The following is a 144,179-nucleotide window of genomic DNA, read 5'->3' on the forward strand; positions in this document are numbered from 1 at the left end:
TCGTCTGTTGAGGGCCAGCAGCCAGCAAAGCAAGAGTCTCGCTATGGATGCAGACTGGACGCAGCAGGCAAGGTCCTTGCCTTCTCAGCGCTTATATTCGAGTGGGTTAAATTGCTAATGTAGGTGTGACCAAAAAGAGTGACAGAGCCATTTCAGCTAGTGATAAGTGCCATGAAAGAAATAAAATAGGGTGGGGTAGAGAGACACTGATAGAGCTTGATGGTGAGGATTTCTTTGGGGTGAACTCAATTCACCAAAATGTTAAATGTAAAAGTGTGTGAAGATAAGGCCCTTTGGCAAGGGCTTGGCACTCTGGAGAGGCTTTTCTTTTCCCTGTCCTATTAGATGCTTTCCTTGATTCTAAGACTGAAATGCTACCATCAGCAGCAGTTGACGTCCATGGTGTGGCCAAGGAAGATGCTGAGGGGAGCTGGGAGAACAGGGACCGGGCCCAGGAAAAGCAGGGGAAGGGGATTCTAGTGGGAGGGGAACCCGAGCTCACAGGTTGTGCTGGCTACCAGGAGACCAACATTGGGACATCAGCTGCTTTCAACCCAGGGCAGCTTTTAGAAACACTGGCAGAGGATTGTAAAAATCTGGATCTCTGGGTCCCACCTCCATCCTGTTTCATCAGAATCTGCAGGGTGGGGTATGAACGTCTGCATGTAGATATTAAAAGCAACTGGGATGACTCTGATGAGAAGCCCCAATCTAGACTTCGAAGAGCACTGACATTAGCCAAAAATAGAAGGTATGTTGTCAAGCCTTCTCACGGCTAAACAAATAGCTCACATATCTTCTTTAAAGTACAGGCACAGTCCTCAAAGCAGCCTGCAGAATTCCCAGATCACTCCCTTTCTTTTCCTTTTGAATAAACAGCTGGCGAATATGACATCAATTTAACTGTAATGACTGCTTTTAATTTTCATTTTAAATCTATACCATGACTATATATTGGGATCCTGGCTGTGCGAACTGCTCCGGCCACACGTCTGGTTTTCATTTAGTCTCTGAGTTCCTTTTGGGTAGTCGTGTTCAGAGGCCTGGTTTAATGCATAACCCTAATTGCAACGTGGAATTAAGTTGGTGCTGACTGTAGCATTTTTAATCTTAGAATCAAGGAAAGTATCTAATAGGAGGGGGAAAGAAAAGCCTCTCCAGAGTTCCACCCCTTACCAGGGGCTTATCTTTATAAATTTTTTTACATTCAACTTTTTTTTTTAATCGAGTACATAATATGGCTATAAAACAGCAGTTTAGATAATGTGGTCAGCCTACTGGTTTATATATGTCTCTTCTCAGTTTCAGAACGTCCCCTTCTCCTCTTCCTAGTTTGACACTGGCCTCATTTCTCATTGAAAATGCTGGCAACTTGGAAGTGAGGGTAAAAATGCAGGCTGAGTTCCTTCTTCCAAGTTCTGCTCGGCACTGAGTCCCTCCTGGAACCCTCAAAGCTTTTGAGGGAAGCTGCGTTGCCAGCTGATAGTTATTTCCAACAATTTTTGGCCAGAGATCTCCTACGTAAAGGATTAAATGTAATATTTTCACATCCAATGCATAAGAAAAAAAAATACTTTCTCTGTGATGGCAAGTACCTCTTGATAAACTAGGCTGGGGCCATGGTGGTGAAAATTTACCCACGTTTCTAGTTCATGGGAAAACATAGATAAAAGTAGAAGCTGAATGGAGTTTGAGCAGTGGATGGAAAAGAAGCTGAGCTGGTCGGGCTCTATTGGGGTGGGATGGGAGGGATAAATCCGAAGAAGTAACAGTGCCCAGACCTGTGCTTGACGCATAATCCTTCACTATACAAATGTTTGCTGAATGAAAGTTAGTCATTAACGAAGACAGGTTGATTCCCCTCCAAAATAGTTCCCTTGCATTGGTTTCTGTCTTCTGTTTGTTTCTTCGTGCACTCATTCAATATGCTAATTGTTGAGTAATTGCTGTAGTAGGTGTTGGGGAAACCCTGGAGATAGTGCATGAGCAAGAGGGCCATGTCTCCACCCTCCTGGACCTTCTAGTGTAGCCATAAATAGGGAAGAAAATGTGCAATGAGAAATGTCCTGGCATATATACACTACTATGTATAAAATAGATAACTAACGTGAACCTACTGTACAGCACAGGGAACTCTACTCAGTGGTCTGTGGTGACCTAAATGGGAAGGAAAGCTAAAAAAGAGGGGATATATGTATACGTGTGGCTGATTCACTTTGCTGTACAGCAGAAACTAACATTGTAAAATGACTGTACTCCAATAAAAATTAATTAGAAAAAAAAAGAAATAAGTGTTCCAGGTGGTTTTGTAGGGGGCAGGTAGCGATGCTCTTGAGCACCAGCAAGTGCCTGACCCAGGTTGAAGGGGCTCAGTCCTTACCCAAACCATCAGAAAGTGGCCTGTTCTTAGAGCATCATCCTGGGATCACACCCGAGGTCCAACTTGGAGGCTGATGTGAAATGATCACATGGGAAAATTTGTATTGACTGAAATGATACTGTTGAAGAAGATTTTGAGTCTATCATAGTTTCTTTTTGGTTAGACCCACAGCAGAGATGTCTCTCTGGTCTCCATACCAGGAAATGCTGTACTTTTCCTAGTTTGGTGTATCTTCGGAGCAGTGCAAACTTTGTCACTGAAGATATGGGTTTCCCTTGAGAGCTAGATAACTCTGGTCACACTTGCATCTCCCTTTTGGAAATCATACAGGATCATAGAGTGAACTGTTTAGAAGTTAATATCACCCCGATCTTACTATTCCTCTACCCTTATTTTCTCATTTTACCCTATTCCTTTATTTATTTTATTTTGTATTTTATCCATTTTTTAGAAACCGTCTCCTGTCCACCACGAAGAAAAACAAGGGAGGGAGGGTGGAAGTTTGGTTTCTGTTGAGAATAACTTCCAGGCTGGTCTAGGAACACATTTGGTGTCAGTGAAATCATTTGAGAAAATAAGCAACTTCCAATGGGACGATGTAATCAGAGTAGAGAGAAAGGAGAAATGGGGGGGTGGGGTGGAGCTTAAAAGTCAGGTTTGAACTGTAGCAGTGATTCAAAATAGTTAAGTTAAAAAACAAAAAGGGAAACAAGAGCAAATCCTTCCAGTTTCTTCAAATCCTGAACATCTGACACCCAGCCAATGTCATTATTAGCTAAAGAGGTTTGTCCCCTGTTCAGTCTGATCAAAAATAAATTAGGAGGATGCTTGTAAACAGGGCTGAGGGGAGGGACACACACACACACACACACACACACACACACACACACACAAACACACTCACACCCCACAAGTAAGGATAATAATTACAGGCTTTTAATAAATGCTAATTTAGTGATAACAACTTTACAGAGAGTTGTTTATGCCAAGGTCTGACATTAGCTGATTTGGGATTTTAGCCATTGACTTAGAAGCCAGCTGGTGCATTCACTCGATATCTCCTGCTTCTCCTCTCCACTGCTTCCTCCTCCCCCCATTTCTGACCTGCTGCTTGCCTGCTTCGCATTGGCTTGACCCAGGCATAGCTCAGGGTAATCCCCGTGGTGGGGCCTGACATACATCGCTGGGCCTTGATGCCCAATCTCTCTCACTATTCACCAACCGAGTTTCTTCACTTGTCTATGAAGGGAATGTTGAATACCTAGCATGGAAATTCTGGTTGTTAAGGTCCAGATTTTCCTTCCTCCTTTGCTTTCCCTCTGGTAGATCTTGGCTCCAGATTTTTCCAGATCACAAAAGAGAGAGAAAGGTTTTTTTCAACTCTGCAAAGGATGTGTTGGGATTAGTAGGGAAGAGAGAACTAAAATTCTAGCCAGTGATTCTAGCATAAGCTTGAGCATGTGGAGTAAAGCTGCATACTAGGTTGCACCTTGCTCCAGCTAAGCCAGAACGGTCCTTGTACAGCTGTGTAAACACAGCAACATATTATTGAAAGCATGGGTTTTAGTTCAGTGGCTCTGTGTCCGAACTTGGGTCCCCTATTTGCTAATTATGTGACTTGGAGCCCACTTCCACCTCCTGAGTTCAGTTTCCTCATTTGTAAAAGAGCAGGAATGTTAACTGCTTTATAATATTATTCTGAAGATCCAAAGTGATGGTGAATAGAATTCAAGTTCTATGTCAATACCTGCTATATGGTAGATCCCCAGTTAATCACAGCTAACATTTCTCTTGGATCATTATGTGCCAGGCACTGTGCTCAAGAATTCATGTGTAGTTTTTATTATTACTTTTATTATAATCTTCCCCTGAGCAAGCTCCAAGAGAACTATTCTGAGGCCACAGTAGATACTTAATAAATTCTTGTTAAAGAAGGGCCAGTTCCATTTAATCCTCTAAAGAACCTCAGTTAAGTTTGTACCATAAGTATCCCCCATTTGTCAGATGAGGAAACTAAGGCACAGCCAGATTAAATAGTTTGTGCAAGGCTGTGCTCGGCTAACAAACACCAGAGTAAGCATTTAAATGCAGGCACTCCTATTTGCAGCAACATGGATGGACCTAGAGATTATTGTATTAAGTCATTCAGACAGAGAAAGACAAATACCATATGATATCACTTATACGTGGAATCCAAAAAAATGAGACAAATGAACCTATGAACAAAACAGAAGTAGACTCACAGACATAGAAAATGAACTTACGGTTACTAAAGGGGAAAGGAGGAGAAGGATGAATTAGCAGTTTGGGATTAAAATATATGTATTGCTATATATAAAATCCACAGCAAGGTCCTACTGTAGAGCACAGGGAGCTATACTCAATATCCTGTAATAACCTATAATGGGAAACACTCTAAAAAAGAATATATATATGTATGTGTGTGTGTGTGTGTGTATATAACTGAATCATTGTACACCTGAAACTAACACAACACTGTAAATCAACTTAAGTCCACTAAAAATTAAAATAAACAAATGCAGGCACTCCTAGAGCCTCTCGCCTTGCCCACCGCACCCGACCAGCTCTGTAAATATTTTGAAGGTGGAGTAAGCAGCTCCCATGGCCTTCTCCAGTCCTCTTCCTGGCTGTGCCCAATGCTAGTGTACACACCAACCCTGGGGGATGTCCTGAGCGGGGCCTAGCTGGCAATAAGGCAGTGCCTGGATTTAGAGCCCATGGGTGTGTGCCGGGGACATAAAACAGCACATGCTACAGGAAGTCCCGGGAAGGACTCCTTTGACACCAAGGAAGCTGTGAGGCTCTTGGTGGGCCCCAGCTTGCCGCACGCAAGTCGTCTGCGAGCGGGTGATCTGGCCTGCACCCACAGCGTGTTCACGGAGGCTCCGTGCCAAGGCTCAAGAAGGAAGGGGAAGCTCTCCCTGAGACTGTGGTCTCTCAGCCTGAATGGCTGGGTGGGAGGACGGGCGAGGGACGCTGGCGGGAGGCAGCGGGCGAAGCAGAGGCAGGAAGAACTTAGAGCGGGCTGGGGTTTCTACTCCCCGCGCTGCCGTTCTCTCCTCACCCTCGAGTCCTCAGCAACCTGCTCCGTTTTCCCCCTTCTTCCTCTCTTTCTTCCCTTCTCTCTCCATCTTTACTTCTTCCTTTCTTGCTCGTTTCTTTGTAACTTTCTATCTCAATCTTTGTCTCTTTCTCATCTTCATTTTCTTTCTCTCTTTAAAAATGCTTTTCCTCTCTTTCTGTTTCTGCATCTCTCTTTCATTTCGTCTGCATCTCTCTCTGTCCAGGTCTCCTTCCCCTCCACCCCTCTGTCTCCTTTTGATGTCTCTCTTTCTCTCTCCATCTCTGTGTCTCAGCTCATGTCTCTCTGTGTGTCTCCTTCTCCCCACCCCTCCTTCCCTCTTTTTCCTTGAAAATTTGAGATCTTTTCTCAGAGCCCTTGCAGTCCAGGGGGAGAGTTAGAGAAATCAACATTTAACTGCTGGAGACTGAGACTCCCCCTACCCCCTGCTCCTGCCGTGACGGTACAGAGTCCAGAAAGAAGCAGCTATTTGGTGACCAGTCCTACGACTGATTTATACCAGGGGAGAAATACTCTAAGGTTTTGGTGATAGAGAGATATCTCTGGCAGCTTTGATGGATAGATTGAGTGGAAGTGAGACTGAAGGCTGGGAGAGGAGTGGATGGGAGCAAGCTGCGGACGTCTGGGGGGATCTTTTCTTGACTCAATGAAGCCAGTACTGGTATTTAAGGTCTAGGAAGGCATTGTTTGGATGTCACTCATGGAGAACTAAAAGCATTTAGGACAGTGGTGGTCCGCCTTAGGGTCTAGAGCCAAGTTATACCTCAATTTTTCCATCACTTGTTTGCTGAACGCAGGACACAATGACGAGCGTCACTGTAGTCACCTCCCTGGAGCTCACAGTCCGGTCTGGCGCACTGAGGGAATTTCTCCAGTGCAGGAGCCACAGGAACAAGTAACGCTCAGAGGCACAAGCTAACCACGAAGAAGCGCTGAATGACGGCTTGAATTTGGGCTGCAAAAAAGAGACTTTGGCTCAGCTCTGCATTATTCTACTGCTTGGGGTGAATGATGACCCTCCAAGGGTTAGAATAATGATAATAATAATAACCCCGTATCAGAGAGTCCCGTGCAGGTGAAGAGCCATCTTATACCTTTATATATTCCAGTCACATTAAATGTCCCTCACGAGGCAAAAAAGGGAAGTTACCATGGTTAAATTATGTCAAAATTATCTCCAAAAAAGGCAGGAAAAATAACTATTTCTCGTGGACCTGCTATGAGTCAAGTACCGAGCTAAGCACTTTATATTCAATATCTAATTTAACACTATGTAGCTGGCACTTGTACACCGCCTGTCACGCAGCAGACACTTATCCAATACTGTTAAGTAGCTACTGTTAGTTATTTTCCCCATTTTACAGATGAGGAACCTTAAGGTGTGTCATGAGAGAGGCATAAAAAGGAGTTGGGGACCTTTGGCGTGGGCTGTCTGTAGTGACTTCCACAGAGTTCCGTGTGGACAGAGGGGTAACAGAGAACCAGGTGACCGAGGGTGATATCAACAGTGATGTCATGTTGATAGCTTACACTTTTGATGTCACACGATGAAAATGGCACTTTTCCCTGTGGTCGTCTTCCCCCAAACCCATAATCCCAGTATAATCGTGAAAAAAAAAAAGTCAGAGGAATCACAACTGAGGGACGTTCTATAAAGCACCTGACCAGAAGTCCTCAAAACTGTCAAGGTCATTAAAAAAAGAAAAGTGTAAGAAACTGCCACAGTCAAGAGAAGCCTAAGGAGACATGATGATTAAATATAATGTGGTGTCCTGATAGGATCCTGGAACAGAAAAGGGACATTAGGTAAAAACTAAGGAAATCTGGGTAAAACATGTACCTTATTTAATAATAATCTGCCAGTGTTGGATTATTAATTCTAACAAATGCATATCTATAGTTTGTATCTATGTCTATTGCTGGTTTTCTTATTATTTTAAAGTTTACTATTTATCCTCTGTATTCACTTTTAATCTACATGTCAATGGGGGGAAGAAACTTTTATTCATCATGCTTCTAGCTACAACATTTAGTTTGGGCTACATAAAAAAATGTGTATTATTATTATTTCTTGGCCATTTAAAAATTCTTTCTTTCTTTCTTTCTTTCTTTCTTTCTTTCTTTCTTTCTTCCTTCCTTCCTTCCTTCCTTCCGGCCATGCCACGCAGCAAGCGGACACTTAGTTCCCCAACCAGGGATCAAACGGGTGCCCCCTGTAGTGGAAACGCAGAGTCCTAACCACTGGACTGCCAGGGAAGTCCCCCCAAAATGTGTATTATTTTGTTGAACTGAAGTGTTTGCTGAACAGAGACCTCTTGCCTCTGTAAAGTGCTACGTTGCCATAAAAAATAGTTTTATCTATTAAAATTCTGAACTTGCAAGAGAGTCTCATTTGCTAATGATAAAATAGTTCTCTTTACAGATGCCTAGTGATTCTTCTAGATTTGCCCAAACAGCTTATCAACTGTCTCCTGCTTCCTCTTATTTTCTCCGGGTTCAAGTGCATTGGGAGCCCAAATTTCTCACTCTGTTATTGCTGGCAAATGAAACATCTGGCCAAGGCTATTCCACAACCCACTGGGATTGACTGATTCGAAGAGGGTGAGAGATGAGGCCCTCCTGCCCTGATACAGATGTGACAAGAGTGATTCCTTGAGACTGAAGCCCTCAACTTAGTTTCCTGTTTATGGCACCACAGCCAAACTCTGTTGGCTGATACCAGGGTACTCTCCTAGCAATCAGACTGGATCAAGCTTTATGTTACTTAAGATGATGGTAGTAGACAGAGCTGAGGAGAGGATCAAGAGTTGGTACCAAAACAAATACCCATTGTCCATCCAGGGGGTCACCAAGAGGTGATGCAGGAAGTCAAGAGCTAAGGATTCCAGTAACAGGTCAGGAAATGGAGTACATGTTGATTCAAGACCAAGTCTACAAACAAAAAAAAATAATATTTTCCCTTAGGTTCTTATTAGTTGCTGAATCTTATTGTGAGAAAGTTCATAGAGGGAAAAGGGCAGAGGACTAGGGTGACGCCATCCCATGGAACAGGCGCCTCTTTTGCCTGGTGACATGGGAAGGGCCGCCTTTCCACCATTGTTCACCTTCCCCTCTCAGCTGCCTGGTAGTTTCTTTTCTTCGGTTCTTTCAGCACTAACCTGTCTGTTCCTTGAACACATTAGCCATCCTCAAAGGTTCTTTAGAAAGGGAATTAAATAGCATTTAGTACTTTGTCCATTACCCTGTTCTAATGAAATGTGTTCTTTGAAAGAATTATTTAAGTCTATGTAAATTGGTCAATGCGAGAAGATGTGGTGCTGGGGCCAGGGCCAGCAGAGTTGAGCTGGGTGATAAAAATAGAGTTTTCTCTCCCTTGGGACTGATTTTGAAAAGGTTTTTAACCATTGCAACTGAATCCTTTTCAGAACCCTCCTTTTTTTTTTTTTTTTTTTTTACCCGACTTACTATGAGACCATGAATCATCTCTTTAGCACAATGACAGCAAGTGTAGCATTTAGGAGCGGACCCTGATTTTTCACTGTTTGTTCTTTGCTCTCAACAAGATAAGCTGTTGTTATTTCTTTCTTCTTGAACAAGCACACCATGATTGCTGAAGTGGGAAGAATAATTGGACCAAATAGTCACGCGATTAATGCAAACAGAGAGAATTCATCTGTTTCGAGTATAGTAAATGCACTTCTGAAGATATGGAGAGCTTGCTTTCTCTGTTTATTCTTGGGCTGGGTAACAAATGTTGCTGAGTTCACTGCCACAGATTCCTGTGTTCCTCCCATGGGGCGGAGACCTTAAATGAACTGAGTTCAGGGAGAAAGCAGTCTTATCTGGGAAGTGGCTGGGCTTGGAGTTGGGGGCTGCGGGGCGAACAGGAAACGCAGAGAAGACTGCTGGACCCCAGCATGACACCCTCCTCCCCACCCACTTCGTGGGCGCAGGGGTTATGAGGTGAGCTCTGCTTTCTTAATGATACATTTAAATTACAAGATGATGTGACCAACTGAAACAGAAGGGCAATCAGCACTGATTAGAGCCTTCATAGAGCCCTAGCTCTGAGCTCAGCATTTCTGTTGCTTAGATGCCTCAGGCATGAGGTGGGTTCCATTATCCCCATTGGACAGATAAGGAGACTGAGATCCAAACTCACAGAAATGGTTTGATGAAGCTCTGGGGTTTGAATCCAGGTCTTCTGGCTAGTGCTGTGGTGAAGGCAAAAGGCCAGGCCGTCTGCTTTTGATTCTGCCACATAGTAACTGGGTGACCTTGAACAAGGGGCTTCACCACTCAGGACTTCAGTTTCCCCATCAGTAGAAAAACTGGGAATGATCATCGTACTTACAAGGTTGCTTCAGGGTTAAATGAGTTATTACATGAAAAAAGCATAGAATTGTGCCCGGCAGACGGAATGTCCCTAATTCACAGTAGCCACTGTGATGACTTAATGCCCAGGTGCTTCTACTATAGAGGGTGACTTTCACAGCATACCTGTGGTTCACTACAGTGGCACCTGAACTCATCTGTCTTCATGCAGTCACCCTGGCACAACCTAGCCAGGCGAATAGCCTAAAATCCCATTTTCCAGGTCACTTGATAACTTCGGCAGCTGCCCATTGCCTATAGGGACAAAGCTTGAATGTTCATCCGTTGACTGGCTGTGTCCCGTCTTCCCCATTAACTTCCCACTGCACCCCTCACCGCCTTTGGAGGTGCTCCCTGCACACATGTGTCAGCTCCCACCTCTGGCTCTCAGGTCACTCCCCCTTCTATCATCAGTCTGTCTACATCCTGGGCATCTCTCAAGTCCCCCACCCAATTCCATCTTCTTCCCGAAATGCCCCCTGCAACATGAACTCACAGAGATCTCAGCCCCCTCCCCAGCCCCCAGAGCCTATCCTATGGGTGGCCCTCAGTCAGTGCTTTTTATTCACTCACCAGTGCCACCCTGCAAATCCCTGTCTCTCTTAGCGGCAGATGTGAGGGAGGGGACCAAGGTTATCACACTGCACGGCCGTTGTCTGTTAACTTCTCTTTTCCGATGATACGCAGAGGGTACTGTGATTCTGGAAGCCTAGGAGACTTGGAAGGTTGCTGCAGGAAGAGAAGTCAGAGTCTTAAAGGATCAGGTGACGTTTGGCACCTAGGAAAGTAGACGAAGGAATCCTAGGCAGAGGGAATACTTGGGCAAAGTTAAGAAGGCAGGGAATCTATGCAGACGCAAAAGTCTGAGTTTCAACAGATGATGGAGAGGCTGCACCGTGAGGCTGAAAGTTCTCAGTGACCAGGGGCAGCAAACGTGATTCTCCTCCCTCGCTTCCTCCCTTTGCCCTTCACCTCTCCTCTAGAATCTGCTTCAGCTCTGAGGAGCTTGGTTCTTCTTTCAGTCTGATAGATGGTTCCACCCTTTTGCTTAATTGTTTCCTTCCAGTATTCACTAAACAGAATGAAGATTAAATCCAATTAAATAAATAAAGCACATTGCATCAGCTTTGGCCAGGAGCGCCTCATCCATTTCTGTTTGTTTGGAGTGAGGAAGTCACTGGATGCTAATTACTATAAATCGGTGCTCTGTCCTGGGTTGGAGAACGTGGGGGACATCTGTCCTCCTTCTGGGCCCTTTGTCTCGGTTAGAGCACCTCAGTGTCTCTCAGAGGATCTGACCTCTCCCCTGTCCTCAGCGCACATCTTTAGTTCCAGGAACGGCTCTGGCCTGTGGTTTTGGCCAATTAGCTCGTGACATTCTCCAGTCACTGTGGCTGGTTTGGTGATGAGGACAGGATCCACATTACACACAGACAGCGGGGCCGTTGCTGGGTCTCCCGGGAAAGAGATGTTAACCTGGAGAGGACCGAGCCTGGCCCTGCTGCCCCACCGTCCCCTCTGTGTGGCTGACACAAAGGAAGGAAAGGAAGGAAACGGATGCAGAAGTACCGAATCTGGGAGCCACCGTGTGGTCCCCTTGGTTATGCCAGGCCTGAAGCTAGACATATTCCAGGAATTTTCATTTCAATGAGCTCAAGTATTCCATTTTTGTTTAAACAAGTTTGGGTTGGGCTTTCTATCTTCTTGCAAACCAAAAATATCTCACTAATTTATGGATATAAGAATTTCACTGAAAGTGGCGACCATATTATACATACATTGAGCCTTATAATGCATTGAACTTCTCTTTGGCTCAGCAATTAGGAAAAATGGGCTTCCAAAATTAGTGGGTGGAGGTGGTAACTTTCTTAGCATCCTTTGCTTCACCCCACCCACAAGTCCTATCCATCCCTGCCTATAACTGGGCACCTTCCCTGACTGACTTGAGTCAGTGAGAGAACTGACTCAAAAGGCGTTTTATGTCTCAAGCAGCAGACATTTATTATGGGCATAAAATGATTTCCTGGAGACTCCAGCCAGGCATGAGGTCTTTGTGTTCTGAATTTACCAATCAGTGGCAATTTGCTAAAATAATCATCTTCACATTTGCTGTTAATAATCTTGCTTCAGGCTGTTACAACCAAATTGTTGGTCACTTCCAGTAATGGCCAATTTTTCAGGGATTATTGCTAAAATGATTAGGTGCATTGTGATTTCCCAGGGCACATGCTTTGGAGTTGAGCCATTAACAAATAAAAGGCTTCAGGGCTGATTTGGAAAGTGGGGAATGCTTATCTAAAAAGGTAAATAGATGTCATCATGTCTCTTTTTTTTCCTTAGCCAAGTCCTAGCTTTACTTTTTTTCCTGTCCGTTATTGGTTCATTATTTAGTCACTAGACAGTGTGCTTCTTTGCTTGCTCTAAGCCGTTCATTGGAGCTGATGGGCCTGGGAAACCTTTTACAGCAAACCAGATGAATCAATTAATCTCCTTTTAAGAAACATCCATTCTTGGATGAGCCAGGCAACAGCCTAGAAATATCTCATTGAATTTTCTCTGCAAAGTCCTGGTGCCCACTTTGCATATGAGGAGCTGAACCCGAGAGGTCATTCACCTGTTGCATGCCATACAGCTAGTAAACTCACGGCCTGCTTTTGAATCCAGTGTTCTTCCCACTGCACCAGGATGCCTGCCTTTCTCATTCAGCTCCACTTGCCCAGGTCCCCACTTGTGCCAGGGCCGAGCGTGGCACCTGAGAGCCCAGCCCCAAATGGAGGCAAGTTAGGACACCAGTAGGCGAGCACGGGAAACCACAGCAAGAGCAGGCCTGGTTTGTGTGTGGCTGCCTGGTTCACACCCAACACCAGCATGTCTGTTGCAAACCCTGGGCTTTCAGCCCCAGCTCCTGCAGCTGAAGACACAAGGTGAAAGAGGGGAGAAAGAAAAGAGACTTTAGGGAGGGCATTCTAGGCAGAACTTGACCTGAAAAGTACTCTTATCTTCCAAAACAGAGAGGAAAGTACCTTCTCATTGCAGTTGTAGTAGGCATTTTTTAGACACCATCCATAGACCCTCAACTGAGAGTACAAAGATGTCAGACCTTGATCCTTTCCTTTGGCATTGAATCAATGCATGTAGGAGTAAGTTGGGCCACAAATTCTAGAGAATTAGGAAAAAATGAACAAATTTAGAAACAGACATTGTCAGGTCTTTATAGAATAGACAGCATTTGGGGCAAAGCTGGCCATTCTCTGCAATTTGAATACTACCTATGACACCAGGAAATGGCTATTCTAAAATGGATCAATGTGAGCACTAGAAAGAGATCCTTACATGACACAGAAACTCAATATTGAAAGGGAAGAAGATCCCACCTGGATCAGAGCAGACATATCTCCAGACACACCTGGCAAGATGTTTCACCAACAAATTAATGAGAAGCCTTTGGTAACTAATAGAAGAGCTGCACTGTACTTTTCTGGGTATTGTATCCTTGAATGTTTTACTCTTAAAAGTAAGTTGTTTATTTTTTACAACAAAGCTACTACTAATTTGCCTCAAAATACAAGTGCAGGACACCCTTTCTTAACTTGATAGACATCATTCATCAAAAATCAACATCCAATGTTCACCTTAATTGTAAAGTGGTGAAGGCATTTCAGTTAAACCCTTCAGGGTATCCAAGCTGGACATATTAATACTTATGTTCAGTCTTAGTAAATTGTACACAGTTCATTCTGTGGGGTAGGCTAATTGATCAACGCTGGCTGCTTGGAGAGGTTACTATTGCTTTCAACTCATTGGTTGGAATAGGTCACATGATGCTGACTTAACTGCGAGGGGCTGAAAAGTAATCTTCAGTGCCTAGGAACAAGAGAACTGGATCAGGGTACGTTCAAAAGTATCACTTCCGGGACAAGGCAGGTGAAAACCCATGTACCTGTCCTTGCTCTCTTCCCCTGCTGAGATGACCTTGAAAGCCATGCACCTCAGATGGCTCAGCCACATGATGGTGGAGTTTCTGTTAACCTGGATCCCTGAGTGACACTGTGGAGCAGAGGTGCCCATTGACCCAAGCTGGGGATCTTCGTGAAGTTAAGTCACTGAAATCCCGGGGTTCATTTGTTTTCTGTAGTGCAACCTGACAAAAACAGATGAACTGAGAGACCCAAATTCAAAGAATCTCTGCAGGTCTTTCAAAGGACACATATCTGAAACAGATGAACTTCACTGGTGTAATCAGCCCCTGACTCAGTGGCCACATTTGACAGACCAAGACAGGGATCCTAGCAGAGATGATTCCTTTCTGAGGGAGTAGTTTTTTGTAACTGCAGTAGGATTTAGAGCACGAGAAGAAGAAGCGTGTGCCACAATATTTGCTTCTGCTCTTGGAGGATAAAGAAAATTGTTCATAAGAACAGAAGGAGAATGGCCTAAGAATTGAGGAAGCAGACATGGAGAAAAGGGAGTCAACCATGTCTGCACCTTGGTGCTGTGCTGGATGTTGAAGCTCTGGGTTATCCCCTTGTCTTTTGCTTTGAGTCCCTAAGTTAGAGTCTCTCGAAGGGGATTGACATGATGAATCATTCTTTCCCAAACCAGAAACAAACTTTGTAAGCAGGTGATGACTAGGGAATATTTTCAAGGAGGGTTTCTTCAAGTGGGATTTTGCAACTGCCTGATGTAGAATTATTTAGTGAATCAGAAACTCAAAGGCTGAGGCTGAGAGAGGTTCCTATGGACAAACTCTGCAGTAATACGCTATCCACTAATGTTTGCAAATAACTGGTCTAAATCCTCCCCTCTGGCTAATATGTCATGCTTTGACTAGTAGTCCTACCCTGAGTCTCTTGACTAGATTATTGGAAAGCACTTTCCTCCTCTCCTTTTCTCCTCAGCCATGATAACTATCAAGGGAAGCTAAGAAAAATGATGATCACCACGAGAAAAGATGTCATAGTGAACTGGTCACAAGCAAACGTGACCAGTCTCACAGGTGCCGGTTTGGGACAAACCTCTGCTTTCCCTGTTTATGCAGTCAGAGAAACCACATACCTTTCCTAAACAGGTGCTCCCAGAGGTCTGGGTGGCTGAGCACGGATGAGTCACTGACTGCAGGTGGCCAAGTGGCGTGGGGTTTACGTGCATTAGACCCCCTACCCCTTCCTCGTTGTGAACCTGCCTCCACGGCTCAGGCTGGAATTTGTCATGGGCTCCAACCACAGAGGAAAGCCCAGGTTTTGGCACCTCTTCCTCCTTTGTGGAAGGTCGTACTTTCAGTCATCACCTGAGGCGTGCCAGAGACTCCGAGACTTGGTCTGAATTGATGTCTGAGGCTGGGATTTGCACCTGAATTAGAACTACTCTGTACACCATAGAGCTTGCCAAGTGAATCACTACACATGGTGCCACAACAGACTTGCAAAAATTAAGTAAAAGTAGAGCTATTTCCCAGGAGATGGAAAACCTTTTCGAATTTTGTTCACCTCCTGGCACACCGAAAACTAAACTGACCTAAATGAGGTCACCACAAACTACAAAGCCCAAACAAATTTTAAGGGTTGCCATAAGTCAGGGAGCTTTTTCATGAGTTCTCCTATGTGTTCTGCAAGCGAATGCAATGGGATGGGCAGGGCAGGGATGATCCTGATTTTACACATGAGGAATCAGGTGTGAAGGGATCAAATCCCCTGCAGGGAGCGGCAGATTCCTCTGATCCTCTGATTCCAAGTGTATACAATCATTTTGCATGTGGAAAAACAGAGAGAATCATACTCAGAGCCTGCGTTTGAATCCTGGTACGTTTCCTTAACCTCAGCTTCTTCTCTTGTGTAATGACTATAATATCTTCCTCACAGTGTGATCGGGAGGTTAAATGAGATTACTTTCAGAAGTACGTAGTATAGCAGACCTTCATGGCGCTAGACATTCTACAAGGCACAGCTCAGCAACAAAGAATTTTCTGGAACCAGCGGTCAACAGTGCTGAGCTTGAGAACCCTTGCTACAAAGTAGTACCAACATCCTTCCCGACATTTTGGGGTCCCCCTAGAAATCCTACCGTAATCGGCACCCTCCTTAAGAACATCTACAAACCAAGTCCGTTTCTTTTTCAGTTTTATGACTCCTCTAGCAAAGAGGTAATCCCATGATGGGAATGAGTTCCTCACGCATGTGGTGACACTGCCCCAGAGGGGGTGGTGTGAGAATTGGGTAAAAAATTGCAGATCTTTAACTAGCAAGAGGCCTTCCCACAGTCAGGGCATAATGCATGGGGGCTCTTCTTGCTACATTGTTATTATCACCTATCTGGAGACGTCACTGTTACTCTCTCCCCACAATATCTGTCTCTGATCCGTTGTCTCCGTGCAAGGCTGTCTCTGCTTCCCTCTTCTTGTCTTTCTGGTCATTGCCTTGGGAACCTCTGTTACCCCTTTCGATGCGTTTCACCAACTCCAAACGTGCAGGGGGAAAAAAATGAATTTAATTTCCTGTAGCTATTTGTTTACCTTGTGAATATCTTTGGCCCAGACTCAAGCTTGCATCAGAGAGTTTCCGTTTCCAAACCATGAGTCACTTATCAAAGGAGCAGGCTAAGGGCGAGACACCCCAGGGCTCTTGACAGTGGTGGACCATGTCTAGGCTCAGGGACCCTGGATGTGCCACTGCTGACCTGCAGCAGAACTAACAGCTCCCAGCATGGGTACCCAGTTAGAACTAGAGAGATCGTGTTATCTCCTATCTGGGGGGTAGGGTGGTAAGCAAACTCTTATCTTAAGAGGATGCGTGAAAGCTCACCAGATACATGTTGTAGATACATCAGAGCCATCTTTGCAAGTTCACCAGACACACATCCCTCGCACCTCAGACCCATTAAAAAATGTCTCATTGGAGTATAGCATATATTCCGAAAAGTACACACATCCTAAGCGCAAAGCTTAAAGACTCAACCAAAAGAATATCACCATGTGACCCACAACCCAGGCCAGAAAACAGACAGCTATTAGCTCCCTGGAAGCTCCCTTGTGTTCCTGTCCAGTGACCACCACCCCTCTTCCCCAAAGTAGCCACACTGCTGATTTCTATCATCATAGATCAGCGTTCCCTGTTTTTGAAATGTACATAACTTATTATATGGAATGTGCTTTTTCCTATTTAGTTTTTTTCTCAATATCTGAAATTCAACCCCGCTGATATCTATAGCAATAATTAATTACTTTTCACTATTATATGTGGTACATTTTAAAGTATGTACCATAATGTATTTATCTTGTTCTATTTTTGATAGACATTTGGGTTCTTTTCCAGGTCTAACTATTATGTAATGATCTCATGGGCGCTTTCATCACTGTCTCTTGGTACACATACACTTCCTTGGATTTATACACAGGAGCAGCATAGCTCCACCACAGAGGTTTCTGGGGTTTGGCTTGAGGAGATACTGCCAGTTTTCCAAAGTTGTTGTACCATGTTACTCTCCCACAAAAAGTGCGGGGGATTTCTAGTTGTTTCACATCTTTGCAGACATTGGTGATATCCACTACTTTTTTTTTTTTTTTCATTTTAGCTATTCTGGTTGACATCTTCTCATGGTTTTAATTTGCATTTCTCTGATGACTAATGGAATTGAGCATATTTTCATATGCATATTATCAATATGGTTGTCCTCTTTTGTGAAATACTGTTCAAGTCTTTTGCCCACATTTTCATTAGATTGTCAGTTTTTTATTGATTCATAGAATTTCAGTTTATATTCTGGATAAGAGCTCTTTGATGAATAGCTATCTATCTCTCTATCTAGCTATCCATCCATCCATCCATCCATCCATCAATCTCTTGTTTCCTCTATATGCATCTATCTATCTATATACTATTATTCCATTATGTGTCTTATCCTTTCACTGAGTTATTGGTGTCTTTGGGTGAATATACATTCTTTATTTTAAAGAAATCCAATTTATCAATTATTTTCTTGAAGATTAATAATATTTGTTTCTGGTTTACTGTTTTCTTATCTTAAGGTCATGAATATATGCTTTTTTATATTCTAGAAATTTGACTGCTTTAATTTTCACCTTTAGGTTAACAATCCATCTGGAAATGATATTTCTGTACGGTGTGAAGTAGGAGTCAAAATTCAACTTTTTCAATTAATTGCTTCAGCACCATTTATTGAACAAACCATAATTTCCCCACTGCACTGTTGTTTATTTATTTAACATAATATTTATATACTAAATCAAGCAACCATATATATGTGGATATGTTTCTGGACTCTCTATTATGTGACACTGATTCATTTGTTTATCCTTGTATCAATAACTACACTTTTAATTATCATACATTTAGGATGTCTTGATATCTTGTAGAGTAAGTCCTTCAACGTTGTTCTTCTTCGGGATTGTTCTGGCTGTTTTTGGTCTTTTGCATTTCCATGTTAATTTTAGAGTCAGCTTGTCAATCTCAACAAACAACCTGTTGGGATTTTGATTGGGATTACATTGACTCTGTAAATCAGTTTGGGGAGAATTAATATCTTACCAATATCGTTTTCATCCATTTACTTTCAATATTTAATGATTCCTCGTACTGCAGTTACATCTCTTATAAGTAGCATAAAATATTTTTCAGGTTGACAATCTTCGTATTTTAATTTAGATGCTTGAAAATCTATCCACTCCATTTATATTTAATGTAATTACATTACATGTATATTTGAGTTTTAATCTGCCATTCTGCTCTTGGTTTTCTATTCTTCCTACTATTTATGCTCTTTCCCACCCCCACTTCTTCCCTTATTTTGGATTAATCAAGCATTTCTTATTTATCCATTCCCATAGTATTCTTAGGTATATATTACTCTTTTTTTTTTTTAACCTTACTGGCCACACAAAAGATTAAACCAAACATCACTGACTGATTAGAGTTTAACATGAATAAGTACCTTTACCAATTCTCACAGAACATGACAAATTTAGGGCACTTTAACTCCATTTATTCCCTGACATATGATGTATCATTTTTTTTCCATGTATGTTAATTGACAAATGACATTCTGTCATTTTATACAGTTAATATTATTTTAGAATTATCCATATACTTACCCTTTTCACTGTTTTTCATTCCTTCATGCATTTCTGATTTTACATCTAGGATCATATTTCTTCCACCTGAAGCACTCCTTATAGTGATTTCTTTAATGTGCTTCTATGAGGGGTGATTTTCTCAGTTTATGTTTTCTGGAAATGTCTATTTTTTTCCTTCATATTTTAAAAATATTCTTGCTTGGAATAGAATTCAAGTTTGGTTATTATTTTCTTGCTGTTTTTTAATGGTGTCATTACAGAATCTTTTGGATTCCATCTTTTCAGTGGAGAAGCCAGCCATCATACTTACTGTTGCTCTTTGAAGATAATGTGCCTTTTTTCTCTTCAGGCTTTTAAGATTTTCTCTTTATCTTTGGTGATGTTGTAAATGGAATTGTTTCCTTAATTTCATTTTCAGACTGTTCATCGGTAGTGTTTAAGAGTACAACTGCTTTTTTGTGTTATTTTTTATCCTGCAACTTTGCTGAATTTGTTTACTAGCTCTAATAGTTGTGTGTGTGTGTGTGTGTGTGTGTGTGTGTGTGTGTGTATTCTTTAGGATTTTCTATACATAAGATAATGTCATCTGCAAATAAAGATAGTTTTGCTTCTTTCTTTCCAATTGGGATGCCTTTTTTTTCTTGCCTATTTGCCCTAGTTAGAACTTCTACTCCAGTGCTAAACAGAAGTGGTGAGAGCAGACACCCTTGTCTTGTTTCTGATGTTAGGGGAAAAGCTTTCAGTCTTTTACCTTTAAGTATGATGTTAGCTGTGGGTTTGTCATAGATGCCCTTTATCAGGTTGAGGAAATTTACTTCTATTCTTAGTTTGTTGAGTGTCTTTATAATGAATGGGTTTTGGATTTTGTCATATGCTTTTCTTGTATCAACTGAGATGATCATGCATTTTTTTCTTCATTTTATTAATATAGTGTGTTACCTGGATTGATTTTCATTGCTGAACCACCCTTGCATTCTTGGGATAAATCCCACTTGGTCATAATATATAATCCTTTTAATATGCTGCTGGATTTAATTTGGTAGTATTTTATTGAGGTATCTTTATCTTTTTAGTAGTTTTTCTATGATATGCCTAATTGTGTTTTTCTTTGTACTTATCTTCCTTGGCATTTGTGATGTTTTTTATATTGTGGCTTGAAGTCTTTCATCATTTTTGGAAAATTCTTAGCTATTGTCTCTTCATATATTGCTTCTGCATCTTTTTCTCTTTCCCTTCCCTTTAGGTCTCAAATTACACATATAATAGACCTATTTCCCATTCCTCATAGGTCTCTTACACCCTTTTATGCATTTTTATCCTTTATTCTCTCCATACTTCAGTCTAGTTTCTGCTAACTTATAGTTTCTTCCAGTTATCCACTTCCTCTGGGTCTAAACTGCTGATAAACTCATCTACTGAGTTCTTAATTTCACCAATTGTCATTTCTAGAACTCTAGAATTTCCATTTTATTCTGTTTATAAATTTCTGTTCTTTTGTGACATTTTCTAACTTGTCATGATTATTTAAAAATCTGGGGACTTCCCTGGTGGTCCAGTGGTTAACACTCCACAGTCCCAGTGCAGGGGGCCCAGGTCTGATCCCTGGTCAGGTAACTAGATCCTGAATGCTGCAACTAAAAATTGCACATGCTGCAACTAAGACCCGGTGCAGCACCCCCACCAAAAAAAAATCTGTCTGACAGCTTCAGTATTTGCTTCATCTGTATTCTGTTCCTTTTGTTGGTCTTCTTTGTTCAGTGTTTAGTCCTGTCTTTTGTTAGCTCTGATAACTTTTTTATTGAGCACTGAACATAGACATTATATATAAAAAATTAGAGAAAGTCTAGATGAGCCTTCAGCTTCTGGTGGGCAGATAGAGTAGGATTGAGCTATTCCAAGCCTGGGAAAGATCTGGTCTATTTCTCTTTGCCTTATATAGAGGGTGTAGTTCTCTCAGAATCCCAATGGACAGCCTGGTGAGTTTACCTATGCTCAGCCTCTTTAATGGAAACTGCACTCCAAATTTTATCCCCCAGGACAGTGAGACACCTGAAATCTCTGTCTCTTCAGCCCACTGCCTGCTATTTCTTCCTGGACTTTCTTGGCCTGTAGAGCTCATGAATTGGCAAGTGCCTCCTTGGAATAAATCGTTCAGACCTTTACACTTTTTCCTCTCTGCTTCCCTTTACAAGATTTTGGTCCCTCAAGTCTTGGTTACCTCAGTAGCCTAAACTTCAAATTCTCCCTCCCTCACACCATAGGACTGTCAAAAATTCTGTTTAGCTTCTGTGCTTCATATAGTGTGTCACCACTTGGCTTCTTACTCTGTCTGCCCAGGATTCTTACAAATTGGTAAATGCCCCAAAGGAAAACACTGTATAGGGTGTTGTGCTAGCTTCACTGAGCTTTTCTTCTCTTCAGAGGTTGTCCCCTGTTGTTTTGGCTGCCTTGATAGCTCTTTAATGGTATTTAGGTTCTCTAGTCATTCTCGGTGAGAGGTTTGTTTACTACAGGTTAGTCTGCTATTACTGCAAGCAGAAGTTCCCCAGAGCGACTCTGGACTGTGTATCCATAAACGTGAGAGGACTAACAAGGGTGAAGTGAGTGATGCCTTCAACCACAGAGAGTGCTTAGGGAAGCTCCCTTCACTTCCACCTCTGAGGAGACCCATCCTCAGGTCCTTATCATATCTTACTCCCTGTCAGTCTCTCTGCCTGAAGTCTATTTTCCAAAAAAGACCCTCAACCTTTTGGACTAGAATGATCAGTGTTACACTGAAAGTATAAATTAATAGCATGTGGTTATGTTTAAAAATATATAATCCTTATCTATTAGAGATTTATTCTAAAACATTTAGAGATTAAATGATGAGTACCTAAAATTTCCTTTAAAATAATCCAGCAGGGGTTTCCAGTAGGGAGAGGAGAAAAGTTGCTGTATGTTGATATTTGTTAAAGCTGCAAGATGGGTACATGGTGGTCCAATATACTGTTGTATGTCAGGGTGTTTGGATATTTCCATAATAAGAAAATTAGGCATGTAAAGAGTGTCACAACCATGAAAAAAATATACCCACCCCCCATAGAATAAAAAGCAGAATTTCTAGGCTGTTGTACAAAGGTTCATATACCCTTTGCACCCCCTAGTTATGCTGTGTTCTCAGTCCCTTACAAATGCTGGTATATTTGCTTGTTATATTTCTTGCCTAATATTCTTTGAAAAAAATAATAAAAATAATTGTCTTTATTATTGTTAAGACAGTGAGTTTCAAAAGAGTTTGAAGGGGAATTTATAAGCTTTTGGAGGTACAACAGAACCCCCTGAGGAGTTTTCCACACTGTCACATTCCATAAAGGTACAAATAAGCATTCCCCTGCCCCCAAGCCTCTACCATATTATAAAACCACTGCCTTTGAAATCAGCATTAACCTTCACTGACTGTTCGATATGTGCAAAGCATTATGCTCAGAGCTTTACCTGGATTACTTCAGTTAATCCCCTAAGATTATTATTATGCATTATTCCCTTGCCAGGTGGGGAAACTGAGGTTTACAAAGTCTAAGTAGCTAGAAACAGGTAATAGCTACCAAGCGGCAGCCTCGAGCATACTTAATGAATAGAACAGTGGTCCTCAAACTTTGAGTGGAGGGTTTGTTAAAACACATATTACTGAGCTTGCTACCCCCCAAGTTTCTGATTTAGTAGGTCTGGGTGGGGCCCAAGAATTTGCATTTTGGTAAATTTCCAGGTAATGCTGATGCTGTGTGTTCAGAGACCAGACTTTGAGAAGTGTTGTACTAGAGTATATCATTTTAGGGAAGCAGTAATGTGATTTGTTCCCCTTAGGCATGCAAGAGAACCTTCGTGTTTCCTCTGGGTCCTGGGGAGACCGGGACTCTACTGAGGGCAGAACAGATGACCTGTGGTTTTGGGTTCTTTCACTAGTGGATTGGACCCCCTCTGGTAACTGCCATAGCCAGAAGGAGACTAGACTTGCCCCTTGGGCCTGAAACACATTCAGTCTTTCCTGTCGGCTGGTAAATGTGGCCATCTTCACCTTGCAGCAGCACATTAGATGGTCTCCGTTTATGAGCTGTTTTGATAAGTTCCTTAGCACCTCTCAAGGCCACGGTGTTGGCCCATTAGGTCCTTTCTTGGTGAGGCCTCGGGTGCACTCACAGTAACCGGTGAATCTTTCCTCCTCTCCTGGCCCCATCTGCCAGTCCAGCCTAGTCTTCCATTCTTATTTTTCAGCTCCCAAAGCTGCACATTCTCACTCTTTCTTCCCAGGGCATTTTCTGCAAGACTTACAATCTAGTAGGGGGATGCTTACATTCAACAGAGGTGTCTTATATTCAAAAGGGTGAATCAGGATAATGGCAATAGAGAGGTTTAGGGGCTCTGGGGCCCTACTGCCTAACAATGAAGGACCTGCCTGCCTTCTAATCCAGCTATTGTATTTTGGAGCTGGATGGTCTTATGGAAGTTACTTGGCTACTTGGTGTGTCAGTTTCCTCATTTACAAAATAAAATAACTATTATGTATGCCAGAGTTGTTTGGAATATTAAATCACTTACTGCATGCATCGGTCTTAACAAGTTGTCTGGCACAGCATAAGAGCTTCATAAGCTACCATGGAGAAGAGTTCCTTCTCATATACATAAAGGTCAACAAGAGCATGGAGGAATGACGTTTGGACTGGACTTGCAATGACCAGTTATTAGGATTTGGATGAGAACAGTCTTGGTGGAAGGGATGGGATAAACAAAGGCACAGAAGTGGGATGCAGGGATGGGTCTCTAGCAAAGATAAGATCCCTTGCCTGTTCTTGAGCCTCTTCTTCCTTTCTACCCACCACTCCTGCTGGGCTAGAAATTCAGAGAACGGTTCACCTTCGTTGGAATACTGGACCTCTACAACCCATGAAAACATCACAACTGGCTAGTCTTATCTGGGCTTCCTCACACCATGTTTTGGGGTGCTTGCCCTTACTCATGGCTGGAATCACCCCTGCTTTGTGCACCATGCTGCAGAATGAGTCCTTCTGTTTTAGATCTTGTCATGTTCTATTATAATCATGGTTGTGTGTGGTGGGGTTTTGTCTCCTTGTTGAACTGATTTTTCTCTCTGTTTGCCATGGAGATGTGCCCATCTTTATTTTCTCAGTGCTTGACTCATGGTGAGGGTTCAGTGGATGTTGGCTGGATGTGTAAATGGACAATGAATGGGTAAAAAAATGAAGGAATAAGTGAATAAAATATTTTCCAACTAAATAAAAGCCCAAGGCATAGTGGAAATACTATAACATAGAGCCTTTTACTCAAAATGTGGTCCAAGGACCAGTAGCATCTGCCTTTCTTGGATGCTTTTTAGAAATGCAGAGTCTTTGACCTGCCGCAAACCTGCTGAATCAGAATCTGCCTTTTAATAAGACTCCTGGGTGATTCATGTGCACCTGACACATTAAGATGACTGGTCTGGTGCTTAAGAGAGAAAGCTCTGGAGACTGGGTTCAAATTCTAGGTCTCCCTCTTACCCAGCTGTGTGGACTGGACTTGATCAAATCACTTACTCCCACTGGACCTTAGTTTCCACATCTGTCAAATGGGCATAATGGTATAGCCACTTCTCAGTCTTGCTGTGAGGATTCAATGTGTTAACAGATGTCAAGTGCCTTGGGTGACACCTGGCAGACTGTAAGGGCTCAAAAATATCAGTGATTATTTTTATTATTCATGTTCCTCTGACTGCCCATGAGGCAATGAGGGAAGGACTGAAACTCACTGAAGATCTAAACAGCCGCTGTGCCCTTGTGTTTCCTCTCCGCACCTGGGAGCTGGGTGGTGGAGGCCGCTGGCCTCAGGGCTGTCCCTTCCTGTGCGGGGCTCCTTCTGAGGGGCATTGCTGACGTGCGTGGCGTGGCGCTGAGAGGAAGGTCGCTGAGCTCCAAGCCTGGAGCTTCCTGGAGATGAGGACACCAGCCAGACAGAGAGAACCACCCTTCCCTGGCGCTGAGTCATGCTATCTCTGTTCAGACAGGGATCAAGGCAGGTGGGAAGCTCTAGGAGCCTGGCGGAGGTGCCCCAGGCACGGGATTGGGTGACGCATCCTGTAACATGACTCATCCGTATTACAAAAGGGCAGATCAAGAGCATTCAAATGCCACACAAGCCCAAATCTGTCCCCACAGACTGGGGAGGGAGGCGGGGTGTCAGGGGGAGATTTGCCCAGAGACACGTCTTGGAATCTTCAAAGCAATTTGGCTCCACTTGTCATAGATCTCTTGTCACATACGTGCCCAAGGACAATGTCATCATCACCGTCATCATCATTGATGTGGTTATAATTTGAAACAGACAGGAAAATTACCTCTCAGAATCAGAGAAAAGCTGTAGATAACTTACTTTAACTTAAAGAGATAGAGATTAGTTAGCACCCAAAGACTGGGGATATGGAACAGCATTAACTTTTTCTTAAAAGCTATGTACAGAAAAAAAAAGCAAAGTTAGAGTAAAAAGCAACTCAACAGAGGAAGTACATTTATTTAGCAAAGAGAGGAATAAGGATTTTATACCGATTAAGTGAACAAAGTTCTTCTCTTAACATATGAAACTTTAGGGATTGTGAAGGTAGGGAGGGATGAACACCCACTCTCCCACGTGGTGGCAAAAAATCAGTCGACGATTTCCGGTAGCAAATTGGCCTTAGAAAGACCTGTGACATTCAGCCTTCTAGGTTCATGCTAAAGACACAGTCTGAAATGAAAGATGTCTATATATAAAGAGAAAAATGTTTACTAAATTATTACTTATAATAAGGGCATGTTGAAGGCGTCTTTTTAGCCCAGCTTTACAGGTTGGTTGTATCTATAAATATTAAACCTACTGGCCATGCAGCTATCAAAAAGGCCTTTGAAAAGTCCTCCACACCATAGAATATGCTATCGCTCAAATACTAGGTAAAATAATAACGCAGAAAACAAGATTTTTTTTTAAGCTTGAGGATCAAAGTTGCATTAATAACAACAACAAAAGTTTGCCCTACTTTGAAAAAAAAATCAAAATGTGAAAGACTCAGATGAAACATTAAAAAGTGACTAGTTATTATCGGGATCCAGTAAACATTTTTTCTACCTTGGGTAAATTTTCAAAATTTTCTATAATTAACTTTATTTTTATACTATAAATAGGTGTATATATATATAAATTAATGAATATATGTTGGTATATAACACATATGAATATATATTATAAAAGCTGTATATAGCATCTATAACAAATATAATATGTAGTAAACTGTAAGATTAAACTTGAAAGAAAGGGTCTTTTTTTGGGGGGGGGTAGGAGTTTATTTATTTATTTATTTATTTATTTATTTATTTTTGCTGTGTTGGGTCTTCGTTTCTGTGCGAGGGCTTTCTCTAGTTGTGGCAAGTGGGGGCCACTCTTCATCGCAGTGCGCGGGCCTCTCACTATCGCGGCCTCTGTTGTTGTGGAGCATAGGCTCCAGACGCGTAGGCTCAGTAGTTGTGACTCACAGGCCTAGTTTTTCCGCGGTATGTGGGATCCTCCCAGCCCAGGGCTCGAACCCGTGTCCCCTGCATTAGCAGGCAGATTCTCAACCACTGCGCCACCAGGGAAACCCCAGAAAGGGTCTTTTTATCTAGTGCTTTATATTAATTCAAGTCTTGTTCTGTATCATATTCTCCTTTATATTTATTTGCAAATGCTGACCAAAGATTAGGTAATTTATAACTTGCGTCCAGAGGAAAACTATATAGGTGTGGATTATGCACTTTATTAATCTCTCTGGACTATCCATTTCTGCATAGAGAACTCTGGATTGGTTTCCCTGTTGCTGGCTAACCAGCTACCAGCTTTTACTTGTAGTAGTTACAGGTCTTGCAGCTTCACAGTAAGTAAATCAGGTGGCACCTGAGTGCGTTATCCACTCCTTCATCCTCTCCCTCACCCCTTCAATAAATGCTAATGAATTGGGTTTTCCTGGGCCATAGAATATCAATGTCATGGCCAAGTTCACTGGAATCCCCAATCCAAACACAGTTGTGGAAACTCCACATCCACCTGCATGGAATAGGGTTCTGGCCCTACACCCCAAAATGTAAAAGGGTCTCCCACCCCCTATGCAATCTCCAGAAATCCATTTTATGAAAAGAAGGACATTGGCTGAACCAGATACCTCTCTCCTGATACATCAATCTGGTTAATCCTCTCATTGGACTAGGCAGCAGGGACTTTGAAACACACTCACCACTAATTGTAAGGCATAAAGTTCTTTCCAAGCCCTGATCCACCCTGCAAACAGCTGCCATATCCACTTTACAAAGGCCGTCTCTTCTCCTGTTGTCCCCTAACCAGGGCTCGACACACTGCAGCCTGGGGTCCAAATACAGCCAGCTGCCTGGGTTTTGTTTTGTTTTGTTTTACAGCCCTTGAGCTAAGAGTGACTTTTCTTTCTTTCTTTTTAACACAATGGTTTTAAGTGCTTACATAAATAGGTACCTATTAGTCCTGAGTCTGCCTTTTGGCCTCAATTTTGCCTAAAATATTTACTCTCTGGGTCTTTAAGGAGGCATTTCCTGAAGGTTTTCGTTGTTACCACTCCAGCCCAAGCTATTACTTCCTGTTGGAGCTACTGCCACGATGCTTAGTGGTATCTCTGTCCCACTTGCCCACCGCCCCGCCCCCACCATTTCTTTCTGCACATAGCAGCCAGAATGCAAATCAGAGCACGGTTTTCCCTTGCTTAGGGCCTTCCAACAGCTTCTCGTTGCTCTTAAATAAAAGTCCAGACTCCCTACCCTGCTCCCCAAGCCTGGAGCCCCTGCCCACCTCCACTCTGGTCACCAGCCATCCCATTTCCTCACTGGGTTCCAGCCACCTAACCTTGTCGATCTTTCTCACGTAGAGCCTTTGAACACAGCCCCAGAATATAAGCCTCACGGAGGTATGGACCTGGTCTTGGTGACATCTTCCTCCCCAGGATGGTATCTGGCACATAATAAGTACTCAATAAATATTTATTGACTAAATACCTTAAATCTTTTTTTTTTTTTTTTTTTTTTTGCTGGTCTGAGAACCATCTTCTTCCAAAATACTGTAGAAATTGTGGACAATGTATTTTCACTCTCTAGACATGAGCAGAGATTTTAGAAACTAAATCTTGTTCTAAGCATCCACCTTGGAAAGACCTTAAATCTTCAAAGCACCCCTGTAAAGCAGGATTTTATTTTTTTAAATCACCATTTTTCAGATGAATAGAAAGAGATTCAGGAAGGAGGGAAAATCCAGTAAGTAGTAGAATTGGGATTAGGATTCAGGACTTTCTGACGTCCCCCCACTGCCCCACTACAATAGGTTCCCTTCATTCAAGCATTATGGCTGCCAAACTACATAGAACAAGTCACGGCACCTGGGAACACATGACCTTCTCCTAGAGGAAGTGTCTTCCTCCTTGGATCAGTTGTCTGTTCAACGTGCCCTGACCCTGGCTGTCTTGTGGTACTAAACAATTCAAATTGAAGTTTGCCTGTAATCCCCTAAAGCCAGTGTCTGGCTTTGGGCTGCAGAGCCTTGTTTTTATGCTGGAACATTCGCATGTAACTACTGCCTAGTAGAGGACTTAAAACACCGCCTGTCCATCTTCTCCCCTCCCAGCTAGGAAGCATGAGGCCAACCCTCTGATCAGAAGTCTGGGCTCCTGCTGCTTTTTGCTGATGCTCAGATGTCTCCCTATTTATGGTTAGAGTAGGGATTTGGGGGTGGGGATCTGAAACATCACTGCAGCCTTGCTGTCCATGTGGAACATGACCCTTTTACTGGATTTCCATCATCAGCCATAGTTTTTCCCAAACTTTAGTCATGCTGTTGCTACTCTCCTGACTTGTGCTATACTTACCCAATTAGCTCATTTAAAAATATATATATTTTGAAATAGTAACCAGAAAGTTGCAGGAGCTCTTACATACATTTCATGTAGATTCTCTGAATGATAACATTTTATTGCATTTGCTTTATTATTCTCTTTCATATATAAAGGAAAGAAAAAATTTATATATGTATAAATTTTCTGAATTTTTATACATATATGTCTACACATATATGTATAGATATAATTTAGGCATATGTATAATTTATACACATATATGTATAGATATAATTTCTGAACTGTAGGAGAATACGTTGTAGACATGAGTGTTTCTTAAAATGATGGACATTCTCACATAACCAGAATACAATTATCAAAGTTATGATGAACTGTTCCAGGCTCATATTAGACTTTCCCAGTCCCAGCTCTGGACTCAGCCATTTCTCCAAGGAGCCCCGGGTTCTTTTAGAGTATGATGACATTTGAAAACTAAGTAGCTCATTGTTATGGGGATGTCATTGCTTCTAGGCCCTTTCAGTGAGCAGAGCTACAAAATATATGTATGATACCTGGGTATATGTATAAGTCCATATGCACACCCATACACATCTATATCTTATAAATCATGAGTGCAAGCCAATACCTTGAATTCCAATCCAGAACACAGGGTTCATGCTGATCTGGCCCCTTTCCACATTTATTTCTTCCTTCTCTGACTATGAGAAACCACGATTCCATTATCCACAACATATTTACTTATTTCATCAACCCTAGAGTACACAGACAGTGGTTTCAGAATCACTAATCCATATTACTGTGAAGAACAAACCTACTAACTAGATTTCAATACTTACATAGTTATTTTTGTCTATATTGTGAGGGATATCATCCAAATACTGTGTTTAGGTTATTTGGGCTCATTTCTTATTCTCCTTTCATTATGGTCATCTGATTCACTTGAAATAGAGTTAGCTCATTTGTCACTGTTCATATTCCACTTTAGGGTTTTTCCCTCCTCCTTGATGATTTTTTTTTTTATGTGAAACATTAACATCCTTCCAAATGTCACTACTCTACAGAAAGAGATCCTCTGAGAAGTATCCCTCCCCCATCCCTGCACCCACCCCTCTAGTCTTTTCTGTCCTTTCTGATACTTTTCCGCCCAACCCTGGAGATAACCAAGCTCATTAGTTTCTGATTTATCCCTCCTGTATTTCTTTTTGCATAATTTAGGAGATGCAAGTACATCTTCTCATTTACCTTTCCTTCTTACACAAGAGGTAGCGTATTATGGATACTCTTTGTACTTGGATTTTTTTTCACTCGGCAATAATTCCTGGAAATCACTCCCTATCAGTTAGTAGAACCCATCCCCCTTATTTTTCACTGCGACATTGTTCTCTACTGTGTGTGGATGTCCCAGAGTTGATTCACCCGTCTTCTCTGTATGGGCATTTAAGTTGTTTCCAATGTTTGCAGTTGCAAACAGTGCTGAGATGAATAAACTTGTGCACATCTTATTGTTGGAGCTATATCTCCAGGGTAAATTCCTAGAAGTGAAACTGCTGGGTCAAAAACTAAAGGCATGCTATTTTGTTAAATACTATCAAATTCCCCTCCACAAGGGTTGTACCAACCCACATTCCCACGAGCAATGTATGAGAGCACCTCAGGCAGTTCACTTTTTCAAAACTTATGCAGACTTTGAAAATAAATATATGTTATCACTAACACGATTGAACTAAATCACTGTTCAGAAAAAGACGATGATCTGGGAAATAAATGCAGTGTCAACAACAGGTAAAATGTAGTATATTATAGCAGTGACAGTGGACTGACTGCCTAGGCTGCATGCCTGGGGCCCTGTAACTATGTTAAAAAGGGAAATCAGCAAATGCTCAAGCAGTGTTGATGATCAGCTAGTGTCAAGGTGAGACTTCTTAGTAACCTAAACAGAAGGTTTAAAGGGGGGATGAAAGAGCAGGAACACTGTCTCTGTGATCCAGGGTTGGTTAGTGCTTGGTCAAGGAACCTTGTAGAATCTGACACATTCTACTCACTTCACATTTGTGATATTCCAGCCTGTGGACACCAGACCACACTTTCAGAAGTCTCATCACTATCTGCCTGGCCTGTATCTTGGCCACCTCTCTGTCTGCTCCCCATACATCACTAGATTTTCATGTGACTGGAATCTCATCATAGCCGCTGACTGAAGGTTTGCCCAAGAGCTTACCTTGTCCTAGGCTCCTGTGCCTCATATTTAGTTAATCTTCCCGATAAGCCAACCATTTGCCAAGGTCTCACAAAGATGAAGCAAGGCAAAGCAGGGGTGGAAATCCTGGGGATGTTCCCATACTTATTTTTTTCCAGGTCCAAACCACCCCCCATTCCCCCAAAATGACTTTTCTCTCTCAGTCAGGATCCTTCAACTATAAGCCCAGAAACAAGCATGCATTTGACACTTTCGGTCTTTTTCTAAAACTGCCCAATGGCTGGTGACTGGAGGGGACCATTTCCAAGCTTGATACCTGTGCCATGGAGTCCAGGGTCTGAAGCTTTGTTGTATTGGCCAGAGGAGGGAAAAAAACATTTAAAAAGATGTTTTCATGAAGAGATGAAGAAGTAGGCATACACTGGTCTACTTCCAAATCGGCAACAAATAAAGGGTCTCGTTTATTTATTTTTTAACCGGTGCAAACTCTTATTTATCCAGAAAATGCATTTACTTTGCTTCTTTTATTTCCCCCTTGAGACGGGCTCCCAAGACCAGGGAATAAAAGGGGCCACAAGCCGTAAGCCATGGGTAAGCTGGCCTGCCATTCAGTATCTTTTCTTATACAACATTTATTTGTAAACTAATCAATAAACTTTTCTTATTTTGTGTGCTCCTTTGGAACTCTTAGCAGCTGCCTGCTGAACCATGAAGAAACTTAAAATAGCGATGATCTCCCTTCCACGCTGCCTCTTTCCCCCCATAGAACCCGCAAGCCAATCTGTGGTGTTTATACTCAAGGCCCCTATGAAGCTAATCTGTATGGAAATAACGGATAGAAATATTCAGATTGAGTTTTACTAAGTGAACCTGAGGTTTTTCTGTTCAGCAAAATCAGCCAGGTAAATGCGTTTCTGATACAGAATAAATCACTCGTATGAAGACCTGTATTTCCCTTTTGCCATTTTGCTTAGAAGTGAAGAATTCACAGCCTTCTGCATGGACTGTGGAAAGCCCAAGTCTCTCCCCCCAAGGCTGTTCCCTGAGCTGGACTCATTTTCCTCTTAGGGTCTGAGGGTCCTGCTCTCCCAGCCTGGGGCTCAAGCTGCCAGGGCTCTTCATAAATTGCCGAGGAAGAGAGAAGACAGGGCAAGGGTCAGGGATACACTGACAGAGCACTTTACAAGCCAGACCCCGGGTCCTCAGTCAGGGAATCTTGAACGTGAAAAGGATAGTCTCTGGCTTTAACTAACAGGATGTGGTCGCACAGGTATTGTTGTAAGTGTGCAGAGGTGCCGTAGGGGAACATAGGAGGGGATACCCATCAGCAAGGCCTGTGGCCAGGCCAACTTTTCTGAAGCACTTGATTCTAGACTAGGTCTTTTCATTCATTCATTTACTTAGTCATTAATTGAACTAATGCCTACTGCATGCAGGTAGCTTTTTAGGAAGTTAGCAATGGACAAGACAGACAAGGTCCTTTCTCTCAAGAAGCAGTAGTCTTAGTGTGTCGTAAAACAATACTCAAGATTTGGGAAAGAAGGGAGCGGAGAAGAAGAAAGGCAAAGGCATTTCGGGTAGAGCGAACAGCAGGCGCAAACACAGGGAGACAAGAAATAGCTCAGTGCTCTCTGCAACTGTACCACTGGGTTCGTTATTACTTCACTGGAACCTGAGGCTGGAAATGGGAAGAGATAATCATGGCAAAGGCCGTGTCACGAGTTTGTCTAGTAGGTAATAGAGAAAAATCAGAATCTCCTCTCTTTTATGACTCTCCCATGTGCTTCTTCAATGTCTCAGGTGGGGAGGAAAGTAAATCTTATTTTATTTTAGAACAAATTTTAGAGCCAATCTTTTGTAGACAGCTCTTTGGTTCTGTACGGCCAACATATATCAGTCTGTCTAGGGACATAATGCCACGTGGCAGAAGCAAGGGAAGCAAAGCCATGGACAGGTACTGACTTGGTCTTGAGAGAAGACCATTGGCCAAGGCCACCCACCTATGGCAAAGTGGTTACAAACTTGGTGACAGAGCTTGCATAGATGTGATTGAGTCCACTTAGTCCACTTAGAGAATCCAGTTGAAGGGGAAGCATCTGAATGTGCTCTGGTTTATGAATCCTGAGCCATGAATAGCCCTTCCTGAATTATGAGAATTCTGCCAGGAGTGAAATCAGCTCCTATTAACTGACATTTATAATTTAAACCATATGAAACTGTCAAAAGATCAAAAATGACAATTTCATATGGTTTAACTAGTATGTTGCACGGGCAGTATGGGGCTCTTGATATTTATCATCTCCCAAAATCTCACATCCCCTAGCTGAGGTATATACTATGATGATCCTCACTCCATAGCTGAAGAAATTTGCAGCTCAGAAAAGTGATGTGAATTTCCCAAAGCCACACAACCAGAGGAACCAGGACGCGGACTTAAGTCTGTTTGACGTCGAAGTCTGACTCTGTGATTGAGATACAGGAGATCTGTTCTCTCTTTATGGGAGCCTCTGGGGCCATGGCCTGACTGGGCCCAGCTGGACCTTTTCTACTCGGCAAATCAACCTCCATGCTCTGAAGCCAGCCTGACTGTGGGTGTGCCAGTCCCCTGCTTGGACAAGACACAGACGTCTACTGAAGACTTGGCTTCTGATGATGGGGAAAGGCCAGGCAGGATTCTGGAAGTGTTTCAGAGGTGACTCAGTCTCTACTGAGGTTTCTCTTAATGAGTGTCTCAGCACCTGTTTCCCCCACCTCACCGCAGACCCTGGTTTGTCAGAAAGTCTCCATGACTGAATTATTGATGTCAAATTTTGTAGAGCTGCCAGCCCTTCCCCAGACCCCTAGCCCACCGAGAGCAGTCAGGGTGGGCAAGGTCATGCTGGGGACACCAACATCTTGCAACTCTCAGAGCCTTAACATCATTTCTCCTTGGGTCTCTCTCTTTCCCTCTGTCTCTTTCATGCTACATCTTCAGCAAGGGTCTGCCGGGAGGCTCTACCCATCAGAGTCACACAAGGTCCCTGGCTGAAGGAGGCTTCGTAGCAGCATGTGCTGCTACAGTCCTCTTGGTGTAGGGAGGGGACACGTCCAGTTGTGCACTGGCTCTCACAGCTTCCACAAAGAAGTGACACACATCACCTATGCTCGCACTTCACTGGCCAAACCCAGTCACGTGGTCATAGCTATCCTAGAAGGGGGTGGGGAAATACAATCTTACCATGTGTCTGGGAGCCAGAGCACAAGAAATATTTGTTGAGAGCGTCAATGCCTTCTACAGCTGTTCAACGTAATGCAGAGGAATGGGGGCTCATCCCTCGGCCATTAAACACGTCTCTGCCAGACATGCAGGCTCATGAAGGCTGGTTCAATAGGACAAGATTCTGAACCACGCAAACTCTAACAAACACAAGAAATCATGATGGCACCTCTGAGTGCAATCCCATCACTGAGTGTGGCTATTGTGGTAAGAGGCTAGAATCCAGTGAGCAAGGAGAGTTTGCTTTCCAGCATGTCTCGTCTTGCTAAGGCTTCTCTTTTCCCTTGGTCTCCTACCTCAAGTATGCCTGGGCCCAGAAAGTAGCCTTACTTGAATAAGTGATAATAAAAGTTAGACATTACATCTAAATAATCCTCCTAGAGGAAAGTCAATGGTAATTTTATGGGAAAATATGCCAAAATACCATTCTAGGATCTCTCTCCGAGTTAGGCAAGACAAATAAACATTCTGAAAGCTTGCTTTGCACAGATGTCCGTCACTGGGCTGAGTTGCACACTCTAACTTGATGACATTTAATGTTCATACCAAATAAATTAAAACTGTTTTTACATAGTTTATGTCTTTATGTAATAGAATACATTGATGAGTTCTTACAAATTCTGACGTATCTGATGTGAGTGCAGAGAGCTTATAGGCAATACTAGGAGAAAAGTAAAAAAAAGAGAAAGCTACTGGTTTACTGTATATTGTGACATTACGTCACAATATACAGTAAACCATTTGCTTAAACTCCATCTAACTCTGGAGGAGATGGAGCTAGTAGGTAGAGATTTACATAAAGTTTTGATGCCAACACAAGCTGTCTTCTCTTGCTTCTTTTCTTATTTAAGCCAAATGATCATGCCTAATGTGAATACAAAGAAGTGAAAGTGCTGAGAGCATTTCACAATTATTATTATCTCTACCAATAGTATCAATAGTATCATCAAGAAGTGTTTTTTTAGTGTCTACAATGTGCTGTATATTGAACACTGGATGAGGTGGATGAGGTCCTTGATCTCATGGAAATTATATTCTAGTGGAGACATGGACAGTGAGTGAGGAAACAAATACTGGTATAATGGAATTTCAGGTAATAAGGCTCTTTTAAAGAAAAACAGTGCAAGGAATGAGGTTGATGAATGACATGCTGGCTTTAGGGTGGTAGTCAGAGATACTTCTCTGAAGAGGTAATATTTGGGCCAATAAATGAATGAAGTGAGTGAGTGAGTCCTTTAAAGGTTTGGAGGAAGAGTTGCAAGCAGGGGGAACCACAGATACAAGGGCTCCGACTTGGGAATGAATCTCGTGTGTCTATAAGCATTAAGGCCAATACAGTAGATCAGAGCTAGTGAGGCTAGAGTATGGGAGGTGAATCCAGAGAGGTAAGTGAAGGTAAGACCATGACAGCCAAGGTGAAGAGTCTGGATTGTATTCCATGCTTGTTACAGAATCACTGGAGTTTTATGAAAAAAGAAGTGACATGATCCAATTTACATGTATCTTGACCAAGCTCACTCTGGCTGCTGTGGGGAGAATCGACGGTAGGGACAAGACTGGAAGAAGGGAGACCTCTTAGGATATTTCGCGGGTCCAGCTTAGAAATCATGGTGGCCATACAGGTGCTCAGAAGAGGCAAATGTTGATATATCTTAAAGATAAAGCCAACAGGACTTGCTGATGGGTTGCATGTAAGGGTGATGGAAAGAAAGGAAGGCCAACCTCTTCGTTTTTTAATTGAGCAACTGAGTACAAGGCAGCACCGTTCACTGAAAGAGGAAGGAATGAGTTTGAGGAGGAAAATCATGAATTCTGTTTTGCATCTCTAATGTTTGAGATGCTTATTAGGCATCCAAGTGGAGATATCAACTATGCAGATGAATATATGAGTCTGGAGTTCCAGGGAGACATCAGAACTAGTTATAAACTTAGAAATCATCAGCAGAGAGTTGATATTTAAAGCCAAGAGGCCATATGAGGTCATCCTGAGAATGAGTTGTAGATACGGGAAAGAAGAGGACTAAGGTCAAAATCCTTGAATGAACCAATGTTAAAGATTGGGAAAAAAACAAAAGAATTGGATGGGCCAGTGGTGAGGGAGGAAAACTAGGGAAGTGTAGTGACTGAAAAGCTAAGATTAAAAACAGGCTTTGGGAGGGACTTCCCTGGTGGTCCAGTGGTAAAGAATCTGCCTTCCCATGCAGGGGACGCGGGTTCGATTCCTGGTTGGGGAACTAAGATCCCACGTGCCGTGGGGCAACTAAGCCCACGTGCCACAACTACTGAGCTCATGTGCCTCAACGAGAGAGCCCGCGTGCCACAAACTGCAGAGCCCATGCACCCTGGAGCCTGCGTTCTACAACTAGAGAGAGAAAACCTACACAACACAACTAGAGAGAAGCCTGTGCACCGCAACAAAGACCTGACACAGCCAAAGGAATAAATTAAATAAATAAATATTTTTTAAAAGGCTTTACAAAGGAATGTCTTGACCACGTGTACCAAATGACACCGAGAATTCAAAGACACTGCAGTCTAAGATATGGGAATTGAGTTGAAAGAGATGAAAACCTTAAGGGAGTTTCACAAGAGCTGTTTTCAGTGGAACAGTAGTGAGGAAAGTTTTGAAGTTTGCTGAAAGGGTGGCAAATAAATGGGTTGAGGTACTCTACAGAGTTGTGAGGTCAAGGGAAAGTTTCTTTATCTGTCAGGGGGAGATCTCTTGGCATGTTCAAATGCTGATGTGAATGATTCAGTGGATTGATGATGCAGGGGGTGGAGGAGTAACTTTAGGAACAAAGTTCTTGGATGGATGAGGGAGGGTGGGTTTAGAGAACAGTAAGGATGTTTGAGTCACCATGATAGCAGAGAAGAGGAGGCTGAGTCTACATGTAGAGATTCAGGTAGAAAAGAGAAAATGCTCTTCTGATTGCTTCTACTTTCTCAGTAAAATAAGAATCAAGGGGACTTCCCTGGTGGCGCAGTGGTTAAGAATCCACCCACCAATGCACAGGACACAGGTTCAAGCCCTGGTCCCGGAAGATTCCACATGCTGCGGAGCAACTAAGCCTGTGCACCACAACTACTGAGCCCGTGTGCCACAACTACTGAGCCCACACACCTAGAGCCCATGCTCCACAACAGAGAAGGCCCCGCAATGAGAAGCCTGTGCACCTCAACTACTGAGCCCGTGTGCCACAACTACTGAGCCTGCACACCTAGAGCCCATGCTCCACAACAGAGAAGGCCCCGCAATGAGAAGCCTGTGCACCGCAACAAAGAGTAGCCCCGGCTCGCGGCAACTAGAGGAAGCCCGCACACAGCAACAAATACCCCACGCAGCCAAAAATAAATTAATTAAATAAATTAAACAAAAAAAAAAAATCAAGGTCATCTATAGACAGTGAGTGTTGGCTGCCTTAGGGGTGAGAAGACGTGTCAATAGTCATCTGGATAAACGGAAGGAGGTTTTGACTGGGGAATTTTGTTTAACTTTTCAGATGGTGCTTAAGACCCACTTGTGGTATGTGGTCCTACATCTAAAGTGAGGCAAGTAAACATGGTTGTAAATTTTCCTCTAGCCACATTCTGCTTCTCAGGTCCAGGCAGAGAGCAAGAAGGGAGGTGAGTTTTAACAGGGATGAGGTTTACCATGGCAGCAACAGAAGGGGAGCAGGCCTGAGAGGGCACAGGGATTACTGTAGGGATGGACTGTGGAATCCACACTGGAGAAAGGTGGGTGATGGTGTGTGAAGCTAAGATTAGGGTCTCTGTGGTGTGTAAGCACTGTTTGCTGGAGAGTGTCGATTAGAAGAAGTCATGTTTGTGGCTACAATGGCTGATGGTTAAAACCTAGATACAGGAAATGCTGTGGCTGTTAACAATATACAGCTTTGAGGTGTATCTTTGGAAGAGGACGGCTGATGTGTGCCGGAGGAAAATCACTAGGAGGTCACTATCCAGGGGGAAGAAAATGTAGCAAGAAAATATTGACATGTTATTTTTAGACTGCAGCTACTGAAAAAAAAAAAAAAGGTGGGGAGGTGGGAATGAATTCCTAACTTGACTAAGTTATTTTGACTGGTGAATCCTACCCAAATGCACTGACTCTTAGCAGTTTTGAGGTCTATTCCCACAATTTGTTACTAATAACAAAGTGTTAACAGTGAGATAAATGACTTTTTTTAAAAGAAAACAAGACAAGGCTAATCTTGATAATAATCTGACAGCATATGACTCACGTTGGCCATTTTTTCTGAATGTGAGAGAAGAGATAGATTTAGAACAGGGTGGGAAATGCTATGGATTCCACAGCCTCTCTTGGCAATAATGCAAACCGCAGTGAGCAACCTTGAGCTGATGTGCCATTAATAGTTGCGGTGATTGTGCAGTTTTGTGGTATTGTGTAATTCCCATGTAATCTGTGGGGTTTCGTGAACATCTGGACACCACCACGGGTGCACGTTAGTCATGTGAACGACATCCAGTGCGCGAGTCTTTGTGGAGACATAAGGGAGGAGGGTGTTGTGGGCTAAGCTGTAGGCAGACAATGTGGTCGCTCGTAGAAATGGCCCCGGTGAATCACACTCCCTGTGCACACACTGCTTTGTGACGTGCCTTTGCTTCTTCTTCTACCTAGAAGTGGAGCTTATTTCCCCTTGCTTGATCTGAGCTGACCTTGTGGCTTGTTTTGACTAACAAAACGTGGTTGAAGCAACATGGCGTGACATCTCAGTCTAGGCTTCAAGATGCCTTGTGGTTCCTGCTCTTGTTTTACTGGAATAGGGCTGCCTCCACGTAAAGGTCCAGGCTGGCCTTTTGGAGGAAGAGCCATAGGCAGTGAGAGGCCCTGCAGACAGCCGGCACTAACAGCCAGACTTGTGAAGGAGGCCATCAACCAGCCACTATTAAGTGAACGGATCAACCAGCCTATTTAAGTCAATAGCTGACTGCTGCCATAGACAGGATCCAAATCAAGGCCAGTAGAAGAACCACTCTCCTGAGCTCAGCCCAAACTGGCAACCCCTGGAGTTGTGAGCTAAGGAGTGGCTGTTGTTTTATGCCACTAAGTTGTCGGATTGCTACACAACAATAGGCAGTTGATGCAACCCATACGAGTTACTAACAACAAAAACAAAGGGAAAGGGAGAAGTAGCATTTATTGAGTACCTATTTGGCATTGAGTAACTCCTGAGAACATTACCTTGGTTTTGCCTGACAACACCTCAGGGAGGAGGGATCATCTTCTCCCCAGGGAGAAAACTAGAGGTCTAAGAAACTTAGTAATTGGTCCAAAGTCACATATCTAATGAGTAATAGAGCTTAGATAAAACATGCCCAAATCCCACTCTTGAAATATATCAGTTTCACAACCTCAACTCATAAAACATCTTCATAAATTTTGGCATACCTTTACACTATCTAAACTATTATTTATTTAAGAATATATTTTTTAATTGGCTCACTTGAATAAGTTACTAAACAAATAAATATGTTCAAAGCAGAGCCACTTTGTTACCAGGACAAATGGCCATGGCTAATATTAATTGCATGCTTTCCTCCGGTGAACTCTGTCCTGATTGCTTTGCATGAATTAATGGATTTAATCCTCACAGCAACTCAGTGAGGTTGGAGCTACTGTCTTCATCATCCCCATTTTACAGATGAGGAAAAGGAGGCAGGGGAATAAAGAGTTGCTCAGTGTCACTAAAGAAGTGACATGGTTTGTGCTTCTGGCATCTAGTGGGTGGAGACCAGGGATGCTGCAAAATATCCAACAATGCACAGTACAGCCTTCCTACCCCCAACAAAAAATTATCCAGCCCAAATGTCAACAATGCCAAGGTTAACAAACCCTGTTTCTGCCTTTCTAAATGGTAAACAGAAACAAGTATCACTTGTAGTCAATAGAAACTCTGCAAAAACCAAACAAAGCTGAAGAATCTCTCTAGAAACTGTTGCTTGCCAAGGCTAAGAGCCTTGTGATCTCTCCTTTTGTTGAAAAAGCGATTAACAAAATGTTAGAGGTATGGTAAAGGCTAGCACCCTACAGAGACTTTCTCCTTGGTGTAATCAGAGGATTATAAGAGACTTAAATTGGAATGAAATCTCCTCATGTGATTCTAAGTTATTTACACCATGTCTGTGTACCTACCAAATCAGCCCACAATCCACTGGCGCGTAGCCCATCTTGGGAAATGTGATGCTATACCTGGGTGGGCAAGCTGTGCTCTAGCTCATCACCTGTTTTGTAAATAAAGTTTTATTGGAACATAGCCACACCTGTTCCTTTATGTATTATGTATGGCTGCTTTTGTGCTACAAACAAGAGTGGCTTAGTGGCCGTGGAGACCGTTTTGCCCTCAAAGCCTAAAATATCTACTCTGGGATGATTGACAGAAAAACTTTGCAGCCCTGCCTAGAACTATGCTTGGTCCATAGTAGGCACTCAGTAAATATTTGCTGAATGAGTCAAGCCCAGGCAGGCACCCCTTTGGACTAAAACCCTCTTTCTCCGTTTCTCTTTCCTCCCTTTCCAGTGGCATTCTTTTCCTGCTCCATCCCACTGGTCCCTACTTAATTCATTATTTGTTAGTTTGTTTATCTCTTTTGCATTTCCATTTCTCTCATCACAAAGCCATGGTTCCATTCTTAGAACAAACACTTGTCGGCTGTGTAGCTGGTCACTGAGAGCTGCTCCGTTGTAGGGCTCAGAGATATAAATGGATCTCTCTGTAAGGCGATGCTGATGGATCACCAGCATGTCAGGAGTTTGAGCTGTTCCCTTTCTCCTTGTAGCTGTTGGCATTCACCACACTCTCTCAGTTCCAGAGCTAAGGGATATATAATAGACGCGGGAAGACCTATAAAAGTAACATCTGAAACTGCCGCAGAGCAGAGTATTGATTTATTCATTACTATAAACTTTTTGTCATTACTGTGCAATTGCTCTATCTCAGGAAGAATTGATAGATGTGGTTGGAAGCTGCAACCCACTGTGCAAAACTTTTTCCCTCTTCTGTAATTCCCTGTAACTATTCTATAGAATCATTATTCCTTATTACATGGCTCTGGCATGCCACCTATTTAGATAAATGTGTGAACAAGTGTACAGTAAATATTCATAGTGGCCCATGTGTCAACGATGTATGTCACTAATTAGATAATTTAGTGGTTCAAATAAATAAATAAGAAAATAAAAGCATACCCAGGAAAATAGTGAAATAAAACACAGACTCCTTGTAGGACTCTAGGCAAAAAAGGACAGGTTTTTGGGCTGTAGTATCATGTTCTATGTTGGAGGCCAATCAAAAGGTCACAGGAGGGCTGCATGAGGCTGCTTACACATGGGAGAAAGCCAGACCCATGTGTGCATAACATCTAGTTGGGTCTTGTCAGCAAGCCACACGCTCGTTACCTAGGCAGGTCCATTCTGGAGTGTCTCGGGGGTTCAGTGGCCCTTTGTCTCTTCCATCCTCTTTGTTCTGTTGAGTCTGCTATTAATGATCCCATTAATACAAGGAGAACTGGGCTCAGAGTCTGAAGATGATGAGTTCAAGTGTGACTCTGACTCTGACCGGAAGTGGATAAGTTCCTTATTCAACTTGGGCCTCAGTGTTCTTATCTGTAGAATGGGAATCATTATAATTTTGATGATAATGACAATGATGGTGATGGTGATACACAAATGAGGTAATGGACATGAAGGCCCTTTGCAAAGTTCAGAGTTCCAAACAGACATCAAAACAGGTTTTTTTTTTTTTTTTTAATAAATGATCTCAAAGAAAATGAACTAGGCAGACAGAGCAACTATTCAGAGAATCAGGAAATGAGGATCTACTATTTATTGGGGGCCATCTTTGTATTATCAGGTGTTGAGCTAGACTCTCATGTAGGTTATCAATTGGAGTCCAACTGTGTAAAGTAAAGGATATTTTTCACATTTTCAAGATGGGGAAACTGAGGATGAGAGACATTCTGTGTACTTTGCCCAAGACCACAGATCTAGTAAGTGATGCGTGATGAGAATCTACATCTCTCTGGCTTTATCCCCATGTCCTCTATGCTACTAGTGACATGCTGTGTTGCCTCCAGATTTAAATTTAAAAGACTTACTTATTTTATTTTTTAGAAATCAAAGCCAAGACTTTATGTTCCCCAGATAGCTTGACTGTCTTGACCAAACTCAAAGAGTGATCTTCCTCAACTGAATAAATCAGAGTTCTGTTTATACAAATGTAGTTATCCCAAACAGTCAGTTTGATTAAGGGCTTCTGTGGAGGCCTCATGATGTGGTGTTAAACAAAAATAATTGGATCTACTGAGTTCTGCAGTCTGACTGGTTAGCCCCTAATACATGGATCTGGCTTCAGCCTTTTCCAGTGGTGTGTTAGAATCTGAGGGAGATGGATTCACTTTGTCAAACAGCTAAAGCCAAGTCTTGTAGACATGCCTAAACTAGTCATGGCCTCATCTGGGCATATTAACTGCTTAAGTGTAGTTAGGATGAATCCTTCACAGTACCATTAAGCAATCATATAAAAAGTAAATGTATGCATATCAGCCCTAGTGCCAGCCAGATTATCTGATCAAGGGGCCACCTTTCTGGTTGGGTTTATCTCATCATAACTGAGAGCCCTCATTCATTTATTTAGCAAATATTTAATTTGCACTTGCTGTGTGTCAGTAGCAATGGAAGAGACTGGGAATGCAAGGATGAATTAAACTTATGTGGTTGTACCTGTTCATGAAACCCTGGTTAAGACCCCCTGCTATAATTGTTGAACAGTAAAAATGTAGATGGATGGATGGGTGAATCCATGGATTTGTGAATAGGTGGATGGATGGATGGATGAATTGTTGGATGGGGAAATGGAAATGTCTTAAACATCTCGGCACTTTTATTTTTTTTTATTTTTTTTTATAACTTTATTTATTTTTGTCTGCGGTGGGTCTTTGTTGCTGCACGTGGGTGCAGGCTTCAGTAGTTGTGGCACACGGGCTTAGTTGCTCCATGGCATGTGGGATCTTCCTGGACCAGAGATCGAACCCGTGTCCCCTGCATTGGCAGGCGGATTCTTAACCACTGCGTCACCAGGGAAGCCCTCTAGGCATTTTTAAAGCTTCCTTCTGACCCACAGGAAGGCTCAGAACTATTTATTAATATCTCTGTGACTAACTTCAGTACCAGAAGGAATCTCCAGTCCCAGGCTCTTGTCTCTAGTCTAGTTTCTGTCTTGTAGCCAAGTCCTTTCCAACTGTCATTTTGGTTGCACTGTATGCATGGACTTGAACCAGCATTTGTCTCTACTTCTCTCTTTGAAACTCCCTGGGATCCACCCAGTAACCAACTCAGGGCCCACAGGGGTGGAATTCTACAGGTTGGTTAAATAAATAGATGCCAATCAATGGGAGATTGGTGGGTGGTTGGGGGAATGGGAACCATACTGTTCATCCTTGTTCTTCTAACATCAACAGCATTGCCTGACTCATAACAGGTGATTCTAGATTTAGTAAGAAGGTGATTAGGTGATTGAATAAGTAAGCAATTGAGAGACTGAGTGAAGAAATGGTGGGTACTGAGCAGGTGATGAATGGAGGCATGCACCTATGCATGAATAAATGGATACCTTCCTGGACTGGTTATTGGGTCAGTGGGTAGGTAAACAGAGGAATTGATAAGTAGATGAATGATTAAAAGGGCATTTATGGGTGGATGCCTGAATCAATAAATGAATGAGTGGATGAGGGATGAATAGATTAATGGATGGGGTGGCTGTATGGATGTACAGGTGCCGGGATACAACTTGGGAGGATCTAGGGGTAAGTGTGAATAAAAGAATGGACGGTGGGATGAATGTTTAGATTATAGCTTTAAAGCCCTGTTGGGCACTGAGAGAGGGCAGGCTGTTTCTTAAAATCTGCCCTGGTTATGGCCAAAGTAAACAGTTCTCTTGGTTTAGGGGAATGAGGCTGCTGGCTTAGGAAACATTAAGGGCATCACACATAAGGGCATGGAAAGTCTGACTGGCTGGCCAGAAGAGTGATAATGACTCGTGGTTTCCAAGCACTGTTTATAAAATAACCAAAGAGGCAATGAGTGTGTTTCTTGGGTTCCTTGAGGCCACGGTGAGGCGGGATGTAACCTCAGCAGGCATAGCCTCATGTGAAAAGCCAGCCAGCAAGCAGTGCATGGCTGCCTGGAGCTTAGAGCCCCACTGTTGGCTGGACAGCCTCCCTATTTTCTGCTTTCCTTTTTCCTTCTCTCTTCCTTTCTCTTTCTCCTTCCTCCCTCCTTCTTTCCTCCCTCCCGCCTTCCCTCCCTTCCTTCCTTGCTTTCTCACTGTCAGACAGGGATGACCCAAAGCCAGGAAGCAGAGCCTTCTGGAAACTGACCCATGCTTTGCCTTGCAATTTGGAACTTCACCTAGGAGGCCAGTCTAGGCTTCTAGTTGAGCTGGCTGGATGATTTACCTGCTCAGGATGATTTACCTCATTTGTGTTCAGATTAACGGAGGGGAGCTGTGCCATAGTGGATGGGCAGAGGGCTTGGAGCCAAACAGTTATTATTGGCTGGTGACCTTGGAGAGTTTCCTAAACTCTCCCGCTCTGCTTTTCCTACTAAAAATAATGGAGAAAGAGTACAAAATTAAAAACACTTGCTTCATATGGTTGTCGTAAGAATCAAAAGAGATAATGTGAAAAAGTCAGTACCTGATTGGCACATTCTAGATGTCTTATAAAAGTTATTAATTCTTTTTTGCTAATTAATTCTTAATTGCTAAATGTCTCTTCTATAGTTAGGGCACACCGGCCCATATGAGACCCGGGTATGGGTTAGGTATCAGGTGGACTCATTCATCTGGTCTGCTGAAGACTTGTGGAAAACAGTTTGGCAATTTCTCAAAAAGTTAAACATAGAATTACCATAAGATAGGGCAATGCCACAGATATTCAATTCTTTCTATATCCTCAAAATAATTGAAAGCCAGAACTCAAACAGGTGCTTTTACACCAGTGTTTTATAGCAGCATTATTCACACTAGAAAGAAAGTGGAAACAACACAAATGTTCATCAACAGATGAACGAATAAACAAAGTGTGTTTTTTTCCAAACAATGGAATATTGTTCAGCCTTAAAAAGTAATGAAATTCTGATACACACTACGACATAGATGAACCTTGAAAACAATATCCTAAATGAAATAAGCTAAAGGACCAAAGGATGATTATTGTCTGATGCAGTTATATGAGGTAAATTCATAGAGACAGAAAGTAGATTAGAGGTTACCAAGGGCTGGGGGCAGGGGGAATGGGGAGTTATCATTTCATGGGTACAGAACTTCTGTTTGGGATGATGAAAAGTTTTGGAAATGGACAGTGGTGTTGGTTGCACAACATTGTGAATGCACTATACGCCACTGAATTGTGTACTTAAAAATCATTAAAATGGCCAATTTTGTTGTGTATATTTTAATCTGATTAAAAATCGCCCCCAAAGAAACGTAAAAAAAATGAAACAACAACCATACTTGTGCCTCTGAGCTACAAGGGTGAAGACACTGTTGCATCCCCATTCTTGGGTCAGAGAGCCTGGCTAAGCTAGTTAATCTCAAAAATATATTGAAGTTGTTCTAGCACAGCTTGGCTTTCCAGGATGGGAGGCAGGGGCGATCAGCATTAGTGGTCCTTTTGCTCATATTCCTACAGGCATTGCTATCTTATCATTAATCTCACTGGTTTCAATGAGATGGCTATTTATTAACTGTCCTTCAGACCATCCAACCCCATAGAGGGCAGGATCCTTCCAGGTCCCAAGATGAGTTGCTGGTTCTTTAAATGTGTTCAAGTTACACTCTGAGCCTTTCCTCACATAGCACTTGCATGTTATATAGTAATTGCTTGTGCAATATCTTTCCTCCCCCTTAGACATTACGATCTGTAAGGAAAGAGGGTGTGTCGACTTGTTCACTGCTGGATGCCAGTAGCACACACATAGTAGGGACTCCAAATAAAATGTTAAAAAAAAAAAAAAGAATGCTCAACTTGGTCTTATTCAAAGAAATCCAAAGAGAGGTTTTGTTCACTATTGAATCCCCAGCTGCTAGCACAATGTCTGGAAGGAGAGGAGGAGGATTTAGTTGGGGCTCTTTGATTATAAGCGATAGAAGCCAACTCCAATGATTTTAAGCATAAAATATGAGATGTGTTGAAAGACACTGGATCGGTCACAGATTACAGGGAAGAGCTGGACCACCAAGACTTGGAAAGGACAGTGGCCGGGAATTCACAACCAGTCCCTTTAGCACAAAGACCCTGGAAATGATTTAGGTGCCATCGCCTTTTGACTGGATGATTGTACTCAAGGTTTAAATTTCTGAAAGTGGAAGAGTGACTGGCCTAAGGTCCTAGCAGAAGGACAGTGGACCCTGAACAGACAAGAACAACAGTGATGATGAAGGGGATGATGTTAAGACTATTCTCACTCCCCCCATCATCACCCAGAAGCCTTGAAGACCATCTTACCCCATCACCCTTCCTGTTCCCAGATACTTAGGAGCTTTGAAAAATTGCCTGCGTCAGACTGGGAAGGCCACAGAACGAAGCAAGACTTTTCTGGCCCAAACATAGAATGGCATACGTGGAAAACCCAAGCCCTGCTGGAGTCCTGTTACAATATGTGAAGAGCCAGAGCCTCAATTATGGGTACTCTGAGGGCAGAATTTCAGACTTTGCTCTGGCTTTTGTCAGCTTAAGACTCTTAAGGTAGTTTACACAGAGATTTGTATGTCTGAATTTTTCCCTGGCAGGTTCTCATTATAACCTAGATAACACAAACCCTAAATATTTGTGGTTGGCAACAATGAGGAATTTTCAAGTTGTCTGACATCTTCTAACTGTGCAGATCACCTCCCAGGATCAGCATTCGGCCCTGAGACAAAAGGAGACAGAAGGATGGTGGGAGATTTTTCCATGGTTTGTGCAATGTCTGAGTTTAAGCTCCTCTAACACCTTTGATCTCTCTCTCTCTCTCTTTCTCTCTCTCTTTTTCTTTCTCTCTCTCTCTCTCTCATACACACACACACCCTCCAAACCTTTTTGCCCTCCAAAGGGTTCTCTCAGAGCTAAGAAAAGAAAATGTTGATGTCAACCATTGGTTGGATGGTGTCACCTAACCTAGTGCCACCCTCAAACTAATGCCTTCCAACACTGCAGAAGAGGGGAGGGACACTTCTAAGTGAGGTTTTTGTGTTCTCTTTCCCTGGCAGTCTCCCGGCCATGGGTTATACCCTTTGCTTCCACGGCAAGCTGGTTTCATATCTTCCAGAGTTGAGCAGAACAACTGGACCACGTCGGTAAACAGAAGACTGTTTACATAAAAAATATAGATTTCCTTTAAGCACTTGGCTTAAGCCTTTAGTCAGTCATACTTACGTTATTATTGTTTATGTTCCCAGAAGTCAGCAGGAGGATGGCCTTGCTGCAGTTTATGTGGTTTCATGATTCATGCTCAATGAGGCAGCTATCGCATGGGGCGGGGATGAGGAGGGGGGCAGAGTCAGGGAAGCACAGAGAAGATTAGAACAAGCTCACTTGTGGGATCCACGGCCTTAACGTAATGGTCCATCCAAGGGCCTGGGAATTTCTGAGTCAGTCTTTCAAATTCCCAGACATGTTTATCAGTTTTGAGTTTCAAAACGGGCCCACCCAGAATAAAGCTCTGTTTGCACCTGATGTTTCATTTTGGCTGCATTTTGGGAGCTTCTTCTGAGCTCTGAGCTCCTTCCCCAGCTGTCAGCTTGACAATGTACTTGGCACTGTCCCTGGGTCCTGTGAGCACCATGCGGTGACCTGCTCTGCCAGCCTGCAAGCAGCTACTGGCTGAGCTCCTTCTCTGCACAAGAGCTGCCCATCCAGATGTGTTTCTGGACTTTGGTGGCGGTGGGTGTTGGAGAAGGGGCATCTGATTCCCGGGGCCAGAGGTTTTCCAGCATTAAAACTTGGTGGGTCACCACCGTGAGTTCTCACCTATGGGTGTGTCCCCTTAGGGCCACGCTAACGAGTTCAGAGCCAGATTTCCAAGACAGGATGAGGGAAAATAAGAAAGAGGACACACTCTCTTTTACGAGGCATTGAAACAGAACGGATAAGAACCTGTGTTTTGGAGACATTCAGATCTTTTTGTTTGCTTGATTCTTTGTTTTGTTTTTAAGACCTGGCTCTGCTTCTTGTTAGCCCCATGGCTTTGGGTAAATTCCTTAACCTCTTTGTGCCTTATTTTACTCGTCTGTAATTGAGAGATACTCTCTACCTCAGAGGCTTCTTCTTTTTTTTTTTTTTTTTTTGGCTGCATTGGGTCTTTGTTGCTTTGCACAGGCTTTTCTCTAGTTATGATGAGCAGGGGCTACTCTTCGTTGTGGTGAGCGGGCTTCTCATTCCAGTGGCTTCTCTTGTTGCAGAGCACGAGCTCTAAGTGCACAGGCTTCAGTAGTTGTGGCACACGGGCTCAGTTGTCGTGGCTCACGGGCTCTAGAGTGCAGGCTCAGTAGTTGTGGCTCACGGGCTTAGTTGCCCCACGGCATGTGGGATCTTCCTGGACCAGGGCTCGAACCCATGTCCCCTGCATTGGCAGGTGGATTCTTAACCACTGCGCCACCAGGGAAGTCCCATCAGAGGCTTCTGAGAGGATTAGATGAAATAATGAGTGGAAAGCACTGGGCATAGCAAGTGGTAAATAATAATCTCATAATACCTGGTAGCAGGACATAAAAAGTATTTTTATTATTAAAGGCAGCAAGCAGGGAAACAGAGAGGCTTCTGAACTGAGAGTAGAGTAAGCCAGGAGGAATTTCCTGGGCCATGTTTCCCGTGGAGGCATTTCTGTGTGTGTGCTGTTTATGGCTTTGCTGTGAGATACTGGAAATATTTCAAGGAGCCTCAAGTTGGCAACTCTCCTGGGAGTAGCTTGAGAACCAGAAGGATTAGGGTATATGTCCACTTGGGATGCCTCCTCCTCTGGGACATCACAGAACCATCGTTTAACCAATTTTCTGGGCCCCTCATGTCCTGGACCCTGGGTATTTTAACTTGTAAGCTTTCTTCGACTAAGGCTCTAGTCAGTTACGGCCACTAGATGTGACTTAATATTTGGGGACAATGTCTATTATCAAAGTTTGCTAACTTTGACCACCAGATCTCTACTCTGAAGCTAAACCATTCATCCCATTATTCCTTTATTACTTTATTCAACAAATGTTTATTGAGTACCTACTGTGTGCCAGGCTTTATACTTAGTGCTAAGGATATTATGGTGAGTAAAACACACAAAACATTACCATCATGAACATAGATCCTAGTGAGGGAGACAATTATAAATAATCATAAAAAGAAGTACAGATTATAGCTTATTATCAGTGTTATGAAGGAAAAGTATAAGTTGCTATGAGAACCTATGGGAGGGTGCCTGAGCATCTGGGGTGACAGAAATGTCCCTCTGTGGGACTGATGTTTGAGTTGAAAAATGAGAAGGAATTAACAAGTCTAAATGGGCTGGAGATAGACAGAGAAGTGTCCTAGGGTGTTGTGGTTATCTCCTGCTGTGTGACAAATCACCCCAGAACGGTAGTGGCTTTTCACAGCACTTTATGATTGCCTCTCCCAGTTCTGTGGTTGACTTGCTTGTAGTTGCAGCCAGTTGTTGACTGGGACTAGACTAGACTGGACTGGACATCCAAGATGGCCCCTCACATAAGTGGCAGTTGATTCTGGCTGTGGATTAGGAGCTCAGCTGGGCTTGTTCAGTAGAGCATCTACATGTGGCCTCTGGGCTTCTCACAGCATGGCACCTGGGATCCCTTGAGAGGGATCCAAGGGGTCCAGGAGAACCTGTATAACCTGGCCTCAGCAATTCCAGAATGTCACTTCTGTCCCATTCTAATAGTCAAGAGAATTGCCATCGCCAGCGCAAATTCAAGGACAAAGGAGAAACAGATTACACTTCTCGGTGGTGAGAAGGTATCAACAAACAAAGAGGCAAGAACTTGTTGGCAGCCGTCTTGGGAACAAGTTACCACATGTGGCTTTTGCTCTTGCTATTCGTTCTGTCTGAAATGATCCTCCCAAAATATTCACATGACCTGCACCATTTAGATCCCTGTTCAAAATAGCTCCTCCTCAAAATATCCTTCTCAAAGAGGGTTTCATTGACCTTTGTATCCAGTCACTTTCTCTACCACAACCCCGTTTAATTGTTTTCATAGTACGTATCATGGCAAAATTATCCTTTTGTTGGGTCATTTGCTTCAGTCTTCTCACAATGACCCTCATACACCCATAAGACATAAGCTCCATGAGGCCACATCTTGGCCACCAGCGTATCCCCTATGAAAGTGCCTGACACTTTTTTTTTTTTTTTTTGTGGTACGCAGGCCTCTCACTGTTGTGGCCTCTCCCGTTGCGGAGCACAGGCTCCGGACGTGCAGGCTCAGCGGCCATGGCTCACGGGCCCGGGCGCTCCGCGGCATGTGGGATCTTCCCGGACCGCGGCACGAACCCGCGTCCCCTGCATCGGCAGGCGGACTCTCAACCACTGTGCCACCAGGGAAGCCCAGTGCCTGACACTTTTGATTGACACTATTGAGTGAAGGAAAAGGACCCTAAGCAAAAAGAAGTGGCACGTGCAAAGATCCTGAGGCATGAAGCCAGCACAGTGATCTGAGGCAGCGGACAAAGCCACACGTGTTGGCTCATGGGAGTGCCAGGGGGCTCAGAGTAGCGTCTTGCTTGTCCACATCCAAACTGATTCAGCCCTGACCATGGCCACCATTTCTGAAATGCAAAAAGTGTACTTATTTTCTGGTATATAAACACTCCAGTTTGAACATGTCTGTGTGGCCAAAATTATTTATTCCAGGGATACATGGAGCCCACTGAATTTGGGCTATTTCCTACTCTTTCTAAAAATAACTGAAAGAACAACAGAAACCAAACAACTAAGCGATGGCCTGCTTATGTTCAGAGGAGAAGTTTTGCCCTTTTCCAGGTAGATACCAGGATATTGTTTCATTTATTTCTTACACTATCTCTATGAGATTGATGTTTTAAACCCCTCCATTTTAATGCAAATGATGACCCCAGAACGCAGGAAGGTTGCCCAAGTTTCTCCAGCCTGATACTGGTAGATGTTGGGTTCAAAGAGAGGTCTGCTTTACGTCAGAGCCCGGCAAGAGTTTTGGGTAATGGCTTAAGATGGAAGGAGAAAGAAATCAGGGGAGATGAATGTCTAAACCAAACCCCAGAATGATATATTTTCCCTGCGGCATTGAATCAACTTACTGAGCCCCATGATAAGTGGCCGGCTGTGATTATAAGGCAAGGATCTGATTCCTGCCTCAACTATGACTGAATAACCACAAGTTAGGAATCATGAAAAGACCCAAATGAAGGCAGTGGGGATGAGGAGAGGGCTGCTGGTTGCCAGAGATGGAGGCAAAGGCCGTCAGAGGTGAGGACACTTCAGTCGAGCCTAAACCAAAACCATTAGAACATCATGTTCGCGACCAGGACGAGGGGAGGGGGCTGTGCTTGTGAAGATTGTTGGCGCTCCGTCTGCCATTCCCCATCATTTCTAACCGGGGGTCACCCTTGGTGAATAGGAGCGTGTGTGTAAGTCACACACACAGGGGGGCGGGCTTCCAGCTGGCTGTCACTTACACTCTCCGGGCCCGGGGCTCTCCCCACTAAACCCATGTGAACCATGGTCATTTCAATATTTTTCTGTGCTTGAATAGCCTCTCACTTTAGATCTCAGTCTCCGTTTTGAACTATTTTCCTCTTTATTTTTGCTCCATATAGGGAAACCTTAAATACATTTTTTAAAAAGGAGACGGCTATAAAAACTTTCCTTAAGTCAGACCATCTGTGCTAGTGGAAACTTTAGCCTTTTGTCTGGGAAAGGAAATTTCTTTTTCTTGTTTTCTCCTGTTCTTTGGGAAATCCAGGGAATGAAAAAAAAAAAAAAAACCCAACCTACAAAGAAAAAAAGCTTTCAAAGGAGAGCTGGAAACAAGAAAAATTAAGATACCTAACAGATATTGTAGCCAAGTTTAAAGGGGGATAGATTGATGAATTTGTATTGGACTTGGAGAGCCAATGGTATGTGTTGCTTATTTCTTACCTAGATTGTGTGTGCTAAAGCCAAGATCGGCTTCGCAGAATAAATTCTAGGTAGGTTTGGAAGTTGAGGAGAAAAGTGGAGAAAAGTGGTGGAGGAAGGGGAGAATCGTTCAGCCAATGTTGCCCACCGTTCAGATTGGTGTTCCTGGCCTCCATCTCTTACCTGGATGCTCTTCATGGTAACTGTGACCTCGGCTGAACCCCTACCTGGCACATGATACCCAGAACCTTCAACTCCGGTTCTCGCCCACCCCAGATCCTTCTCTGGCTCATTACCATCGTTGGCACCAAGTCTGACTCTGTGAATGGTGAATGAATCCACTAAAAATGGACTGCCAAGGCAGTAAGAACCTCCCCACCCACGGGACCAGTGTGGCAACAGCTGATGACACTCCAGTGGCTGCCCTTAGTGGTGACACTATTGAACTCAGGCATGGATGGGAATTGAAGCATCTCATTGTCTATCATTTGTTTAAAGCCAACTATGGGCAAGGTGCGGTGATATTATGCCCGTTTTACAGGAGAGAAAATTGAGGCTCGGGGCTGTTCACTCACGGGTCTTCAGTGGAAATGTGATTTCAGTCAAGGCCTCTCTGACTTCTAGGACTGAGTCAGTCGGTCATTTAAAATTGAATGTAGGAAGGTCCAGCTGGAGGGAAGCTGTAACGTTATTCGTTCATTCGTTCATTCATTCTGTACTTATTTGGGGAGTGCCTGGGAGGCTCACCAGCTGACTACCAGGCCTCAGGGCTGCAGAAATAACGGGCAAGAGCTCTACCCTCAGGGAACTCATGGTCCACCTGAGTCTTGCTACTCAAAATGTGGTCTACGGATCAGCGTCCCTGGGTTCCTGTTAGCAGTATGGGGTCTCAGGCCCCATCCCAGAGTCCTAAATTAGAATGATAATTTTAAGCTTGTCTCCAGGTCGTTTGTATGCACATTAAGATTTGAGAAGATGAGTAAAACCTAAGAGCAAGGCAAATGGAGAAGCAAGTGGAAAATGGAAACTGGCCATCCAGGCAATGGGCAGGCTGTGTGCAAAACATGAGCCATCTGAGCACATCCAGGAAAAGTGGGTGATAAACCAGAGCAGGAGAGAAAAAATGGGGACAGAAATATTTGAAGCTGGGCCAGACTGCTTGGGTGTGTGGGCATGTCTGCCTCTCACTGGCTGCAAGATCTCATCCAGCCTCAGTTTCCTCATTTGTAAAAGGGAGATAATATTAGTATCTGTTTCACAAAGTTGCAGCGAAGTTGAGTCAATCTCTGTAAAGTGTGTAGTAGAGAACTTGGCACATGGCAAGTCCAAGGTGTATTGACTACTGTTATTGTCATTATTATTCCTGTAAATTGGCTGCTCTGAAGACTTCCTGGGTGGGACACACTGCCCCCTTGAGGAACGTGCATTCAGAGTAAAAGATGGAACAAGCATGTTAGCTTGGCTGTTGAGACTCAAGGCAAATGCCCAAGATGCTTTCTAATTGTCTTCAGAAAGGAGCCTAAGTATCACCTCCTCTTAAAACCATCCGTGTATTTATTCTTATGTTTTTATTAGTATGAACAATATTACATGTAATTATATAATTAATCATAGATAATGGCAAGACAGATAATAGCCAATGTTTATTGAACGTCTATTACATGCAGGTACTCTGTAAGTCCTTGTACAAGCGTTGTCTCAATTTAATCCTCTCAAATCTCTATGAGGCTATGAGTAATCTCACCCCCATTTTCACAAATGGGGAAATCAAGCCTTGGCAGATAGATAAGAAATCCATCTGTTGATGTTGTCATACAATGGAGGCACAGGCAGGATGCTACGGGGCAAGCACAGGCGGGGGCCATCGAGTGCACAGCCCCTCTCCAACTGCTCCCCACCTACAGCTCAGATGCCCATCCTCCGGTGCCCAATTTTATCCCTACAGTGAGCAAAATTCTAAAGATCTTCCCCCAAGATTCCTATCCTCTGATTATTTAATCGAATGCTAATCTAGGTACTGCTGTGAAGAGGTTTTGCCGAAGTAATTAGAGTCCCAAGTCACCTTAACACATGGAGATTATCCAGTTTGGCCTGACCCCATCAGATAAGCTCTTTAAAAGCAGAGAGTTTTCTCCCGCTGGTGGCAGAAAGATTTAAAGCACCAGGGGGACTTGACATGCCATCGCTGGCTTTGAGGATGAAAGAGACCACGTGATGAGGACCCCAGAGGTGCTTCTAGAAGCTGAGAGTGGTCCTACTGACAGCCAGGAAGGAAGCTACACTTCAGTCCTACAGCAGAGAGGAACTGGATTCTGCCCATAACCTGAATGCGTTTGGAAGCAGAGTCCCTCCCCAAACCTCAGGATAGAGCTCCATCCACCTGGCTGACACCTTGACTCTGGCCTTGTGAGATCCTAAGCAGGAAACTCCACTAAGCCCACCTGGACTTCTGACCAATGGAAACAGTTAGGTACTAAATAGTTGTCATTTTAAGCCACTAAATTTGCGGAAGTTTGTTACAGCAATAGGAGACATACTGTAATACAGCCTCCATCCATGAAAACATCACAGTATATCACACTGTTGGGTTTTCACTCCACAAATTTTTTGGCTGTGAAATCAGAGGACATTGTTTTACTTTTCTCTCAAACAAGTAAACATAAAAGTAATAAAAGTATGTTTCCTGAAGGAAAGACTGGAGGGGGCATAGGTTTTTCTCCTTTTGATATTACACTTCCCTGACCCAGAGTTCAACTTCTTCCCTTCGTAATTGTCTGGCCTTGAGTTTTTCAATCAGTCTCTCCAGGCCTCACTGTTATATCCATAAAATTGGGATAATCATAGGCTTATTGTATCATTGAAGATTAAATGATACAATACTCATAAAGCATTTGATTCACTGCAGAGCACACAGTGATCACCTGATACGTGTTATCTGTACACGGGATCTCTCCCTGGGTGGGTTAATGAATGAATAAATCCAGCAAGAAGGAGATAAGACTGTTAACATCATCACCATTAACACAGCTCTCAGGTTTTGCATCCCAGGCCGTGCCTTGTACTAGGTCTGATCAACGCGTATTCCCAGATCTGTGAACCTGATGGATGATTCTCACAATGGGTCCTGGAATGCAGAGGTATTTCCTAAAGGAAATGGATGGGCAACTGGAGACTCTAATTGGAAACCGGGAGAACTACATGGCTCATCTGGGATGACTCCGCAGGTGTTGGAACCACCAACAGTTCGGCCATCCAAACTGCTAACTCAGGGAGTGGGCTGCTCACAGAGGGCCCACTGAATAACAGGACTGTCCATTCATTCACTCCTGAGCCAGCAGCCCCAGGTTGACAAAGCCAGACTCAACTCTAGCCTCATTCACGGCATCTGTTCATGTCAAGCCTTGCCAAGGAACCAAAGGTAGAACTCTACAAACATGTCTTCTGTTTTAACCAAGTGTGTAATACTCTATCTTTTTAAGTTTTGTAAAGGACAAGTAATCTGGACCAATATTTGTATGGCCTGTTTTTGTTGTTGCTTTTAAACCTAATGTGCTTTGTCAAAAAAACATGTATCTTAAAAGAAAACAGTTTGTCACTGGAAAAAAAAAACAGAAATATTTAATGTCAAACCCCAGCCCTGCACACAATGGCAACTGGATTTTATTAGAGCTGGGTACAAGCTGACATCCTAAAACGTGCTGTATAGGGAAAGAGGGAAGGTTTCATCCACACCCAGACAATGACTAGAGTCTCTCTTGCAATTTTCCCCAACCATCTATTATTTGCAAAGCCGTCATGGAAGTGCCTTTTTCTACCTTTTTTCCCCTGTATCCCTATTCTCTAATTTTAGCAAGTTAGAAAAGACCGTGGCACGCTGTGGAGGAGGAAGCTGGAATACTTGTAAATAACTGGCGGATGCAAAGATCCAATTCAGCTGAAGGGAAAAAGAAGAATGCAGGGTGCCGCGTGGTCCCTGCATGGGTGTGCATTCAGGGTCTGGCGCACAGAGGAGGGGACAACAGCAGAGAGGGCTGACCGGAACAATGGGCCGTCACAAATGCCGTGTTATGTAACTGGGTTATTTGAATTCACAATTGTGAAGGCCACAATTGTAGGAGAAGGCGTGTCCCCCGGCTCCGTGGTGGGAGGGAAGCAGGCTCCTGTGCTCCCACCCAGGTGCCCTGGGAGCCGGCTCTGACCCTCCTGATGAGGCCAACCGCCGCCACTCAGGAGAGAAGGGCTGGGTTGCTCCTGGCATGGCAAAGGTGCCCAGTCACTGTGTGCAGCTGCACTTTTCGATGGTGGTAACGAAAAAAGGCAATGAGCGCATCAGATACCTTTCCCCATACAGCAACGGGCCATTTTGAATGACCCGGATCTTTCCATTCACTGCATACTCCTTGAGCTCACATGGTCTCCTCTGGTGCTGTCTAGAGAGTGCCTTCAGGCTGTAATTCACCCGTTCCACAGCTGGGTCAAAGGACATGGACATGAATTTGCAGAAATTCACAGCCTCGCAGGGAGTCAAGGAAAGCTGCTTGGGAGAGCTGAGCTTTGCAGGCAGCCTGGCCGTGACTGTGGTAAAGACACCCAGGATCACTCTGAAGGCTACTCTCCATTGTGGTGGCTCGCGCGTAGCACCTGATGAACAGGGCAGGAGCAGTGAAAAGACAGGCTTTCCCGGGCCTGCCTCCCAGTTTCACATGAGCGCGCCCTGTTTGTAAGCCCTGAGCTGTGGCAATGGCGATGCCCAAGAGTGCCAGGGTCGCCTTCCCCACCCCCTCATCCCTGACCATCCAGCTCCTCAAACCCAGCTGGGATCTCCCTGCCTCTGTAATGCCCTCTTCAGGGTCCCTCCCCTAACCAGTCCCTCTTTGGTTACTATGCCCTCTGTTTAGTTCCTGCAGCCACTGCCCCGCCCCACTCTCCTGGTCTACTTGCAGACCTGCTCCCTCACTAGAGTGTGCCCTGCCTGAGGGCCGAGGCCAGACCTTTCCACTTCTTTATCTTTCATGTTCAGCTCTAAGGCAGCTTTATAATGTCCGAGTAATAAGAGTCCTTTTCCTGGATTCTGGGTGGTTGTAAAGAAGCTTTAGAACCAGTAAGCTCACTTGGCAGCAGATACAGGCTGAGTCCTCTCTTCCTTGCACGGGGTGGTTGTGTTGCTGTTGTGTATTTAAGCTGGACGTGCAGTCAGAGGCTTGGCTCTCACTCTTCAGCGATTCCACCTGTCTGGGCAGTTTGTAAGTCTGCTGGGGGTGATTTGCAATTCTTCTTGGAGAGCTTTCCAGGCAGGAAGGGCCATGGGAACAAATGCCTCAGGGATGTGCTCACTCACTGGTGTCCTCAGATAGAAACAGAGGGATGGTGTTGATGATGATGGCGATGTTTGTGATGATGTCGATAACTTGAATGGGTGTTTCTGCAGTGCTTAAGAACTTTTCATTTCTTTCCTTGCTCACACTACAGAAGATAAGCAGAGAGTAGGTATGATGATTATTCTTCTTTTTTCTTTCCTTTAAAAAAACACTTTATTGGGGTATGATTAACGTGTAAAAAACTGTATATATTTACTGTATACAACTCAATGAGTTGGGGGAAGGGTGTACACCTGTGAACCCATTACCACCATCAAGGCCATAGACATACCGATCACCTCCCAAAGTTTCCTCCCACTTCCTTTATTAGTGTTACTGTTAAGTTATTATTATTGTATGAACACTTAAGATCTACCCTCCTAGAAAATGTTGCATATACAATAGAGTATTGCTAGCTATAGGCAGCATGCTGTATAGCAGATCTCCAGAAATCATTTATGTTGCATAAAACTTACATAATGCCCTTCCCTCAAGCTCCTGGCAACCACCATTCTACTCTCTGCTTCTATGAGTCTGACTATTAAAGTCACACATCGTAGGGAAGCAACCACTGGTGCCCGAGCAGCACTATATCAGGTGTCCACGTACTTCTCATCTCTGCTTCCTGGTGTTACAAGTGCGTAAGCACCTGCACCCTTATGTTCATATGCACACATGTGTAGATACTTGCAGAGTTGGGTGTGTTACCTATGCTATGTGCATGTGGGTAGGTGTGTGCTTGGGCATATTTTGTTTTGTCTGTTCACAATAGAATGTCTGTATATGTGTGCACCATGTTTGTATGTGTCTCTCTCAACTTGGAAAAAGTATCAGGGTCCCAATACGGCCATTATTAACATGGTGAAAAGTTCCCCTGGTGGCAGGTGCCCCCACCCCTGGTTCCCTCCCTCCTTGTCCGCTTTGAAACAAGAAGACATTAAGTGGAGTCTGCCTTGGGTGGAGTGTGCATCCTCACCTTACCCCAAGCAGTACTGCAGAGAGAGTTGCAGATTCGGGGGAGGTAAACTTCCACCAGTGAAGACTTGCTTTTCAATGGGAAATTTACATTTCAATGCACCCTGTCATTGTTAATCTCAGACACTTGGCACTCTCACCTACTTCCAGCCAGGCAACGCCCAGTCTGCAGGAGTCCATTGTAGACTCCAGGGCCCAGAGGCACGTATGAGTGTGGATATATGCAGATTTCACCGTCAGTGCCAAGGGGCATTTTGTGTTACCAGGCCATGGGTGGTGTCCCCTGAGACAGGAACCCTCCTGGTAGGAGCTGGGACTGCTGGGTGGCTTGTTCAGTCCTGTTAAAGGTGAGAATGCATTGAAGGCAGCTGACAAGGTGAAGTTACCCTTTGTCTTATAAAGACAAACCGTTGACAGTTCCAAGAGGGAAGCAGGCTTCCTCGAAATTCCCATCACTGCTCCCAATCCCTGATTCAGGGCACAGAAGCCTGGCTGGGGTTTATTTCTTTCCTGCATTGTCAGAAAGTAAGCTGCTTACTCCCAGGGTTTATTTTGCTTTGTTTTATTTTATTTCACATTATTTCATTTTGTTCAGATCTTCAAGTTCATGATTACTAGCCATGCCCTCATGGATCCTAGTAAATAGGTACATGTTAGACCTTTGTTTCTACCCCTTGTAACTGCTCATCTTGTTTGAGTCTGTATAAAATCTTCCTACTTTTTCAAAAGTCCCTATCTGAATTGAAAGCCCACAGCCTCTCTTACAGTATCAAGCAATCCAAAAGGAGTTTTCTAATGTTTGCTGTGGGTCTGGAGCGTGAAAAGCCTTTTTGTTTTACACAGAAAGACACTGAACTCGAGGTCTGGCAACATGCCTGAGGCCACTCAGTAAGTAGCTTTAGGAGAGCCAAGAGCCTCAGTGTGACAGGCAAAAATATCCAATAAAAGTTTCAACTTGTAAACTTTGGCAGACCACTGGGTGATGTGAAATGAACTATCTATCATGGAGGATCCATTCAGACAAGACTTGAGTCTTTATGAGTCTATCGGATGAATGTCAGGTACAGAAAATAGTAAAGGCATATAACAGTTACTGATTTTTGAAATTCTGAAATAGTGCTTTTTCATTATGGAGGCAAAATGGCCAGAATGTATAAAGGAGGAATTTTCTTAAACATTTATATTTTCATCACGCAGATGTAACCCAGATTCCCTTCCAGTCTTTTTTCTCCTTGTGTAAGAATATCAATGCTGGAGTTGGAGGAGGGCTGAGGTCTCAGCTGGCTGTGCGGCAGGGGAATACATTTCTGTTTTAAGCCACCCAGTTGGTGGTATTTTGTTATAGCAGCCCCAGGAAACTAATACAGTAAGATTCTTTTTTCTGTCCCTGTGTGAGCACTGGCCACCATTTTTGTTGGTTGGTTTTGTTTGGTTTGGCTTTTGATAGAAAAAGCACAGGTCATAAGACGTAAACATTTGGGATTCGTGAGCCAAGAGGTTGCCTAGGGGTCAACAAAGTACAAGAACAGCTCCTGGAACAGAGATTAAATGCTGTGTGTGTGCTTACCTGTTCCTCTCCCTGCGCACATGGGGAGGCTTCCTGGGCTCCTTTAGAGTTAAGTTGATGACAACATCCTGACAATTTCTCTTTCTGCTGCTGTGACCTTGGAGGCAACTGCTCTACATGCACAGAGACAAGATGGAGGGGAGCCATCCACTCCCCATCAGACTTTGTGTGCCTGAGAAATAAACTTTATTTGTGTTATGCTGGGATATTGGGTTTACTTTGTAATTTAGAAAATCCTATCCCATCCTCTTACCCCACCAGGGGTTGTTCGCAAAAGGTTTAAAGGGGATGTTCAGGGAACTGAGAATACAGCATCGTTGATCCTGGTGGCAGACTTTTAAAAGAAGTCCACACTCTGAGACCCATCTCCTCCTCCCACCCATATCCTTGCAGCTTGGAGAAAATGTCATTAAACAAAGTGCAGTAATCGTGGGCTCGGGCTCAAGAGTAAGAAATCCTGGATTTTAATATATACTAGCTATATGACCCTGGGCAAATTCCCTATATGCTCAGAACATCAGTTTGCTCATGTGTAAAGTGGGATGGTAGCAGCTATCTCTTAGACCCGTTGAGAAGTTTCAACCGAGTGTGATGGCAGTTGATAGCGTCCATCCACTGATAAATCATTAAGCACAGCACCTGGCACTGTGTCAGTTTGATTACTGTACTTCTCTTACTTTATCAAGAAGGCTGATATCTTTGGTGATCAGGATGAGCTTCTCTCCCTGGTGGTTCAGAATCTTTGTATGTCTGAACACCAATGGGTACGTACAAACCCATGAACTCCCTTCTCAGTTCCATATCTCTCTCTTAAAATGGACGGGATGAACATTGCCTGTGGACTAGGGTTTCCATGTTTTGTCCTCCAGATAGTGAAGGTTGGCTTTGCTACACTTAGGGACTTGGGAACATACTTTAGAGTACATTTTAAGGCAACGTCGTTGCTTATTATATCCAAAAAAAGAAGATACTATAGCAATGTGTTTAAATAAAACTCAATTAAAAAGTAGGGGTGGGTGGGGATTTCTTGACGTGGAAGAGAGTGATATTTCAGTTTAAATAATGGACATCAACATTTATGTTTAAAATGCTCTTCTTAAAGCTCTAGTTTTCACCCTTGACTATGTCCTGTTTCTTGTACCTGGAACAAATAAATCACAGTTTCTGGAGTGGGGCCCTGGGAAGATGTGTTTTTTGATGACCCTGAAGTGATTCCAGTGGGCAACCAAGTTGAGAAACACTCCTTTGGAGAGAACTTGATCAAAGACCCATAATAATAATTCTTACCATCTTGGGGGTGCAGTTGGCAAAGGCTTCTAGAATTTTCCAAGGCACTTTTTTACAAAGTGATGACGAGCTAATTAGCATTCTCTCCATTTTTTAGATATGGAAACAGAGTCTCAGAGAGTTGAAAAATCTTGCCCAAGTTCACACAGTTAGGAAGCAGTGGAGTTAAAAATTGAACCCCGGTTTGTCTGCATGCAAAGCCTTCTGCAGAGTGGGCAGTCCCTTATACTGCTGATTTCTCTTAGAATGGCTTAAGCATAATTCTGGTCATGAACATCTGAATTGGTTTGCTGCCTCTGGTGGTAAACCAAGTCATGAATTTCTAGGAAGCAACATTGTGTTACAAAATTTTCAACCCAAGAGACAATGATATTGGTTATAGGGAGGACAGTTAAGTTCCCTCGCATTTTGTTCTGAAAATTCTGATGCCGAGGCCAGCCTGTTAACAGCATGGAATCACAGAATAGAGGTGATTAAAATCAGTAAGAGTGAGAGAGAAGGTGCATCTTCTTGGGTGGGGTTTTTAAAGGACCAACTTCCTGAGTCATACTCTGCACACAAACCAACCTCCCCATCCACCCAAATGGACCCTCTCATAATTCTAAATGTGCTTTGATAGCCCAGCCTTTGAAAATGCCATCTCCTCATTGGTGCTTTCCCCCAAACGACTCCTACTTTTCTTACAGGAGTTTAAGCTTTGTGGGGTTTTTTTGTCTGTCCTGTTTTGTTTTGTTTGCTTTCATGGCCAATAGTCCACTCTGGAATGGCTCTTTTCACACTGTAATCCAAAGGTCAATAGACCTGGCATTGGTCCCACAAGAGGGTCTGCCTCTATAGGGCTAGGACTACATCACATCACGTTCATCTCGGTATCCCAGGGTCTGAATTCAAGAACACTGTCTGGCATGTAGCAGGTGCATGACTTAAAGAAATGAACAAATGGTGAATCCATGGGGAGTTTGGTTCTTCTGAGCTAGGCCTAGAGATTTCACAAACCAAGGAATCCCTGCTAGCCCTCCAGCTATATTAAAAATAAAAGCACCAGTGCAACGTGTGGAGCCATTTGCTGTCGCCCCCTGGTTCATTGTGTCATGGGAGAGTCACTTCAGCTTGGAGCCCGAGCCCCGGCTGAGAGGAGCATGAGCGTGCCATCCTCTGCCCCATTAAGAGGATGAGAATTCTGCGCACCACCACCCCCGCCCTGCCCCAGTAATTACAGGGTAAATGACTTGTTAAATCCAAAGCCCTCACAATACATCTCTCGACATGTAGTTCATATTCCTTGGGCAGTTTATCGCACTTTTGAGTGGTACATATTTTATAGAGAAAGGAGAGCTCTCCAATTAATAGTAATTGTGATCGAAGCATAATGCCCGTCTCCAGCCTCACCGCGCAAGAGGAGACTGGAAGGCCCGTCTTAATTGCCACAAAGAGCTATGCCTATCTGCGGCAGTATATAAATAATAAATTAGAGGAAGGGAGAGCACTGCGATTCTTATGGTCTTCGAGGAGGTACAGATATTTATGTAGTGCTGGTTGCTAAAAATCCTCTCCAAGTAATTATTAGTAAAAGCGGAATGTCTACATTTGTAAGGGAATTTTAATGAAGGGGAAGGTGACTCTCATTATGGGGAAGAAGTAGCATTTGGGGATTAAAATGCAAGTCCAGGACTGGAGCGTCAAGGTCTGAGTGGCTCCCCTGCTGTCGTTTGGACGGTGGCAGGAAACTCAATTCCTCCGGGTTCAGTTTCCCCCGGTTTTTAAACCGGGGGAAATAAAGCAGGTATAAGTGCCTGAAGTTCCATGGGATAAACAAGCCCCACAGTTGGAGGCTTCTGATCTGATTCAGCTCAGGATTGCCCAGTAGGTATGGGACATATCTCCACTCTCTTGAGCCTCACTTTCTTCCTCTGTAGCATTTGAATATCACCATGTGCATGGTGACTTCAGATGGAGAAATTGAGACCAAGTCGGCAGGAGGACATGGGACCATTTCTGGTATATTGCAGACTTTCAATAATATTGTGAGTACAGCTTTTGTCTATTCTTTCAATTTCCTTTGATGTAAGTACTTTGGCACTCATGATTCAGGAATAAAGAGGGTATTCCTGATTCTTGACCCCCAAGCTACTCACCGTCTCTAACAGAATGAGGTTCTCTCAATTCTTCATCACTCTTCATTTCCACAGTGAGTACAGAGGCTCTTAAACTTTATTTATTTATTTATCTTTGGTAGGGGTTAGGAGTGGAAGACATAGATTCCTTTAAGGAGCTAATATAGGCCATGCAGTCTTTTCCCAAAGATTGCACATATTTTGCAGAATTCCAGATTTCATGAAGCCCTATGTTGACCATCCATGTACCTTCAGTTAAGGACCCACGGCCCAGAGGGCTGGGCTACAGAGATTTCCAGAGCTGGGTGCAGGAAATGGAGAAGCAAATGATCCCAGGTGACTTATGAGCCCTAGGAGTGATGAGCAGGATCCCTCTTCCCCTGTAGGAAGATAAGTTAATTTCAGACTCAGTCCAGCCCCTTCTGTACACACCAAAGAGGAGGCTCGTATATTCTGGACATGCGTCTGTAGACAGATGGTCAGGGATTCTCATTCGGCCTGTGGGAAACACTGTTGAGTCTTGTCTCCCAACCATCCCAAATGTGAGAAATAATAACGTTTAAAGGGTCTGGCCCTTGGAAAAGAGGAACAAAATTCAAATAGAAGATGTAATGTGCAAGGAAATAGACTTGACAGAGGAAATAGAGACATTTAAATTTATTATCCCTTGACCAATTCAGAGGGACATCATAACATTAATATGAAGACAACTCTTGTTAAAAATCTGAGTTCTCTGAAATTAAATTTTCAGTTAGTTAAGGGAATGCCTGGCAAACATTGTACAATTAAAGATCACATTAGCACCCTAGAGCAGGGGTTGGCAGATTTTTTCTTAAAGGACCAGAAAGTAAGTATATGCCGTTCTTTGGGCCACAAAGTCTCCATCACAACTATTCAGTTCTGCCCTCGTATGTTGAAAGCAGCCACAGACAACAGGTGAATGAAGGAGCGTGCTGTTTTCCAATAAAATTTCGCTTGTGAACACTGAAATTAGAATTTCACCTAATTTTCGCATGTCACAAATATTCTTCTTTTCATTTTTTCTAACCACTTAAAAACGATCAAGCCATTATTAGCTCATGAGTTGTACAAAAATGTCCGATGGGCTGGGTTGCCTGCAGGCCATAGCGTGTTGACCTCCAACATAGAAAATGAGGCTGAGTGATTTTTTAAAAATTTATTGGAAATGGACACTGGTGTGGAAATTCTGAGGGAGGAAAGAAAAGTTGAAGATAGATTTAGCTAAAGTTTCTTTCTCACTGAAATTAAAACTGTGTTTATTTATTTATTTGTTTGTTTGTTGGCTGCAATGGGTCTTCGTTGCTGCGTGTGGGCTTTCTCTAGTTGCGGTGAGTGGGGGCTACTCTTCGTTGCAGTGCGCGGGCTTCTCCTTTTGGTGGCTTCTCTTGTTGCAGAGCACAGGCTGTAGGCACGCAGGCTTTAGTAGTTGTGGCACACAGGCTCAGTAGTTGTGGCTCACAGGCTCTAGAGTGCAGGCTCAGTAGTTGTAGCACACGGGCTTTGTTGCTCCGTATCATGTGGGATCTTCCTGGACCAGGGATGGAACCCATGTCCCCTGCATTGGTAGGCAGATTCTTAACCAATGCACCACCAACGCACAGGGAAATCCCTGTACCACTCTATTTTTTAATTCATTCGTTCACCCACTCATTCACACTGCCCTAAATAACTGGCAAGTGAAGAGAGAAATTAACATTTGATCAATCAATGTTAGCATGTTAACAAACGTTATTTTTATGCCTCACCTTCCTGAAAGGTAAGCATTATTTTAGTTTTCAAGATGAGGCACCTGATACAGAATAGGTAAAGTATCTTAAGCGATAACTACACAAACAGAAAGCAGGGCTACAAGCTGAGTCCAGGTTTGTCGCCTTCTGAAGCCCATTGTCATTCTGCTTCACCATGTGAGGGTTTTAACGATTCTTGACCTGGTCCTGGGCCCAGTATTCTTTATATTTTGAGTCTCATTTATTATCCCAATGTAGTTGAGAAAAATCAGCAGTTAAGAGGAAATTTCAATCCTGTACAGCTGCTAAGTGGCAGAGCCAGGAGTCAGCATTAAGAACCTAAATTTACCAAGGCACAGACCAACCCACTAACCTTAGTAAGTTAGTAACTTAATGATGTAGATGTTTTTTCATTCTATAGAATTTAACTCGCAAGGCCAGACAGAGATAAGGTATGCCTTATATAAAATGGCAGTAGCCTGCAGACTTGGATATCTCTTCTTTGCAAGGAACTGTGATAAGAGCATCCCTTGCATCATTTGCCCAGTGGATGCATGGAGGCAAACACTATTTCAATCCCGGTTTTGCAGAAAGGAAACCAAGGCACAGGGAGGTTGAGTAACTTAGGCTCTGGAATTAGCTTGTAGTTATTCATTTTCTTGTTTATCATTGTCTCTCTCCTTTAGAATGTATGCTTCATAGGGAAAGCGTTTTCTTCTGACTTGCGACTACATTCCCAGAATTTAGAACAGTGCCTACTGCATATATAGATACTTTAAAAATATTTGTGAAATAACAGAATAAGTAAAGAAATGAATAAATGAGTGGATGAGTGAGTGAATTTACCCACTGTGACATAGCGTATAGGTACCAGAGCAGGGGTGGCTAAATATCTGCATCTCATTAACAACCTTCAACTCCTGCAAAGAAACTTTAACAGGAGTGTGAAGAATTACTGACGGTCAGAAATGAATGAGAAATTAAGAGGAAGATGAGTGTCTCTGGATTTATAGTAAGCTCTATAAAAATCATGCATGATTTATGAAAACCCAATATCCACCTTCATGGCCATATCTGATCTGCAAAGCCACGTATTGCAATACTTTGCCCACCATCAGACAGAGCAGTGGTATTTTCTAAACCACATCATGTTTTCTTAATGTATTTTAAGCAAAGCAACTCACATAGGAGGCACTTCATAAATATTTGCTGTTAGGATTAGTACAGGGCACAAAAGGTGGTTTGTTGGTGTGGCCAAGGGGGAAGACTTAGTAAAAGTGGCTGCAGACGGTTGTGTCTGGGTTGGGCATTTGGAGAGGAAAGAAGGGAGAACAAAGGAAGGCCAGAGGGAGGGAGCAAGAATTGTTCATTTGGGCTGGTGGGTAGGTATACCAGTACAAATATGGAAGCAGCCAGAGAGTTTTCTAGTTTCTGAGACTTCGTCATTCTATTCTTGTCATCAAGGGGGTATACTTATAAAATTTCTATTGAACTTGTATTAGAGCTGGAAGGATCTGGAAAACCTGCAGAGCAGGCTGATGAAATGCTCTTGGGAGGTGGCCTGGCAGTCACATATGAAAGGACACTGATTCGGTCCCATCGGCGATCAGAGCCCCTGGCAGTCCCCAAAGCCACTGTTGTTCAGCAGACCCTTCCCGTGTCCCCCTGTGGTCCTGCTGGTTGGGTTCCTGCAGTCCGTCCGTCCAGCCGCAGGGTGGCAGCTAGGCTGTCATGTGGCGAGGAGGCCTGGCAGGTTTGGGCGGCTTTGGCTGGTGTCTCCTCCAGGGGGCTTTCACCACCTCGACCTGACCTCTCAGGTAATGGGTGTGCGCGCACACACACACACACACACACACACACACAAACTCAAGTACACATAACAACACAGGCATATACCACACACACTCACGAGACTCATAGAGACACACAGATACTCACCATACACACCTTCACATGTACACTCTCGTTTCCCCACACGCCCTAATGCATATACACATATTCACACATGTACTCTCACATGTGCACACCCTTGCATACGTACACACACACATACGACACGATGACACCTCCACATATGTGTGCACATACACTGTCATGCACATACACTGTCATGCACACACACACATACACACGTGCTCACACACTCATAAGTAGGAATACTCACGTCTGCACACGCTCCCATGCACAGAGATACAGCCACATACACGATCACATGTACACTCACACATGTGCACGCTTGCCCAGATGCACTCATGCACGTTTGGACACATATTCTTCTGAACATGGTGTTTATTCTCAGGCCTCAGAATTCACTGTATGGTCCCAGAGAGACCTTGTAAGCCATGCTCCTTGAGCAAGAGTCATGAATCTCTCACAGGAAGGTTCCTGCTCAAGTGAGTTAATCGGATTCCGTCAGGCTACCTGCGTGGTTCAGGTCGTCTCCCCGCTGCTACAAAATTCTTGAAGAACCAGGTCAAATGCGTGGAAAAGCTGGACAGAGCCGGCGGGGAGGGGCCCCCTATCTGCTCAATAACGTTGCCATTTGTGTAGCTGCTATTATTCGCCCGCCTTTGTGTTATTCAGAAATCCATACATTGTGTTTGCCTTTTGTGTCCTGTGTCCAACAAGCCTCCCTTTGTCCCTGTCACACAGCCCAGTCAACTCTGTGTGGCAAATAAGTTTCAGGGACTTCTGGACATGATGACTAATTGTAACGCAGTCTATATCCTTGAGACTATAAGCTGATACGAGAAGACAATGGCAAAGAGGGAGCCCATTGAGATGAGAGAGTCCCCTGGTCCCCTGCCCGGGGGCCGAGATGGGCAACAAGGCGACTATTGATGACGGCCACCCCAGCTCAGACCCTGGCCGAGGGGGCGTGGGTGGCACGACCACATCACTGGGCTCGAATGCCGCTTTTGTTTGCCCGGCAGTGAAAACTGGCACGTTAGAATTAGTTCTGTTTAGACTGCTCAGAAACTCGGAGAAGAAAATTTTTAAAAAAGAGGGAGAGAGGCCTTCCCAGCCCCCTCCCCGGCCCTGTGCGTGAACTCAGGCCTGCTCTGCCACGAATCCTTGGACGTAGTACCATGAAGTCCAGCTCTACTACAATGGATGTTAAAAAGATACGGAGGAAAAAACTGATGGACACCCGTCTCACTTCCGCGCGCTAAAAACTACCCCTTCCACCTGGCTCCTCTCCGTCCTGTCACCAGGGTACCTGTCCTCTTATGATGACAGTGGTCATTGGCTCTGCCCAGATCTCTAACACTGAATTCCTGGAGGAGAGCTGATCATTCTTCCAGAGGCAAATAGTACTTGTTTATTCATTCGACAGATGTTTCCCGCGTGCCTTCTGAAAGCCAGGCACCAGAGAGAGAGCTGTGGGAGAAGTTGGGGAAATCTCTAACCTTTCTCTCTCTCTTTTTTTTAATAATAGCCTTGATTTGATTTACTATTTTCAGATTTAAAAATGATTTCTATTTTGAAAAAAAGTCGAGTAGCCCTTGAAATGGCTTTTTCTTTCTGTCACAGAGTGTCACTGAACAGCTAACTTAGGCATACAGTGTCCAGTTAGGAACTGTAGGAACAACCTGGACAACCTGAAATTCCAGTGCAAATCCGAATGCTGGATTTTATTCATTTTGAGGCTGCTTCTGAGGAAGGTGGGCCCCTAACAAACAGATCATTATGATACTATGTATAATGTGCCATTTTATTTTTCTGTCCCTCGTTACTGATTAGACTCCTTCCTCTTATTCACATTCTTGTTCCCGGTGTGGAGAATGGAATAGAGCTCAGTTACCTAGCCTGTTTTTTAGCTGAAGGTCAAGAAAGTGAAAAGGCAGTGGAGTCCAAAATGTAAGGAAACGTCAGAGGCTGCTACGTTTATAACTTACAGGAAGCAAGTTTGCAAAGGAGAAAACTTTCCCCAGCAAAACACCAAAACATTATCACAATTCTAAAAGTATATCCATTTTAAACAAACGCCTTTCACAACCTTACTGGTTGTAAAACTGTAATTTTTACATTTTTAACATCAGCTTAAATTTTCCCTCCTTTTTTTTAAAATTAATTATTTAGTTAGTTATTTTTGGCTGTGTTGGGTGTTTGTTTCTGTGCGAGGGCTTTCTCTAGTTGCAGCGAGCAGGGGCCACTCTTCATCGCGGTGTGTGGGCCCCTCACTATCGCGGCCTCTCTTGTTGCAGAGCACAGGCTCCAGAAGCGCAGGCTCAGTAGTTGTGGGTCATGGGCCCAGTTGCTCCGCGGCATATGGGATCCTCCCAGACCAGGGCTCAAAACCGTGTCCCCTGCATTGGCAGGCAGATTCTCAACCACTGCGCCACCAGGGAAGCCCTAAATTTTCCCTCTTAAAAGATGTAATCTCCGTGCCCTCTCGGGGTGGACATGCTGTTAGGAGAGGGATCATGCCCTGAGGACAGATGGCGACGGTGTTCAGAGAGAAATCATGTGGACTGGGTGAGAAGGAGAGCGGTAATGAACTAATTTACACGGAGCTCCCGGGAGGCCTCATATTGAGGTGACTGAACTGAGACCCCAGGGCCGAGAAGCCGCTCACGCAGGCAAGTCTATGGGGGCCGCATTAGGAGGCGTGAAGTCCCCCTAATGTGCAAGGGATGGGGAGAAGGCGGATGGGGCCTCATCGTGCTAGTGATGGGGAGAGTGGAAGGAGGTGACCTGGGGAGTGTGGACGGGGCCAAGTCAGGGGAGGGCTGGACTCTTCCTCTGACTGACAGCTGTACCTAGGTCTGAGTTCCACTCCTGTCATCTACTTCTTGTTGTCTCTGTGCCTGTGGATGAGTTGCTTAAACTCGCTGAGCTTTACTTGTCTCTAAAATGGATAAACAATCCTCCCCTTTGGATAGGGTTGATGACATAAGTCCATAAAGACTCTCGTACAGTTCTCGGCATCTGTTCAACATGAAGTACAGACACTGTCATCTAATGGTCGAGGCTATTATTATTAATAGTCAATATGATGACGATGTTGTCTGGCTCAAATTTTCCTCTCAAGCCAGGCAAAATATTATCTAGAGCAGAAATCCACGGGGTTAGGGAGGCCTTTCTCAGTACCCAGTGTTTGCCAAACTCAGTCTCTAGTGCTGGGTATAAAGAGATGTCTAAAGATTAAGGGAGGTCACAGACTAACAGGAAAAGTAGGTAAAAATGTCAAAAAAAATGTTTTAATAAAATGTATTAGGGGAGCACCAGATGCTGGGGAATACTGAGGAAGGCACCGAGCCAGCCAGAAAGGGAACAGGGACGCTCCTTGGAGCAGGTGATAGTTGCCCCGAGCAGGAAATTCTAATAGGAATGAACCTGGCAGAGAAGAGGGGAAACAGTGCAGGCTCCAGGTTCTACACGTCCAAAGGCAAGAAGACGCAGGTGCCCTTGGCATTCCCATGAACTCCCTGGCAGTACGGTCGGCTGGAATACAAGGTGTGGAGATAGAGGAAATGAAGCAGTGAGGCACGAGAGGTGGTACCCAGGAAGCCCACCTGCGAAGCTGGAAGACAGAGGAGAGAAGGCCCTAAAGGCAGTGTCGGTCACCCTCACCTGTTCCAGAGCTTGGTTATATGAACTTCCCTCTTTGCTTAAGGTAGTTTGAATTGGAGTTTTTCTCATTTACCACCTATGTGATCCTTACACAATGGCAGGGTAAGTGGAAGGCTTTTCAGAGCAGAACAACAAGTGCCCTAAACTCAAGTGTGACCCACTCAGGGCCATGGTGCCCTTGGCCCGTGCTCTGAGGAATCATCCACCAGCTAATCCAATTTTCAAAAATTAATTACAAGGAAAAGCCTGTCAAATCGACGGGCACTGTGTTTGATTCTCTCTCTCTGGCATGGTGCTCAGAGACTTACATGATAAGAGAAAATCCTTGTGTAGATTTAGGGCAAAGTGTTGTCAACTTTGCTGCTTACTCATTCTTTCATGTGAGGAGTTTTAAGATACGTATTCTTAGTTCACTTCTTCCGAGATTCTGACTTAATTGGTCCAGGTTTTATATTTAATTCTTCATTCGATTCTCATGTAATTAAAATGTATGATGCACTGATTTAGAGAACCATCTTTCCTGAAGGAAACAAAACAGTCAAAAGGCTTTAGGAAGAAATAAACTTTGGGAACTCGAGAAGCAGAATGGAGGACTGAGAAGCTAGGTTACAATGAGAGCAGGAAGTGTGATGGGAGATCAGTGCCAGAGGTCAGAGGTGAGCAAAGGCAAGTTCACAGTAGATCAAGTTAAGGAGTCTGAGTTTTATTTTGATTGCAACGGGATGTCATTGGAGTAGTATCTTGCGTAATCAGATCTGATTTATACTTTTAAGATATTCTGTCTGTGAAACAGTAGGGATGGGTTAAGAGAAGAAACTATTGCGGGAGGGAATCTAGGAGAGAGGATGGTAGCTTGAACCAGAGTGAGGAAGAGAAGACGCTGAAAAACAAATTGGATTCCAGAGATATTCTGGACATAGAACCATCATGGCTGGGTAGTGAAAGGAAAAATAGAAATTAAGAGTGACTTTTAGGATTTGGGGTCTGGCAACAGGATGGACAGAGTGCCATTGACATAGATAGAAAAAATTGCCAGAGGCACAGTTTGGAGTTGGGGGGGAATTAAGAGTTCTGGTTTGGACACATCCTGTTAGAGATTCTTAGTAAATCTCCAAGCGAAGAAGTGAAGGGCGATATTGGTTGACTTCTCTGGAACTCAAAGAAGAGACAAAGTTGGAGATGTAAGTAAGAGAAGCATCAGTGTATAGATGGCATTGGAAATCTGGAGTGTTTCTAGAAGTGACCGGTCAGCTGTGTCAAAGGAAGCTGAGCCATTGACTAAAAGGAATTCAGATAATTGACCACAGCTGCTTAGGTGGCACATGGAACGAACGGAGGTTGAGGAAGTGGAGGGCATGGGTGTGGATGACTCTGGAGGAGTTTTAAACTTAAAAGTATGAAGAAATTGGGCTTCAGCTCAGGTCTGCTATTATTGTGTTTAAGATGGGCCATAAGTGAATGTATGGATGGATGGATGAATGAATGAATCAATCAATCAATCAATTGTTGATGCCTTAGGTGAAGCCCGAAGCTAATTGCTTGATGCTGTGTACACCCTGCAAATGGTCCTCTGGCCTCATGGAGTCTGCACAGTGCATTGTTTGGCATTGACTTATCAAACACACAGTTCATTCTCAAGTGCCCTCATGGAAAAACAGCCATAAATTTTCCTTTCAGGATTGGGGCTATTTCCAGGTGTTTCCTGGATGATCCAGGTGGATCTGTGAAAGCACTTCCCAGGGAGGCCTGGTACTTTCCTTGCCCAGCAGGCTAGGTTCTGAGAAATCCCATTGTAGTTATCAGACATGGAGTTTGTACTGAGTCTGCAAATAGATACAGCAGCTCACAGAGAGAGCTTTTAGGAGAAAAACTAGACTTGATGTCAGTGTTCTTCCCAACAACCTGCCTTAATTTTCCCCCCATAATTTCCTTTTCCTCCTTCCTTAAAAAAAAGAAAAGAAAAGAAAAAGAAGAGGGAAAGAAACTCAAGAAAGAAAAACATGCAAATGAAAAAAACTCTCTATTTTTCAAATTAGCCCAAAGCAAACAACATCAAATCAGGGGCCCTATCCTGCAATCTGTTATTTTGGCGTGGTTGTGTTTCACTCCCTTGTACCTGAATAATGTTCTTTGAAGGTTGCTTCATCAATAAACTGCTCTGATGAAATTTTGCAGGCCTAGAATAATGAATAACAATTAAAGGCATTTAAAAAGTAATATTTTTTCTTGCAATTTGAAAACTGATTTATGAATTTGGGGATCCTCCAATTTCATCAAATAAATGGTTTCTTCAATTGAGTTCTTTTGCCAGCTGAGAAAAGCCCCCTGAAGCCTGGCAAGCTTGTGGAACTTTCTTGCCAGTTTATTGATTTTTTTTTTTTTTTTTTTTGTGGTACGCAGGCCTCTCACTGTTGTGGCCTCTCCCGTTGCAGAGCACAGGCTCCGGACGTGCAGGCTCAGTGGCCATGGCTCATGGGCCCAGCCGCTCCACGGCATGTGGGATCTTCCCAGACCAGGGCACGTACCCGTGTCCCCTGCATCAGCAGGCGGACTCTCAACCACTGCGCCACCAGGGAAGCCCTATTGATTTTGACAGAAAAGAAACTTGTGACATTTAACAAAATTTGACTATGTGCATGAGGGAAATCCAGAATCATTTTCACCTAGATAATTCCTACATGGGAACCATTACTCAAGCAGTTTGGATTTCTCATCACTTGAACCCAGTTTTCTCAAGAGGATTTGTCTAAGTAGTTTGGTTAGAATATTTTATAAATATGTCTTGAAAATTTATGAAAGAGGATAGAGTCTATTCTCTCATTATTAGAAAGCAGTAGATGATTGATAAACAGGTGATACATGGTAAGTAGTTAGGTACATAGAGAGATAGATAGATAGAGATAGATAGATAGGTAGATAGGTAGAAGGTAGATGATAGTACATTGAGAGAAAACATCACATCTTTGCATCTATGATTCTTGGCATAAGAAATAAAATTAACTTTGTCTCAAAGTTCTCTTCCTCCCTTTCCATACATTTTCCACCATCAACAAGCTACTTCCTTTTATGGTCCATCTTTTCTGAATGTTATCACATCTCACGGCTGCAGATGCACAATGTGTGCATCATGTGTCCTCCTACAAGGTGAAACACATGAAGAAGAATTAGGGATGTGGCCAGATTTCCCTCCTCACATTGTTTCCCAAACTGAGCCAAAACATCCCCTCTGTCTGCTTAGACTTCCTTGTTTAATTTTGACCAATTTGAGTCATTTCGTCAGTATACAACTCCTATGATCCTTTAACTTAGAAGGATGATTCATTCACAGACATTTATTGAGCACTTACAGTGCTCCAAGAACTGACACGTGCCTTAAGGATACAGAAATGGGCGAGATATTTTACCACCTAGTAAGATTCTTAACCTAGACTCTAGAACAATAGAGAGGAATGAAATAAATAAAATAATATAAAAATAAATGTCTGTATATTATAAAGCTACAGCAATCAAGACAGGATGGTACTGGCACAGAAACAGAAATATAGATCAATGGAACAGGATAGAAAACCCAGAGATAAACCCACACACATATGGTCACCTTATCTTTGAAAAAGGAGGCAAGAATATACAATGGAGAAAAGACAGACTCTTCAATAACTGGTGCTGGGAAAACTGGACAGCTACATGTGAAAGAATGAAATTAGAACACTCCCTAAAACCATACACAAAAATAAACTCAAAATGGATTAAAGACTTAAAGGTAAGGCCAGAAACTATAAAACTCTTAAAGGAAAACATAGGCAGAACACTCTATGACATAAATCACAGCAAGATCCTTTTTGACCTACCTCCTAGAGAAATGGAAATAAAAACAAAAATAAACAAATGGGACCTAATGAAACTTAAAAGCTTTTGCACAGCAAAGGAAACCATAAACAAGATGAAAAGACAACCCTCAGAATGGGAGAAAATATTTGCAAATGAAGCAACTAACAAAGGATTAATCTCCAAACTTTACAAGCAGCCCATGCAGCTCAGTATCAAAAAAACAAACATGGGCAGAAGACCTAAATAGACATGTCTCCAAAGAATATATACAGATTGCCAACAAACACATGAAAGGACGCTCAACATCACTAATCATTAGAGAAATGCAAATCAAAACTACAGTGAGGTATCACCTCACACCGGTCAGAATGACCGTCATCAAAAGATCTACAAACAATAAATGCTGGAGAGGGTGTGGAGAAAAGGGAACCCTCTTGCACTGTTGGTGGGAATGTAAATTGATACAGCCACTATGGAGAACAGTATGCAGGTTCCTTAAAAACCTAAAAATAGAACTACCATATGACCCAGCAATTCCACTACTGGGCATATACACTGAGAAAACCAGAATTCAAAAAGAGTCATGTACTACAATGTTCATTGCAGCACTATTTACAATAGCCAGGACATGGAAGTAACCTAAGTGTCCAGTGACAGATGAATGGATAAAGAAGATGTGGCACATATATGCAATGGAATATTACTCAGCCATTAAAAGAAACGAAATTGAATTATTTGTAGTGAGATGGATGGACCTAGAGACTGTCATACACAGTGAAGTAAGTCAGAAAGAGAAAAATAAATACCATATGCTAACACATGTATATGGAATCTAAAAAAAAAAAGTTCTGAAGAACCTAGGGGCAGGACAGGAATAAAGACGCAGACGTAGAGAATGGACTTGAGGACCCGGGGAGGGGGAAGGGTAAGCTGTGACAAAGTGAGAGAGTGACATGGACATATATACACTACCAAATGTAAAATAGATAGCTAGTGGGAAGTAGCTGCATTGCACAGGGAGATCAGCTCGGTGCTTTGTGACCACCTAGAGGGATGGGATAGGGAGGGTGGGAGGGAGATGCAAGAGGGAGGGGGTATGGGGATATATGTATACATATAGCTGATTCACTTTTTTATAAAGCAGAAACTAACACACCATTGTAAAGGAATTATACCCCAATAAAGATGTTAAAATAAATAAATAAATAAAATAAAAACACAGGACTTTTTTTTTTTTCTCACTTTGGTCTAAAGGTTTTCTCCCTGATGTCGTATCCACATCATGCTTCTGAATTGATTTGACTCTTTTGAATCAATGGTGTTAAACCACAAAGTCCACGAGCATCTCAGGTGTGTTGTGGGGAATAACAACTGCAAAGCAGCGAGTCCCAAGCCTGGGCTAATCCCTTGTACTTCGATGGATTGAGCTTTCTGTAGAGTCTCTGTCCCTATCGGGCTGTAGGTGCCAAGGAAGGCCACAGGATTGATCTTTGTGCCTTGGGCAAGATTCTCACTAAAATAATATTCAAATGCTCTCTGAGGACTCTGATTACCAAGAAGCAAAATGTTCTAACAGCCAAAAGTCAATCCTGTTCTTTGGAATTCTCCACTTCTATGTTCATTACCTGGGTTGATTCTTTTTTTTTTTTTTTTTTTTTTTTTTTTTTTTTTTTTTTTTTGGCAAGTGGGGGCCACTCTTCATCACAGTGCATGGGCCTCTCACTATCGCGGCCTCTCTTGTTGCAGAGCACAGGCTCCAGACGCGCAGTTGTGGCTCACGGGCTTAGTTGCTCCGCAGCATGTGGGATCCTCCCAGACCAGGGCTCGAACCCGTGCCCCCTGCATTGACAGGCAGATTCTCAACCACTGCACCACCAGGGAAGCCCTAGCAGTGATATTTTTTTTTTTTTTTTTTTTTTTATTTATTTATTTATTTTTTTTTATTTTTTGCTTTATCACAAATTTAATCAGTTATATGTATACATATGTTCCCATATCCCCTCCCTTTTGCGTCTCCCTCCCACCCTCCCTATCCCACCCCTCCAGGCGGTCACAAAGCACCGAGCTGATCTCCCTGTGCTATGCGGCTGCTTCCCACTAGCTATCTACCTTACGTTTGGTAGTGTATATATGTCCATGCCGCTCTTTCACTTTGTCACAGCTTACCCTTCCCCCTCCCCATATCCTCAAGTCCATTCTCTAGTAGGTCTGTGTCTTTATTCCTGTCTTACCCCTATGTTCTTCATGACCTTTTTTTTTTTTCTTAAATTCCATATATATGTGTCAGCATACAGTATTTGTCTTTCTCTTTCTGACTTACTTCACTCTGTATGACAGACTCTAGGTCCATCCACCTCATTACAAATAGTTCAATTTCATTTCTTTTTATGGCTGAGTAATATTCCATTGTATGTATGTGCCACATCTTCTTTACCCATTCATCCGATGATGGACACTTAGGTTGTTTCCATCTCCGGGCTATTGTAAATAGGGCTGCTATGAACATTTTGGTACATGTCTCTTTTTGAATTATGGTTTTCTCAGGGTATATGCCCAGTAGTGGGATTGCAGGGTCATATGGTAGTTCTATTTGTAGTTTTTTAAGGAACCTCCATACCGTTCTCCATAGTGGCTGTACCAATTCACATTCCCACCAGCAGTGCAAGAGTGTTCCCTTTTTTCCACACCCTCTCCAGCATTTATTGTTTCTAGATTTTTTGATGATGGCCATTCTGACTGGTGTGAGATGATATCTCATTGTAGTTTTGATTTGCATTTCTCTAATTAGTAAAGATGTTGAGCATCCTTTCATGTGTTTGTTGGCAGTCTGTATATCTTCTGTGGAGAAATGTCTATTTAGGTCTTCTGCCCATTTTTGGATTGGGTTGTTTGTTTTTTTGTTATTGAGCTGCATGAGCTGCTTATAAATTTTGGAGATTAATCCTTTGTCAGTTGCTTCATTTGCAAATATTTTCTCCCATTCTGAGGGTTGTCTTTTGGTCTTGTTTATGGTTTCCTTTGCTGTGCAAAAGCTTTTAAGTTTCATTAGGTCCCATGTGTTTATTTTTGTCTTTATTTCCATTTCTCTAGGAGGTGGGTCAAAAAGGATCTTGCTGTGATTTATGTCATAGAGTGTTCTGCCTATGTTGTCCTCTAAGAGTTTGATAGTGTCTGGCCTTACATTTAGGTCTTTAATCCATTTTGAGCTTATTTTTGTGTATGGTGTTAGGGAGTGATCGAATCTCATACTTTTACATGTCCCTGTCCAGTTTTCCCAACACCACTTATTGAAGAGACTGTCCTTTCTCCACTGTACATTCCTGCCTCCTTTATCAAAGATAAGGTGACCATATGTCCGTGGGTTTATCTCTGGGCTTTCTATCCTGTTCCATTGATCTATCTTTCTGTTTCTGTGCCAGTACCATACTGTCTTGATTACTGCAGCTTTGTAGTATAGTCTGAAGTCAGGGAGCCTGATTCCTCCAGCTCCATTTTTCGTTCTCAAGATTGCTTTGGCTATTCGGGGTCTTTTGTGTTTCCATACAAATTGTGAAATTTTTTGTTCTAGTTCTGTGAAAAATGCCAGTGGTATTTTGATAGGGATTGCATTGAATCTGTAGATTGCTTTGGGTAGTAGAGTCATTTTCACAATGTTGATTCTTCCAATCCAAGAACATGGTACATCTCTCCATCTATTTGTATCATCTTTAATTTCTTTCATCAGTGTCTTATAATTTTCTGCATACAGGTCTTTTGTCTCCTTAGGTAGGTTTATTCCTAGATATTTTATTCTTTTTGTTGCAATGGTAAATGGGAGTGTTTCCTTGATTTCACTTTCAGATTTTTCATCATTAGTATATAGGAATGCCAGAGATTTCTGTGCATTAATTTTGTATCCTGCAACTTTACCAAATTCATTGATTAGCTCTAGTAGTTTTCTGGTAGCATCTTTAGGATTCTCTATGTATAGTATCATGTCATCTGCAAACAGTGACAGCTTTACTTCTTCTTTTCCAATTTGGATTCCTTTTATTTGCTTTTCTTCTCTGATTGCTGTGGCTAAAACTTCCAAAACTATGTTGAATAAGAGTGGTGAGAGTGGGCAACCTTGTCTTGTTCCTGATCTTAGTGGAAATGGTTTCAGTTTTTCACCATTGAGGACGATGCTGGCTGTGGGTTTGTCATATATGGCCTTTATTATGTTGAGGAAAGTTCCCTCTATGCCTACTTTCTGCAGGGTTTTTATCATGAATGGGTGTTGAATTTTGTCGAAAGCTTTCTCTGCATCTATTGAGATGATCATATGGTTTTTCTCCTTCAATTTGTTAATATGGTGTATCACGTTGATTGATTTGCGTATATTGAAGAATCCTTGCATTCCTGGGATAAACCCCACTTGATCATGGTGTATGATCCTTTTAATGTGCTGTTGGATTCTGTTTGCTAGTATTTTGTTGAGGATTTTTGCATCTATGTTCATCAGTGATATTGGCCTGTAGTTTTCTTTCTTTGTGACATCCTTGTCTGGTTTTGGTATCAAGGTGATGGTGGCCTCGTAGAATGAGTTTGGGAGTGTTCCTCCCTCTGCTATATTTTGGAAGAGTTTGAGAAGGATAGGCGTTAGCTCTTCTCTAAATGCTTGATAGAATTCGCCTGTGAAGCCATCTGGTCCTGGGCTTTTGTTTGTTGGAAGATTTTTTATCACAGTTTCAATTTCAGTGCTTGTGATTGGTCTGTTCATATGTTCTATTTCTTCCTGATTCAGTCTTGGCAGGTTGTGCATTTCTAAGAATTTGTCCATTTCTTCCAGGTTGTCCATTTTATTGGCATAGAGTTGCTTATAGTAATCTCTCACGATCTTTTGTATTTCTGCAGTGTCAGTTGTTACTTCTCCTTTTTCATTTCTAATTCTATTGATTTGAGTCTTCTCCCTTTTTTTCTTGATGAGTCTGGCTAATGGTTTATCAATTTTGTTTATCTTCTCAAAGAACCAGCTTTTAGTTTTATTGATCTTTGCTATTGTTTCCTTCATTTCTTTTTCATTTATTTCTGATCTGATTTTTATGATTTCTTTCCTTCTGCTAACTTTGGGATGTTTTTGTTCTTCTTTCTCTAATTGCTTTAGGTGCAAGGTTAGGTTGTTTAGTCGAGATATTTCCTGTTTCTTAAGGTGGGATTGTATTGCTATAAACTTCCCTCTTAGAACTGCTTTTGCTGCATCCCATAGGTTTTGGGTCGTCGTGTCTCCATTGTCATTTGTTTCTAGGTATTTTTTTATTTCCTCTTTGATTTCTTCAGTGATCACTTCGTTATTAAGTAATGTATTGTTTAGCCTCCATGTGTTTGTATTTTTTATAGCTCTTTTCCTGTAATTGATATCTAGTCTCATAGCATTGTGGTCGGAAAAGATACTTGATACAATTTCAATTTTCTTAAATTTACCAAGGCTTGATTTGTGACCCAAGATATGATCTATCCTGGAGAATGTTCCATGAGCACTTGAGAAAAATGTGTATTCTGTTGTTTTTGGATGGAATGTCCTATAAATATCAATTAAGTCCATCTTGTTTAATGTATCATTTAAAGCTTGTGTTTCCTTATTTATTTTCATTTTGGATGATCTGTCCATTGGTGAAAGTGGGGTGTTAAAGTCCCCTACTATGATTGTGTTACTGTCGATTTCTCCTTTTATGGCTGTTAGTGTTTGCCTTATGTATTGAGGTGCTCCTATGTTGGGTGCATAAATATTTACAATTGTTATATCTTCTTCTTGGATCGATCCCTTGATCATTATGTAGTGGCCTTCTTTGTCTCTTCTAGTAGTCTTTATTTTAAAGTCTATTTTGTCTGATATGAGAATTGCTACTCCAGCTTTCTTTTGGTTTCCATTTGCATGGAATATCTTTTTCCATCCCTTTACTTTCAGTCTGTATGTGTCTCTAGGTCTGAAGTGGGTCTCTTGTAGACAGCATATATATGGGTCTTGTTTTTGTATCCATTCAGCCAATCTGTGTCTTTTGGTGGGAGCGTTTAGTCCATTTACATTTAAGGTAATTATCGATATGTATGTTCCTATTCCCATTTTCTTAATTGTTTTGGGTTCGTTATTGTAGGTCTTTTCCTTCTGTTGTGTTTCTTGCCTAGAGAAGTTCCTTTAGCATTTGTTGTAAAGCTGGTTTGGTGGTGCTGAACTCTCTCAGCTTTTGCTTGTCTGTAAACGTTTTAATTTCTCCATCAAATCTGAATGAGATCCTTGCTGGGTAGAGTAATCTTGGTTGCAGGTTTCTCTCCTTCATCACTTTAATTATGTCCTGCCACTCCCTTCTGGCTTGTAGAGTTTCTGCTGAGAGATCAGCTGTTATCCTGATGGGGATTCCCTTGTGTGTTATTTGTTGTTTTTGCCTTGCTGCTTTTAATATGATTTCTTTGTGTTTAATTTTTGACAGTTTGATTAATATGTGTCTTGGCGTATTTCTCCTTGGATTTATTCTGTATGGGACTCTCTGTGCTTCTTGGACTTGATTAACTATTTCCTTTCCCATATTAGGGAAGTTTTCAACTATAATCTCTTCAAATATTTTCTCAGTCCCTTTCTTTTTCTCTTCTTCTTCTGGAACCCCTATAATTCGAATGTTGGTGCGTTTAATGTTGTCCCAGAGGTCTCTGATATTGTCCTCTGTTCTTTTCATTCTTTTCTCTTTATTTTGCTCTGCATTAGTTATTTCCACTATTTTATCTTCCACCTCACTTATCCGTTCTTCTGCCTCAGTTATTCTGCTATTGATCCCATCTAGAGTATTTTTCATTTCATTTATTGTGTTTTTAATCGATGCTTGATTCATCTTTAGTTCTACTAGGTCCTTGTTAACTGTTTCTTGCATTTTGTCTATTCTATTTCCAAGATTTTGGATCATCTTTACTATCATTATTCTGAATTCTTTTTCAGATAGACTGCCTATTACCTCTTCATTTGTTAGGTCTGGTGGGTTTTTATCTTGCTCCTTCTCCTGCTGTGTGTTTTTCTGTCTTCTCATTTTGCTTATGTTACTGTGTTTGGGGTCTCCTTTTTGCCGGCTGCAGGTTCGTAGTTCCTGTTGTTTTTGGTGTCTGTCCCCAGTGGCTAAGGTTGGTTTAGTGGGTTGTGTAGGTTTCCTGGTCGAGGGGACTAGTGCCTGTGTTCTGGTGGATGAGGCTGGATCTTGTCTTTCTGGTGGGCAGGTCCACGTCTGGTGGTGTGTTTTGGGGTGTCTGCAGACTTTTTATGATTTTAGGCCACCTCTCTGCTAATGGGTGGCGTTGTGTTCCTGTCTTGCTAGTTGTTTGGCATAGGGTGTCCAGCACTGTAGCTTGCTGGTCGTTGAGTGAAGCTGGGTGCTGGTGTTGAGATGGAGATCTCTGGAAGATTTTCGCCGTTTGATATTATGTGGAGCTGGGAGGTCTCTTGTGGACCAGTGTCCTGAAGTTGGCTCTCCCACCTCAGAGGCACAGTACTGACTCCTGGCTCCTCAATTTGGGATGATTTGTTGTCTATTCATGTATTCCACAGATGCAGGGTACATCAAGTTGATTGTGGAGCTTTAATCCGCTGCTTCTGAGGCTGCTGGGAGAGGTTTCCCTTTCTCTTCTTTGTTCTCACAGCTCCCGGGTCTCAGCTTTGGATTTGGCCCCGCCTCTGCGTGTAGGTCGCCGGAGGGCGTCTGTTCTTCGCTCAGACAGGAAAGGGTTAAAGGAGCAGCCTCTTCGGGAACTCTGGCTCACTCAGGCCGGGCGGGAGGGAGGGGCACGGAGTGCGGGGCGAGCCTGCAGCGGCAGAGGTCGGCGTGACGTTGCACCAGCCCGAGGCGCGCCGTGCGTTCTCCCAGGGAAGCCGCCCCTGGATCCCGGGACCCCGGCAGTGGCGGGCTGCTCAGGCTCCCGGAAGGGCGGTGTGGACAGTGACCTGCGCTCGCACACGGGCTTCTTGGCGGCGGCAGCAGCAGCCCCAGCGTCCCACGCCCGTCACTGGGCTCCGCGCTTTCAGTCGCGACTCGCGCCCGTCTGTGGAGCCCCTTTAAGCAGCGCTCTTAATCCCCTCTCCTCGCGCAGCAGGAAACCAAGAGGGAAGAACAAGTCTCTTGCCTCTTCGGCAGCTCCAGAGTTTTCCCGGACTCCCTCCCGGCTAGCTGTGGCACATTAGCCCCCTTCAGGCTGAGTTCTCGCCGCCAGCCCCAGTCCTCTCCCTGCGCTCTGACCGAAGCCCGAGCCTCAGCTTCCAGCGCCGCCCGCCCCGGCGGGCGAGCAGACAAGCCTCTCGGGCTGGTGAGTGCCGCTCGGCACCGATCCTCTGTGCGGGAATCTCTCCGCTTTGCCCTACCCAGGTATGTGGGGAGTTTCTTGCCTTTTGGGAGGTCTGGGGTCTTCTGCCAGCGTTCAGTAGGTGTTCTGTAGGAGTTGTTCCACGTGTAGCTGTATTTCTGGTGTATCCATGAGGAGGAAGGTGATCTCCGCGTCTTACTCTTCCGCCATCTTACCCGGAAGTCCTGGGTTGATTCTTACAGCATCATTATCTCAGTTTTCATGCTTGTGTTGAACATTTTAGGTCTTTATTTTTAAGTCCAGCATCAACGTGCTTTATAGATCTGGATATTAGGATATATGCCCCCAACAGCTCCTCTTGGATAGTCTGTAAGTGTTTGAAATGAACAAATCTAAAGAAATGGCTTGTCTGATGTCTGGAAGTTGCAGACCTGGGTTCCAACTCTAGCCTGGGTGTTTACAACTGTGTATGAAATTGGGAAGTACCTGCATTGTTGATTTAATTAGTGTGGGGCGAGGCTGGATATGTGTTTCTTTACATGTTTCCTAGGTGATTTTAATACAGTGGACCTCAACCTTGCCTGTTTCAAATATCCCAATGCGCAACCTGTGCCCCACTTTAATTAAATCAGAACCCTTGGTAGTGGGACCAAAGCACTGGTATTTTTTAAAGCTCCAAATGATTTCAATGAACAGTCAAAATGGAAACTGGTGCCCCCAGCCCTGCTACTTATTAGCTGCATAATCTTAGTCAGTAGTTCAACCTGACTAAGCCTCAGTCTGCTAATCTGTAAATTGAGGATAATTATCATGCCTGTTTCAGAGAGCATTATAAGGATTATATGAGATGATTTACGGAAAGAACTTCACAGTGTTTAGCACACAATAAATACTCGATAAATAAAACTATCATCATCTCAGTCAGCTCGTGCTGTCATAACAAAATACCATGGACTAGATGGTTTAAACAAGAGCATTTTATTTTCTCCCAGTCCTGTAGGCTAGAAGTGCAAGATCAGGGCTGGGTTCTGGTGAGGGCTCTCTTCCTAGCTTACAGATGGACTCCTTCTTGCTGTGTCCTCACATGGCAGAGCTCTCTCTCCTTCTTCTTCTTCTAAGGCCACAGCCCTATTCAATTAAGACCCAACGCTTAGGACCTCATTTAACCTGGACTATCTCCTAAAGACCTTAGCTCCAGATACAGTCACACTGGGGTTTAGGGCTTCAACATATGAATTGAGGGGGTGGGCACAGTTCAGTCCATAGCAATTGTCGTCATCATTATGCATTTCCAGAATTCTATTGCTCAGATGACTAAACGTCCAGGTTTGCCCAGGATGTTCCTGGTTTCAGTGCTTAAAATCCTGTATCCCAGGAAGCCTCTGTTGCAGTTGCAGCCTGTATCAAATTCATCCAATGTAATATCCAAACTAGAATCCATTGCTAGCCTGGAATCTTCTCTCACATCTACTTCCTGTAGCTGATCAATCATCACATCTAAGCTGTTCTAACTTTTAAAAATGTATTTTAGTTTTTCCTCCGTATCTCCATTCTTACTGCTGCCTCCATTGGTCATGCCCTTGTCATCTCCCACCTAGAGCACTGCAGGAGCCCCCTTCACTCTAAACCAAATCCAAGCATGCGTCAGAATCCCCTGAGATCTTGTTAAAACAGAGAGGTTGCTGTATCTCTTTTCTTTCCTCCTTTCTGATCGGGTAGGTCTGGAGTGCTGAGAATTTGCACTTCTAACAGGCGATGCTGATGCTCTTGGCTCCACAACTTTTGGGTTCTTAACTGAGTGGCTGGGTGGTTTTCACCCTGCCCATCCAGAGCCATTGGAGAGATGGAGCCCGCTGGAGATTCCAGAAGCACGTGGGTCCTGCAGCAGCAGCATTCCCATCCAGGGGCTCTTTGTGGATTGCAGAATTCCACGTCAGCAGGAAAGACCTGGCACCAAACTAGCCTATTATCAAGTGACCTGCTCAGCTGTGAACTCTCTTTATCCCATCCTCGGTCCTGTTTACAACAGTTACCCCTCATTTAAAATGCTGAGTCAGCTGCTCTTCACAGACGATTTAGGCTGGGACATCCCTGACTTGTGAATTGGACCGTGTGGTCATTCACCACGCTCAAGATCTCAAGGTGTTCCAGACTCCTCACCAGCCCAAGGTAGAGTGGATGTCTCCAAACAACTGGAAAATTGTTTCTCCTGAAAAATCTTCATCAGGTCTAAATATATTTATTAATATATTCATTCAACCTGGTTAAATTCTGGATGCTCTTCAACCATTCATTCATTCAATAAATCTTTATTGTGCTTGTTATGTGCCAGTACCAGCCATGCAGTGATGAGATCATTCAGAGCCTCTTCCAAATCCCATGATGTTTAGAGCATAGGGAAGTTCCTTGACGTCTGAAACTTAAGCAGAAACGCAACTGCCCTGATTCTGGTATTCTCTCTTATATAGAAAACAAAACATTTTTCCCTCTGCTCTTGGGCCTCAGCATAAACAATCTGACCAACTCCTAAAGTCTCTACCTGCTGCCATGTTCTTAATACATTATTGACCGAGGGATTTTTGTAGAAACTAATGCCTGTTAGTCAAAAATGGGTTAAGCTATGGGTACACAGACTCTCACTTGCATGCGTCTTTCATGTCATATTAATCATCACTTCTTTGGTGATGCTTCCATCAGCTTATTGTATTAGATATTATTGTTACTAAACAAATGTGGTCCCTAAACTTCTCAACTAAAAATAGCACACAAATCTCAAAGTTCCTTTGGAATAAGAATCTGGGTACAGCTTAGCTGCGTCCTCTGCTTCATGATGTCTCACATGGCTGCAGTCAAGGGTCTGCAGTCTCATCTGAAGGCTCAGCTAGGGAGGGATTCATTCGAAACTTCCTTGCTGGTCGTTGGCAGCATTCAATTTCTTTTGGGCCATTGGACTGAAGAACTGAGTTCTCCTCTGAATGATCAGTGACAGTCATGATCTGTTCCTTGTCCTGTGGCCTCTCTCACACGGCAGCTTGATTCACCAAGAAGGCAATAGAGAGAGTCTATGAGCAAGATGAAAGGCACAACTTTTGTAATCAAATCACAGGGATGGCATCCCATCACCTTTGATCTATATTGTTGGTTTGAAACAAGTCACTAAGTCCAGTCCACACTCAAGGGGAGAGAGACGTGAATATCTGGAGGCACGGCTCCTTGAGGGCCATGTTGAAAGTCTGCCCGCCGCATCCACAGATGATGTTAGGTCCTTGTCTTGTGTGCTTTTGTAGAATCCCATCCTTGACAGTGGTAAGGCCTCTGCTGGTTAATTTGATGTGTCAGCCAGGCTAGGCCATGATATTTGGGCAAACATCAGTCCAAATGTCACTGAGTAGGTTTGTTTTCAATGAGATCAGTATTTACATCAGTAATAATTTAATAATAATCCATAATGTAGGTGACCCTCATGCAATCAGTTGAAGACCTTTAAGAAATAAAAGACTGAGGTCCCCCAAGGAAGAGGGAGTTTTGCTTTCGTATGACCTTTGTATTCAAGCTGCAACAACAACTCTTTCCTGGGTCTCCAGACTGTCAGCCTGCCCTGCAGCCCCACAATCTCAAGAGCCAATTCCTTACAGTAAATTAATCACTCTCTCTCTCTCTCTCTCTCTTTGTCTTTCTCTCTAGATAGATAGACACATACATACATAGATACATAGATAGATACATAGATAGATCTACACACATACATACACATACACATACACACACACACACACACACACACACACTACTGATTCTGTTTCTCTGGAGGACCATGACTAATACAAGCCCATAACCATATTGAGTCAGTTATTTATTTACATGATATTTATTTTCCCCACGCACCTCTATTTTCTGTGAGCCTAGTACTGTGTCTCTATCTTGTTTCCTACCTCATTCTCTCTGGCCATAGTGGACTTGACACTAAAAATATAGTCAATGAATGCTTGTAGAATTCACACATACACAGGTGTATAATCTACAACGTTCACACCTTTTTGGCCAACCCAATATCTGAAATCCTACTAAGTGGCATTCATTTTGTACTAGTTAATTCCACCATAAGTCATGCTGTATATTTTAGCCATATATATAGGCATCGTTAGAGTTTCTTAAAACTCTGGGAGCCACGAAGTGAGCCTTCCTAGCCCCAGGAAGTCACTGATCACCCCATGGGAAAGGTGGCACACGTGTGAAAAGGCAGGTGTGTCATCTCTCCTATTGGACAATAGCCCATTTCATCACTTCTTTGAAAACCCAAGGTTTGAGAGTGCATTCTCTTTATGGGAAATAGACTTCAAGTTTATTTCCAAGAGAGGAATTTGAAAGTCAGCTATAATTAACTTGGGGGTTGCAATTTGGCAAGCACTGGCTAATTGACATGATGGCTCCCGCGCTGTCCTGATGAATCAGCAAACCTCAAACTGCCAGGCGATTCAGCCTGTCACTCAGGAGGGACCTAGACAGCTCCACTGTCCAAGTGAACACCTTGCCTCAGTTGCTACTGTCTCAGAACTTTCTCCATGACAGGGGTTCATGATGCATAATGAGGCTGGAAATGGAGAGTCCAAAAACCAGAGACATTTATCTCCCCCTCTCCTGTAACCCTGGCACATGTGAGATTTGCAGTGCTCAGGCCCAGTGCGGGTTTTAATGTGTGGGGCTGAGTGTCTGGGACACAGAATGACACATAAGGCAGGGTTATTAGTGGATTACTTAGTGCAATAGCATCAACTCGAGAACACTTCCTCAGATCCCTTCCCACCGATAAGAACTTATCAGTGCGTATACTGATTGGAGATTTATCTGTACCATCAGTGGCTCTGGAAACGAATGATTTGGGCCTGTGTTTCCTCCAAAGGTGAAATACTGAGCAGCACCGTGTAGCTGTGTAGGAAGCTTGCGCTGATAGCTTCTTGTACCCCAGCCAGTATTGCACAGTGTTTGGTTGGGTAGTTCCGGGACTGCTGGCCCAGACTGAGAATGTGCAGGGACAACACGTCCCAGAATCAGAAAAGGTGGTCGTTTAGCCCAGAAAATCACACGGTCCCGAAAGGGGTGGGATTACAAGGAAGTTGGGCCCATGGCTTTAGCACAAAAAAGGCATAAAATGTGAACTTTTAGCCACACGTATCTAGCCAAATATCTGTTTATGGCCTGAGGAAGTTTCTGGGACAGTCATGGAAGCAGGGGGGGGTCTGCCTAGAACCTTCTGCAAGGACAGCTTCAGTGCCCCATGCAAACCTCCCATGAGCTGAGTAGACAGGGGTCCTTTGAAGAGCCGAGTGGGGTGTCACAAGGATGAGGCGAAGAGAATGTAGACTCCCAAGTGATTAAGGTATTCGGCAAAGGTCCTAGCTTGTCAGAGGCTACGGGAGGGCTGGACGGGGCGACATGAGCCCAGCGTGGATGGAACACACTTTCGACACGGTAGACCTCAACTTGGGATTTCTAATAAAGAGTAAAATAGTGAGAAGTGGGGCAAAGTAAATACAAATCTTAACACTACTACTAAAAATGAATACAATTTATTGAGAACTTACTACAGGGTCAGGGTTTGTGCTAATGACGTCATGCATGTAGCATGTGTCTGAACTGGCACCATGCCAATCAAGTATTAGTTAGTCTCTCCAGTTTCATAAGCAAACCAGGTTTCAGGGAACTTGAGACAAATGTTCAGGATTAAACACCTACTAAGTGGTAAACTTGGGATTGCACTTAGTATATTTGATGCCAGGTTCAAGCTCTTTCTCTCACACCAGTGAGCCATAAAGTATTCTGGAGAGTGGCATTATTTTGTTCACTGAGCTTCAACAGGAATTCTTAGACATCATTTCTGTTAGAGCCTTACTCATTTTCTGTTTGAATATTCTAGGAACAGGAAGCTCACTAATCCCTTCAAGGTAGCCCAATTTACTGGGGAATGGAAAGAAATATTTTAAAGTTTTTCTTCATTTTAATATATATAAAATTTATATATATATATATATATATACTTATATATCTACATATAATATGTATACCTTTAGAAATTCAGATGTCTGTTTTGTGAAAAATTGTCCTGAAGAGATTCTGAAGCATATACCTACTTAAGAATTTCTTTATACCAGTGGGTTGACAAACTAGGGCCAGAAGGCAAAATCTGGTTTCATTTTTCTTTCCTTTTTTTTTGGTCGAATCTGTTTTTTGTAAAGTTTTATTGGCCCATAGCCATGCCTCCTCACTGGTGTGTTGTCTGTGGCTGCTTTCAAGCTACAATGGGCTGGGTCAAGCAGTACTGACAGACACTGACTGGCCCACAAAGCCAAAAATATTTACTGTTTGGCCCTTTATGGAACAAACTTGCTGCCCTCTGTTCTGAAACATGAGTGCTCATTAAAACAAAAAAAAATTCACCCGGAGAAGTTGTTAAAAATGTCAGTGAGCTGGGGGAAGAGCTTTCCATGGCTTTGGAATAGCACGTGAGAGACACTAAGGCAGGGAAGAGCCTGGCTTATTTGTGGGACTGAAAGGTGTTCAGTGCTTCTGGAGCAGAGAGGACAAGGCGAGGACAGGGGAGAACACGTCACACAGGATCCGGGAAGCTTTGGAAGATGTCTGGACTGTATCCCATTTATTAAAACAGATGAACAGTTTAAAGTAAGGGAAGTAATATGAACACATTTATATTTTAAAAGGATTACACCCGCTGCATGAAATAGGGAGAACAGATTGGGGAGGGGCAGGAACGGATGCAGGGTGACCAGTGGAGACCTCTGTCACCCAGCTGAATAACAACGGTGGTTCGGACTAGGCTGTCCCAAGCCGTATAACCTGGCAAGAAGTTCAACCGGAATTGATGGAAAGAATAGCAGAACGTGAACTCTGGGCAGCAAGGAAGTCACCATGGAAGTCGGTGGCATTGAGAGGGGGCTCAAAGGATGGCAGGACTGTGGAGACCCAAGAAAAATCAAGTTGTTTCTTTCTCTCTCACCACACTCTAATTTAGGAAGTGGTCTAAAAAACACATAGGGAGTAGGCAGTCATTCTTCATAAAAATTCTTGAATTGATATTTCCTTTTCATGGCAAAATAGCCACCATCGTATCAGAGTTATACTTGTACATAGTTCAGCATTTTTTTCTCTAGCCCCTTGAGTTTTGCTTTAAGAATCTGCCATTTTGACTGTTTCATATTAATTCATCTCCAATAACAATTACAAATGAATGTTGACTTTGCTTGATAACATTTACAGTTCTTCTGGTTGGCTAATAGTTGTTATTCTTTTTTTAAAACCTATTATTAGGAAATGCTTGCAGCGTTGAACTTTTGAGCATTTTGTTTGATTCTAAAGCACCTAATGCTTCATACCATGGACCATGGGTGCTTGCATATGAGCGATGTGAATACACACATGTACACATGGTAGGAAAAGAGAATCTTTTCTGATAAAATTAACAGGAGGACTAGTCTCCATTCAACACCATCAAGTAAATTTTGTAAAGGCGATTATTGAACCTCCCGGGGGTTAGCTCTTTGTCTTGTAACACGGGGACATTCATGACTAAAAGGTTGAGTCTACCAGTGACACTTATTTTGCCGCTCTCTCTTCTTCCCCATTGTCTGGGATAAGCAGCCACCTCTGGCGGTTTGATCACGTATTCTAAATAGATTGCCAAGTAGGATACGTTAATGTCTTGTGAAAAGGAAATGTCGTCTGTGACATCTGAGCCCCCATGAGTGATATATTTCAAGGTGGATGAGAGATATCCTACAGGATGCTTTACTGATGCTCCTCCACATCAATAAGATTTTTTTTTAAAGAGTCAGTATTCATGGCAGAGTACCCAAAGTACAATCCATACATGGAGAAGGAGAAGTGAGAGAGTGGAGAAAGTAGGCGAGGCTGGCTTCATGGATGCTGCTGACCTGGCTGGGCTCCAGTGGGGGGGCTCCCTGTTGAACAGATCCCTGCATTGAAATGGGTGGAGGCTACTCAGAACCCCTTTTGGCAGCCATGGTGAGAAAGGAAAAGAAGGTTGAGGAAGGCCACGTTGGAAGGTACTCATTCCCTGTGAGAAAATGGTGACTGGAAATAGCTTTCGTCCTGGCCAAAGGACGCACCAAAAGACATCGGGCGAGTGTCATACTTATGGCCAGGAAACATCTGGCTGAGTCAGGAAACGGATGGAATTTGAACATAGGCACATCTGCGGTGATAGGAGGGTGGGATCTGAGAATGAAGAAATTTCGACTTTTGGGAGAGGAGATATAATTGAAAAAATAAGAGAAAAATATCTAATAACCTGTGTTCTTCTCCCCACCCCCTGCCATTTTTAGCGAACAGTCTTATTTTTTAATTTTAGTTGGATAGGTTTTGCATCAGGTATGTTACGAACGCTGAGATAGAAGACTCAAGAGAATACATTTCCAGAGAGAAGGGCCCAAGAAAGAAGCCAACCAAAAGTCTTCTGGAAGAGATATCTCAAACTTAGTTTTTCTGTGAAACTATTATCAGGGCCCACTTGGGAAATGGTAGATTAGATGCCTAATTAACATATGGCCCTGTGGTTATACTTGATGGCTACTCTCCAGTAGGAAAGAAAACATCTTCTTCCAAATATTTTAAAGATTGCTGAGTCAGATAAGAGACTTTAAAAAAAGGATTAAACAATTCAAAGTCAGAGAAGCAAAATGGAGATTAGCAATGAGGCGATTTGGATGCTTTCAAGTACAGAGGAAGCAGCTAGCTATCAGGGAGGCATCAGAGGCAATTTAATAAGCCAGGAGGCAGAAGCCCCCATCTGGGGAGGTTTGCATCTCCCACTAATTTGGTTCACCCCTGACTGCACTTCCTCCTGCTTTACTCCTCCCTCCCCCCCAAAAAAATCCCACCTGTATTAGCATTAAGCCTCATGGCTAAGGAATGGAGTAGGGAAGAAATAAAGTGAAAAAGCGATCCAAGAAATCCATAAAAAGAAGGCTTTCAATGTGTAGAAATAGCAGTATCTTGGTAGTTTGTGTCTTTTGTAAGTTTCAGCTGTGAATTTTGCTCAAGCTTGGGGGCAGAAGTTCCAACATAGAAACTCTTATACCAACCTTTACATGGAGACAACTCCAGGTGGCTAGTGGAGACATAGGAGTGAATGTCATGAGAATGAAACTGACCCAAATGAGACTTTGCAATTGGCGGAGAAAAGGCGAGAGAGTTGAGATAGGACCCTGTTCAACTCTGAACTCAAAGAGAGAGGATCCAGTGAGGACAAGTTCCAGTGCATTCCTAGAAACTAGCATGTCTCTGGATCGGCATCTCCCAGAGTTGGTACTGGCTTTTTTTTTTTTTTTTTTTTTTTTTGAGGCAACAGCCAGGACTGAGAACTCCTTTTTAAATCATGAACTCCTTGATGACAGGGCCTCTCTGATTTTAATCTAAATCCTGATAACTTCAAGACTTAATTCAGTGCTTAGTAACTGTTTGTTGACCTGAGTATCCCTTGCACATAGCTCAGCAGACACTTTAATGCGGCCATCTGTGGGAGGGGCGCAAAGGGACATAGCCCATCCTTACCTTCTGTGGGGCTTAGCTGCTCTTGTATAAACTGGAGATAACATACCTACCTGGGCAGACTCTCTTGAGACATAAGACTTAACTTGGGTCAAACAGTAACTGTTCTCGTACCCCCTTTTTCGATCTTCCACAGTGCAGGGACTACTAAAAAACCTGAAGTGTCTTCTGATGCAGAATCAGCTTGATTTGTGTGGGAAAAGCCAAACGGGAGTCACTGGGTGAGGTCTACATTGCCCACAGTCAGACCCATCTGTCCCTCTTCACCGAGGCTGCATCCTGTGGGTATGGTGGCCTGGGAGCTGGGGAGGATGCCTGGGGGGACAAGTGCCAAAGAGGCCAATAATTCTGTCAGGGGGTTGAGGAGATACAATGGGCCCGAGGGCACGGAGCCAGAGGCAGGCCTCCCTGAGAACAAGTGCAGCCTTCTGTCTACACCAGCCCTGCTAGATCTGCTGCTTCTCCTCACCAGGCCCTGGGGTCTTCCATGTTTCTCATTTTCATTGGTTTGTTGGTTGTTCTGTGAAATGGACACAGGAAGCCTGGTTAAGGCAGCGCTCTGGGAAGGGCTTGCTTTGACCAGCCTGCCTGTCTGGACATTAACATCTTAGCCAGACCAGCCAGGTGGTACCCGCCCCCCACCCCGCCCCAGTCAGGGTGCATTGGGAGGCAGGGTAGCCACTGGTAAGGCACTCAGGCTTTGAAATCAGGCTGACCGGGTCACCATTTCCGCTCCTCCGCTACTGGGTGGAGTGTCTAGGCGTGCCCAGTCACAACCAGCTTCAGGGAGCCAGTGCTGGGACACGTCCCTCTGATCAAGTTTAGTCCAGTGTCCCCTGGACTCTCCTTCCTCTGAAGGAGGCTTTAGAGTTTCACACTGGCTTTGAATCTGGCCTCCTGTATTTGCTTTCTGAGTGACCTTGGGGGAAAAAATCCCTTAATCTCTATAGATCTCAGTTTTCTCAAAGGGAACTAAATATTACCTGTTGGAGGATTAAACTAGATACAGTTTGTAAAACATCTAGCAGGGTTTCTGTCACAGGGTGAGCTTTTATTACATGCTATCTATCATCATTTTTCTCTTAGCTGGAACATCTTTCCCCAGGTATACACATGGCTTGATCACTTCCTTCAGGGCTTTGATCAGAAACTACTTTTTTTGAGTGAGGTCTTCTGTGTTCACTTACAAAACACTGAATTTCACCTCTGCCCCAGAATTACCCTATTCTTTCCTCTGCCTTATTTTTCTCTACTTTTCACAATCTCAGACTAATTCATCTATCTATCTATCTATCTATCCACCTATCTATTTATCTACCCAACTGTCTATCCAGCCATCCATGCATCCATCTGACTTTCTAGCCATTCATCCATCCATGATCCATCTAGCCGGCTAGCTAGCTATGTCTATCTTGTCTGTATCCTCCTTATAAAATATAAGCTTAAACAGGGCAGGCATTTTCATCTATTTTTTTTTTAAACTGCCCTATCCACAGAACCTAGATCAGTGCCTAGCACTTAGTAGAGACACAATAAATATTGATGGCTTAGTGAATATTACTGTTGTCGTTATTCTTCTTTAGGTTGGCACTTTGTGATAGCAATATAAGACTTATTCCACAGTCATTAAATTCATGCACTGATCTGAGAGCTAGCTATAATAACAGTGGTGTTACCTTCAGGATCAAAGCACACAGGCACTCATTCCTCCAGCTTCTGGGAGTATTGCCTCTTTGAGAATTGCTCTGGGCTGATGAGAGTTGCCTTGTCCAAAGTCATGACTTTTTCCTAAAGGCAGCTCACACCCAGTGACTTGTAGATGCACTTGTATAAAGGCCTGACCCACTTGCCAGTTCAGGACAAGTCTCAAGGGCAATCCCAGATCCCTGAGAGGTTGGCTGAAACCTCCGTTACAACTGCATCCCAACCCAACTTCTCCCTCTGCCCAGTCCTGCTTCCTTTACTCCCATTCATATAGTGATCCTGAGAGCTTTTGCTGATAAAGTTCCTGCTTATAAATCTCCATCTCAGAATCTACTCCCCACTGACCTGCCATGGTGAGCTTTTATTACAATTTATGGAAACAGATTCTTTGCATGTGCAAAGGCCCAAACTTTACATCACAAAGAGGTCCCATCCTATGCTTTCTCAAAGGCAGTCCTTCTTTCCAATCTAATACATATTATGCTTCACCACTTGTCTTACCTGAGATTAACGTATTTTGTTCATCCAGTGAATAGATGCTGAGCGTCTGCTGTGTGCCCAGCACCATGCTAGACTTGCTAAATGGGAAGTTAGATCTATCTCTAGCTTCTCCACCATGATCTGCATTTTTCTGTGACTGGAAGGTTTATACTCCATTCTCTTCATGGGGTCGGAAAGTGTCACTTCTTAGCTATGATCCCAGTTAAAAATGTATATTTCCATTAGGCATAATCATCTATTCCATACTGCTCCCTGGATAACCTTCTTCAGATCAGCTCAGGAGTATGATTCTGTCTAAATATATACACATATACCATCAAATCTAAAAATAGTTGGGTTATTCTAGGCATCTTTTTCTTCCTCTTTTCGTTTGTCTAATGTATGCTGGAGATTTGTCCAAGCTCATTCATTCAGGTCTCCCTCATTCTTTTGTGAGACTAAATAGTAAGGCTGCATAGTTTTTATTATTATTTATAACTTATAAATAATAATAATAATTTATCTTATGAATAATAAATAAATAATAATTTAGTTATTCAAAAAACATTTATCAAGTGCTTCTAAAGCCAGTATACCTTTTGAGCTCTGAAGAGAAATGATGTCTATAGTCCCCATTCAAATGTACCATGATAGAGTCCTAAATAAAATATTTTTCTTCCCTACTTCCTTGAGTCCTAGAAAAATGACTTCTCTAAAGATGTCAATAACCACTTGGTGTTCAGAGATTCTCATTCATCTCAGTGGGCTCCTCAGCTGTCTGTCCAGTGTATGGGGTCTTCTTTCTTCTTTTAACGTTAACTCTTGGTGTATTATAACCATTGAAAAGGGTTTAGCCATCTAGGTTCTATTTACCCCAATTCCATTACTAACATTGTCCCTTAGGGACATCCCTGCTTGGAATACCATCATATCGACGGATGCTCCCACCTGCCCAAGTGGTAATAGATAAGCTTACTTGGTAGAGATAATGAGATAGAAAGAGTGGGGCTTCAGAGTCAGGCTTTTGAAATCTGTGTTTGAAATCTCCTCTTGTGTCGACTAGACAAGTTGCCTTGGGCAAAGTACAAATGTTATATGAGCTTTGTTTGGCTTTTCCTGATTGGGCATCAGGGCCAGGATTAAGGTGAGGCAAGTGGGACATTTGCTGCAGGTGCAGAATTTAAGGGGGCATTAAAAAAAACCTCCATGATCAATATAAATAATATTTTAATGTGATATTTAATAAAATTAAATTTTAATGCAAAAAAAATCCATGATGAAAAAAATAAAAATTTTAAACAAAGACAGGATCTGACAGGACCAGGATTAGGGTAAGGCAAGAGAGTCTGAGTTATGCAAATACAAGGTGCCTCCTTAAATTTTGCACCTGAAGCTAATACCTCTCTCACTCACCCCAACCCATGGCCCTAATTGACCTAATGCCTTTACTTGATAAATGTGTTATGAAAGTGCATTTTGATAGTCGAGGTACACAGTGACTCATACCCACTGAAGATATGTCTCTCCCCCATGCCCCCCATCTTTGACATACTGATCTGCTCCCCCAGATGATGCAAGGTAGGGGATAGACCATGGTGAGCCTTCCACTCATTGAGTACTTATCAGTGCTGTGTTCAACTCATCACCCCCCCTAAGCCCCAGAACATTAATCTAGCCAACTGTTAGCCGCTTCTAAGTGCTTTTCTTGCATTTGGGTCTCTCTCCTTCTCTCTTAATACAATGTTGGCAGTCCATTTATTTACTCCCTGCAACAAAACCACTGCAGTCCTAGGCTGGGACAGTCTCTGGCTCCATGAGACTTACCCAGACAGTGTCTAGAGCTATGACTTGAAACTCCTCCCATCAGCCTCCCTCCCTTGCACCAACCAAGGCATCATGCACACTCATCACCTCGAATCCTGTGCCAAGTTCTTGCTTTATGCGCACAATTTCAGATCCATTGGCCATTTGGGCAAGAAGCCTAATATGAGCTCTTAAGTGTCTTCTTGGCACCACTTCCCTGCCTGGTGCTGTTTCCAACCTCCTCCTCCCCTTCAGCGTTCTCTGTACTCACTGACATGGAAGATGAGGGCTTTCTAAGCTTTCAAGAGTCTGTTCATGCTCCTTCATCATCATGCAGCATTCTCAAACCCACAGAATCCTTCCTACAGCCCTTGACCTTACCAACACGTGATGACCTCATCTTGGGGGCACAAGGGGCTGACCAAGCCTGTAGCCCAGGCAGGTGGGAATGCCAGGCCAACTTGATAGTGTTTCATGGAGGGATGTCCCCAAAGGACCATGTTAGTAATGGAATTGGGGGAAAATAGAAGAGAGCTGGATTGCTAAACCCTTTTCAATGGAAAAGCTCAGAAGTTATAACCAAGAGAGAATGGTAAAATGGGACATCAGTGATAGTTGACTACAATAGGAAATCAAAGACCCAGGTTATATTGAAATGCTAAGGGTTTGGTTCTCATGTCAGACTGAGTTTGAACCCTGGGCTACCATGATCTCTCGACCTTTTACAAATTATGGGAATGAGTATGGTAACATCAGTCTCAAAGGGTCACGAGGATCAAATGAGAGCACCCATCCATGTAAAGGACTGGACCACCACAAATGCCAATAAGTGTTAGGTTCATAGTTCTCCAGTGTAATTCAGTTTTGAGTCGGTCACAAAATCTTCCGAATAAGCCTATCTCACTGTGTCAATTCCATTTTATAAGCTCAAGAGTTCTTTCTTTGTTGGTCACAAGAGAGTAAGTAAGAGTATACCAAAGTCCTGGTGCCTTAACCCAATGGAGGTTAACTTATTGCTCATGCAAAGTCCACTGTGGGTCTAGGCAACTCTCGAGGACGACTTGTCTCCAGTGTTTGTGGCTATGCCTTCTCAACTGAAAGCTCCTTGGGTTTTCGGGAAGCAGGGGAGGAGAGGGAGAGAGGGAATCCAAGTCTACCTGTTGTTAATTTCAGCTTGGGAGTGACAGCTGTCACATCTGCCCATAGACTACTGGCCAGAGCTGGTAACGGGGTTGCCCCTTCAGGCGAGTGCAGAAATAAGTGTGAGTGGATAGAATGAGAAGTGACCGCTGCTTTCTCTGCCACACTCTCCATCATCAGAATCAAAACAAAATTCCCCTGGCTTTTATCCTGCCATCTCCCTACTGTCTTATCTCCCACCAGTTTCTACCTTCTATTTTGAAATATTGGTAATTCCCTAGGCACATCATGAACCCCCACACATCTATGACTTTGCCATGATCTTCCTTCTAAATGGATGCCATCTCTCTACTTGTCCACCTGACAATCTCTTATGACTCTTTAAACTCTCAGTCTCTTGGAGGGCTCTCTCTTTCAGGGATGATGAACTTTTTGTGACAAGGGGTTAAAGGAGATCTCGTTATTTTCGTGCAAAGACTCCACTGCTATTCCTCACTCCCACAGGTGGTGTTTGAGTCCGAAGTCTTCCCCATCATTAGTTTAGGCCATACAATTTAAAAGACCATATAACAAATGTTATTCTGTAGGTGTGTTAATTAGTCTTATATATGACATCATCTCTGCTCCTGGGATTTTTTATGGTCATCATATATCTCAAAGCAAAGCCTTAGCCATTCTCTACATAACTACATAAAATTCTGTTTAGTTCGCCAGGCACAGCAAAGGAAATATATCTTCTGAAACATTGCTGTGTATTTATAATAGGAAAGTAATTAGAGAACAAGATTTGGAGAATAGTATCCCTCTCAAATAAGTAAACTTTAAATTATTAAATTTTTATGATTAAAACTGACTGGTAGTCAATTTCAATCATGTTGTATTGTGTCATTTTAGAAGATTTTAATATTTTGAAGACATTCTAAGATTTATATGTAAGCACAACTTAAACATACATAAAACATTGTCAGTTTTTGCCTTTAACTCACCATGCCAACCCTCTGAAAAAGTCTGCCAGTCTTCCTGATGTTCATTTGGGATATAGATTTAAGGGATATAGCTGAATCTTTGAGTCCTCTCTCAACATCTGGCACTTTATGACAATAGCCCTCTCTCTTCAAACCCAAATTGAATTGTCCTGAAAGGAACGCAGTACAGTGGACCAGAAATTTAGAATATTTTTTGAAAATCACTCAAGTGTTACTTGAGATAGTCTGAATAGTGTCATTAGAAATGTGTGCATTTAACAACCATGGATTTAGTGTGTATTCTGTCCAAAGAATAGGGTCATATAAAATTTAAAATATATCATATTTTTCATCTGGTTCATATCAGCTTGATTTGTTTTTCTGTTTCCAGTGTAAACTTCTCAAGGCAAAGAAAGAACTCTCTCTACTCTATTGGTGTGAACCTTCTTGTAGCACCTTGAGTATATTCAATGTAATGATTTCCCGAGGGCGTACAGATAATTTAACCAACAAAATAAATGTAGTCCTCCTACTTTCCACTGAGAATTTTAACATTTGGTCTTAATTATCGCAAGAGGTGATACAAACAGAATGCATAATTATATTCAAAAAGGTTTGGAGGAAAGTATGGAAGCCAGAGAATGTCATATGTTATCCTTAGGGGTTACATAAGTGACAGGGAGGATGGGTCAGTGGTGTCTTTGTTTGAATCGCTACTAGGTTGCAAGTTCCTTAATGGCAAAGAATCTGACAATTGGCATTAGTTTATTCATTTTGCAAATATTTATGGAGTGCCCACTATGTGTCCAACACTGACCTAAGTAAATAAATTCTTAATTACCATTTCTACTTCCTATAATTTATTCAAAGGAGTTAGAGTTATTTTTCTAGTGATGCTGACTACCTTGGCATGCTTTCATCTTCTCTTACCTGTAGAGCCAGTAGCACAAAATGGCAAGGAGCTAGCTGCCTGGGATGGGAACTTGGATCATACTCATGAATCAGAAATCAGGCTGATGGCTCCAACAGGGAATGACCCTCACAAATAGCGCCCTGTTTTAACGCATCATATCCCCCATCCATAAATATTATCTGGAGTACATCTCTACCAAACTGACATTGTTGACTGACCCAATGAAAAAACCTGAGCAGGTGTCAGGGTGACCTCATGTCTCCATGACAGCCCTGTCCTGTATATAAGATTCATTAATAATATAATGTCTTTGTGGTAAGATTAAGAAGTGTGCAAAGGTTTTTTTTTAGAGTACTGGGCAGCCACTGGGCACAGAATACTACAAAGTGGGCTTGTTAGAATTGGTTTTAAAGTTCCAAGGAAAATACATTTATGTAGGCCATGCAACTATTGCCAGGGATGAGATTTAGTGTACTTCCTGTTGATTGGGGGAGAAATTGCCAAGCAGTGGAAACAAAGTGTTAAAACTTGTTAATGAATTAAATCCTATCAATTAGTGGAAGAAAAGGATTAGATTCAAAGACTAGTAAAGAAGCCCCAAAAGGTAAAAGCCCACCTTTTGAACAGTTAGTTTGAACTGTTTTTTGTTGTTTGCGTTTTAGGTATCAGATCAATAAAGCAACATTAATAATTAAAGATCAGGATAAATATACCAATTCCAGATTAGAGCTTTGAGCTTTAAATTGCTTGTGCCAAAGGCTTCTTTTTTTTAATAGACTCTAATCTTTCCAGATGTACTGAAGGGCTAAAGGGCTACCATATATTTGACAAAGGACTAATATAGAAAACAAAGGCCTCTCAAAATTCAATAGTAGAAAATCCAAAGAATCCAACTAGAAAATGGACAAAAGACATGAACAGACACTTAACCCAAGAGGATACACAGATGGCAAACAAGCACACGAGAAGTTATGCAATGTCACTACCCATTAGGAAAATGCAAACCAAAACCACAGTGAACCATTACACTCTTTTTTTTTTACACTTTTTTTTTTTTTTCGGTACGCGGGCCTCTCACTGCCGTGGCCTCTCCCCGTTGTGGAGCACAGGCTCCAGACGCGCAGGCTCAACGGCCATGGCTCACGGGCCCAGCCGCCCCGCGGCATGTGGGATCCTCCCAGACCGGGGCACGAACCCGTGCCCCCCCGCATCGGCAGGTGGACTCTCAACCACTGCGCCACCAGGGAAGCCCTACACTCTTATCTGAATGGATAAAATAAAAGAGGTATAACACCAAATGCTGATAAAGATACAAAGGAACTGGAGCAGTCATACACTGCTGGTGAGAATGCAAACTGGCTCAGTCACTTTGAGAAAAAGCATGGTGGTTTCTTTCAAAACCAAACGTGTACTTAACATGTGACTCAACAATTACATTTTGGGGCACTTCTCCCAGGGAAATGGAAACTAATGTTCACACAAAGACCTGTATATGAATGTTTATAGCAGTTCTACTCACAAAAGCCCAACACTGGAAACAATCTCCAAATGTCCCTCAACAAGTGAACGGTCAAACAAACTCTAGAACACCCATGCCATGAAATACTACTCAGCAGCAAAAAGGAGCTATTAGTACACACAACAAGTTGGATGGATCACAGGCGAATTACCCTAAGTGAGAAAAGTCATCTCAAAGTATAATGTGATTTCTTAAGCTGTGGATTTGGTGAGAAATATGAGGTTCTTCTAGATGAGGGCTCTTGAGCGGTCCCAGAGCAGGCATCGGGAGGTGGGGGGTCTGTAACAGGAAGGGATAGGTACATCTCATTTCAAAGAGCTGCACCTCTCCCTTGTCTTCCTTCAGATTCAGCTTAGTGGCTCGTAAAACAATGGGGAGAAACAGAATTTTCTGTTCATGGGAGGCCAGCTGGAATTCTGCCTGTAAAGGTCAAAGCTTAGAAAAGGAAGAAGGAAAGATATGATTAAGACTTGATTGAGAAAGTGCTCCTAGGGCTTAGATTCTGCAGGATATTGGATGCACATTGGAGATGCAATGAAAAGGCAAATTCTACCGCGGACAGTTTATGACCAGGCAGGAGGGAATTAGGAAGTGGTGCTTGCCATTAGGAAAGGGTTATGACTCTCCCCAAGGCTGGGGAATGGAGAATTGGAGACCAAATGTGCTCTTCATGAGTCTTATTAGTCCAAGGAGTTGTGTACGGATGTCATTCACCAAGCAGCCAATGCCCTGTGAGGGAAGAGGGCAGGAACTCCATCAGGTCAGTGCACTCAGGGACAGGCTCTGTCATGAAGAGCCAGCCCTGTCTGAATCCACATTTCCTGTGAAGCCTTCTGGATGGATTTCCGGAGGAGCTCTTCCCATCGGGAAGGAAGTTGACTATGTCCACACTGGTCTGGCCTCAGGCCAGGAACATCTCATACTTAAAAATAAAAGACAAACCCACATCCACCACTACTTCATGTCCTTCCCATTTTTTCTGGCTCTCGTTTTGTTGTTTAATTCTCCCACTGTCCAGCTGGGTGTTTTCTTTTCTTTTTAATAAAGTAACTTTTTAAATTTAAAAATTTTCTAAATGTATTTATTTTTATTGAAAAGTAGTTGATTTATTATATTAGTTTCAGGTGTACAACATAATGATTCAATACTTTTACGGATTATACTCCATTTAAAGTTATTACAAAATAATGGCTATATTTCCCTGTGCTGTACAGTATATCCTTGTTGTTTATTTATCTTATGCGTAGTAGTTTGTCTCTCTTAATCTCATGCTCCTGTCTTGCCTCTCCCCGCTTTCCCTGTCCCCACTGGCAACCACTAGTTTGTTCTCTGTGAGTCTGTTTCTGTTTGGTTATATACATTCATTTGTTTTATTTTTCAGATTCCACACATAAGTGATAACATGGAGTATTTGTCTTTGTCTGACTTATTTCACTAAGCATGATACCCTCTGGGTCCATCCATGTTGCAAATGGCAGGATTTCATTCTTTTTATGGCTGAGTAATATTCCATTACACACACACACACACACACACACACACACCCACCCATATCTTCTTTATCCATTCATCTGTTGATGGACACTTAGGTTGCTTCCATTTCTTGGCTGTTGTAAATAATCCTTCTTTGAACATTGGGTGCATGTTATCTTCTTGAATTAGCGTTTTTGTTCTCTTCAGATATATATACCCAGCAGAGGAATTCCTGGATCATATGGTAGTTCTATTTTTATTTTTTTTGAGGAACCTCCATACTGTTCTCCATAGTGGCTGTATCAATTTACATTCCCACCAGCAGGGCAGGAGGGTTCCCTTTTCTCCCCACCCTCGACAACATTCGTTATTTGTACGCTGTTTTGGTGACAGCCATTATGACAGGTGTGAGGTGATATCTCATTGTGGTTTTGATTGCATTTCTCTGATGATTAGTGATGTTGAGCATTTGTTTGGTGTACCTGTTGCCATCTATATATCTTTGCTGGAAAAAAATGTCTCTTCGCATCTTCTGCCCATGTTTTAATTGGGTTGTTTGTTTGTTTGATGTTGAGTTGTATGAGCTGTTTATATATTTTGGGTATTAACCCCTTATCAGTCATACCATTTGCAAATATTTTCTCCCATTCAGTAGGTTGTCTTTTAGTTCTGTTGGTGGTTTCCTTTGCTGTGCAAAAACTTTTAAGTTTAATTGGGTTCCATTTGTTTATTTTTTGCCTTTGCTTCTTTTGATTTAGGAGACAAATCCAAAAAATATCACTATGATTTATATCAAAGAGTGTTCTACCTGTGTTGTCTGCTACTCTATTTCTTATGCCCACTGCTCTATTCACTTCTCAGTCACTCAGAGACATCTCTACGAGGTCAGTGCCTTTATTTCCCTCATTCTTCTCTTTCATCTCATCTAAGTTAATGGTCCCTAATTTTGTCATGATGTCTGTACTCTTGGTTTTTCTAACCGTGTACTCCATTAAATCTGACCACTGCTAGGAACATTGATATGGTTTTCTTATATGGATTCATGGAATCTTCAAGTTGAAAGTAATTTGGAGATTATGTACACTTGTGTTTGCTAAAGACCATTTCATCACACATCTCTTACCTTGTCCCCAGCAAAAAGTTTCTCTTGTTCTATTGGAAGTGATGCATACTGATATCCCCTCCTGGAGAGTTAGTGCTAAAGATTCTATGACATGTTTAACTTAGTTTAATTTAATGTTTCCCAAACTTACTTGACCAGCAAATTATCCTCTCTTTATCTTTTCTCTAATAACTGTGAAGATCCTATAAAAAATGGGGGATGTCGATTTAACCTAACACCCTTGTTCTCTCAGCATTCCTAGTAGATCCTTATCCCGTGCCATTTTGATGCCTCAAGTGATACAGAGCTCGCTACCTCTCAAGACAGGTTAAAATTGCACTGCAATTCCATTGCTAAAAATAACCACAAGTGTCTTTTCATCAATATTGCCACCTTTGGTTTTAATTGTGCTGCTTTACTGCAACTGCACAAAGTTTCAAGATATTGCTTGTGTCTCTTCAGCCTTCAGTTCCTTCAACTGTTCTCTTTCATATCATGTACCATCTTCCCTTTTCTGAATTTGATCCCCTCTTTTCCCTGAAACCCACCTATGAACATTTTTCTACACATTCTCCAGCATGTCCAAACACTACTGAAAATGTAAAAGGCAAGCAGAGTTCTTAATCACACCTATTTCTGAAATTTCCTGAGTTCAAACACAAGGATTTGTTCATTTTGGTCACATTTTCAGATCCTGGGAAATTAATTTTGACTGTATTCATTCATCAGCAAAGGGAGCCTCTCTTCCTCTGCCCTCTAATTTTTCTTGCAGAGAAATCAAAGCTCATTTTTTTTTTTTTTTTTTTTTTTTTGGCTCTAGGCACGTGGGCTTCAGCAGTTGTGGCTCGCGGGCTCTAGAGTGCAGGCCCAGCAGCTGTGGTGCACGGGCCTAGCTGCTCTGCGGCATGCGGGATCTTCCCAGACTGGGGCTCGAACTCATGTCCCCTGCATTGGCAGGCGGACCCTCAGCCACTGCGCCACCAGGGAAGTCCCCAAGCTCATTTTTAAAGAACACATATTTCAGACTGCTGGTAGGTCTATTAAATTACACTATTTGGTCTAATAAGTGGTTTAATAATACATTGTGTTTATTTTTTCCTCCAATCTGTATACAATTTGCTACTAGGAGAATCATCTATTGCTACCCTTTTTTACTGCATACAAGGAATCCACCTCCCCCTCATAATATCTCTCATATAAGTGTTCATTCTAGGAGCTTCTATATTTATAAATGGATTTCCACTCCACAGGTATTTAATTCACCCATACAGTTCCCCCTCTTTGCTCAGTCTCGTTTCTTGGTACTGAGCTGACCCTGAGATTTTCAGTCCTGAAAGTGTCATGGGTTACATCCTGGTTATGATAACTATACTGCCTTATAATGATTAAATGTTATCATGGGCCAAGAAACACTTGGCTAAGTGTTTTACGTATGTTATTTTATTTTCTCACTGTAACAACGCTAAAAGGAAAATATCATTTCCCCCATTTTAAAGATAAGGAAGGTGAGGATTATGAGGCTAGGTAAACTCGTATGTGGTCCCCTATACCTGAAGCTAGAGTTGGATTGAAGCAACCTAATTCTGTAGTGAAAACTCTAACCTGCTCAATTATGCTTTCTTTTGGAGACTTTATTCCTGTCTTCAATGGACGCTTCTATCCCTCCCTCCTTCCCTTCCCTACCTTTCTTCCTTCTTCTCCCTCTCCTCCTTCTGTTCTTCCTCTGTCTCCCTCTCTTTTTTTTGCGGTACGCGGGCCTCTCACTGCTGTGGCCTCTCCCGTTGCAGAGCACAGGCTCCGGACGCGCAGACTCAGCGGCCATGGCTCACGGGCCCAGCCGCTCCGCGGCACGTGGGATCTTCCCGGCCCGGGGCACGAACCCGTGTCCCCTGCATCAGCAGGCGGACTCTCAACCACTGTGCCACCAGGGAAGCCCCTCTGTCTCTCTCTTGATCCCTTCCTCCATTCCCTATCTCTTTTATCCATCCCTCCTCTCCTCACCCCTCTTCCTTTCTTTCTCACCTTTTCTTCTGTAATAATATTAATTTTACTCCATTCTCCCTTCTTCTTTCCTTTTCTCTCTTTAAACTACACACGTGCCTCTTCCAACATGGAGAAACCATGGTCTAGAGTAAACGGGACTGAGAAATAGGCCTCAGGAGACTTGGATTCTTGTCTCAGCTATGCCAATCTATGCTCACCCTGGGTTCTTAACTCCCACACTGTCTTCCTAGAATGAATTTGACAGACCACGAACGTTTATTATGTGCCAGGCATAGGGATATGAAAAACCAAACCACAGCTGCTATATATTGAGCTGTACTATTTGCCTAGTTCTGTGCCAACCACTTTCCAAGCCTTTCCTCATCTTACGTATTATTTTCAGTAACAGTCCTCCTAGATAAAGTGTTCTCTTCCCATTTAACAAAGAAAGCAAGCCATGGTCACAAGCCCCATATCCACATTTAGTAAATGGTGGAGCTGGGACACTGACCCAGGCTCCATGTTCCATTCTGTGAACCACTGCACCAATGTGGACTCCACAAAACTGTGGAATATCAAGAGGTGTTATGCAATTAAAAGGCTTGTGATCAAATAATTTGGGGACATTGTGGGTTAAATAAAATTCGGTTAGATCACACTGGTGGTAAGTGGCAGTTCATGGTTCAAGACATTAACCTATGTCTCCACCCTGGTTCTCTTCCTATAGCACTATACTGCCTCTTCGGTGGTTTCCAGGAGAAAACTTGAAAATATACTTGAACATAAAATATACCGTATTTAAGACTGTGTAGGACCCAAAGACATCAATAAGAATGCATACTTATGCTAAATGACATTGCAGATGTAAATGTCACGCGTCCATATTTCTTCTAAGGATAATTCATAACCAAAAGGCGGGCGCGTGCTTCAGTGGTGACGACAGAAGAACAATTCTTTACAACCGATTGCCGCCTTTTTAGTAATTAACATGCTCCATATAGATTGAAAGGTCATTTCTTATCCTCTTTCTCTAACGGTCTTTAATATTTACCAAATAGTGTCGCATTGTTGGAAATGTCACAGGCTCTACAGCACAGGGGTGATTCCACACAGTGATTCATGATGACTGAGTTCATTAAGAAAATTACAACTCATTTATTTGGATGCTATATCTCTTCTGCTCTCAAAGAATTCTCTTTGATTAAAAAAGTGAATTATGTTGACTTCTTTCTGTATTGTAGGTGGCTTTAATTAAAATAAAAAGATAATGTGTCTTAGTCTTAAGTATGTATTTCCTTTTCAATGACCATTAGAAGTTTCAGTAGGAAAGTTGTGATGGCAAATGCAAAGCAATTCAGAGCCGAATTCTCTTTCCTTTTACCAACCACTCGCATCTCATTACATGGCATTTCCATTAAACCTGTTTGTCTGACCAGAGACCTGGGAGCCATCCAAGAAACCCACCTCTCTTTCTTCCCCACCACTAACCCATCACAGTTTCTGCCTATTTTCCCTTCAGTACTTCATTAAATCTGTCCTGTCTTTCCACCTACATGACTACTATTCTAACCCATGTCACTGTCACCAACACAATAGTCTCACAACTAATCTCCCTTCTTCCAACCCCCTCCCCCTCCTGCTCTGCACAGTAGTCAGAGAACTGTTTTACAAGCTATCTGTGGTAAAAGACTAGATATTTTTTCCCCAATGCATCATGGACCAACATTCTTGTAAAATACTAAAAAAAGATTAAAATGTGCTTAGATGTTGCAGCAGTCAAAAACGCTATGAAAATTTCTAAATGCTTATGGTCTATTTGTGTACACATCTTATCATGGTCTGGTAACAAACTTTGCAGTCTGGCGCCAATCTGAGGCTCACATTTTGAGTGTCACTAAACTAGAGAGATTAAATATATATACATGTGTGTGTGGGTGTATAAATCAGATCACAAAACCCCCTGATTCTGATTTCTATTAAAAATTCAAGCTAAAAGAATTAACATCACCTACGTGACTCAGGCAGGTAGACCCTTGGGCTTCCTCCCAATATGTCATCCGGGCTTGCCACCCTCAGCCACACTGACTTTCTTACAAGTCCTCTAAATGCCAGGTCTCTGCACTGAGCACACATACTCCTCTCTGCCTGAAATGCTTTCCCCTCAGCTCTCAGTCTGGCTGTCTCCTGTGTTCTTCAATATCTCTTATGCAGAAAGATGCTTCTGCATCCCGCTACCACTACCATTGCTAATAAAATTACTTGTTACTCCTTCCATTGAAAGGTGGGGTCTATATCCACCCCATTGAATCTGGGGAGGCTCTGTGACCCTTATCCAATAGAATATGGTGGAAGGGATACTATGCCAGTTTCCAGGCATAGCCTCTAACATGAACCACTCACATTAGCTGTCTCTTGGATTAGATGGTAGGAGAAGGCATTTGCCATGTAAAAATTCTAACTGCCCAGAAATCTCCATGCTGTGAGGAAGCCCAAGCTAGCCACGTGGAAAGGCTCCATTTAGAGACAGATGCCCATTCACACGTCAGGGAGATGAGTGAAGAAGCCTTCAGGTGGCTCTAATCTCAGCTGCCCTCTGACTGTATCCATAGACAGGACCCCAAGTGAGAACATGTCAGTTGAGTTCGTCCACCCCAGACCCAGAAGAGATAATAATATACTATTATTATTATTAGACACTGTTTTGCTTAGTAACAATAGATAAATGGAAGAGTTTCCCTGCTGTGTTGTTTGATGGTATACTCTCATTTTTCCTTTATGGAATGTGCATGGTAGACACTGATATGAGTTTGTTTTGGTTTAGATTTCCCTCAGAAGCAGAACCTGAAACAAGGATTTCATTGCAGGTGGCTCTAGGTCAAATAAAAAGATAATATTTCCTAGGTGAAGTACATATTTCCTTTTTTCTGCCCAATAAACTTGTCAGTACAAAACTTGTCACTACAAAATTGTCATGGTACTCAAAGAGCGGAGCAGTTCATAGTTGCATTTTCCTTTGTCATTATCCCCAGGGAGGTGATCCCAGGAGGCCTGGTGAGCAGAACAATGATGGGTCCTCTGGGGGCCACTGAGTTTCCATCCCACTGGGGACCCACTAGAGACTGAGTGGAACGTGGCTCACAGCTGCCCCACTGCCAGTAGGGGGAATGCAAGAAAGCTGGGACATCGATCAACCAGCTCTCACCATCCTTGGTTGAGGGTCACTTTTGGAATGTTAACTCTCTGACGCATTAGCCTGTACAGCAAGAGATTCAGCAAATTCCTGAAGCTGCAGATTGGCCTCAGGCAGAGAGAGGCAGAGTGTGTATTCAGAAAGCTCTGTGGACGTCTCTGCAGTGGAAGCAGGGCCTGTGGCCACTGTAAGTCCCATGGGCAGGAGGCAGATCTGTTTCATTCTGTGCTTTATACGCAGGGCCTGGTGCCTACAGGGCATCAATGAATATTTGTGGAATGAGTAAAGGAATGGTAAAGACATCTCATTTTATAAAGATTGTAGCAATAATCTGTAGTCTAGAAGTCTCAGATTTTGCTGTTGACCTTGGCAAGCTCCGTCCTCTCTCTGGGCCTTAGTTCTCTGCACATGTGATAAAGGGTTTGGGGTTCATAATTTCCATGAGCCCTTCCAGCTACAGTATCCTATGGCTTATGACTGGAATACATGTAGCCTCATTAGGCCAAGAGATCACAGTCCAACTAGTTGAAGAAATTAGTTGGTTTTTACCAAGAAATGGAATAAATGTTTCAACAAGAAAGTGTAATTAATGGAATTATGAGAATTACATTGTGATCTTCTGTCCTTCTAAAAAGAAAGGTTAATTATTGAATAAATTGGGCTACATATACACAATGGAATTATTTAACAGCCATTAAAAACCAAATTTATGAGGGGTGGTTTATAATACTGAAATGTAAGCATATATTATGTGTATAAAACGTGTGTGTGTGTGTGTGTGTGTGTGTGTGTGTGTGTGTGACTATATATCTGGAAGAAAAAAAGGAAGATCTGAGTTATTTTAGGTTGGTGGGATAATGGGTGATTTTTCTTTTCAGATTTAAACTTATTTACACCTTCCAAACTGTGGAAGATAGGCCTGCATTATTTTTACCATCAGAATTTATATAATAAATGTGTACATAAGTGTGTTTAAATGGTACAAAGAAGAGGTAAGGGAATGCAATCGGGGAAGCATTAACAGTCCCCTCTGACCTCACTCACTCACTCAGGGAAAGGCTGTAGTACTGGCCTCATGTAAACCTTGAAATTTACACAAGATGAAGGAAAAGTGTTGCCTATAATATAATTTTAGATGCATATTCAGGCATTATCATGAGACCTGTACCTCTGTTAAACTCTTTTATCCTCAGTATATATATCTATATATTGGGTATACCAATATTGAATTCACATGGTTGTAAAGATTAAAGGATATAATAATAAAAATACAGGTACATTTAAGGACAATCGAGGTTTCATGCAAGGTAATGAGAAAAAGAAAATAGAAAACTATTACTGGAATACTTTATAATAAATGGAGTTTCAAAGGCAGGAAAATGATAGCCTTGCTTTATTCTGCCAAAGTCTTAGCAACTGTTCCAGGTGGAACGATAGGTGTGCTAGCATCTGTGGTGCCGAGGGCATTGATTTGAGCCTCATTGATTTGAGGGCAGGCAATACGGTCATCATTTTCCAGTGTTTTAAAGATAAGAACAAAGGAGCAGTCTTACTCTGTGACCTCTTAGTATTCTGGGCTAAATTTTGTCCCCTCAAAATTGGTATGTTGAAGTCAGTCTGGGATGCTGTAACAAAATACCAGGCACTGAATGGCTTAAACAGCAGACATTTATTCCTCACGGTTCTGAGGCTGCAAGTCCAAGATCAAGGTGATGGCACATTCAGTCCTTGATGAGGGCCTTCTTCCTGGCTTGTAGACAGCCTCCTTCTTACCGTGTGCCCACACAGCTTTTCTCGCTTCCTCTTTTTATAAGGACTGATCCCATTGTGAAAGTCCCACCCTCATGACCTCAACCAAACCTCATTACCTCCCAAGGCCCACCTCCAGATGCCATCACATTGGGGGTGGGGGGTTTCCACATATGAATTTTGGGCAAACACATTCAGTCCATAACAAGGTGCTAGAAATGAATCATGAAGAAAGAAGCCAGAGGAGGACAGATTTTGATTCTCCATGAAGATGCAGTGTGGGCTCAGAGCAATATCAGAGTGGCTCTCCCAGATAGCCAGCATGTGAATGTGTTTGCTTAGTACCCACTTTATCCCAGACCCTGTCTAGATTGTTCCCTACTGCCCTGGACAGACCAAACAGAGGCAGGAAATATACTTCCAACATTGCAGCAATGAGTTGATGGCAGAAAATATTTCCAAAGATGACCATGTAAATCTCATATGTTCCTCTTTACAGTGTAATGCTGACACCCTCCATCTAGAAGTGAGGTCTATGTTCCTTCCCCTTGATTCTGAGACAGCCTAGGTATGATGCTGCATGATTTCCAATAATAGGGAAGTAAAAGAGAAAATAGCATTCACCTGGGGCTCTCTCTTGGGACAGGCACCTTGGGAGCCCAGAGCCATCATGGATGCAGGCCAGCTCTCCTCAACTCACTATGCTGGAGAGTCTGCAGAGAGACTGCACAGAGATGCCCAGGGAACCCCAGATGTTCCAGCTCCCCTCTGGTCAAGTCTCCCCAGCCTAGCACCAGATATGAGAGTGAAGCAGCCTTTGAGATGGTCCCAGCCCAAATCAGCATCCACCACAACTGCATGGGAAACCCCAACTAGACCTGACATGTCTCTCCCGAATCCCTGACCCATAGAAACCATGAGAGATAATCTATGAGTATTGTGGTTTTAAACCAGTAAGTTTTGGGGTGATTCATTCCACAGTGATAGGTAACTAATCAGACTTAGACAATAATCTGACATACCCCTGGGCCACCTCTAGTTCCAAGTCTGTGCTTGCATCATCACCATTCATTACAACCAACATAATACGACTGAAGGTTTCTTTGCAGGCAAGCAGGGTTCAGGGATGAAGCCAGGGTCTCGGATAATACAGCTACTCTCTCACCTCTGATGCTCCTTAAATGATGACTTATGTATGTACATTGTGCCTTTCATTTCGTTTTGCCCTGTGTAAACACATCTCTCTAACCTCATTATTAACAATGACCAAGTAGAAATTCATCAGGAAGATGAGAGCCAGCTCTTTAATTGATGACTGTGAATGTGGACCCGAGACAAGGCCCTACCTAGTGAAGCACGTGGCTGCATTGCTTTTACATTTTTCCTCTGATGTTTTTTCCTGCCACTAATTCACAGAAGCAGACATAGGCTCTATTTAAAACAGTGCAAAAACCTCTCTAAAGGAGGTGAACACAGACAATTGTTTGCTACTTAAACATTACTGGAATTTAAAAAGACGTTCCTCCTTAGGACGTTAGCTCCTCTTTGGATTGACTTTCCAAATTCACTGAGTAGTCTGGCACAACATGGAAATTAATAGGTTGTCTCACTAATTCTCCATTTTCATCCATAATAATAGGTTCAGTAATTAAGCTTAGAGGATATTATACAGGTTATGCCTAAACAGAAAAATCTAAGACAAATATCATAATCTGAGAAAGTCTCTAGAACATACATACTTGTTTGTGCATTTGTTGAGGTAGGTGGTGTGTGTGTGTGTGTGTGTGTGTGTGTGTGTGTGTGTGTATCTCCTACCATGTGGCAAGCATTGTACCAGCCACTAGAGATGCAATGGTAAAAAAAAAAAAAAAAAAAGGCACATGTGGTTCTCATCCTCATGAAATTATAGTCTAGTTGAAAATATAAACCTTAATTGGATAAACAAAATATCATAGTTGTTGTTTTGAGGATACAGAACAACCAGAAGTTTCTTGAATGACTGATTGAAGAACACATTAGAACAACCACACTTAGAAAACCCATTTGGCATTATCTACTAACACTGGGTGCTCTTGGGTATGTACCCTGGTAAAATGTGTACACATATTCACCAAAAGGCATACACTAGAATGTTCACAGCAGCACTATTTGTCATAACTCCAAAATTGAAGGGCCATAAAGATGTCCATCAACAGGAGAATGTATTAAAAATTAGGTATATGTGGGCTTCCCTGGTGGCGCAGTGGTTGAGAGTCCACCTGCCGATGCAGGGGACACGGGTTCGTTCCCCGGTCCGGGAGGATCCCACATGCTGCGGAGTGGCTGGACCTGTGAGCCATGGCCGCTGAGCCTGCACGTCCGTAGCCTGTGCTCCACAACTGGAGAGGCCACAGTGAGAGGCACGCCTACTGCAAAAAAAAAAAAATAATTAGGTATATGTATATAATTGAATGCTCTACAGCAATGAAAACATGACCTGCAAACTCTACAGAGCAATACAATGAATGTAACCAACATAACATTGAATAAAAACATCTACTCTATCATTCTATTTATATGAAGTAGAAAACTGAAAAGCTAATCTGTGCTGTTAGAAATAAGAATAGTGGTTTTCCTTGGTGAGGAAGTGACTAGAAATGGGCCTGGTGGGAGGGAGAGGGTGAGTAGGGAGCTTCTTGGAGCTGGTCGTGTTCTGCTTTTTGATCCAGGGGTCGTAACATGCATAGAGCTCATTTTTCCATGCATTTTTCTGTATGTATGTTATAGAGTATTGTGGAAAGATAAAATGATCAATGGCTCCCTGTTGTCAGCAAGGATAATCCTAAGGCTGTGTGAAGGAAGGTTCAAAGTCTCCACGATCAAGTTCTAGTTTACCCTTACTGCCTGTCTTCCTCCCCCTCCCCGCTGACATCTACCCAACTGAACTAACCCCCATTTCTTAAACAAAGCAGACCATTTTCTACCTTCTCCATTCTATAAATGGGGTTTTCTTGCCTGGAATACTCCATTTCTCTTCCCCACCTCCCCACCTATAGTGTCCCTCCTCATCAGATGCCCAAGCTCAGCTGTAGTATTAAATTAAGCAGGAAATCAACCCAAATTGCTCCCTCCACTCCCATATTCCACCTCACGTGTGTTTCAGTTTCTTTGCTATATTTCTTATTATGTTGTATTTAAAATGATCCATGTACATATCTGATCACCCACCTCTCAACCCCTACAAAGCCTAGACTGTGAGTAACTTCAGCACAGGGATCTTGTCTATACTAAGACTTCATTTACTCCCAATAGGCTGGTGTAGTTCCTGGTGCACCGTATGTGCTCATAAGTGCTTGAATAGCAGATGCACAAGTGGATGCTAGAATGGAACTGACCTGGGGTACGTGTACAGCTCGCTTTCCAGATAAGGATAGGAATCTGGCAAACTGCCATTGGTAGAAAGAGCAAACCTATCAATGGTTATATAATCAGCCCAACCAGGAGATGAGATTTCTGGAGCATGCCAGAGAAATGGCAGTGATGTAGGTTGGAGTGTTGGATAAAGAAATCTTTGAACACACAAAAAGGCCTTTGGAGTAAATGAATGTTAAAGACAGTTTCCATGCAGCAGAAAAATACAGTTATCTCCCTCATAGCTATTAAATTCATTTAATTCATGCATCCATCATTCATTCATTCATAGCTCTTTATTGAGCAGTGACTGTATGCCAGGCTCTGTACTAGGTGCTGGAGATCACAGGTGACTCAGTCACTGCCTATAAAGGGAAGAAAAGCCTGCAAACTTACTACTAGGTTAATCTAACTTGATTATTGAGAATCAGGAAATGTCTGTGCCATTTCGCCTACTCTTGGTGTCTTTGGTATCAGCATTTTGTTTAGATGAAACATTTCTAAATAATCCCCAAATCACTGCCAAATTTCTTCCTTTATGTATTCCATCAAATTTGTAAGCAGATAATTACACTAACCAAAGAGAGAAATTTTAAGTAAAAGTTATTCTCCATCCAAGAAGACAAAATATGTATGTTTTGATTCTCTCCAGAAAAGGCTTCTAACTTGCCATTGGGAAACATTCAGAACATTGAGAACCTTGGTCGGCGTTCTTTCTGCTTGGTTGTTAAGTAGGTCATCGGGGGGAAGTGTTATGGTGATAAAATGTGACCTGTTTTATAACGTTAGTGTCTGTTACTGTCAAAAGTTCCTTTGCCACTTTGGGGACCTATGTTCTTTAAGTATTTAAATGTCCTGGAAACCAGAATTCACTGAACAAGCTTCCGTGTACTTGCTTTTCCACTTTCCTAAGTGTGAATCACAGCCATTCTGGTTGGTAATGGTCCGAGGGAGAATTGGCAACTTCCTCCTGTATGCCCTTACCTTGGGTACATCACTCTACACGCGCCTCTCTCTCCATACAGCTGTGTGCAGCATACATCTCGTTGCATTTAATCACTTGGTTGTGCATCCATCTGTCTTCCTTGACGATGAACTTGTGGAGTGAAGAGAGGGTGCCTGTTCATCTTGACATCTCAGACCCCTCATTCACTGCATAGCACATTTTGAAGATTTTATGTTTACGAAATAAACTAATGAGTGAGTGTCTTATCTTTGGCAATTTTCCAAATTATTTCACTAAATGTATATGCTTTAACTAGTCTACATCATGCTTTGCTTTGCTTTTGCTCCTACTGAATTCTCTGATTCTAAATTGACTTGGAGGGATTTTGAAGCATTGGGTTGATAAAATATCCACAGAGATTCTGGATGTTGATGCTGTTATCATGTGAGGAAAGACACGCTAACAAAAGCAGACACAGCCCCCCAAAGAGAGAGCAAGTGGAAATGTGTGATGTCACCCCTCTGGGAATCCCACTGCCCGCTCAAGGAGGAAGTCTGTCTTTGAAAATTGGTGTGACTCTTGGGTGCCCAGCTGTCACTTTTTTCTCACATTTATTCTGAATGAGCACAATCCATCCATCAGTGCTTAAAGAGTTTTCCAACAGTACATTGACCTTGAATGCGGCACATTGATTTTCAGTAACGCACCACAAATAGGGTCGTTACTGAGTCACCCAGCAGTGAATGTGATTGGGAACACATTTCTGAAATTCCAATAGGGTGCCACCTGCCCTGGATGATGGATCAGCCTCCTGTAAACCATCAGTCCTTGCCAGGGTCTTGAAAAGGGTGACACCTGTATGAAATTTATCATTATGTACACCACCAGGCAAAGCATAAGACCATAAGTGGGCTTTTCCACAATGGTGGGGCCTCTCGGGTAAAGGGCCTGTTTTGTTTGCAGAGGCATTATTTACTGAAATGCTTTCCTGAGAAGGAACCACTGGTGATGATGACAAAGATGTAAGCACTATGGGGAATTACATCTGCAGCAAAGATTGAGCGATAGATAAAAAGCCTATGTCTTAAGCTGTTAGAGGTTAACGCCCAATCAATTAAGGTGATTGTTTCTTAGATTGCATTGGACAAATGTACACACACAAAGGGGACACGAGTACAACCAGAAAAGAAGAACAAAGAGAAATTAACTGAGGCTAAACTCCAAATCAAACTGGAAAATGATTCTATGTTCTTTTGAAATGCTGAATTATCTTAATGAAGAGTTTTCTTCCAAAACGAAACTCCTATATACTTTTTTTTTTTTTTACTTTAGTGCAAGAAACCTTAAAATAAAATAAAAGGTATTATCAAGAACTGGATAATTGTAGGCACCGTGCTGATTTTGCAAAAGTATAGATTTTGGAATCTACGTTTATTTTTTTTTTTGAAAAATGATAGTGTGTTTTATTACTCTCAGTAATGCTAGCTGTCATTTATTATCTGCTCTGTGTAGTCACCACCCCAGGTACATTACAGGCATTACACTAACTTCCAAATAACCTCACCATGTGGATTTGATCTTCTCCCCATTTTACAGATGAGGAAACAAGAGTCTGAGGCCTTGAGGAAGTTGTTCAGGCTTATGCAGTTATCAATAACAGAACTGAGATTGGAAATCTGGTCTTTTCTTTCTGACTTCAACCTCCACATCCTCTCCACTATGGCCTGCTGTCACTCATATAGCGTGAGAAGTTAAGTCTTGGGCATTTAAATATATCACCCTATTCCAATACTGCCCACCTTAAGAGCAGGAAGTTAGAGCAGATTGCATCCTGACCCTTCATCCAAAAGGGCTAACAGATGTTGCTGGGCATAGTTTACAAAGGTGCTCCTCTGGGAGTTGCTAAGCTCATGATTATCCTTCCCTAATTATAAGCTGCTTGAGAGAGGGCAAGTGTTTGGAGGGTTCTGAGTGTTATAATTGATGCTTGTTAAATGCACACCTCAACCCACCAGTCATGTCTTCTTGCTTCACATGCTCGGGATGTACATGACTCCCCTCTAGACCCAGGGGCTGCGAGCCAGCCAGGCAGGCCTGCAGTGATGATAGAGGTGAGGGCGACCACAAGCCAAAACTCAGCCCAAGCTACTCACAGAAAGGTTTGGAAAATGCTCACCTCGCTTCTTGTGATAATTAAACCCTGAGTTGGTGGGGGATTCAATGTCTGCAGCCCGAGTGAGCTTGGGGAGATTCTACTTGTTCCTGGGTGTCTTCTCTGCCTGGCTCAGTTTCTGAAACAGGCACAGAAGTCTGGTTCCAAAATATAGCATCATGCATTCATTCATTCATTCATTTATCTTAATCCCCACTTCCCTTCCACAATCGAGTTTGGGTTTCCAGAGCTCCCTGCATGCCTCTGAACTATGAGGTTTGATACAGGCGATGTCTTCTTTGTATTTTATTTTGAGCTCCTAGTATCAAGCTTTGTGTATCTAGATGACCCCTGATGCATGTTCATTGGAAGGCAGAGAAAGTAACAGAGATACCCAACCATGGTCTAGAGCATTTGCCTGCTCCCCTTCTTCTACCTCAGAGAGGCTGCAAGACCATGTGTCATAGTCAAGGCAAAGGTTATGGCTTTTCCGTGATGGTGACATGAGGACATGGAGGACTCTCCTGGATTTACAGGCTCATAGGGAGAACAGGGCAGATATCAAGAGGGTCCATCCCTATGTCTTGCATACAGTAGAAATTTAACAAGTGTCCACTGAAAAACACAACCATTTGTTAAATAAATGGATGAATAAACATCTATCGAATGAATAAATATCTGCAGAGTGAATGGATGCTGTAAATAGCAAAATATTTGCTGAATGAACAGATGATGGCTATTTGGTGAATGACATGACTTGGCTGGGTTAAATTTCTCACAGTGTTAAGAATTCAAACTGAAACCATACAGCAGACAACTCTGAATCTAAAGTCATCAACATACTGTGTTCAAAGTGCCCGGAGAGCTAAACTTCCCAGCTACACAATTGATTGAATTGCCTGCATAGAAATCTGTCCTCAAAATTCCTAAAACTTCCCAACAATTCTAGTTTCTGGGTCTAAAGATAAACCTCCTACTCGTTTTTGTTATTCATTTTCTCATTTTTGAATGACGAGAAAGATGGTATCCTGGGTGGTGGGCATACTGTGTGTGTGTTCCAGGAATGAATGGGGCTTCATAAACTTCTATTCTGGGAGCTATCAGTATTCACCAAGGAAACCGAGCACATGACAAATGTGATTAGAAACGACTGTCAAATAATGACAAATAAGTTCTAATAAAAACAGACACAATCTTAACAATTACTTGAAATGCAGATATTTATCAAACAGAGTGAGATTAAAAATGACCATGTTGCATTAAAGAAATCGAACTGATGGAATTTTAAATATGCAGCTTTCTGCTCACGCCTTCTTCCTCAGCAGGCTCCTTGCAGCGAAACGGGGTGGGAGTGAATTTAAACAAAGAATGTTCTAATGTGCCCTGAAGTATTTGCATTTTTGACCAATGTTATCTCCAGCGTTCAACCCTGCAGAAAAATGAGACCACAGTGTAGAGGAGAGTGGGACAGATGACAGCCTCTCAGACTCCTATTGTGAGAAACAATGGAGAGATATACAAACAGCTGAATACGCTCTTCGTGGGTGAGAGGTGCTACTGGGCCCCTTGGAAACTCGTCGAAGGGGCGTGTATTATTAATGAAAAAGCCCAGATAGGTTGATCAATGCAAACGTAACTAACCAGACATTGACGATTAGCAACACTTACTCTTTCTCCCCCTACCAATTCATTAATTATCTATCCTCATCTTAGGGACTTCAGAGAAATTCTATGACCCTAGCTACAAGGCACCAGAATATTCAATAAAAAATTCACCAATTGTTTAGCTTCCTATAGAAGTGGTGATCATATTTTAAAATATTGTCACTAATAATAATAATAATCAGGATATATATATATATATTCCTTTATTATAATTGCCACCATGAGTTCTAACTTAATATGAAAAAAATCTTTTAAAAGCTCTGAAGTAATTAAATGGAATTGCTATCACCTACCATTTAGTGAATTATGTCTACATGCCAGGTCCTGAGCTGAACACTTTTTGGAACCTGAAGCTTATATAAATTAAGGACTTTCTTTAAGAAAAATACTATAACATGATAAATACAAATTAGGTATGAAACCAAGTATTTAGAATGAAAATATTACAAATCACAAATTTTAACATGTTTTCAAATACTACAAACATTCATTACTCCCAGGGTCTTGGAAGGGGCCTGTGCAAGAGAAAGGCCTCAAGGCTTAAGCCTCATGAGCTTCAACAGGTACTTGTGACACTATTTGAGATCATGTTATTTAATCCATTTCACAGTCCTACAAAAGAGATGTGACAATTTTTGTCATGCTAGAGGTTAAGAGGCTGTGGCTCAAAGAGGTTAAATTTCTGAGCCAAGGACACAGTCAGGATTTGAACTCGGCTCTGAGACCAAAGGTGATGCTCCTGATCGTTGTATGATACTGCCTCAGCATGAGTCTGCGTCTCCATGACCCCTCTAGTTGATGGTCAAACAGGGAATACCACATGATTCTAGGAATTTCAGGACTGAGTACATGGTGGTCAATATCCTAACAGTTCTCATGCTCAATTAAAAGATTGGGAGTGAGGAAGGAAGGAAAGGAGGGAAGGAATAAAGAAAGGAGGGAGGGAGGGAGGAAGGGAAAATAATCAGGCCAACTCCCATTCTTTGATTATTAGCCTGTGTCAGGTAACAGTGTCACGGACCACGGACAGACATCTTTTTCAACTTATTGGGAGAGTCACTGACAGGATGTCTCAATGGTTGAGAGCTGCATCCTGCCTATGTTGACAGTACATCATGGTTTTTTCTGGAAGAATCCATGGTCTATCCCTGAATACCTTCACCACCCAGGGACCTCAGTTTGCACTCTGTGGCCAGAACCCACTCCTGTCTCTCTTAGATATTAACATCTGGTCACTCATACCCGTCTTCCTTCAGAATAAGAAACAAGATGTCAGACTTTGGACCAGTATTTTAGGAAATTATTTTTTCCCCATCTCTCTTCCAGCCCTCATTTAGTTCATCTAACATCAACATCATGTTTATCATCTAAAGTCTAAAATACCTTAATTTACAGAGTTTTTCTTAGAATGAAAGATTCCAGATTTGTGAAGTCCCCCACCCCAACTCCTCAACTAGGATATGTGGTGTCTTTATGGAAAAAGAGAAAAATCATCTTATCCTTAACTGCTTTGAAGAAAAACAAAAAGAAAGAAAGAAACAGGTGGGAAACAAGGACACTGTGAACAGAATGTGGGTGGGTGAGTTTTTCAGTGAAGCAAGGTTTTCTGCCCCAGCATGTTCCGTGGCCCATGGTACTGACTCATGATGAAAGGGAAGGGAGCCCTTATCAGGGGGGAGGTTTCTTGTCTTGCAAAAGTATAGGTCTTGGTTTGGCCGAAGGCAAAAAGTCTAGTCCAAAGAGGGGTGTAGAGCCCTCTTTCTCTACCTCAAGCCAACTTTGACTCTCTTCTTACTTCAAGTCCTTATGTGCTCATATTGGACAGTATGGGTTAGACAGGCTTAGATTATGACATCAACAATGACATCTTAGAGGTCTTCTGATGCTACATTCCTGAACTTCTGTACATGACTTGGTACCTATTTGACCCTTCTTGACTTAGCTGACCATAAAGATGTGGTCTCAAATCCACCAGACCTACAGAGCCCATCTAGAACTTTTGTAACTCAGCCTCTTACCACCTAGAAGGATGGTACCCATCCTAAGTCTCCCTATACCAGATGGGGCTATGTTAATTCATTAATTTATTCAAAAATCACTTACAAATATTGATTATGCATCTATTGTGTGCCGGGAGATCCAATGGATTTTTCTATATCAAAATCTGAACTTGATCATAGGCCCAATGGAAAAAAAAAAAGTTCTGAGAACCTTACCAGCATGCACTGTCTGATGGCCAACTTTAACACAAGATCTTTGGGAAGTTGCTATAGCGTCTTTGACTTCCAATTCAGAAAGTTCCTCTTGTAGCCCATACTCTCTTCAACTTTCACCACCCAAAACTCATGGGGCATCAGAAGCAACTTCCTAAAGGGGAGACAGGAATGAGAGTCAGAGGCCAGAAAGTTACCAGGACTCATCTTCCTCAAGACATTCTCTCTTTCTTGCATCATCATGTTTTCTCTCTCTACCAGACCATGCCCACCAGCATACAAACATATATAACCTTCCAACCTTATGAATTCTTCAACACTGCACCTCTCTCTTTATTGATGGACCCGTGGCTGTGCTCTCCTTGTGGTCTCCTTTTCTTTTCAGTCTGTCTTGAACCACTACAACTAAGTGTTCATGCCCACCATTTCAGTCTAGCTGTCATGGCAACCCATGGACACCACATTGCCCAATCCATGGAATGTCTCCATTCCGCATCTCACTCAACCTACACCAACATTTTATTCTTGATTATTTCCTCCTTCTTCACTTGCCCTCAGGAATCCTCTCTTAGACCCTCCCATTACTTTACTAGTCACTCAGCCTCAGTATCCTTTGATGGATTTTTCTAGTGTTGATCACCTCTAAGCATTGGAGTTACCCAGGGCTCAGTCATCAGACCTCATTTCTTCTCCACCTACCATTCCTCCCTAGATGATGGCATCCAATCCCATGGCTGGGGGCTCTCTAGCCCGAACATCTAGCCCAAGTCTCAAATCCTCAGACTCAAATTCAACTACTTTTTCAGCAACCTGAGATGTCTAATAAGCATCACAAACATAATACCTTTAAAATCAACACTCAGGGGACTTCCCTGGTGGCTCAGTGGTGTGGTGAAGAATCTGCCTGCCAATGCAGGGGACACAGGTTTGAGCCCTGGTCCAGGAAGATCCCACATGCCGCAGAGCAACGAAGCCTGTGTGCCACAACTACTGAGCCTGCATACCACAACTACTGAGCCTGCGTGCCTAGAGCCCATGCTGTGCAACAAGAGAAGCCACCGCAATGAGAAGCCCGCACACCACACAAAGAGTAGCCCCCACTCACCGCAACTAGAGAAAGCCCACGCACAACAATGAAGACCCAATGCAGCCAAAAATAAATAAGTTAATTAATTAATTTTTAAAAAATCAAAGCTCAGGTCCCTCATCCAAACCTGCACCTTCCTTATTCTCCTCCATTTCAATAAATGATCATTTTATTTTCCAATTGTTCAGGCCAGGAAGTTTGGAGTCTTCTTTAATTCCTTTCTTTTCCCACATCCATATTCAATCCATCAACAAATTATGTTAGTTCTTCTTGCCCATCCCCAATGGAATATAGACTTCTTTTGGGCAGGGATTCTACTTTGTTCAGCTTTCCCCCTAGTGCTTTGAATAGTGCATACCACAGAGGTGTTCAATCACAGTGGCTGAACGGAAGTTGAAAGAAGATCTGTACCCCTAGACTTCAACACCGCAACACCTGTGCTGGGCCTGTTCATGTAGTTTCTTCTAGTACGATAGTGTTTGCTTTTATCCTGCTTAAGACAATTGATAATTATTTATTGTCCTTGTATTACTTAATGATGCCTTTTCTATGTGACATAAGACTCATGAGAATAGAATTGTGTGCCTTTTTGCTCACAATTTTACCCACAGATCCTTGTAGAGAGCCTGACACATATTCAATATAGTCATTCATTCATTCAAAATGAATTTATCAAGCATTTATTTTGTTTCTGGCTCTTTGAAAAGCACATAACTCAGAGATTCATAAGAATTATTTTCCTAAGAAGATATTGTATTCTATTGACAGAGAAAATGATTGAAGCAAAAAGTTGCATATGCATCTATGAAAGTATGTAAAACACTGTAATTATAGCCAAAATGCTATAGGAGGGGGACACACACACATCCCATAGCACCAGTGAAATCAGAACATTTCACACAGGAAATGACATAACATAGGATATAGGCCTTGAAACAAGGACTTGATCACAGGAGTTTTTCAAGAGGATGGTGAGAAGGAGAGAGGAGGCAAAGGCCATTCAGGGAAATAAGAAAATAATATGCAAAGGTCAGCGGTCATGTTGGCTATGACACTTCAGTGTTACAGGAAGCAGAGTGAGTGATAGGCGTTGGCAGGAGGTTAGAGTTCAATTTTCAAAGTGACCAATGTAGAAACCCATGAAAATTCCAGCGTCTTCTCTATGGTCCCTCTCCAAAGTAAGTCATTCATTAGCCAAGTCCTTTCACCTGGGCTACCACCGTCCCAAGCTTCAGCTAGAGCACTGGGGACTAGGAATCCTCATATCCAGATACGCTGGTGTCAAACACATTGCTTGAACATATTGTACTCTTTAAGACCTTTGAATCTTTTCCAATGATAATTAGAATAAAATTCTAACTTTCTCCATGTCTAGCAAGGTATGGTCTGGCCTGGCTAACTCTTTAATCTCATCTTATACCACTTTCCACTATTCCCGGTACTCAGATCCCTGGATTCTCTCAGTTCCTAAAACCTATCAGCCTCTTTCCCAGTTTGAAACCTTTGCCCACGCTGTCCCTCATACTGGGAAAAATGCTTTAGCTGACTCCTCTGCGGACTGCAAAGCTCATCTTAAGTGATGAATCCAGAGAGGACTTTCCTCCCACCCAACCTATGTTTGGTCTCATCATCTTCTTGTCTTTCTTTGATCCTCATTTGTTTCCTTCTCAGCTTTTACCAGAGGTTATGATTACCTTGTTTTTCTGTTTTCTTATTTTCACCATCTCTGCACTAGAATTTAATATTCATGAGATCAAGTATAGCTTCAGGGGTAAAGAAAACTCTATGTTCTTCAACATGATTGCCTTGGCATGAATTGTGTTTACTACTTGTTTATTGGAGGAATGATTGTTTAACTGAATGCATGAATGGATAAATCCACCACTAGTTTTGCCCCTCATGTGTAGAATGAAATACCACAGAATTAGGGATGGACAGTGATGGCCTTTTTTTTTTTTCATGGATGAACAGGATATCCCTGTTCAACTGCAGGGAGCAGGGGTCAAGGGGCAAAGAAGACTCAGGCAATAAAGATTTTGAGTGAATAAAAGATGTATTATTACCCATCATCTTTGATCCATGTGTCTGTGTGACCTTAGTCCATGGTTCTCTTGCTGGTCATCCAAGTGGCAGCAAAATTCTACCTGGAAATGCCACTGCATAGATTATCTCAGGTGTGGAACTGCTCATTCAGGGGATGTGGGGAGGATGACCAAGGCCAAGGTCAGCAGACAAGCTGCCTGGCCAGCTGGCTGCTTTGTGTGAGCTTCCTGTTTACCCTGAAGTTGTGTCCAGCCATTGTCCTTCCCATCTCCCTGCAGAAGAACATGGAAAAGGGGAAAAGTCAAAAACACATCGTCCAAGCTGAGATGGCTGGAAGCAGCATGGAGATTTAGAAAGAGCACAGGCCTGGGGAATCAGAGAGAAATGGCATGAGTCTTAGCCCTGCCACTCACCAAGGCCTTGGGATTATCCTTTAATCTCTGAGCCTCCATTTACTCATCCATCAGATGAGAGCAATAGAAATACTACGACACACGACTTTCATATGCTTAAATGAAAAATACGTGTAAAGTGTTTACCGCAATGCTTGGTACCTTGTAAGCGTTACCCCAAAAATGAATACCTACTAGTAGTAGTAGTACTAGCAGGTCAGTGGTGGTAGTTGTAATAATAGTAGGATGAGGAGAAGAAGTTCTAATAGGATGGTGATGGTCATTGTAATATTAGGAGTGGTAAGAAGAGGCAGGGTTGTAATAGGATGGTGTGGACGGTAGTTACTGAAGCAGGAGAAGAATCAGTTGGAGTTTTAATAGAGCAGCAGTAGTGGTAGTTAGTAGTAGTAATAGGTGCAGGAGGAGTTATAGCTATGATGGTGGGGATGGTAGTGGTCACATTAGTAGTGGTAGAAATAGAAATCGTAATAGTTTCAGAAACTGTAATAGTATTAGAAACCAGTATTAACAATAATTATAATAGCAATAGTAATAGTAATGGTATAGTATAGTTTTGATAAATGTTCTTTCCGTCCTCTTGGGCCCATGTTCTCAAGATCCCCAGGACTGACCAGTGAGGAGTGTACGCTGCCTAGTTTGGAAGAACCCCTGCCATGTTATGAAGTTCCAAAATTCAGATGAACATGCCCCATAAAACAATGAAATGGCTTTCAAAAGGTTCTAGCAGATGACCCTGGAGTCCACCACAAGGGGAGCAGTGGGCTTCCTAAAGGACGCACAGGGGAGTGTGCATGAGTAATTATGATGCCCTATTTCATTCGTTACCCTTGGTAGTGCAGTAGTGAAAAGCTTAATGAAAGGGGAAGGCTGGAGGGACTGACATTGATCTGTGCCTGCCTTCCTACCTGCCCCGTTTACCCCTATGCAGAAGGAAGAGGTTATTCTCACATGATCAATGAAAAAACAAAGGCTCAGGGATGTGTAGAAACTTGGCCGAGGTCACACAGACCCTCCAGCCCTCACACCTGCCTCTTCCGAAGGCCGTGATAGGTTGTTTTATTTATTTGTTTGTTTTTTGTTTTGTTTTGTTTTTTTGCGGTACGCGGGCCTCTCACTGCTGTGGCTTCTCCCGTTGCGGAGCACAGGCTCTGGACGCGCAGGCTCAGCGGCCATGGCTCACGGACCCAGCCGCTCTGCGGCATGTGGGATCTTCCCGGACCGAGGCATGAACCCGTGTCCCCTGCATCGGCAGGAAGACTCTCAACCACTGCACCACCAGGGAAGCTCCGTGCTGCGTTTTTGAGCACAAAAATCTCTGTACTCCCTTGTTCTCTTACTAACTCATGGGCCGTCATTTGTTCTCTGCTAGACTGTAAACTCCTCAAGAGAAACCAGAGGATTTTCTTTTCATCACACATGGTGCCCATTAAAAAGAAAAATAATATAAATAAAAAAATAAAACACTGTGTTGCTCAACTATCATGAGCTAACAATTCCCCTTAAGACGAAGTTATTTGTACAAATAACCAGAGGGAAATGGAGCTGGTGTTCGGACACTTTTTTTCCTAGAAAGGAAACAGAGGGAAGACAGAGGTGAGGTGAGATCCAATTCCATCTCTTCTTATCTGAGAAACGAGACCAGCAGATTGCATTGCCTCCCTGAGCCTCAGTTTCCACCTCTCTAAAACAACCACATTTTTCTCTTCACGTTTAGATAGTTGGAAATAACTTCGGTCTAACACGCAGCTTGGTGCCTGGCAGTTGATAAGGAGCAGCTCTGGGCAGAGAAGCTGCTGGATCCCTGGCTCAGCCGTTTACTAGCTGTGTGAGCTCGGGCAGGCTCTCGGCCACGTTGCGTCAGTCTCCTCAGCTGTAAATTGGGATGATAATAACAGGACTTCAGAGGGGGAGGACTCACTGCATGAACACACATTTCATGTTTTGGGGGGGTGTCTGAGACACAGTTAGTGCTCAATAACTTTTAGAAATTAGTGGCAATGATTGCCCATATTACATAAGATGCTTTGAGAATAAATATGAGACAGGACAATATAATATACAGAAGAGAGGATATTTGAGGTGAGGGTCGAAGCAGAGGCTGTTCTTCTGGAAGGCCAGGAGGTTCCAAGATTCTGGGCATAAGCAGCATAAGCATGGCATCTGGGGGGGCGGTGCATGGGGCGTGACTTTCATAGCGAATGGGGAACAAATTTATTGCCGGTGCCGCACATCCACCTCAGGGAGCGGGGAGGAGAGGGGTGAAGCAGGAGCTGAAGGCCGCTCTTTTGATGCATCTGGAGTGACCAACCCCTCATTCGGACACTGGCAGATTCTCACATTTATATTCCACTTAGTCTCCACGTATTTTCCTCTGCACACTGTGTACTGATTTGTCACTTTTTTAGGGTAAGATTATGTCTCTGAGTAAGCTGATTAGTGTTAGACTGATTGTTTTAAAATAACTCGAGCGGCATCTGAATTTATTTACATACATGATATTGCCTTCTATAAACACAGCTGTACGCAGAAAGAAAATTCAACGGTATTTTAGGAAGTTAAGCCAACAGTTTAGCTGTAATAAAGGCAGCCTTCTCGTTCTGGTTTCTCTTTATTTGCTTCTTTCTGGGTTAAGTTTTTCCATGAGGGATGGGCCTGAGCAGTTCTGCCCAGAAGGGTCTCAGGTACTGAGGGAGTTATAGCTCTGGTGGCTGCGGGGCGCACGTAAGTCACCAGCAGGCAGCATGTGTCTTTGAGGGCTTGACTCTGCAGAGGAAAGTGAGCTGATGTGTACGCCCGGCACAGAGTACTCTGTGCCAACATGGAAACCATCATGAGTGTCAGGGCTGTTTCCAGCTTCTACCTGTGTAGGAAAAAGCTTTTTGGATCTTGTCGATTCCACGTGAATTTACTGAACACCATTCTGCGTGGCCAGGCTCTGTGTTAGCTCCGGAGATGTCATAATAAACAAGTAAGATACAGATCCTGCCCTCAGGAACCTTAAAGTCTACTGACAGAGTCAGGCAATCCGTAAGAAGGTATGAAAATGACTTTATAATTGCAAATACAGTAGATACAGCTGAGCACAGGAACGCATAAGGGGATAAATACACTTAGCCTGGATGTGGGTGTGGGAAGGAGAGCTAGTGGAAAGGGAAAACTCCTTTGAAGATGTGGCATTTAGTCTGAGAACTAAATAGATAGATATGAGTTGGCTAGTTGAAGAGGCAAGGAAAGAGTGTCACCTGGAATTTGTCCAAAGGAGCAGAGGTGGGCCTGGGTGCCTGTCTAGGGGAGAGTGAGGCGAGGCTACAGATGGGGTCAGAAGCTGGAGCCAACAGGCTTGTGTGGGCCATGCTATGGATTTTCACTTTATCCTCCAAACCCTGGGAATCCATCGATGAGTTTCAGCCACGGTGTGACACGGTCAGATTTGTGTTTCAAAAAGATCACTTGGGCTGCCAGGGGAGAATGGATTTGTTGGAGACCCAACAATGCACATGGCATAATTGGCTCCTGCAGAGATACAAGTGAGAGGGGAGGGTCATTAAGGCTAAGGAAGATGGAAATAAGTAGTCAGACTTAGATAGAAGTTGGGAGTGTCATCAATGGGGTTCGTGTTTGATTGGATGTGAGAAAAGAGAAATGTCAGGTCCAATTAATTTTTTTTTTTTTTTTTTTGCCTGAGCAACAGTATAGTTAGTGGTGCCATTAAGGATATAGAACAGATAGAAGAGAACCAGCTTGGGGTGGAGCTAGGAAATTAAGAGCTCTCTTTGACTATATAAAATTTAAGATGACTGTACACTTCTAGTAGGAAATAGTGAGAAGACAGAAGAGGGATTGGACTGTCTCAGGAAGGACTTAGGCTAAAATTTCATTTGGAGATGAAGTATGCAAAACCAGAGTAGTGGATGAGATTACCAAGGGAAAAGGTAGGGAGGGAAAAGAGGGGTCTATGAAGGTAGAGCTGCTTGAAAACATCTTTGTCCATTTCAGGGCACTGCAGACAGAAGTTCTGTCTGGGGAACAGGTCTCTGAAACAAGTTTTGTGTATCACAGGGTGTGACCCAGAAAGTAAGCTCTGCACACAAAACAGGGCACCGATTCCCACAAGGGGATTTACACCATTTGTCCCCCTGATGCGTCACGATACAGGAAAATGTCAGCGTTAAACCCACAAAGGATTTATGTCAGCACTCCAACGCTGCCCGATTTTGAAATCCAGTACAGAAGAGATTTATTAGACACTGGTGCTTGATCACTTTTTCTTGGAATTTTGACTGTAACACTTTATTCTTTTGATTATTTAAGCTCTTGTTATATTTTAACCCATTGCCACAAAATCTTCTGTGTAGAGTGGAAACTTTCTTTAGTGTCCAAGGAAAGGGAAAGACAAGCAAGAAGGAAAAAGCTGATGGGAGGATCATTTTCCTCTAAAAATGCCTCCATGTGGAAGTTATCTTAGTGGAATTGCTCACACATTTCAAGAGGCAGTTGGGTGGAAGCTGAAATGGGCCCAAATTCCAGCTCCGTCACTCAATAGCTGTGTTACCTAGAGCAGGTCACTTAACCTCTCTGTGTCTCCCTTGTCTCATCTGTAAAATAGAGAAAATGATAGTATCTACCTCATAGGTTGATGTAAAGGTTAGGCGAGTTAGTATATAGATTTGATTAGAAATATTTCTGACCCATATAAGTACCTCCTAAGTATTAGCTAGTATCATTTTATATAGGTGATAGGAGCCTACAACCGAGAGAAAAAAACCTCGATTGTTTTCTATAATCCATCACTGATTAATTCTGTGGCTCAGGCAACCCATAGCTTAGACCATATCATCCTAGGGGAAAAAAAGGATTATTTTATCCAAAGCCCTATAAAGATCTGGGAGTTTTTTGTTGTTTTTTTTTTTGTTTTGTTTTGTTTTTGTTTTTGGTTAATGGTAAAATAAAATTGAAGTTCTGAAATATTGGAAAAGAAACTTTTATGTGCAAAAATGTTTATCACATCATTTATGATAGAGAAATATGGTAAACAACTTAAATTTCCAATATCTAGGAAATGATGAAATAAAATTTGGCCCATAAACTTGATGAAATATTAAATAAAGTTATTTTATGAACATGGAGTTACTATATGTATACATGTATGTTATGTATTCAAAAATATGCTATTTTTGCTAGAATATTCAAAATTGGGCATGGGAAGGAGACATTAATTGCGCATTTTCTGCAATGATTAAAAGTTATTGGATAGTGGGATTTATTTTTCATCTTTATATATTTCTGTGTCAAAGATAGCTACTTTTTCTAACTTTTTATTTTATATTGGAGTATAGTTGATTAACAATGTTGTGATACATTTGCTTTTATCACATGTTCTCAGGGTTGTTAGTGGAACAGCACAACAGATATACATACTTCAAATAAAAGATTATTAGTGTCTGAATACGGAAAAAAAAACCAATGTTGTCATAGTTTCAGGTACACAGCAAAGTGATTCAGTTATACATATACATGTACCTATTCTTTTTCAAATTCTTTTCCCATTTAGGTTGTTACATAATATTGAGCAGAGTTCCCTGTGCCATACAATAGGTCCTTGTTGCTTATGCATTTTAAATACAGCAGTGTGTACATGTCAATCCTGAACTCCCTAACTATCCCTTCCCCACACCCTTCCACCATCCCCCCATAACCATAAGTTTGTTCTCTAAGTCTGTGAGTCTGTTTCCATTTTGTAAATAAATTCATTTGTATTATTTCTTTTTGGATTCCACATATAGCATATAAGCGATATCATACATATGATATTTCTCCTTCTCTGCCTGACTTAAACTTCACTCGGTATGACAATCTCTAGGTCCATCCATGTTACTGCAAATGGCATTATTTCATTCTTTTTAATGGCTGAGCAATATTCCATTGTATATATGTACCACATCTTCTTTATCTATTCCATCTGTCAGTGGACATTTAGGCTGCTTCCATGTCTTGGCTACTGTAAACAGTGCTGCTATGAACATTGGGGTGCATGTATCCTTTCAGACCATGTTTTTCTCCAGATATATGCCCAGTAGTGGGATTGCTGGGCTGTATGGTAGTTCTGTTTTTAGTTTTTTAAGGAACCTCCATACTGTTCTCCGTAGTCGCTCTACTAATTTACATTCCCACCAACAGTGTAGGAGGGTTCCCTTCTCTCCACACCCTCTCCAGCATTCATTGTTTGTGGATTTTTTGATGATAGCCATTTTGACTGGTGCGAGGTGATATCTCATAGTTTTTTTTTTTTTTTTTTTTTTTGCGGTATGTGGGCCTCTCACTGTTGTGGCCTCTCCCGTTGCGGAGCACAGACTCCGGACGCACAGGCCCAGCGGCCATGGCTCACGGGCCCAGCCGCTCCGCGGCATGTGGGATCCTCCCAGACCGGGGCACGAACCCGTGTCCCCTGCATCAGCAGGCGGACTCTCAACCACTGCGCCACCAGGGAGGCCCTATCTCATAGTTTTGATTTGCATTTCTCTAATAATTAGCAATGTTGAACATCTTTTCATGTGCCTCTCGGCCATCCCTACGTCTTCTTTGGAGAAATGTCTATTTAGGTCTTCTGCCCATTTTTTAAAGATAGCTACTATTTTTATAATCAGATATATTGAAATAAAATTTACATAAAATAAAATTTACCGATTTGGGGAGTATAATTGATGAGCTTTGATAAATGTATCCAGTTGTGTAAAACGATTTCTACAATCCAGATATAGGACATTTTCATCCCCAAAAGCTCCCTTGGGCCCTTTTGCAGTCACTTCCCTCCTCCCATCCCAGACCCTAAAAACCACAGGTTTACTTTTTATGAGCTTAATTTTTCTGTATCTAGAATTTTATGTAAATGGAATCCTACTGTATATAGTCTTTGAGCCTTACCACCTTTACTTATCATGCTTTGGAGATCCAAGCATGCTATTGAATGTATCAGTAATTTGTTCTTTTTTACTGCTGAGTGATAGTCCATTGTATGGACAGTCTATCTACTCACTGGTAGACAATCATTTGAGTTGTTTCTAATTAGGGGTTAAGTAAAGCTGGAACACTGTAGTACCATCTTTGCATAAACACAAGTTTTCATTTAACTTTGGTAAATACCTAAGAGTGGGATTCTCAGGTTGTAGGGTGTGTATTTCAGTTTATTAAAAACTGCCAAATGGTTTTCCAAAGTAGCTGTACCATTTCACATCCCCACCAGCAATGTATGAGCGTTCCAGTTGCTCCACATTCTAACCAGTAATTGGTAGTATCTGACTTTTAAATTTCAGCCATTCTACTGGATGTATAGTTGTATCTCTTGTGGTTTTAATTTACATTTCCCTAGGAACAAAGGATGTGAAGCATATTTGCCATTTGTGTCTCTCTTCTTTGGAGAAGTTTACCTTAAAATGTTTGCCAATTGTTTTTTTTTTTTAGAGATTTGGCTATCTTCTTATTGTTATGCTGCAAGACTTATTTTGATATTCTGGTTATAATTCTTTTATCAGATATTCATTTTACAAATGTTTTCTCCCAGTCTTGTAGTTCTTTTAAACAGCAAAAGTTTTAATTTTGATAAAGTTCAACTTATCACGATTTTTCTTTTATACTTCATGATTTTGGTATTCTTACCTATAAATTCAGTTTTTTAAATAGATATAAGGCCGTACTGGTTATCTATTTCTTCTTGAAGGAGCTTTGGTTGTTTCTGTCTTTCAAGGGATATGCCAATTTTGTCTGTTATCAAATGTGTTGAAATGAAGTTGTTCATGGTATTCCCTTATTGTCCTTTTAAGGTCTGCAAGATCTATTGTGATCTCTTTTTTTGGTGCTTCATATTTTAAATTTGTGTCTTCTCTCTCCCTCTTGCCCCCTCTTTCTCTGGCTTCTCTCTTCTGTGCATGTACATGTGCATGTGTGTGCGTGTGTGTTCAGTCTGTCTAAAAGTTTACTAATTGTATAAATCTTTCAAAGAACCTGCTTTCTGTTTCATTGATTTTCTTGTTTGTTGTTCTGTTTTCATTGATGATTGCTCTTTATTTTCTCCTTGCTTCAGCTTCCTTTGTTTTAATTTGCTTTTCTTCTAATTTATCAACGTAGAAAAACTAAGACCACTGACTTGAGACCTTCTTTTTTCTAATATAAGTATTTAATGGTATAATTTTCCCTCTAAGTGCTGCTTAAGCTGCATCTCACAGATTTTGATATCCTGTTTTTTCATTTTCATTCATTTCAAAATTTTATCTAATATCTCTTATGATTTCTTCTTTGGTCAATGAATTATTTAATAGTTTTTAGTATAATGTTCAAATGCCTGGGAATTTTCCATATATTCTTCTTTTATTGATTACTAATTTAATTCCATTATAGTCAAAGGACATATTTTACATGATTTCAGTGGTGTTAAATTCACTGAATCCTGTTTTATGGCCCAGAATATAATTTATCTTGGTGAATATTCAGTGTGCACTGAAAAAGAATGTGTATTATACTGTTAATGGGTAGAGTATTCTATAAATGTCAAGTAGGTCAAATTGGTTGATAGTGTTGTTTGAGTCTTCTACATTCTTACTGATTTTCTGTCAACTTGTTCTATCATTTACTGAGAGAGGAGCCTTGAAGTCTCCAAATATAACTGTGGGCTTGTCAGTTCATCATTTCAGGTCTATCATATTTTGCTTCATGTAATTTGAAGCTCTCTATTAGGATTGCTATGTACTCTTGGTGAATTGACCCCTTGACTATAAGAAATATCCTTCTTTATCCTTGGTAATATTCCTTTTTCTCAAGTCTACTTTTTCTGATATTAATATAGTCTCTCCAGCATTCTTTTGACTAGTGTTTGCTTGGTATATCTTTTATCATATTTTTACTTTAAACTGTCTCTGTTTTTATGTTTAGAGTGGGTTTAGAGCACATAATTGAGTGTGGTGGTTAATTTTATGTGTCAACTTTGCTAGGCTATGGTACCAATTGTTTGGTCAAACACCAGTCTAGTTGTTGTTGTGAAGGTAATTTTTAGATGAGGTTAACATTTAAATCAGTAGACTTCAATTAAAGCAGATTAACCTACCAAGTGTGGGTGAGCCCCATCCAGTCAGTTGAAGGCCTTAAGAGACTGAAGTCCCCCAAGGAAGAAGTAATTCTTCCTCCAGATTGCCTTCAGACTCAAGATTGCAAAATCATTTCTTCCTCGTGTCTCCAGCTGTTGGCCTGCCCTGAACCTTTTGGATTTCTCAGCTCCACAACTGCATGAACCAATTCCTTCAAGTAAATCTCTCATCCTGTTGGTTCTGCTTCTCTAAAGAACCCTGACTAATACATTGGGTTTTGCTTTTTTTAGGCAATGTGATGCTATCTGACTGTAACTGAAGTGTTTAGACCATTTACATTTGATGTAATTATGGATGTAGTTGAGTTTTCTATCATCTTGCTATTTGTTTTATATTTAATCCTTCTGTCCATTCTTTTTTTTCTTCTTTTCCTGCCTTCTTTTGAACCAAATGAGTAATTTAGATTTTTATTTTATCTCCATTATGGCTTATCGTTCTACCTCTTTGCCTCTCTTTAAATGGAAATCTGGGGTTCTTCCTTATTCCAGTGTGAGATATCTATATCTATATCTACATAGAGAGATATAGATATATAAAACTTATTACAGCCTACCTTCAAATATTATACCACTTCAGGTATAGTAGAAGACCCTTACAACAGTATACATCTACTTCCCTTTTCCTAACTTTTATGATATTTGTGTCATATATTTTACTTTTATAGATCTACTAAATCCCACGATAAATTGTTATTTTGCTTAAGTAGTAAATTCTTTTGAAAGAGTTTTTAAAATGAGGGGAGGGCTTCCCTGGTGGTGCAGTGGTTGAGAGTCCGCCTGCTGATGCAGGGGACGCGGGTTCGTGCCCCGGTCCGGGAGGATCCCACATGCCGCGGAGCGGCTGGGCCCGTGAGCCATGGCCACTGAGCCTGCGTGTCCAGAGCCTGTGCTCCGCAACAGGAGAGGCCACAGCAGTGAGAGGCCCGTGTACCGCAAAAAATAAATAAATAAATAGTAAAAAAAATAAAATGAGGGGAAAAACTTATATTTACTTATATATTTACTATTTCCAGCACTCTTCATTAATCTGTTTAAATTAAAATTATCTCCTACCATTTTATTTTACATAATTTTCAACAAGGAGTCTTCTGTAATTTTACTCTTTGTTCTTCTGTACATAATTTGTAATATTTCTCTGGATGCTTTTAAGATTTTCTTTTTATCTCTGTGTTTCAGCAATTTGATTTTGATGTACTTTGGTGGGGTTTTCTTTGGGTTTATTCTGCTGTGGTTTGTTGAGCTTCTTGGATCTGTGGGCTTATAGTTTGCATTGAATTTGTAAATTTTTCAAATATTGTTTTATCAAATATTTTTCTGTCTCCTCCCCCTCCTTCTTGGAATCCAGTTACTTGTATGTTAGAATGCTTTACATTTTACTAGAGGTTGCTAGTCCTTTGCTCATTTTTCTGTATCTTTCCTCACTTGTCTTCATTTTGTTTACTTTCTATTGCTATATCTGCAAGGTTGTTAATTTTTGATTCTGCAGTGTCTAATCTGTTAATCTCATTTAATGTAGTTTTCACTTCAGATATTATATTTTTCATGTCTACATGTTCCCTTTGGGTTTTTAAAATATATATTTCATTTCTCTATCCATCATGCTCATATTTTCCTTTACCTGCTTGAACATATAGGATATGTTTATAATTGTCTTATAATTATAATAACTGTTATTTCTGGTTCTGATTCAACTGATTGATTTCTCTCCTGGTATTTGGTCATATTTTCCTGATTTTTTGTATGTCTGAAAATGTTTGACTTAATGTAGGATATTTTTAATATATTGTTTTTTTTTTTTTTTTTTTTTTTTTTTTTTTTTTTTTTTTGTGGTATGCGGGCCTCTCACTGTTGTGGCCTCTCCCGTTGCGGAGCACAGGCTCCGGATGCGCAGGCTCAGCAGCCATGGCTCACGGGCCCAGCCGCTCCGCGGCATATGGGATCCTCCCAGACCGGGGCACGAACCCGTATCCCCTGCATCGGCAGGCGGACTCTCAACCACTGCGCCACCAGGGAGGCCCTAATATATTGTTGATTGCCAGATTTTCTTGTATTTGTGACTCCCAGTTAAGTTATTTAGAATTAGTTGGATCCTTTTGAGGCTAACTTTTAAGCTTTGTTATGCTGATCAGAATTTAATTTAGCCCAACTACTAAGGTAATAGCCCTCTGAGGATTCTAGCTAATACCCTGTGTTTTTTCAAGATCTTTTCTCAAAGGCTGGTGGGAAGACAAACTATTCTTGTTGTGTGAGCTCTAGGAACTTTTCTGTCTACTACTCTCATAGGTCATTTCCTCTCACTCATGAACAAATTAATACTCGGCCAAAGAATCAAGGGGCATCCCCATGTAGATTTCCCAGGCTCTTTCTCTTGCATCTCTCTTGCCATCTTACTTTGTCCCACAAATTTTTGTTGCCTTGGTTTTTCTGAACTCTGACTTGTGTCTCCTCAACTCAGACTGAGTTGGGTATGTTTAGGTTTTCAATCTCTGTGCTCTGTCCTGGTTAACTGACTCTGGGCAGTAAGTTGTTAAAATCATAGTTTATTTGTTTGCCTTTTTCAGGAATCATAGTCCTCTGGTGTCTGTTGTCAAATGTCTAAAAACTATTGAATATATAACTATAATTATATAGATATAATTTATTTCTTCTTGTTTAAAGTGAGAAAATAAATCAGTCTTTGTTATTTAACATTGGTCAGAAATAGAAATCTGGAGTTATTTTTTATTCCAGTGTTTTTCTGACAACTAATAATTTAATTATAAATTGTGAACCTTTTATAATATAGGGGGATATATGTTTTAATAGTGAAAATCAGGATAAATGTTCATGTGTGCATTATTGCTATCATGCCAGCTATACAAAATCATAGTATAAAAAAATATTGTGGGTCCTAATTGTGGGTATCTTTAGATTCTAGGACTATACAGCATGTTTTTTGTCTTCTTCTTTTTTTTATATTTTCCTAATATTTTATAGTGGAAATTTAGAAATTGCTTTTATTTTAGAAAAATGAACTTTATTTTAAAATTATTAAAAAATACTTTTACACTGAGAAAGCAAATCTAGAATAGAAAGTTCTCATCTACAAAAATGTATGTATGTAAATGAATTAACATGCATATGCAGATTACCTATTTAGGTGCCCAATCCTGGGCTTGACAGTCTCCCCTCATACTGTACTTATTTCCAAAATATAATTGGGGCTTATAGTAAGCACAGATACAATAAAATAATAAAATCAAGATGGAGATACAAGTTCAAAATACAGGAAATAAAGTGAGTGTCAGGTGTATAGGTTGAGTGGAGAATGGTGGGAGGGGCATGGAACAGAAGCAATGTAATTTTAACAGAAAGCCTGGACTCAGGGTAACTTTGGAAATGGAACACAAAATTTATCTGTGAGCTTACTGGCAGCCAGAACAAAGAGGGAAAGAGGGGGATTTGGAGCTTGCAGAATTAAATCAAAAGTTAGCTCTTCTGGAGATTCCTTTTTCAATTTTGTATTTTCCAGTTCTGACTTCTAAAAGATTTTCACATAAATGAGATCAAGGAAATGCTCAACAGATAGAGGTATTGTGCTCAACTCTTAGAGGACAAAAGAGAATGCCAGGCACAGACCCTTTGCTTAATGAAACTGGGATCCAAGAAAGTAGGGAAGACACATGCATAAACCTGGAATAGTTTGAGACTAAAACGAGACAGCGTATGATTGATCTTAAAGTCAAAAGCCCGCAAGATTCCAGTGAGAGGTCGACCTTCGGTTCTTAATGGATGGGTGAGGATGGCCAAGCTCAGGGGAAGGAAAAGGCATTCTAGAGGAAATGCACAACAGAGGAAGGCCAAGAGGGAGGGGAGGGCATTGCAAATGGCCTGGGAAGGTGCTGCGTTTGACCGCTGGGAGCAGCAGGGATGAGGAAATAAACTCACTGCCTCTCAAATGAGAGATTATTCCATTCAAGTCACACCAGTCGTCCTGAGTGTCATGGTGGAGGAAGCACTGACCACAGACCCACAAGCTCTCAGTTCAAATCCTATCTCAGCTAAATTAAAGGAATTAAAGGAAAGAAATACAATACCTACCACCTTGAGGCTTCAGTAGAGCTAAATGAAGTTTCATATTTTAATACATGCTATGCACCAGGCTCTGTCGTACGTATTAAGGTGTTTTGTTCTATTGTAAAAGAATGAAATAATGCCATTTGCAGCAACATGGATGGACCTAGAGATTATCATACTAAGTGAAGTAAGGCAGACAGAGAAAAACAGCTATCATATGATATCTCATATATGTGGAATCTAAAAAATGATACCAATGAACTTATTTACAAAACAGAACCAGACCCACAGACATAGAAAACAAACTTAGGTTACCAAAGAGAAAAGGGCAGGGGAGGGATAAATTAGGAGTTTGGGATTAATATAAACACACTACTATATATAAAATAGATAACCAACAAGGACCTACTGTATAGCACAGGGAACTATACTTGATATTTGGTAATAACCTATAAGGGAAAAGAATCTGAAAAAGAATAGATATGTATATGTATAACTGAATCACTTTTCTATACACCCGAAACTAACACAAAATTGTAAAGCAACTATACTTCAATAAAAAAAAAAGTAATAAAACACCTCACACACAGGAGGGAATGCTTTTGAGTCCAAACATAGTCTTCACAATTTTTATAATATACTGATGTCACAAGGCATTTTTGGCTAGCAGAGCTAAGATTCAGAATTTCTCATGGAAAGTTTCTGACTCTGAGCCCACAATTTAGCATAGAAATTTTGTTTTGTCGATTACTCCAAAGAGGAGTTTGGTTTTGTTGAAAGGGCTAGGAAGACAGCAGAGCAGATACAGTTTCTAGTCTGGCTTTTATTTGAACCTGAGTTTGAGAGCCTACGGTTAGAATATTGAGGGCCTGAAACATTCATCTTGCTGGTGTGTGTGTATGTGTATGTGTTTGTGTGTGTGTGTATTGTTGTTGTTTTTGTGTTGAGTCCTCTGGAAAGAGAAGCAGGCTGCTCTGGGGTTGAATAAGAGAAACCATGAGTTTCTTTGAACAGCCATGACCAGTGTTGGCCCTTGTACCAGCCAGGGTCCAGTCAGGAAAACACAAACCACACGGTTTCAGCTAAAAATTCAGTACAACACCTTGATTACACAGACATTGGAAGACTTAAAGGGCAAAAATGGAAACAGTGAGGTCACATAGCAATAATACCTGTAGGAGGCAGCTGCCACGCCTAGGGCCGGGGAACAGAGGGTAGGTAGTAGGAGCTCAGAATCCAGGAGCTCAGAAGAGAAGAGACCAGGTGGACCAGAGACCCAGACCTCTGAGGCTCGGTTGATTCCCAGCTCTGGCTCAGGGGAGGGACCCTGGGAGCTGGGGCTCCCACTGTTGGTTGATTCCAACCGTGGCTGTAGGGAGGAAGGGCAATTGCCAAGGTGAAGCGAGGCTGAAAGGCCAGCAAGCCGAGAAGGTAGCAAACCCCTTCTCCCTTCATCACCCTGCAGTCTGCCTCCAGCACCCCCTATCGGCAGATCCTAAGGTGGCACCAGCTGCAGGCCAGAGAGGTACAGAGAGCCAGCCCGGGCCACAGAGCGGCCTGGAGAAGAGGCCGGTGTGAATGAGACCCAGAGCACAACCAGGTTCCTTTCTGGGATCTCACACAGGCCAGCACAGGATGGGAGTGCTCTCCGGCTGTGTGAAAATGAGAAGCAACAGGCCTCTTCTTGAGGAACGACTGTATAGGCTATGTGCCGAGATGAAAACATGCACCAAACAGTAACCAAGAGCTGAGTATTACTAGTTACGTTTTACTAGTAATACTAGTAAAGTGGAGGATCTGAAGCCCAGAGAGTTTAGGCAACTTTCGAAGGGTTGCAAAGCTAGTAGGTGGGAGAGAGAAAAAATAAACGGAGAGGTTAGTGACTCCAACACAATTCCCTTTTCACTCACTCGAAGCCAGCTTAAACACCCATCAGGCAATTACATCTTTCCCGCTAACGGGCAAGTTCCGTGAGGTCAGGACCACGTAGGACTTGCTGGGAGGTGCATGCAGGTAACCGGCACCGGGTACACAGATGTTCTCTAAATAACTGTTGAATAAAGAAATGAATATGTTTAACTCCCTTTAGTCTTCTTTTAGTGTAATAGGAAAATGTCCACATATATAATTTGAGACCCAAACACAGATAAGTCATGGGTAATCCATGTGTATGTCTAAAATGTATTTTAGCACTGCACCAAGGAAAGCAAATGCTTTTGAAGCTGGGGCCGGGGGGACGGGACACGGGACACTAACATGCTCGTCTTTCCTTCTCCTGAGGGACAACACATAATTTTAAAATGAGGCAAATGAGAATACACATGTGATCTTTGAATTAACCATCCCATTGAACTCTGGTCTCCCCCGGCCCATCCCCCACCCAAGCTCAGCCTATCATTAGCCGCTCTCTGGAATCGACAGTAGAGTAATTTGAACTCTGGCTCCCAAGGGCCTATTCTTTTACTTCCTGCTGTAGGAATACGGGGCGTATTGATTAGATATCAGACCGTAATGGGCTTCCAATCTCTCTGCCTTAAGATATATGACGGAGATGACAGGAAACAGATACCCTGTTACTACTTGTAAATACTCTGGTTGAACAAAATGGTTGCTAACTACTTCGGTGCCGTGTGCTTTTACCACCAGGAGGAAGCTACTTTAACACTCTTTCCAATATAATTTCTTGGAAAAGGAAGGCCTGGAATTTCCAGGACTGTCATCACCTCTGGAAACTCTGCAGGAAGGAAGACTTCCCTTCAGAGTGAACCCTTGAGAGTTGGTCCGATTGCTCAGATGCAAACCCAATAGCATCTTCAGCCCGTTTGCCCCATGTGACAGCTGTGAGGGAGGAGGAGTTGGCGGCTGAGCAGAGGCCAGAGCAGGGCTCCTCCCCTTATAAGTAAGACCTAAAGTCAGTACTTCTAGGGGCCTCAATTTCCTCACCTGTAAAATGCAGAAACAATCCCATTCCCAGCACCCCTGCAAAGATCGAGTACAACAGTGCATTCAGAGGACCTAAGACAGTGCCTGGTGCCTGCTTCATTCTCCTTCCTTCCCCCACCCCTGCCTGCCCCTGGAAATAGAAGATTTCCCATTGCTGGAATTACGACAGTCCTTTGGGTTGGGGAAGAGGCAGCCACACACAGCATATCTCCTAGTGTGGCACAGTCCAGACCCCCAAAGAGCACACCGTGGTAGCATTTGTAGGCAAATGGACCAAAAGTCCCAAGCTGAGCTGAGCTTTGTCAGCACGGGAGCAAATCCTGGTTCCACATTGCCGATGGCAGCCTGGCCCAGGCACTGATAACTGCCTGTTCGAAGTTGACCTCAGTTTGTTTGGTGGGTTTTGCCCACTTCCTGCACCAGGCCTATGATGTTTGTGTTAGCAGGACCCTGACTCACAGCTTGATAATTGCAGAGGTAGATACGAGTTGACTGGTGACATCTTCCTCCTCCTGGTGGCCCAGGAGACGCCAAGGAGAAGCTTCCACGCTGCCCTCCCTGATATGGGTTTGAATTTGCACAGGAGGGGGTCTCTTCTACTGGATCATCCATTTCCTTCCCTTTTCTTATCACAGCAAAGATGACTCGAAAACAAATTGAATGCTGGTTCCAGAAGGATTCCAAAGGATGACTGTAAACTTTTAAGGGGGAATAAAATGCAAGTTTATACATTTTTAATTATGCCAGGCCTGAAGCTCATACTCATTTATTACTAGTGATATCAGCCAATTATCTGCCATTTCTCTAATCTTTGCCCTGCAAACAGATGTGACCTCTGGTCAAGTAAGATAAATAGAGGAGTAAAAATGGCTACCTGCTGGGAACTGATTGAAAAAGAGGGAACAAAACGCCAGGAGCTCAAGTTAATCCTGGACTCTTTCCCAACCTTTTCTAGGCTTTTGCTTCTATGGGTGAAGACTAACTCAAGTGGACCCAACCTCCTCTGTGCTAACATTTCCCTGTTTCTCCTTCCTCCCCTGCCCCCATTAGAGTAAGGAGATCAATAAAACCAGCTTGGAGAGAGGAAGGAACCGATCTCCAGGCTGGTATCAAATGCCATATCTCCGCAGCATGTGGAAGAGGGCCAATGAGCAGTGAGCGACCTGCCTGCACATTCCAAAAACACCGAATTCATATTATTGGCTTCATCAGCATTGTCCCTCCTGGAGGTTGCTCTTAATTAGCCCAGGAGACGAATAAAGAAAAGAACTGTGACTGTTAGCTTCAATACAGAGGGATCTGGCCAAGAAAGAAGCAGAGACACAAAATGATAGGTGCCATTGATCCAATGCTCTGTTTGGACCAGGCCCCGTGCTCAGTTCCTGAGGTGAAATATCTCCTTTCATCCTTGTAACAACTCTTTGAAGACAGTCTTGATTATTCCTGTTCTACAGGTGAGCATAACTGAGGCTTGAAGTTAGGAAGCTTGTCCTCATTTGCACTGCTGATCATTCACACAGACGTCTGCCCGACCCTTCCCCAGCACCCCAAATCCAAAAATGAAGGCTGACTCTGAGTCCCCATCATGCTACGTGCTCTCCAGCAGCAGAATAAAGGAGGAGGTACAGAGAGGTCCTTTAATCCAGCCACTGATGTTTCAGATGAGGAAGCATAGTTCAGAGATAGAAAGTGACTTGCCCAAGGTCACACAGCAGAGCTATGACTCCTGATTCTGGACTGTGAGCCCCAGGCTTTTGGCAAAGATAAAACACACTTGTCTGCTGTGCCTGCATCATTCCCTTAGACATTAGCAGGAAATACACAACTCTTCAATGACATGGAACTATAAGGGCCAGAAAAATAGAACTATAAGGGACAGAAGTTTGACATAATATAAGTGAATTTCATGGGTTATTTTATTTATTCAACAAACGTTTATTCAGCACCAATTATATATAAAGCATGGTTCAGGTGCTGAAGTTTTGGCAATAAAAAATAGGTATATACTCAAAGTTTGTGTGTGTGTGTGTGTGTGTGTGTGTTTCTTATTTTCAAGTAGTTACGCTAGAGATAAATTTGAGCTTATAAATAAAATGAGGTAAACAAGATTTTTAAAAAATTAATAAAAACTGCAACTACCTATAGACATGCATTACAAATTAAGGCATCAAAACATACTTTGCTTCAGAATTGATCTTGGTCACCCAATATGCTTTTTACAGTATTGACGGAATCAAGTTTTTTTGAATTTGCTAGTTGTAAAAGTAAACAAAAACAAACTAAAGTAAAAGCACTTCTAAATTGGATGTTCTTACCTATGAGTAAAATGCTGAGTATTTTAGAAAGAAGGAATAATGACATGATCATTTGCTGAGTACTTACCGGGGATTCCACAGACATTACCTCACTTAATCCTCTGGAAACTCTTGCAAGGTGCTATTATCTCCATTTTACAGATGGAAAAATGAAAAGAGTAACACAGTCTCACTAAGACCAGACAGCAAAGAAATAGCAGAGCTGATATTAATTGCAGAGCTGATATTTTAGGTAAGATACCTCCCTGCTTACCCACAAGAGGATTGTTAGGGTTATATAATAAAGATAACATCACAGTGATAAAATAATAATCATATATTAAGCATTTGCAGTGTAGCAAGTATTATGGTAAGCACATTTCAGACATTATCCTATTTGATCCTCACAACAAACCCAGGAGGGAAGTACTATTATTAGCTCCATTTTACAGATAAGAAAACAAAAAGCACAGAGAGGGTAGGTAACCTGTCCAGGGTTACACAGCTAGTACAAAATAGAGCCAGGAATCAAAGCCAGTAAGTGCAGCTCCAGCCATACACTCTTTCTTTTTAAAAAAACATTTTTATTGGAGTATAATTGCTTTACAATGTTGTGTTAGCTCCTCCTGTATAACAAAGTGAATCAGTTATATGTACACATATATCCCCATATCCCCTCCCTCTTGCATCTCCCTCCCACTCTCCCTATCCCACCCCTCTAGGTGGTCACAAAGCACCGAGCTGATCTCCCTGTGCTATGCAGCTGCTTCCCACTAGCTATGTATTTTACATTGAGTAGGGTATATATGTCCATGCCACTCTCTCATTTCGTCCCAGCTTACCCTTGCCCCTCCCTATGTCCTCAAGTCCATTCTCTACGTCTGCATCTTTATTCCTGTCCTGCCCCTAGGTTCTTCAGAACCTTTTTTTTTTTTTTTTGGATTCCATATACATGTGTTAGCATATGGTATTTGTTTTTTCTCTTTCTGACTTACTTCACTCTGTATAACAGACTCTAGGTCCATCCACCTCACTAC

The sequence above is a fragment of the Hyperoodon ampullatus genome, assembly GCF_949752795.1.
Source record: "Hyperoodon ampullatus genome assembly, chromosome: 18".
Classification (NCBI taxonomy): Eukaryota; Metazoa; Chordata; class Mammalia; order Artiodactyla; family Ziphiidae; genus Hyperoodon; species Hyperoodon ampullatus.